Consider the following 144,179-nt stretch of genomic DNA (forward strand, 5'->3'; position numbering starts at 1 on the left):
GAAGTTAAATTAACAAATAAAAACCTTGTGAAGAAGTGGAGCAAACATAATGAGGCTGAAAGTGGGTTAATCCAACAAAGAGGAAACCTTCCTGAGCCACTTCATGCAGGAGGATCTCATGTGTTGTCGTCACGTGAGGTTTAAAAAGCTAAGTATTGAATATAATCTGTTTATGTTCTTGTCTAAAGGGGAAACATCCTTTTCTGAACTTGCAAACAAAAGTTATTTTTAATATACAGGGATTTTCTGAGAGACATAAAACCTTCAAACTAAACTGTGATGCAATTGACAAATCACATAAAATAAATAATAAAATTAAAACAACTGACTAATTAAATTATTCTCCCAAAAAGTGTTAAATGTTTTTATACTTTCTGTTGTTGGAAAAGTCTTTTGCCGCCTTGTAGAATTTATTAAACAGAAGTAATTTAAATGACCTCAGTCCATGGAATTGTCAATTTGAAAATGTTTTTTTTTAAATAATTATGTTTTAGTGCATCAATTTGCACATTTGCCTGAATTTGGTTTAAGACTCTTGATTGACTGTACGTGTAAATGGTTGTTTGTCTCTTTATGTCGGCTTCGTGATGAAGGGTTGTACAATCTCAGCTGGGATGAATGGATGGATGAATGGATGGATGAATGGATGGATGGATGAATGGATGGATGGATGGATGAATGGATGAATGGATGGATGGATGGATGGATGGATGGATGGATGGATGGATGAATGGATGGATGGATGGATGGATGGATGCATGGATGGATGAATGCAATCCAACTAGAGGGCAGTCAAGAGGTGTCCTTCATTTGAGCGAACGAGCAAATTACGCCCCCACACCTGGAAGCTGTGACAGTGGAAGTTCTCAGAAATATTGTGAAATCAGTGTCGTCTTTCCATCTGGTTACGATATCAAAATAAAAGCCTGTAAAGTGATGTTTTCTGGTCACAAGGGAGTTCCTATCATGTCCATACCTGTGAGTATCCTCTATTTCACATGATCCCCTCTCCAGCGATGCTACAACACCTCTTCTCTCTCTCTCTCCCTCCTTTGTTTTCTCCGTCCTTCTCTTCAAATGTGCGACGGTTCGGAGCAACACCTGCAGCCGCGTGCTCCGCAGAGACCAGGCTCTAAAAGCACAGGAGACATCAGACCTGCATTAGCACAGCAATATGTCAGAGGTTCATTAATATTAGAAAACATCTGCACGGTGCTGTGTGCGTCTGAAACAGTGTCAGATTATATTTTAAAATTTCAGACGATGAATAAATAAGGAACGTTGGTTTTATCCGTGTTCTGTAGAGACGAGGCTGCGGAGAACCCCCGTCCTCTGTGATGGGGGACGTTGCCATAGAGATAATGAGGGAGATGCACAGGTGACAGGTGAAGGAATGTAATGGCATACACACACAGACACACACAGACACACACATGGTAATGGTTGACCTTTGAAGCTGGAAAACACATTGTGAGAGACAAAACAGCTCCTCCTGCAGAGGGAGAGGTTTCCTCAGAGGTTTGACTTCTCTTTCCTTCCTCCTCACTTGACATGAATCCAAGCTCCAGGAATTCATCACTCTGATTCTGTTCCTTAATCCTCAAATACCCTAAAACGCTTCTTGGAAAATGTAATTTTGGTCGTCATTGCTCACAGACACAGGAAAAAGGACACTTATACGTATCACATGTCTAAATTCAACACTGCACTCTCTTGGGCCGTTAACAAAACACGTGCAAAGTGTGAAGTCGATAAGATTAACGGTTCTTGAGAAATGTTTTCCATATACAGATTTCTGGAATTATTGGATTTCCACAGACTCTGGCAGATGTTGGTCTGTGGAGCAGATGTGCGTTGATGTCCACTAACCACAGTGTGAAGGTGCTGAGTCAGCAGCTGTGTCAGTGTGTGTGTGTGTGCACGTTACAGAAGCTCTGTACGAATGTGTGTGAACGGGTGAATGTGGCTCGTAGTGTAAAACTCGCTGTGAGTGGTCGTTAAGGAACTCTCCGTACAAACGCAGCCCATTGAGCATTTGGCTAATTGGTTTTTCAGGAGCTTCCGAATCGTTAAGCTCCGAGTTGAACAGAACAGAAAACAACGCAGATCCTGGTCATAACTTTAATGTTCCTGTGAAGGCAGCTTAGCATTTCATTATACTTTTTTATTGCATCAAATAACAAATTAAAACCAAACGTACTAAAAAAAACACTTAACGCCTTAAAATCACAGAAACCATCTTGTAAAAAAAGTTTATTTAGTAATATTAAATACTGCAGCCAGCCTCCAGGGGGCAAGCGAGACGATCTGGCTTCACTTTTGGGGAGTTGTCATGTCGTCCATCTTTATTTACAGTCTTCTGAATATCTTCAAGTATTTAAATTATACTCTGTCTTCCATACAGTCGAGCTACTTGAGCAGAGATCTATATGAAATATGTTTTTATAGGATAATTAATATAATAAATTCATGTTGCGCTCCAGCAGACGTTCACTGTGTGACCATTATCTTAATTGGCTGCTACACACAGTCATGCACACACACACTGGCAGCTCCTGCACGCACATCGCTCAGTGGGGGTCTGCTCCTGTATCCCAGCCATCACTTCACTCCCAGTAAAGTGCTGCTGCTGGTTCATCTCCGCCGTGGATACGCAGGAAGCCACACCCTGCTAATGAGCCGGCGCTCTGATTCATTCAAGGACCAACAACCGCACAATCAGCAGGGAGCCGGGCTCGCTGAAGTGTGCCGAGCATCCAGGAGGAGCCGCCGGTCGCTGCCGAGCGTTTCACCGGGAGGACAGATGTTCTCTTAGTGAAACGCACAGAAGGAAAACTTCTAAAATGTGATCTCTGCGCTGTCATTGTTCCAGAGGGGGTTTGTCTTACTCTGAAAACTCATTATGAAAGAGCACATTCCCTCCGTACGGGGAAAAGTGAAGAAGAACATGAGACAAAAGAACTTTAGGAGCGGTGGGACTTCTGGAGCTTTACTCTTTAATGTACTTTTATTCTAATAAAGGCTCTGATATGATATTCCTCACAGTAAAACAGCCTCTAAGACTTTTTATCTTCTATTTGACTACGTGTCCTGCATTTATCTTATATCACTAAGTCACTAATTAGAGCTGTGACCTGGATGTGGAGTCTCTGACAGAGAAAACAGATCCTCTCCTGCTTGCACTCTCCTTCATCGTGGTTGAGTGCAGTTAAATATCCATCCACACATTATCTGTGCAGCTTATCCTTGAAGGGTTGATGGAGCCGATCCCAGCGGATGTTGAGAGGTGGAGTGTTCGCTCTGGACGTGTCAGCAGCTGATTGAACGGACACATAGGGACAAACAACCATTCAGAGTGTCCAGTTAACCTAACCTGCATGTGTTTGAACTGTGGGGGTCAGACTAAGGGTTTTACAGGAAGTTCAGGAACCAGGGGAGTAAATGAAGATGTTGCTGCAGGGATCATTTCAAAGTCACACAGAGACAATTAGTTCTGGACTAAAACACAACTTACCGAGACAGAACCTGTTGTGTGCGATGCCGCTCCGTGTGTAGCATGCTAATACGATGCGTTACGTGAGAAACGCTGTTCAGAGGCTGTTGGACGTTTTGATCTCATCGCTTGTCATCGACAATATCTCACTGGAAATCCTCAAAGCACAATGGAGCCGTCCATCGGAACCTTTGTGGCTCAGAGATGAAAAGACGCATTTGTTGGCTGCGTTTGAAGAAGCTTTTGAAAATGGGACGTAAACTGTCTTCTAATGCTGTCCTCGGACTTGAGACACAGCTACTGGTTGAAGCTGAGATGACAGGAAGTGCTACTAGAATAAAAAAGGAAGTAATGAACATTGGAAAACTAGCCGGGATGTTCCAGGTCTCCATTAATAACAGATGTTTGGGGAAATGACATCTATAGATACAAGCTTGTGTAAATAAATAAACGTAGGAACTGTGAAAACATGTATATACGTGACGGCTGCTCGTCGTCTCCACATTTCTCTCCTTATACTTTCTTTCCCCAGTTTGTGTTGCATGGCAACTGGAGGTACACAGTCCACGGATCTGCACTTCTTTGTTAGCAGTGGTGCTAAAGGAGCTTTTATATAACAACAGTTGAGCTCTGTGACACGGAAGCTGCTCAATTTTTCAAAAGGGCTGTGAACGCAAACGTTCGTCAGTCGCTGCAGTTTCTTCAGAGTGAGTGGAAAGTGTCTGGAGGTTTTCACACAGCGAGTGAGCCGACGTGTTGATGACGTTTCCGACCACGATGGAAGGAAAACGGACAAAACAAACGTAAAGAATAGAAATGTCTCAAGAAGAAGAAGAGAAGTCAAACACGTAGAGAAAACTAAAATGTCAACTCGGAAAGACGTTGTGTAGATGTGTTCTTCCACCCCCCCGAGCAGCAGAGGCTCCATCAGGTGGATCCCTCCCGGCCCGACATATCCCATGATTCATTGCGCTTCAGTGACGAACAGGTTTTCAAAGAGGTAACAGCGGCAGCAAGCGAGGGGAAAACATCAGAAGAATTTATTTTTACATGTTCCAACTCAACCGAACAGTAGATATGTTAAAAAAAACATCTTTTCAAAGTTTTTAATCGACCAAAGAACTTTTTCGTCCACTCCTCTGTTGCCAGGCGACGGTTGAAAAGGCGGTGACGCAATGAGAAGCACAGATCGTTGGCCAACACGGCTGAAGAAGGAAACCACAGAATGTCATACGGTTCCTTTATCTGCTCCAGTTAACATGACCCATGTTATCGTCCACACATCAAGCACATGTCCGAGTCCAGTAAGACACGACCGAGAAGCGAGAGAGCAGCGTCTGAGAGAGAGAGAGACAGGAAGACATCGACTGAACAGACCTGGAGATATAGTTCTATTGTATTAGGCCAGATTCAGAGCAGATGTCTTGGATCAGTCAGGGAATGGCTAATAGGAAAATCTAATACAAATCCTCCCCCTGATTACATTATGTATTCACTCCCAGCCATAAAAAAGAAGCTTTCAATTCCTGGGGTGTGTCAGACGGAGGAGACAACGTCCGGATGAAGCTTTTCCCAGAAATGATGAATGATATTTGTAAAAGGATTCCAGCTTATTCTAATGAACTCGGCTTATTGGGTTGAACTGCAACCGAGAATGATGTGATTTTATTCAATGTTTTCTCCATGGCTATGCAGTGGTCACTGAAAGACGCTTTTCAGAGTAACACAAACACACACAGACACACAAACGAGCACAATAAGGAGAGTTTGTTCAATATCTATTGAATTGTTACGCAGCGGCTAATGTCGTGATCGGCCTTCAGCCCGAGGGAATAAAACGCATTCGATCAAACCGAAGGTCACGGCGATCCGTCGCTTGGAGGATGACTCTTTATAAAACGTAAAGTACAGTCATCAGGACAATGAGCTGGAGGCAGAAGTCTGGTTTTCTTCTTCTGAGCACTGACGCCACAAACCTCGTGACTGGCAGCCGAAGAGATTCAAATCCGACACTTCACTCACATGCAGTACACACAGTAAAGCCTGCTTGCTGGGGTGGAGTGTGAGTTTCGACGGGAAACATTGTGCACTCCCCCGGAAATGGCGATTGCCACCATGTGACCATGATTGTCGCCTGGCAAACATCTGTCAGCTGCTTCGCTTATTTGACATAAATATATTACGTTGTCTCCTGTTTTAAGCGACGTGAGAACTACGTCTTGATGTATCACCAAACTCTGTAGGTGGTTGATATGCAGCCAAGATGGAGACTGACGAGGGCGACAAGTGTCCATCATTACAATCCTGAGAGTCCTGCTGTCAAACTGAAAGACAAAGCTCTTGATTAAAGAGAGGGGGGAACAAACTGTAATATTCTAAAACTGCACAACATGTAATGTATTGCATAGCATGAATCATGCATTAACTTTTCCTTTGTTTGGTCTGTTTCCTCCAGGCTGGAACACATTAATATCAGGATGCTAACTGTGGCTCTACTGCTCTGTGGTTTAAAACTACACAACCATGTGTGTTGCATTTTGTTTTCCTGCTTCAGCCACTGTGCACGATGGAGCTGATGGAAAAGCAACATGCCTCAGAGTATTGATCCATATAGAGCAGCGCAACAGTTTTTCTACCATTTATCATGTGCTGCTGAATTAGCCTTTAATAATGCAACGCTCCAGTGCTGAGCGAGGGCATTAATACGGCATGCAGCACAAAGAGGATGCCACGTAACAACACTGTGTGTGTATGTGGTCATTAAATCAACGTTTCTCAGCGAGGGACTGTGCTCAATGATTTCTGCTCGACCAAGTGGGTTCGGCTGAGCTGATGCATTTATGAGACGGATGATTCTCCCGTCAACTTAGCTTTGAAAAGACCTTAAATCCACATTTCATAGAGTACAGGCTGCTGTCGCCCAAACTAGAGAAAACTCCCCCGTCCTACAGGTGATTGAAGGGAGGAAAGTTAATCAAGCACTTTTAATATCGCTCACTGAAGGTCAGCAGATCCACAGGGAAGGAACTAAGCAGATCCAATCAATCCAACTGGATTATAATGGGTTCACCACTTAGAAAACAGTTCAGAAAGTTCAATGATCTTCAAGACGCTCTCAGCTGCTCTCTCTCTCTTTCACAACATTTATACCACGTTTTTTCCAGTCATCAAGCTTCTTTAAACTAATTTACTATTCTCCTTTTAAAATCTTCTCTTCTTTGAACAAGCGTTTTGAAGGTTCCTTCAAACGCAGCCGACAAACACCGTCCTACGATTGCCGAGGAACAAAGGATCCAACAAAGGACGGGTGGACACTTCTCAGGACATCGTGTAACTGAAGACAACAACAAAACAACAGTATTCACAACATTGTTTAGAAGAAACAGTTTCCACTATAATGTGGATCTGTGTCTGCTGGATATTGCAAAGAAGAAAAGCCAAGTTTAGAGAAGCTCCTCGTTCACATGTCATGATCCTGTGCAGCTACATCACAAATCTCCCATCGGCACCAACATGTCTTTAAACTTCACAGTTGGCTGTGAATGAATAATGCACCAAGCTGGAGGAGAAGAGGCCTCATCCAAAAATGATAATGGATCACATGTCAGGGCGCCGTCGGCCCTCACGAGCATTTGGATGGCGCCACCATCAGTTGGACAGAGATACATCAGGATGTAAGTGTTGCATCACATCAAACTGAGCAATGAAAAACCTACACATTTGCAGCGACAGCTTTAGAAATGGTTTCTCCTGAATTGACTGCAGTGCCAGAGCTGAACAGTTGCCACGAAGATCAAATTGCCTGAGTTTTCTCGAATCGCTCACAGGAATTTGTTTTGTATCGATCAGCGAAGAAACACAAAGAGTCGCGAGAGGCTCATTAACAGATGTTCTCTGCTTTATCTCTGAGCGTCCGTCTCCGTGCTCGTGTCAAGGTGAGAAGAAGCACGACGGTGTTCACGCCCTCAGGTTGTTACAGCAGAGAGAAACAGACGCTCTCACACGGAGAAGATAAATAAACCAACAAGCAGCTCAGCTCATGTGAGCTCAGGAGCGAGACGCTGCCGTGCACAAGAGTGTGAAACCTTAAAGTCCATTGATTGTTTGTTACGCTTCAAATAACCAGTCTCAGGGTTTAGTTTCCCCCCCTGTGTGTGTGTGTGTGTGTTTGTGTACAAAAGAACTCGACAACGCATGAATGGATTTTCCTCAACCTGGGTGGGAATACTAATTTGGAGTTTATCTCCAGATGATTAGCTTTTGGAGCCTAAGGGTCAAAGGTCAAGGTGAACAAAAGTGTGGTCAAAGAAATACTCCCTCCAGGTCAACGTGAAAATAAACATGGTTCAAGTGTTATTTCATCTTACTTCCCTGTGTGTGAGGCTTGATACAAAATAAAATGCCAAGGTTAAATGTTGAAATCTGAAATCTTACCTCCCAGATCCGTTTAAACGTTTACCGTTAGATGTGTCTGTTGATGTTTAGTCTGTCTGTGGTAAAGGTTCCAGACTTAGGGTTAACGCTGATCTGTCTCCATTTAAAAAACAAATTAACTCACATCTCTCCCTCACATCCGGCTGTGAAATGCCAAACCTTCAAACACTGGCCTTGTTTGTTCGTGGATCACAGACCTCGACTCTCGGCCTCGTCTCAACACTGCGTCTCTGTTCTCCTCTTCCGTCCTTCGTCAGCGTCTCCTCGTCCATTTCTCTCCTCGCCTCGGATTTTATAGATGAAATGAAGGAATCAACAAATAAATAAGCAAATTTGGTTAAAAACAAACAAAAACAACGTGATGTATTTCCTGCCGTCCCTCAGAGATCTGAAGTGGCTCTGACACTTTCTCCAAGTTGTTAAATTGATCGAACTGGGAGGTTTTATAAGTGTCTGAAAACTACAGAGCGGCCCATTGATTTTCTTATTGCGAGGTGATATGAAGCAAACACACAGAAACAGCTGATCATGTTTATCTTTGGTCTGTTCATTAAGTGTGTGGGAGGAGAGCAGCTGCTGAGGGACACGTACAGTGAAGTGTCCTCGGTCGTGTCCTCAGACCAGTGATCTTTACGAGTCATTAGCTGCTCGCTGATTAAATCTGCGGATGTATTCTGTGCTCAGGACTGTTTCTGTCTCTCGTATGATTTATAAAAGCTGCTCTCGTCAACATTTATATCCACTATGGGTTTAATAACTTTGATTTTATTTATGAATCTTTGAAGTTTGATTCATTTATCAGTTTTGTGATACTTTGTAATTAACATCCAGGGAAATTTCAAAGGATATTTGGATACAGAAATAGCTTTTGCTGAATTATTTATTATTTTCTGCAGATATATACAGATATAAACTAAAAAATCATACTTTCACTGAGTGGTTTTACTTCATAGTTAGATAATATAATTGCAGCTTCTTTTTTTTTTAAACTGTTGTCAAGTTCCGTGCAAAAACAACTCAGGGGAAAGACACGAATGCAGGTGAATCAAAATGATTCTTTAACGGAACAACAGGGAGAATAAAACTTACATGAAGGTGATGACGGAAACACACAAGACCCTGAAGTAGAAATACACAACAGGACAAACTGGCAAACAGGAAGTGAACCACAGGTCGGATTGAAAACAGGTGATCTGGACACTAAACAACAGGAAGTGAAGGTAACTGAAATTAATTATGGGAAGACTTAACAGAATAAAACAGGAAGTCCATCAACAAAAAGTCACAAAGGTTCCACAGGTGCGGTAAACTCTCTACATATTCACTGTCACGGAAAGTATGTTTAATCAAACTGCTGCTTTAAGGTACAAAAGATGTGTTGCTTTAAAACAGAAAATAGAGATCCTAGTAAATACTCATGTCACAGTTACAATTCTCCTGATTAGTCTTTAACCTCCGCCAGTCTCTGAGAAACGTTTAAGACGAGAGCGACCTGTGTGGAGGATGAACAGATGCCCCCTGTTCCTCCGAGGCAGCTGGGCTGGCTCCTCGCCGCGCCGATCCTCCCTCTTAATGCTAAATCAATCACACACACACACACACACACACACACACACACACACACACACACACACACACACACACACACTGATGCCGCTGTGTGAATGCTAAACCCTAATGTGCAATAAAACTGCTCTTCCCCTGAAGTGATCACTCAGGTTTTATCTCCTTATGAGCCTGATGATGTAACCCGGTCAGCGTTAGTGGTCGCCCGCTCCGAAATATCAAAATATCCAAATGTCAGAATATCAGTACATCACCAACAAGGAAATATTGTCTGATTATACAGTGCTGTGTGTGTGTGTGTCTGTGTGTGTGTGTGTGTGTGTGTGTGCTGGCAGGTAGAAGGTTGAGTGGTGTTGCACTTTTAAATCTCTCATCTCCTCTTGACCTTGACCCATCGACTCCTCTGAGGATAAAGGTACGTGTCCAGTTCCTTAAACATAATGTAATGAGAATAAAACACTTTCTTTTATAAGAGAAATAAAAAGAAGAGGAAATAATTCAGTTGCATTGAGGCCTCGTCATTTGGCTCCATTCAGACCTGTGAATGAATCACACGTATAAATCTGGAGGTGACGTCATATTTCACTGACGCCTTTATCGACAGAAAACGGGGTCAAAAACCCTTGTGTGGAATTTTAAATTTCTGGTTGTCCTGGTTACCGTGAGTGGAGCCGAGCTCACCTCTGACCCCTGACTGACCCGCGTGAGGCCGAGACCAGTGTTACATCAGAGGTGATGCTACCGGCAGTGTGAGGGGGTTTGACCTCTGACCTCTTGCTCATTGATTAAGATCTAAAAACGCCCTGAACGCTCCAGTGAGGTAAGAAATAAACCACTTCAACCTATCACAGTCTGTACGAAGATATTTTAAAGAAAATCCCGACTTGATGTCAAATTGGAGCCAGTAGTGATCGGGGGATAGAGCTGAGGTATTGATGTCCCGCCCATACACACTCTCGACCAATCATGAGTCGATCTCAGCTGTCAATCGTGAGATTTCCCCGTGTTCTCATCTGATCAAATAACGAATTAAAACCAAACTCATCAGAAACACTTGAACAACGACCCAAATTCACAGAAACCAACGTTGTATATTTCACTGTAAGAAATTAAACATTTAAGAGATAAAAAGCAGCAAATTAAGAAAACAACTTCATCAATTTGATGACACGTGCACTGACGATTTGCATGCGCATGTGTCGTTAAATCGATGAAGTTGTTTTCTTCCTTTGCAGTGTGTTGAGCTCTGCCTCCGTCAGAAGCTCCTCCGCCAGCACTTCACAAACCCACAGACAGACAGGCCATTATTAGCTCCTCCACCCGGGCTTTAACGTGACGTTCATCCGTCCTTCATTACTTCCATCGGTAAAGGTCAGGCTCGTGTGGCGGGGCCCTCTCAGGTGTTTGGGCACCAGCTCACACATTACTCATGAGATTAGCTGGGGAGAGGAATCATATCTTTGACATGACTCATTAGACAAAGAGAGAAAAATAAGGGGAAAGCCGCCAGGGAGTCGCTGACATTTTGTTTGTGAGGTGGTGAAGCAGAAGCAGAAGAAGAAGAAGACTCCTCAGAGGATGTCAGGGTGGTGGTGCTGATGCTGGAGGAGGGGTGGAGGCTGATGGAGGCTGAACTTCCTGTCTGAATCTGCATCCCAGCGCATCGACAGAGAACTGAGCAGAGGAGACGGACCTTGACTGGAGCTGCTGCCACAAGCTGGAGGTTCAGTGGTGATTCAGCAGAGGACCAGAGAGGAGACAGGAGAAAGGAGGTGGAGGAGAGGAGCCACAGCTGCTGGAGCTGATGTTTTAACGCTTTTAACAAACAAAACCATGCGCAGGAGGATTTTATAAAAGTTCTGTCATCTCAGCTGAAGAATTCTTGCAGCTTCTGTAGAAATCAATCTCACTGATTCAGGCGGATTTCAGTGTTTTTTTATCGCGGATGCATCGTGCGCCTCGGAGCTTTCCAGGGCTGCAACCGTGCGCCTTTGCGCTGGAGGAGGCTGTGCGCGCCTGAGTGTGTGTGTGTGTGTGTGTGTGTGTGTGTGGGATTGATTGAGTGAGTGAGTGAGTGTGTGTGTGAGTGCAGAGAGAGAGTGAGAGGTGGCGGAGGATCAGCCGGAGTGGCCGACCAGTCAGAAGGATGCTGGAGGGCAATGCCCGCAGAACGAGAGGATGAGATCTGTCGAAAGGCGCTGGAGCTGCTGTCAGACCTGTGCTCCAGGGGGGAGGTGCAGGACGACCACTGCCTGGACTTCACCTACTACTTCAGGGACCTGGCCAGACCCAGATACACGGACTCAGGTCAGACTCCAGCCTCTCAGGTTCAAAGTGGACTTTAAGGTGTAATACTCGGTTTCTGTTTCCAGAGGCTGTGGTTTCTAAAAGCTGCTGTTACCCAGTCAGCAGCTGCGAGGTGCAGAGTCTCCACTAGAGGGACAACGGCTTCTTTTTAAACTTTTACAAAATGAATGAAACAGAAATATGGGATTTTTATTGGATAAACTCAGTCCAGTTATTTATATGTAATTTATCCTCTTACAGTGACTGAGGGATTAAATTAAGGGATTTTTAGGTTATTTTAAGAGGTGGATACACACAACTAGAAACTCATAAAGGCTTTTGACCACTGAATCCATTCTCCCCAACATTTCTACTATTATTTATGTCCTTTGCTTTATTTTGGGTTTTTCTAACTCAGTTTATAATAATAATAATAATAAACTTTATTTGTATAGCACTTTCCTTAACGATGTTATAAAATGCTGACAAGAAAAAGCACATCACACTGTTTCCCTATATGTTCACAATAGAAAAGTATGAACTGTTAACTTGTTGCTTGGCTCCATTAGCGACCACAAAGCATTACACATCTATAGAGCAGGCGCTGTGTGTGTGTGTGTGTGTGTGTGTGTGTGTGTGTGTGTGTGTGTGTGTGTGTGTGTGTGTGTGTGTGTGTGTGTGTGTGTGTGATTGCATCATCCAACACACACTGGACTTTGTAAGTGAGAGAGAGAGAGAGAGAGAGAGAGAGAGAGAGAGAGAGAGAGAGAGAGAGTGAGAGAGAGAGAGAGAGAGAGAGAGAGAGAGAGAGACCCACCCAGTATTCCCCGCTGCTCCCAGCACTTTGCAGACCACTGATCTAGACCAGTTATTTTAAGCGCCCCACTTGGCTTCAGTGTTGGCAGGACACACAACGCTCTGATCGGTCAGGAGGAGTTTGCTGCAGAGAAAATCCATCTCCTGACACTGTTTGAAACTTTAAAGTGGTTCCATCAACACTGTGAGTTCAGAACTGCACTCGGTTAGATCACAGTCCTCAAGGCCCCACGGGCTGCTTCGATTCAAGCTTCATAGCTTCGGCCACAAAAACAATCCTTCATTTGAATTCACTAGATCTGGATTTCATGAATATCAAGATCCATGAATCATTCCCTCGGGAAATCTGTGAAAATGTCACTTTGACAATCTTACAGAAAGGTCAGATTTGTTTGCCAAAATTTGACGGCTTCTTTCTTGGTCCATGTCCCATCCAATTAGTATCATGGAAATCTGCTCGGTAGTTTTATTGTAAACCTGCTGACAAACAAATTGAAAGGTGAACCTCCTTAGCAGAGTTAATAATCTGTTTTAGTACAGAACATAGACTGTAAATAAAAATGGACGGCACATCCCCAATTCTTCAGAGTTAATGGCCTATACTGCAGCCGGCCACTAGAGGGTGATCAGGACGCTCTGGCTTCATATTTGGGGAGCTGTCATGTCGTCCATCTTTATTTACAGTCTATGGACAGAACAAATAATCAGCTGACAAATTCCCAAATGAAACTGTATAAAATCTACATGCGTGAATATCAGAATATGATTTTCTTATTTTCTTTACGGATGATTCCTTCTCTCCTGTGTTGAGATCTTCAGCCCGTGTGGTTTCGTTGTTGTTGCAGATGCTGTGCACATATATCATGCAGAGCATTGAGGCTATGAGCTTATATTTGTATGCATGCACGATGTACAGTGTGCATATGTGTGTTTGTGAGTTTATTCCTCCCTTCCTTTATGTGTTTGTTTCCCATGTATGTTGCCTTTAAACTCGTTACAATCCATCATTAAACATGTATGATGAAGTTCAAGCTACCAGACTGGTTCCCCCGAGGACCAGTGACCCACTTCCTCCAGTAACTGTTCTAAATGCACGCACACACCGTTTGATCAACAACAAACCAGTCCTCCTCCTGCTGGAGACGAGCGGGGGAACTGCTCTCCGGCTCTGCAAGTCGTCGTTGTTTCACGATTTTGAGATTGATTCAAGAAGACTCCGACAAGTGGTTTCCCACTGAGGCTGCATCCACATTAATACGCTTTACTTTTAAAAACGCACCACCAGAGAAACAGAGACTTTTTGGAAAACGCCTCTGAACCCATTTTAGTTTGAAACCGGATAGAAACACACACGATTCCACAGAGGTCCTCATCTGCTTCCTGATTGGTTCTCATCCGTCCCGACTCGGCTATTGTCGGTCCTGAAACAGGAAGTTATCGTTTCTGCAGCTTAATGATTGTGACTCAAAGATCAGTCGGGAACAAACTGACTCCTGTTCACAAAGATGCATCTCACAGTTACACAATGAAACAAAATAAAATAAAATAGTGCTCAGACTCCGGCAGAATGGCATCAGCAGAAAACACTCTGAGTCGAGGGATTGATTAAATACTGGGGCAAATAGGTTTCATTACACCCTTGATTGCATTTCCGAGGTATTGTTGCCAGGCAACATAACATTATTGGATATTTGGTTTAGGAAACTTTGAGCCTCTGGTGATCCTCTCGAAGGAGCCCAATAAAGTTAATGGCTCCTCTCTTCTCTTAATTTGAAATCCACCTCTCCACAGCAGCCTCCTCACACACATTTCTCTATGTAGCACCTCAGTCAAAGTCGTTTCCAGGACATTATCTCCTCTTCCCCTCGGTCTCGTGCTCTGACGCCCTTTCACCCCGGCTCTTGTCTCTTATTGACTCACTGCTGACTTGGCTGTTGCAGCTTATTGAACTGTCCTCAGTGTCCCAGAGGAGGGACCAATCTACACTGAAGAGTTTAATGAGCTGGTTGTGGCCCCATGTTCCGTCTCCGGCTGCAGGAGGCTCTGGACTCGACAGAAAACAAATAAATTGGTCACAATCATGGGCTTTTATCTGTTGAATCTTTTTAGTAATTGGTGTGTTAACCTGAAAGTCGCATCTTCCTTTGAGAGGCAGCGGTGGGAGGTTCTCATCCGGGGCGGAGGCCAGGATATTTATTGATGAGCCTTAAGTGCTCAGTGGAAATGTGGGGCCTTGAAAACCTTCACCTCTCTTAAAGAAGACATGTCCTGCTCATACTCAGCTTCATCATCTTGATTTGTGTTATTACTTCATGTTGACGTGCTCTAATGTTCACTCTCCTCAGACTGCCCATCGCTGCAGCTCCTCTTTTCAGCCTCTGTCTCAAAACACTTGGTTTCAGCTCCTGTCTCTTTAATAAGGCCCGCCTCCTGATAAAGCCCAGCCTGCTCTGATTGGTCAGCTGACCCACTCTGTTGTGATTGGTCAACCGTTTCCAGCACGTTTAGGAAATGTCCGATTAGCCGCTAAACGACAACATGTTGGGCATCGTGATGTGATTAGATATCAGGATAATACGGACGTAGATCTGCCAGACGACAGAAGCTTCAGCGTTCATTTCCACTTCAGAATCTTACAGCAATGTGTCGAACTGCTGTATGATTTATTATGATTGTGCTGAATTCTCTTTAACCTCGGTGCATATGTTTGGACAAAAGACAAAATGTTCTCTATCTTTACAGTTAAATTTAAATCCAGTTTTAAAGTAATAAACCCAAATCATTAAAAGCAGATCTTTCTGTCATTTAGAGTCATAAGTTGATTTAAAAAGTTTATGTGTGGGCTGGAGAAACAATAAGAGCTGTGATGTTTACACTAACACTAGTTTAATTGCAGGTTAATGTGTGTGTAGGTGTGTTGGATAGTAAACTTCTCTGTAAGCATCTCGTCTCTGGTCGGGCTTCGTTCTGCTCGGGGACCAAACTGAGTGTGTGATGCACCTTTAATGAAGCAGCTCAGGATCCACTCATCTCCACTAATGCTTTCCACCACAGAGACGAGGCAACAATAATACGACCAACTACGAAACAAGACGAGCCGGCAAGTCCCATAGCTGCCGCGAGTTATAGAGATTATTATCATGACGGAGAGAGTTAATGATAAGAAACAAAGGGGAAGTGATGTGGCTGTAAGTGGTGCACCACTGCAGCTTCAAACTATTTGAACAGAAAAGTTTGAAGGTCAGGACCAAAGAGAAGAAGGTGTGAAAGGGCCCTGTGTGTTTATTTTATTAAATATATTTAGATGACATGATCCATCGTGATCTTACATTGTCAGAAGCATTTTATTACATAATGTTCACATAATGTCCTTCACTATTTCTATAATGTCTTTGTTTTATGATTTAAATGAGTCGTGATCCTGACACACACACACACACACACACACACACACACACACACACACACACACACACACACACACACACACACACACACACACACACACACACACACACACTGAAAGGTTAATGAATTAATTCTTACTCCCGCTCCGAGCCCCTGACAGGAGACATGTGACTGTACGGCTGCATGTACCCAATCACACGCTAAATTAAACATGTGGAACTGGCAGTGACATTTAAATTTCCCAGTGACAGCGACTGGCTCTGTCTCCGTTTCTCTGACGTTCAGCGGCAGCGATTTGACGCCGAGGATCGTTGAGCCTCGAGCAGGTTGTTGATTCACACGTCTCATCGGAGGCAGATCGAGTCCAAGTGGATGAAAGCAGCCGTCTGTGTTTCTGCTTCGCTGTCACTGGGTTTTAAGCTTGATTCGGTTCAGAGGCTGGAGGACGACTCTGCCTTCAAATCAGGAAAGATCCACGTGCATTGTTGTGAAATGAGAGTGTGACTCTGATCAGCGGTTGTGATGCTGAAGGTGAGACGTTCCCTCTGTTGGGACCGAACCTGAAAGGCTTTTACAGTCGGTTGACATTATTGGATAACGCGTCTCGTGTCTTAGATGCTCTGCTGCTTTGTTCTCACTCTTGCACCTTAAGGTTGAGGCCTGTCACCCTTAGTTACCTTCACTCATACACCGTGTATAAAGATGGATGACACATTTCCACTTCCTCCCACTATCCAGACATGAAGCCTAAAACATCCTGGATAACAGGAAGTCTGTAAACCGAGCTCGACATGTTTTCTTCTAAGTCCTTTGATGTAAATTCTCTTCAAAGTAAAAGCAAAATGTTAATTTTGATGCTGCAATGCTTTATATTGAGCTGCATGACAGAGGTTTTATTCAAAGTTGTGAACTCTTGTCTGAAGATTGTGTCGGTCGCTGAATGAACCTCTGAAATAGTCGAAATACAATATATGGAAACATAACAGCTGCTGAGTGGATCATTCAAACTTTAATATAAAGCTTCTATAGAAAACTTAACGCTATCTTGTATAAGAAATATGCCTGAGGTTACTAACCTCTATACATAGGCTAATATAAAGTGCTCATTAGCCTTGGAGGTAATTTTTAATCAGGCTTATACATTTAATACGTTTCTAACCCCTCAAATCCTTTGTGTCATTTATTTTTAAAGTCTAAACCAAGATATTTCGTACAGTCACATCTGTAAAATAGATCTTAAATGTTGAATGTATTTATTCAAAGTGTTTCTTCTTTGGTTTGGAGAAAATACATGTGAAGAATTCCTGATGAGTCCTGGTTGATTCCTGTGGACGTGAGTGGGTTTTGGATTTTACGGCTCCACTCACCACACGTCTGATGTAAGTCACCACTAATACCTCAGCACCGGACAAGTTAAACCGGCACATTCACATAACCTCAGGCAACCCCACCACAGACAATTACACTAATCAAAACCTGTCTAACCTTTTTTTTTAATTATAATTGTCGCCTTCCTTTAGCGAGGAGAGAGCTTACTGATTATTGGAGCTCCTGAATCCAATTAAGTGCCAGCAGCTGCACAGGGTTTAGGCCTCGGTGCCGTGATTGCAGCCTGGAAGAGGACTTGAAAAGCGGAGACACCCTGTGGTCTTCAGAAAGGGCTCGAACAAAGGCAATTGCCCGAAGCCACGGGGATGTTGAACTTATCAAAGAAGGAGCGACGTTTGTTTTCAATAATTAAGTTTGGACTCAAATATTTATAAAAAAAGGGACGATGCTTAAAAGAGGAAAATGTCACAAAACAGGGACGTTGAGAGAAATTAGTAACATCCCGAGCTGCAGTTTCATTTTAGAGACAATAGAGTTTGATTCTGGGTGTGAAATGCTCTATTTTTGTAATAAACCCATGCATGAACTATGTGGTAGATCAAAGCCAGAGCACAGAGGAACACGCTGTACGCTCTGTATCTGTGCCAGCTGGGAACACAAGCACCGCTCTGTTTGCTGTGTTCATCGTCTCTCCAGCGCTTTCACTTCATCCCAGCTGGACGTCCGGTTCAGAGCCGACCACAAGAGGCCTGGCTGTGTTCTACCTGCGCCGCCTCGCCAATCACAGCGCCGACTGTGCTCGAATGAACACAGCAACAAACACATCTGACGCCTTTGGACCATTTTATCTGGCTATACTACATCTAATTTGATTTATTTAGACGTTTACATTACATATCATCACTTTTTTCATCTTTATCTTTATCTATTAGCTCGTAGCTATAAACTCGAAGATTAATGATTAAAGCTGGTGAACACAATGGACCATTCCACAATTAAATATTCAGATATTTCCCTGAGAAGACGTTTCAGCTCCGTGTGGAACAGAAATCCTCTGCTGGGTTGACGGATGGAGAATGAGATGGAAGGAAACGTGAAACCCTCCTGGGATTGAGCTGCAGACCATTCTGTGACTGGAGGAGAATAGAGAAACAACACAATGTCTCATACAAACACAAAATGTTCCTGGATTTCACCTTCTCTAACCCCCCCCCCCCCCTCCCCGTGTCCTCACCTGGCTCATGCCTGTGTGTGTGTGTGTGAGGCCCCATTAAGAGTTCCTGCATTTGTTATTGCCATTTGATTGGCTGTTAGCAGGATCACTTAAAAACTACTGAATCAATTTCCTTTAGATTTTGTGGAGGGGTGGGGCATGATGCGAGGAAGAGGTGGAGGATGGAGCATTAGTCTTAGCGGAGGTACGGACTCTTCTGTTTATATATTTGTAAATGTCGATATAGCTGAGCTCAAGTCAAAGTTTATGTAAAAGCACGTGAACAGGCTTAAAATGAAAATATAAATATATATATATATATCAAAGAACAGAATAACTAGACAAGACAAAAGCAATAAAACAAACATAATCATAAATAATTGAGAATTTCAAAATTGCACAATCACACAATCAAGGGCTGAGGACGGACAAGGTGCAACAGCTCAGTGGAATAAAGTGGTGCCAGCCCATTTAAAATAAGTTTTAAATGTGAATTTAATAATTCGGATATCTTTTGTAAGCGTTGAGCGAGACAGACACACAGAGTTCTGGAGGTCACTGAGTTAGGGCTGGAAAACTAAATTAATTTTGAATGATGAAAGAACACATTTTGTGTCAAGGCAATGAAAAGGGAAACAGTGAGTCCTGTGTGTGTGTGTGTGTGTGTGTGTGTGTGTGTGTGTGTGTGTGTGTGTGCGCGTGTGTGTGTGTGTGTTTGTGTGTTATAGAAAGAGTGTCAGTTGATTTCAACAGTTTTTTCAGAACCCATCACCAGTGCTGCTCTGAAACTCAAAGTAAAACACTCATCTATAAATGAGAATATGTTAAAATGAATATGCATAGTTTTCATTTAGTTACACAAACCATCGCAGCAAGTCGTCATGTGAACGTGCGTCCTGCAGATTCAGAGCTGAGACTGGAAAATGATTTTCTTTTGAACTGAAGGTCTGAGCTCTAATGGCGTCCATAAATTAGCTCATGTCAAACTGGCCCATAAGCACCAGTCTCCTCCGTCCCATTAAGAGCTCCTCTCAGCTCGAGTAGCAGGAAAGAGGAAGAACAAACACTTTAAAAGGAAAGCACTGTTCCAACCGCAGTTAAATGGAATATAAATATGACATTTGACAGTTGATTAGCATTTAGAAACTTTAAAAACTATAATTTGGGACGGTGTCACGAGGGAGTGACGCATCGTGGACTCTGTGTCGGTGTTTCTGTGAAGTTGGACTCTGCAGTTTACAATTTACTGAACCAGGACAAGTGCAAACATTCCTCCTCTGTGATGAGTCTGATTGAGAACGACTGGCAGGAAACTAAAAGAGAAAGCAGTGATGGAGAAGAGAGCACGGCCGTCTCTCCGGATCTTCCCGTCCAAAGCATCATGTGACCTCAGCAGACAAGCCGAGCTTTTAGTTGACTTTGTTAAAAGGCTGCTTCACTAGAGAGCAGGATCCTGACGAGCACTAAACGTCAGACTGCAACCTGCTCTTTACCCAGAATCCTCTGCTAATGGATCAACACCGTGTCTGTACATCATCTCTCATGGTCCTGGATAAACCTGGTTTAGACATTTCAGCTTAATGATGTGAATTTTACACTTGTAGTTACTTGTGTTTCGGTGTTTTCAATCTATGGAAAGTGTATTTGAGCATTTATATGAATAAAATGAATCATTGTGATATTATTCATTTTGTATAACGGGAGAAAGAGGAGATGCATCGTCCATCTTTATATATGGACCTGATGTAAGGAGAGAGAGAGCAACCAGCCCATAGCGTCTGTAGAGAATTTATAAATACATAGTTTTCATCAGCACTTTACATCCATCCATTACTCTTAATAGCAAGTATATACTTATCAAGCACATTATTAGGAACACCATACTGATACGCTTACCCAGTATCAGTATGGTTCTTGATTTTTGTCTTTATCTTCTTCCTACAATGAGAAAATATAATACTTTTTATTTTTCATGTTTCCTTCTGAACAAACACATCTGTTCTCCCTGAGGAGTCTGGTTTATCTAGTCCAGCTCCTCTGATGAAGCTCTGTTCACTGACTGTGTCCTTCTGCTCCTTCTCTAGATGTATCGGTGAGTCTGTTGTCTCTGCTCGTCACCACCTGTGGTCTGGCGCTCTTCAGCGTCTCCCTCTTTGTGTCATGGAAGCTGTTCTGGGGGCCACTAAGTGGCCGTTTCCTCCCAGATATCCTCAAGGGGGCGCACTTCCTGGGAGGAGACCAGCAGCCCGTGCTCACAGAGGTAAGAAGAAGAGGTTCACAACACAACACATGAGGAATGATGAGGGCATCACAAGCCACAAAGGTCACAATAACTCCTGAACTGAACCAGAGTTGTTCTATACAATCCGTCCTAGTTTGTCATTAGGAGGTGACATTAGGAGGTGACATTAGGAGGTGACATTAGGAGGTGACATTAGGAGGTGGTCCACCAGAGGAGATGAAGAAAGAGTAGGTAGAACTGGAGGAAAGGTTAATAGAATAATAGCAAATACATCGTTGCTTTGTCACGACAGAGTCCTCGGACGTCCGTCATGAGTGCGTGATTGGTCAGGGAGCAACTTTTACACTGTCACATATCTGATGTACTCTGCGGTCACCTGATTTGATACAGTGACCATCCTAACAGGCAACAATACCTTGTAGTCTTCAGCATTACCTGGTTAGGACTTGTCTCTTTCTCCTGTTGCACCTAAAAGCATAACAAATACAAACCCTAACTCAAACAACTTCAGCTTTTCCTGTCTCCCAAACTGAGAGTTGTCATTTCTACATTCATTGATGTCTGTTGTGCAGGTGGACGGGGAGGAGAGGGAGTACAGCGAGGAATGCTGTATGAAGGAGCCTTCGGGGCTTCCCTCGGCCGTGGCTGTGCCGGGGTCGGGCCTGAAGATAAGCCACACATCGCCCGACATCCCACTGGAGACCCAGACCAAGGTGGAGAGAAACCAGGTCCACACTCTGGCGAGGGACAGGGTCCAGAGACAGATAACTGAGCCTACGTCGTCTGTACGGTTAGCACACATCAATCCCTGAAACTATTGTTCAACCTTTTGGTGGTCGCAGGTTAAACACAGAAATGGATAAGTCATGTCACCTCTGGTTTCAGGGAACAAGGAACAAGACTAAGAGGTTTTAATGATTTCATTTCATCCTTTGTTACAGGCACAACTCCATCCGTCGGCAGATGAACTTGTCCAATCCGGACTTCAACCCTGCTCAGTTCCAGCGCCAGGAGTCTCTGTCTGGTTTGGGCCGAATCAAACCAGAGCTCTACAAGCAGCGTTCGGTGGATGGTGAAGACGGGCGTCACTCCTGCGGCTGCGGGATTATCCATTTCATCCTGAAGTTTGACTTCGACCTGGAGCAGCTGATCGTGAAGATCCACAGGGCACAGGACCTTCCGGCCAAGGACTTCTCAGGGACCTCCGATCCTTACGTCAAGATCTACCTGCTGCCTGACCGCAAAACCAAGCACCAGACCAAGGTGCACCGCAAGACTCTCAACCCAGTGTTCGATGAGGTGTTTCTCTTTCCCGTGGCGTACACGGAGCTGCCGAGCCGAAAGCTGCATTTCAGCGTTTACGACTTTGACAGGTTCTCACGCCACGATTTGATCGGCCAAGTGGTGGTGGACAACTTCCTGGAGCTTGCCGACTTTCCCCGGGAGACTAAACTGTGCCGAGACATACAATATGTAACCTCGGTGAGATACCAGCTTTTATCAATGTCTTTATATTCTGTCACTGTCTTTCTCTTTCTCTTCTAACTCATATTGACGATGTCGCAGGTTTGCGTGGCCTCTCTCCAGTCGGGCACATTTGCAGGTCGACGAGGGCAAAAGTATCTTCACCAGCCCCCAAATCCCAGGTCCTTCCTCCAGTCGCGCCAAATACCGCTCAAACAATCACAAAGAGTAAAGAAAACCCTGTAACAACAGCAGAGGGACGGAGACGTTTCAATTGACTTGTATCATTTCCCCTTCGAGTGGAACTCATCTGTGGTTTCTAGAGGCAGAGACATAGAAATATACTTAGACGCAGTTAATGTTTAATGAAAGCAGTAGGGAACACTTGGGGGAAGTGACCCAGATCCACACTGACATAAGACTGGGGATGGATTGCCAGAGATACAGCAACATTGTCTGTATTACATTATTCACTTGGTACAATGAGAAACTCGGTGAGAGAGTTTGAACCTCGTGCCAGAGAAAAACCTCCTGGTTTCACTGTCGTGCTGAGTGAGGACTTCAGGCTGGTGTGACTCAGTGTGGCACCGAAACTTGTGTTTTTATGGTTCAAGAGACAACAAGAGACAACAAGGTCAGTGTCAGTGTCTCAGTCCTCGGGTGGGATATTCTACCCACGCAAAGAAGGTTGTGTTTCCACCCCTGTCTGTTTGTTTGTTGGTTGGTTTGTTGGTTAGTTAATTGGTTAGTTAGCTGGATTAGGCAAAAACAAATGAAACGATTCCATGAAACTTGGTGAACTCAGTAAAGTTTGGTGCAGATCCGGATCAGGGAATTTAATTTCACTTTCTTTAAAATTGCGAGATACGACTTTGTTGGGGCACTTTTCAACATATTCACAATGTTCCCATGGAATAATTCATAGAGGAAAACAATCTGGCATATTTATGGAACTCATATCTATAATTATGGTCTGGCAGTGTTGACCAATCAGGGCAGACTGGGCTTTAAAGAGACAGAAGCTAAGGAGACGTGTTTCAGTCAGAGTCTGAACAGAAGAGCTGCAGCAATGGACAGGATGAGAAAGAACTCGTTTGGACTTTTGGAGCAGATTTGATTAAGTTGTGAGTTCGATCGTTAGCCAGATGTGCTGTGTGAGTGCACCTCTGGTTTTAATGTGACCAATCAGTGCATCTGTGAGTTCATCTGCTGTTGAACCCATAAAGAACCGTGCAAAGGGACCAGAGAGTGTTTCAGGAAGTTTCCTCTGCTCAGCCTGATCTTTTTTACCACAGGTCTTTGAAACTTAAATCCACGACACTGCTGCTCCTTGTACAGTAATTAAGATCAAAGCCAGAAAACGATCATTAGCCTCGTCAGCAGCAAACCGGCTCCGACCCGATCATTAACTACTGTAGTGCAAAGATCCAGCGGGATAACGCACACACACAAACACACACACAAACAAACACACACACACTAATCATGTCGTGCACAAATGTTGTTTTAACACCTTTCAGACTCTAAAAGCATCTCCGCTAAAGAAGGTCAGTAGAAATGGGCTAGAAGCTCCTCTGAGGCGTCCGACTTGTGAACTGTAGCTGTCGCGTCTCCCCACGAGACCGACGAGTCCACTTTCTAAATATACTCTGCTGTTAATCATTTATTTACCCGACATGGACGGTAATTAACAATGCAAACGACATTTTAGATTCAGGAGATAATGCGTTTACCTCCAGCAGCTCGGCAAACACTTTCTCTGTCAAAGCAAAACACTATCAACGGCTCTCTCCTGCAGCTTCAATACAAAACATTTTATGAGATCATTTTTAAATAAACACTATATTTTGTCTGTATCTGTAATTCTCAGATTATTAGAATTCTAATGATTGTTTGAACGTGATATCGATCCTAACCAGGATACGACACCGGACTCAGGAAACTGATCGCTTGCTCTTGACGTTTCTCCAGCCTGATTGGTGCATGTGTAAATATCTGTGTTTAAACGTGTGAGGTTGGTCTGAAGAGAAGCAGAAATGTGAAGTTTCCACCTCCTCTCGCTCAGTCTCCCTGTCACCAGCAGAACTAGGTTACCTCTCTTGGGATTACAAGGACGTAGCCAGCGCCGGTCCAGTCTCAGGCCGTGTGCATTAATCATGGCTCCTGGCACAGGAGGAGCCTCTCGCCATCCTGGCCACATGTACCAGACTTTAATGTATATTTCTGAGCTGCTGCTTATGGAAAAATAAATGAGGTTCAGGTTCCTGCAGGGTGGACATTATAGAGTCAGCTGTGGGAGCACTGACACTGTGCTGACGCAGTGTGTGGGGCTGTTACTGTAAACTTAATTAGACAAGCTGATGAGTGTTTACACTTATAAAACAGGAACATCTCTTTTGAGAGTTTTAATTAACTCCAACCTGAAGTTTGAGTCTGAGTGGATTCGTGTTGAAGTTACTATTGATGCACACATCACTGAAACCAACATTAAAATACTTGTGTACCTGTGCTGGTTCAGAATAAACCCGACGTGGCTTTGCAGTCCCATAATGCTTAAAACTATGAATTTAAAATCCTTGTCTGTGCCACATTTTACTTTCATTATGAATTTGGAGCCTGTTAACCCGAACTGGGGTCAAGAAAGAACCTGTTAAATGTCGGTGTGGATCCAGATATATATGTATATATTATATTTAACAGGACTGTTGGGCCTTGGTGGAGCTACGTTCTCTCCTGAGTGCATTTCCACTTTGAAATATGTTTTCTGAAACGTCTCTTTATAGATGTTTGCCTGAGCAGGTCAGGACACATCAATCTGACACGACCCCCCCCTTAATTGCATCGTTTCCCATGATGTTCCTGCCTGTAAATTGAATATCTCGCTCCTCTCACGCTGCAGCTCGCTGCCGATTACTGTATTGAGCCGCTGTGAAGTATCAGGAGACCCGCCAGCGTGTTTATTGCGTGCATGTCAGGACATTCAATCTGCTTTAGGACATCCATCACGTTGTTACATGTTCCTTCTTTCTCCTGCTCGGCTGGAGACAAAGACAACGAGGAGTTCAGAGACTCTCTAACCTGCGGCTCCTGCAGGGCCGGTCAATACTATTGACTGCAGCCGGGTCGGCCTGTAATCAGGACCTTGATAAATGGGCTCAGTGTGTGTGTGTGTGTGTGTGTGTGTGTGTGCGTGTGTGTGTGCGTGTGTGTGTGTGTGTGTGTGTGTGAGAGTTTAATTCAGTGAAGGAGGTTCCCATTTCCCAACAATGACAAATGGAACCATATAACAAGCACTTGTCCTCCCATTTGCCCTTATTGACTAAGTGAGAAATATGAAGCTCCAGATGCTCACGGCCCATTGAGTCAGTGAGATCCTGAATATATTACTGTGGCGACCGTGCAACCTGTGTGTGAACACAGGATTTTATTACCTTTTAGATATTTACCATTTGTTGCTTGTGCCACCACTTCCTCTGGCATCAGCCAATTCATACAAGTCTTCTTTTTCTAAAAGACATGTTACTTTACTTACACTAGGACGATACCATATATTATTATTATATATTATGTCTGTGTTCTGATGGATCTTAGCATGAAGACTGGAAGCTTGAGGGTAACCTACTTCATTTCATCAAATATATCTCCACCAATATGGAATAACATTTCTCAATGAATACGTAAACAATACTAAAAACTGGCAAAGAGGCCAATCCATAAAAATGCTGATTTAAAAAATAGAACAAACAGTTAATTTAAAATGCATAAACATCATTTGCAACTAAAACCACAGCTTCTGCTTCATGTCTTCAGTTTGCATTTCTAATTTTTGGGTTTGTTTGTGATAGTTTTTCTTTTGTGCCATCTGAGTTTTCTGAGTTGTGCTAAAGCCAAATGCAGTTATCTCATATTTTCTGTGCGTTCTACGTATCATAATTAACTTTCCACAGGGTTAAGTGTTAAGTTTTTGTAAATCAGGGATGAAAACCATTTTCATTTTAGGTGAGTGCCACCAAACGAGTGTTAACCAAATTGGAGAACTCCCTCAAGTCTCCTACTGGATCTGACTGATAGTTTATAGGATTTAGAATCAATAGAATGGTGTAAATGATCGAATCTAATTCTCAGCAGGAACGTGAATAATTATTACTTTTCCTTTAACAAGTAGTTTTTCATTGAGTCTTTCCAACCATCTAGCTCTAAACATAATAGCAAGCTTTTTTAAGACCTATCGACTTTTCTCAATAAGTCTACTCACCTTTCTAACAATGCTAATTTATTAAAACGCTATTTGCAGAATCAGTCATATTAGTGTGAGGTTCACTTGTTCATCGGCCTCCATCACATTCTCCTCTACAGTCTCTAAAACATCTCACTCCCGCTCTGAAGTTACGCCCATGTGTGACACATCGGAGACTTTTAAAGTCTTTACACACATTTTGCAACCTTTTCACTTCCATCTCCTCCTTCGACAAACAGCTCCGTCCACGCAGCCCAATGTTCTTTCACTGTCTCACTCCTCCTTGCTTATAGTTATGGAGGATCCTTCAGCCTAACCTGATTCTGCCAGGGTGTATTCATCTGTACAGCTGAAGTTCAGCCCGGACGCTGATTTATTTACTTCCACCATGTTCACCCAGGCAGATACACGGTCCTGTTGATTAGCCCTCGTGTGACGGGAGCTTTCAGGGACGGCTTCGTGTTCTTCACAGCAGAGACTCCACTCACTTCAGGCCTATTGTTAAATCAAACCACACTTTTAACACAGAGAAATAACACGACAACCATTTACGGTTTAATTTAGACCACAAACCCCACAGTGCCGGTGCATACGTTAGTTCACGGGGGTGTGTGTGTCCTAGCAACTGAGGAGAAAATCATTGGAAAGTGAATTGTACGGTTATTACAATTTTACATTTGAGTGAAATATTAGATAAAAGATAGAATGACACTCCATCTATTCAGGTCTTACACACTCACAGATTTATTCCTCTTTTCTTTAACTGAACCGATTGAAATATGCGTCGATAGAAATTGAATTTGAATCATTACATTTGCTTTATTTGGCCGAGACAGACTTACAACTGAGGGACGGCAGCAAAGCTCCAGAGCAGCAGGGGAGGGAAACTAAGAGCTAAGGGCTAATTCTTTTAAATACGATAAAGTGTGTGAAAAGAAGTGCACGGAGGTTAAGTGCTATTCAGGCAGGGTGATTTAGGCCTGAGGAGCGGAGGTGCTCCTCGGAAGAGAGGAGTCGAGCCACGTTTGTTTCAGTAGCACTTTTAAGAACAGAGGGAGTCGAGTCACAGTGATTTTCAGTCCCATAAAAACAAAACAAGAGAGCGGAGGGGAAACGATGGAAGGGAAAATCAACAAAGAGAGATTTAAGGGTGAAGAGAAACCGAGCAAATCAAAAAGCACTAAAAGACATAAAAGATAGAAATAACTTAAAATAATTAGCTAATCAACAGTGAAACGCCGGCTGAATTAAAAGCAAGATGAAACCACAATGGTTCTCAGTCGAGTTCATTTCTCCACCAAGGAGCAACACGCTCCTTAAATTCAATCAAGCTGCTCCATTTGCACACGAACACAAGTCCCTGCGGATTTCTTTATTAAGATCCATGAATCATTTCTTGGGAATTAAATCTCACAACGTTCTCACAACGTTCTCAAAGGGGTAGAACCTTTTCTCTCATAATGTTCTGCCCCTTTGTCCGAATGCATATCAACATTTAAACGGTTCTTTCTTTACTCATGTTGCATCTTTCCAACAACTTTCATGGTTCGTGTTCAGTAGTTTAAGCGAAATCCTGCTGAAAAACAATTAAACAAACCAATCAACAGACAAATGGAGAAGGGATGAAAACAACAGGTTTAACTGAAGGGAACCGGACCAGGATCTGAGTGGAGCCCCCTAGAGGGGGATTATATGCAATTAAAAAGTGTTTCTCTTCTTCACAGTAAGCAAAAGTTTAATTGCCAGAACTAAATCTTAACTGTGAGAACTGAATGTTTAAAAACTCAATGAATGTGTGAACTTTCAGTCAGCATCTAATAGCTGTAAGATGTTTTATTGTTTTATACACTGGTTGTAAAAGTGTAATCGTGTGCAAAACTTTTGCAGGGAAGCTCCATAAATAAATAAGTTAAGCAATAAAATTCATAATAATAATCATAACCCACAATATTTATTTACAAAATAAATATACAGTATTAAAATCCTTGAAGACATAATACACACATGTATTACATAAAAAGTGGCAAAGGTGTTTATTAGAATTTGAATTTAACTTTTAACTAATAAATTCAGTTTGCTACACAAATCCAGTTTCTAAGTGCAATGATTCAAGTTGCACATTTTAAATTGAAAACTTAAACGATTTGAAGTCACATTCTGCCTTTAAACCTCTTATTAAGAAAGGAAACTAAGAAAATGTAGTGAAACTGGCAAAGCTGAGAAAACAACATAGACCTGTAACTGGTTTACCATGGAGACGGATCCGTTAATGTCAAAGGTGCATAAACTAGTCTAATAATAGTTTTTCACAGCTTCAGTGACAACAAAAGATTTATTCTCTATCGTCGGTGAACACTGAGAAAATAATGTGGAAAGGAACATATGTGGTTTTCTGCTCAAACAAACAACACAGCAACAATGGATTTACTCTTGATAAACAATATATTACTGCACATGGAGCAGACATCTGGGATCTGAGGCTTGGTGAGAAGCTTCTGACTTTCTGAAGAAGGAAAATCCTCGACTTCAGGGTTCAAGTTGAGATTTATTGTCTTGGAACTTGAAAATTCTAATGAAAAGTACCATATCTCATCTTAGGCTCCGATGAAAGACTCGGGCTTGTTTCTGTGAGTCCCCCAAACGTTCTGCAATACTAAACTTAATATACTTGTTGAAGTGTGCAACCCTTTAATAATGTATTTAACTTAGAAATATTCCTCTAAGTATTAAATACACTTCTTTGACTCTTTGTCACCCTCTTAACGATATTTGTGCAATTTCACATCTAAGAAACTCTCAGAGAGCTCGTACCTCCACACGTCCTCTGATGAAACCACATTTAAATTCACCAAATCCAGATTTATATTTGGATTTGCACCAGATTACTCTTAATATGCCCGATCCATGAATTATTCTCTGGGAAATCATAAAGAATGAGTTGAGTGAAAACACGAGGTAATGACTTCACGACTGAAGGAGCTCGCTCAGCTTCCGCGGCAAAAATACATAATTATGGTTCTAGAGCATCTAGAGGAATCGTTGAGATTTGTGGGGAAACATCTCGTGTCGCTGTCAAAGCGTCTGTGGCCTGATGTTCTGTTTGTTTAATGAACCAGTTAATTTCTCAACGACGAACGCTGAACGTAAATCAGGCACAAGAACAAACAGAAAGAGGAGCGAGGTGGAGTTCGACCGAGGCTGGGAGAAGAACTCTGGCTGATCCTGAGGGGGGGGGGGAGGAGGTGCTACTGTTATAATTGGAGATTATAGACTGTCCGAACTCTCTCCCTGCTTTATTGGAGCGCTTAAGAGCAGCCGTGTAATCTCATTGGCTGAGCACAAGTGACCATAATCCTGACCGCAGGGCTTGATTTGAGTGCCAGAGTAGTGCCTGGCAGTCGGTAGTCTGAAAAGTTAAGTGTGTGTGTGTGTGTCTGTGTGTGTGTCATGGGAGAAGGTTATCACATTATGTGAAGAGAGCCAATCCACAGTCTGTGAAGGTGTGTGTTACACAGCGGAGACGTTATGAGCCGAGCATCATTAACGCCCGAGGCTCCGAGCGGCCGTGATGTTTGTGTTCTTACGAGCTCGCGGGAGCTCACGTGCTGATGTCCGGGGTTTTATTGTCGTTTTCAGCAATTTTGAGCAGAAGACCCGGAGCACCTACATCCTAGTGTGTGTGTGTGTGTGTGTGTGTGTGTGTGTGTGTGTGTGTGTGTGTGTGTGTGTGTGTGTGTGTGTGTGTGTGTGTGTTGCCTGTTCCCAATTAATCTTGATCAGCATGACACAGAACACTTACAGATATCGGAGGGGGATTATTTTCCAGTATAACCACGACAGCTGACCTTTAACTAGGCTTTGGAGATAATTGGCTGACAAAGACTAAATAATTGACATGGTGTGTATTAATCACCGATTGGACAGAAAGCGTGAAGACAGGTTGCGTCAAACCACGATGGTTACTTACCGAAAGAAAACAGAAGATGTTGGAGGAGGTCAGAGGAGGGCGGGTTGTCCAAAAACTGATTGAGACGGGGACAAGGACCAATCACAGTTGTTTTAGTCTGTTGCCCATGGAGGTAGAAACCTGTTTTCTTTAAAATGAACCTGGATTCGGAGACAGTTTATGAGAAAAAGATAGGTCTCAATCTCTAGATGTTAATTTTGTAAATTATGGTCCCATTTAGAGTCGAATAGACGATAAGGCACCGTATGCATTGGGGGCATGGATACCTTGTGATTGACAGCTAGTACCGTCCAATGGGTGCAGTGTCCTCAAGCTGTAAGTCAGGCTCCGCCCCCTGCTACTCCAAATATGGTTGCTTATGGTGTCGAAAAACCAAGATGGCGCTGGACAAAATGGCAACCTCAACGGAAACGCTGTGGTGTCGATTCAACAAAGACCTAAATTGGCCTTTAACCTTTTTAACTGTGTCCATCAAAACACCAATCAGCTAAAGTTTGTGATATAATAACGGTTCTAATTGAATTAAATGACTTCTACTCCTACAGATGTAGAAACAGCTGGAACCACACCTGCCAGTTACCATGCAAAATTGAGTAAAATCCTTTTTTTAACTCCCAGTTTAAGATTTCGTTTTGAGGAAGCTGTGGTTCAGGCCAAACTGGTAGAAGACATAAAGCAAGAACAAGAACATAAAGAATCCAGAGTTTCCCTGGTGTGCTCTGTGTCTCACCAGCGCAGCGTCGATCTCACACCATCGTCACACGTTATTTTCAGACGTGTTAATTGGCCGAGGAGGTTGGGGGGAGCACGGGTGTGGATAAGTCGTGAAGTCAGGGATGTTCTCCGAGGAAAACAGGAGCAAGTTCAAGCAAGTGCTGAGATCAAAACACATTTCAGGGTTGTGTATCATTTACACGCTCAGGCCGTGACGTCCCCCCCCCCCAACATGAAACATGCTGATTTACAGTGAGTCATTAACGCCCCACGTTACTGGAGATGTCACAGGTTTGATCCACGTCTGTGGTGCAAAGACTAATAATGAGCCTTCTGTTAAATTCACACGTTCAGTCTGAGAGGTAGATCTGAAATAAACCTGGAGCTGAACCGTCTCCCGTTCGTTTACAGCCTGACACACAAGTCGAAACACAAAACGCAAACTGCAATATAATCTTCTCACGGATATTACGCTGAACAAGGATTAAACTCAGAGTTAAAGTTTGTAAGATGCCGTTATGACAGAACAACGAACACTTACCACTGAGATATTTGTGTTTGCAGGACAACGTGGACCTGGGAGAGCTGATGTTCTCGTTGTGTTATCTCCCCACGGCCGGCCGGCTCACCATCACCATGATCAAAGCCAGAAATCTCAAAGCCATGGACATCACCGGGGCCTCAGGTGGGTGCAGACTGACAATGCAGTGCTCCTGCTGCGATGGGGAACACAGTGAACGTACACACAGGGTGTTGAAGCCAATTTTCCACTTTGGATCTTTGTTGCCAGCTTCTCACATGCGTCAATACATTTTGACAGCCTCACTGAAAATGCCACCTTCTCCGTCTCCAGATCCGTACGTGAAAGTGTCGCTGATGTGTGAAGGCCGGAGGCTGAAGAAGAGGAAGACGTCCACCAAGCGCAACACCCTGAACCCGGTGTACAATGAAGCCATCGTGTTCGACGTTCCTCCTGAGAACATCGACCAGATCAGCTTGCTCATCGCCGTCATGGACTATGATCGGTTCGTGAGTTTCACACACTTTGGGTTATCTCCTCGGGTTATTGTTTTAAACGCTTTTAGAATGCACAAGTCATAAATATAGAAATAAGTATATAATCTGTGAATTTACAGATGCGTAGGGTTAAAAAAGGACAGTAATTGATGTGTGGTCACCCTTTGCCGTGTCCCTCCGATGTGATGCAAATGTCTTCATGTGTTTTTCTTTGCCGTCCTGCAGCGTCGGACACAACGAAGTGATCGGAGTGTGCAGAGTGGGCAACGAGGCTGAGAGTCTGGGACGAGACCACTGGAGCGAAATGCTGACGTACCCGAGGAAACCCATCGCTCACTGGCACCCGCTCATAGAGGTACGCCCCCTGTGGGGAAACAGTGCATTTCTACACGTGTTTTACAGACGCGTTTCTAAAGTAAACGTTCTGATGATCCATAGATTCACTGAGGAAACAAACATTCAATTTGTTAGCATCAGTTTGATGGTTGTGCTTAATTAGAGCTAAATGCTAATGTCAACTACAATCTTTAAGAAGCTGGTGTTTACCTGGTGATATATATCCCATGTTTACCATATTAAATTAGTGTGTTTGCATTATAACATTTGCCAATTAGTGCATTAAAGCACGGCTGAGGCTGATGGGAATCTCTCAACAAAAGACTGGGCAAATAAAAATCGGACCAGATGATGGCACTTGAAATTGGGAAATTAGCTGCTTATCGTTAAACTTTTTTAACGTTTTTCCCCATGTTCATAAACTAGACTGAATAGAAAGACAGTTTCTCTGTGCGCTTTGTTGTTTATTTCTGATTAGGTTTAAGCATTAAAGGAATAACGATTCCTCTTCCTTCCTGGAGACAGTTTGATATTTTTTAAGGCCCATTTGTAAAAATTGAAATTAAGATTTAATCTTTTCCACCTGCAGCCTCCCTGCACAAGCATCATCCTCTGGGGACAATGAATGTCTGCGTTAAAATCTTAAGACAACCGTCAATTTGAGATAAATTAGTCTGGACTAAAGTGGTGGACCAATAAACAATGATTAATGTATAATGTGATTTAGTGCCATGTACATCAAATAAGATTATATATTCATCATGAATAATAAGTGCTCATTGTTTTTGTTGCAGAGGTAAAAAGCCGAACATGTTGGTAATTGGTTTGATTTCCGATGTAAGGAAGCCGCCTCTGAGTCACCACCCACATGTCCTATTTGTTCAGCCGTGTAAACACCAGCGTGAAATGAAATAAAAACGATTATTCAGAACGATTCAGAAATCTGAATATTTTAGTAGAAACAGCTGCGAAAACCAAAAATGCACCAAAAAGCCGACTGCAGCGATAGTTTAATGAGGCACTTACACACAATGGAGAATCGTTAATTCAGAATAGAGCTAAGATGTCGTCGTCTATGTCGTGTCAAGGTACCGTGGGAAGAAGAAATAAAGTGATGACATAACACAAGTGCAGAATAAACCTGAGAGAGAGAGAGAGAGAGAGAGAGAGAGAGAGAGAGAGAGAGAGAGAGAGACAGAGAGAGAGAGAGACTGAGCTCTTTCTATTTCTGAATCCACAGCCCACACTCATTAAAAAAAAACAGAGCATGTTAAACAGATGCTGGACTGATTCATGCAAATTCATGCTGCCACAGCTGCATGTGTTGATATTCAGCTGAAGGGGGTCGAGAGACAAAAACACTTCAGAGCGAATCGCTGCAGACGAACGTAACGGGATCGGCTGTGACGTTAGCGTCTATCGGCTAATTCCTGTGTTCTCTGTGCGAGGTCAGCGGAGGGGAGCTCATTACGAGAGGAGGTCAAGGACCCCAGGATTGTTATCATCGTCTCTAATGATCATGTCGGTGATTTTCTTCAGCCTCCCAATCGACACCTGACAGGAGGCCAACGGACGTATAATGAGCATATATTTAGATTATTTTACCGACCGTGCTTAACTTGCGTGCGCTGCTTTTCCCCTTAATGCTGCGACCACAAGCATTTTTATGTAGCAGAGGAAATTTGAGCTGTGAAAAATCCATTTAAAAAACAAAATTTAAAAAGGATCATGAGCGGAATTCATGTAATTTAACATTATAGCATGAATATCATTTAATGGCTCCGGCTCAGGTTCACAGAACGACGTGTTCATTTGAAAGCACAGCAGCTGTGCTGTGGAGCCGTCTGCGATGAAAGATCAAACTTCAACATTAGGTTTCAACGAGCAGAAATGATGTACATGTTTTGTGTATGTAAAGCAGGAAGCAGGATCCGATCACAAGTGGTCACAGGAGACAGATTCCAGCAGCAGGTGTGAACCGATGCACTTAGACGTCCGCTTGTGATCTGCTCTCTCAGGACGTTTGTTAATATCAAGTCTGAACGGAGCCTGAGAGCCAGAGGAGCCGTCACTCGTCACTGCTCCTCCTCCGCTGAGTCACCGTGAGTGACAGGAGATCCTGATGGATTTGGTTGTGTATAAACACCACAAGTCGTCATATTATTTTGTTTATTTGCCTTCCGTCCCCGGGATACTTCCCATTTGTCACAGTTAAACACTCAGTGTTTTGCTGAGCACTGCGTCGAGGTGCAGGAGTAAACTAACGTCACTCAGTGGACAGAATGTCTCCACCGAGGCCCAACGGTCCCCTTGAGTTAAAACCAGCCGCATAGCGAAGACAGCCAGATAATGCAGATCATGAATCATCATCTCCATTGTGGGGAAATTTATTTTTTTCAGCAAGATCCATGAAAACAAACATAACTTCCCCAGTGGAGGTGAAAGTCATCACTGTGTTTACCAGAGGACTTTCAGGATTGGTGGGACATAAAAACTGTCCTGCTGCTTCAAAGGCCATTTGTATAGCACTCGAACACACACACACACACACACAGACACACACACACACACGCGCGCACACACACAGACACACACACACACACACACACACACACGCGCGCACACACACAGACACACACACACAGGTTTGTTCAGTCTCCTGGAGCTGTGTCCTGTTTGAGGCCATTAGCAGCAGCACTGGACCGTAGCAGCCGGACCTGAGATCCACACTAATGGCTTATCTGTGTTTCCTTAAAAGATCTACACGGAAGCACTGATGGGATCTAGACTATTGGACACGTCTCACACACACACACACACAGACACACACACACACACACACACACAGACACACACACACGCTGAGAGTTTTATGGCTTTTGGAAAGTGTTGGCGTAAGCTTCACTGACCCTCTGACCACAAACTGCGAGTATTAATAATTCAACAGCTTGATCCACGTAGTTAAAGCACGAACACACACCTTACTCTGACTTTAACCTTAACTACAGAGGGGGCCTGTTGGACCTTGGCGGACGTAGGCTTTTATTTTGACACTTTCCAAGCACATTCATGTTCCCAGGGGAATGAACCCGTTACCTCAACCATTTTTATTTGAGCTAGAAGAAGACATTTAGAGAATCAAACTTTTTGTTTGTCTGTAACTAACCGGTTCACCTTCTCTCTGTCTTTCTGTGTTGTGCGTTTGGTCCAGTGGGTCGTACAGACCGTGACGGGGAGCGGAAGCCAAGGAGGATCCACCAATTCACTGAAGACGCCACCTTCACCATGACGACACACACACACACACACACAAAGAGCCTCAGGGTGGAAGAGTGATGATGGGCGATGGGCCTGCAGATAGTGAAATATTAAAACATAAAGTACCAGGTGTATTAGGACCAGGTCAGACTAACCAGTAGTAACATCATCTCAGCCGTTCCTCTAACTGATGTGTCATTAGACTGAACTGTGGGCTAATCACCACGTCCTCACGTGTCTTCACAACCAAAAACACTTAACTACATTCCAGCTGAACTAACGACAGAACTTTCTCTCTTTTTAAAACGTTACTGACACGATTAACAGGCTGAGATTATCCAACAGGTCGAGGTTTCCTCAGCACGTCACAGTTTATGGACCAAAATCATTAATTTCTACGTGAACGTGTGGAGCTGTGGTTAGTGATGTAAGAGTTAGGGAACGGAGAGGGCGCTCCAGATGTTTTGGCTTCACTTTTAAGGGGCTGTCATGTCGTCCCTCGTCATATTCAGTCCACGTTCTGAGCATCGAACCCTCTCGTGCACTGATTATAAAGTACACGACCTAAACCTTAGTTTCACTGCAGAGGGCGACTTTCTCACAGAACTCTTCCCGTAAAGATGTAAACTGAAGAATGTGTAAAGCAGCTGACGGGATCATACAGTGTTTGAGTTACTGCATGTTAAATACTTTGTTTACAGGGTGCGGTCAGAAAGAAGGAAACACAAGCTTGTTGTCGTCAGTGTTTGAGGTTCTGGTAAATCTGGAAATCGTCGGATCTCCTCCGAGGAAACGTAGATGCTAACTTTCAGCACGACTGCTAATGATTCTCAGTGATATCCTCGACATTCTGATTTGTTTCATTCATCCATGTTGTAATAAGAGTAAAGGCCCCAAGAAACTAGGAATGTGTGTCACGCCCCCTGTGGCCGAGTTGTAATTAGCAGCTCAGCATGGAAACTCATGACGCTGCGTTTTGTTGTCGAGGATTTAACGATGGTCCCGGTGCAATGTTCGCCCACTGTCCGAATTTCTTAAGAGTTAAAAATTCAGAATGGATTCTGATTGGACGCAGAATAAGTGAACGACCCGGATGAGTCGTCAAACAATTGAAACCATTTTACAGCAAAAGAGATTAAATGTAATATAACAAATATATGAAAAATAACATTTAACATTAACGTCTTAAAAAGCGATGTTTATACAGCTGCATTAACTGATTTGACCACGAGGGGGCAGCAGATCAGGATTCAAACAAAACAGTTGTTGGTTATTATAGTGAATTTAAAAAGGCCCAAAACAGGTGGTAAAAACATCCAGAAGTTCCCTGACGTCTTAGAAGCAGCTTCATAGACGTCAGTGAAGCCGCCGTATCTCGATCATCGCTCTTATCGACCCGGTGGTTAATCACTTGAGCCTTTTTGATGGGGTCAAAGGGCTCCCATTAAAAAAACCAATACTGAAATCAATCACTCGGAATCATGTCGTCAAATTAGAAGCAGTCTCTGTTTCCAGAAAACAAGGGACTGGATTATTTCTATTCTACAAACTCTGCTGTCATGGGGCCGAATGTTTTCCTTCGTACTTGTGACCTCACTCTGCAGATGTTTGTTTTTTGAAAGTCGGATTAAACCCAGTATTGTTTTAATGTCTTCGTATTGGACACGTCACAGTTAATGACAGTTTCTCTTGTGTTCGTAGGTACAGTGCATGCATCATTTTTCTGTGAGTCATTTTTAAATCTCTTTAGTTGTGAGATACTAACCATAGTGTAAACACCAGATGTATAATGAAACTAAGGCAGACTGTGCTAACTGTCCATCAGATGTTATTAATAAATATTTCTATTTATATATGGAATGGACTGATTCATGGGGGGGGTGAGAGATACAGAGAGAAAGTGTTTCAGGAATAGAATCAGCACATGAACACCCACGACCACCTCGCACCTGCGTCGTCAGTTCTCCCAACACACACACACACACACACACACACACACACACACACACACACACACACACACACACACAGTCTCGTCTTTGCCCAGTCAGGAGCTGGTTCTCACTCTCTAAACAAGTTTAAATCTGTCATAACGTTTCATAAACTTCTTATAAAAGTTGTGCTGAAGAGGCTTTTTGCAGTTTGACCCGTGTGAACCCTCGCTCTGTGTTATTTCTCCCCTCTGGAGAAGAAGCATTCAACCAGGTTTCCTTGTTGTCTTGCGGTTGAAAGTATAACGATGCAGCGAGGTCAGGAACACGACTCTGCAGGGGGTGGGGGGGGGGGGGGGGGGGGGGGGTGGTCTGAGTGATGTTTGGGATAATATTCTGTCCTCGCTGCAAACACAGTGGGATGATATTTCAGTTTCAGAGTGTGTGAAGGCAGCAGGGGAACATGGGAAGTGTTTCAGATAAAACCAACCAGACTGTAACTGTGCTAAACATCACTCATTCAGACTGACGGCTCCAAACCACAGATCATTAGGAATCTGGGCCACATTTAAACATGACGGGGCATCAGTGAAGATAAAGTGAATCTTGGATCAAATTCAACAGGCGCCAGAAGAGACGCAGCAGCATCGAGGCGGCGTCGGGACCAATTCGTCCGACTAATTCCTCCCTGTTGAGCTCAGGAGCAATTTGCAGACAGCTGCTGCGGAGCTCCGAGAGGTGTGTGTTGCTCTGGTTCCTGTGTGTTGCTCTGGTTCCTGTGTGTTGCTCTGGTTCCTGTGTGTTGCTCTGGTTCCTGTGTGTTGCTCTGGCTCCTGTGTGTTGCTCTGGCTCCTGTGTGTTGCTCTGGCTCCTGTGTGTTGCTCTGGTTCCTGTGTGTTGCTCTGGTTCCTGTGTGTTGCTCTGGTTCCTGTGTGTTGCTCTGGTTCCTGTGTGCTGCTCTGGTTCCTGTGATGGCCGCCGTGAGGCCTCAGAGCGAGAGGAGCCTCATGAAAACACATAAATCACAAACATCTCAGGACACATCGAGCCGATCTTCTGTCAGCGGAGATTTGGTTCCTCAATAAGCGGTAACTTGTCTGTGTGGATTACGCAAAAACTATGGGATGGATTACTATGAAGCTTGGTATTCACAGTATTCGTAAAAAGTTATTATTACCTTCGCCAAGGAGATTATGTTTTCACTCCTGTCCATGTGTTGGCTTTCTGCTGCAAAGAAACTTAATGCTCTAAATATGATGGTTTTTATTTTAGATGGATTTGAACATAACCAAGGATCCACCTGCAGGTCGTCTTTGATCAGAGGGTTAGAGAGAGAGAGCGAGAGAGAGAGAGAGAGAGAGAGAGAGAGAGAGAGAGAGAGAGGAGTCAGAGAGAGAGGAGGCAGAGAGAGAGAGAGAGGAGGCAGAGAGAGAGAGAGAGAGAGAGAGAGAGAGAGAGGAGGAGGCAGAGAGAGAGAGAGAGAGAGAGAGAGAGAGAGAGAGAGAGAGAGAGAGACAGAGAGAGAGGAGGAGGCAGAGAGAGAGAGAGAGAGAGAGAGAGAGAGAGAGAGAGAGAGAGAGAGAGAGAGAGAGAGAGGAGGCAGAGAGAGAGGAGGCAGAGAGAGAGGAGGAAGAGAGAGGAGTCAGAGAGAGAGGAGGTAGAGAGAGAGGAGGTAGAGAGAGAGGAGGTAGAGAGAGAGGAGGAAGAGAGAGAGAGAGGAGGTAGAGAGAGAGGAGGCAGAGAGAGAGAGAGGAGGTAGAGAGAGAGGAGGCAGAGAGAGAGGAGGTAGAGAGAGAGGAGTCAGAGAGAGGAGTCAGAGAGAGGAGGTAGAGAGAGAGAGAGGAGGTAGAGAGAGAGGAGGCAGAGAGAGAGGAGGTAGAGAGAGAGGAGGCAGAGAGAGGAGTCAGAGAGAGGAGTCAGATTTCGCTCTATTGAAACAACTCTTCTCCGCTGCAGACGATGATAACATTTGAACGTTCATCTTTTTCACTTGCCCCACAGTTCGCCCTGTGACCATGGCAACCACAGAAAACAGAGGAGCACAGGGAGGAAATTGCGCTGGTCTCTGGAATAAAAACACCTCCACACCGACAACGATTTAAAAACAGACGCATCAGTTTCAAAATGTGACTTTTCACTAAACACTATGACATCACTGAGCTAAACTTTACCTTGAAACATGATCTGATTCCTCAAGATTTCAACTGTCCACTCGTCATGATGATGAGTTTGTCAGATTCCCTGTGTTTCCTGAAACCAGACGAGTGTTTCGGAGTTTGGCTGCGGACACGTATTTGGATCCTTCATCGTAAACGCTGTCAGTTACCGTTAAGTCTCGTTAATTCTGCTTATGCAGACGTGTAGGTGTTCGGCTGCAGCTTCATTTGAATACACTCCCACGTGCTGCTGCCCTGAGCCGTTTATCTCCACGTTCCCGTTTTAAAACAGATCACGACGGAGAAAAGGCTCCAGCAGGGAGACGCCTTCAATTCAATCAGGCCGAGATACAAGGTGGAGCCGAATACCTGGAGGAGGAGGAAACGTTTCGAGTCTCTGGACGCACAAGAGAAACATATGGAAATAATAACTGGTTTTCAACAGCTTGGATCTTTCAGTGGATTCTATTCTTTGTCCCCTAGACGACAGCTGGGCTTGTTAGTGTGCTCATGGTCAACTTGGCTCCTTCAATAAGAGTTAAAACGAACGTCAAGGACCGAATCTGATGATAACTGGTCATTGTGTGATAGTGATGTGAGAGGATGAACAGAGGAATGAAAGAATGAATAAACGAATGAATGAATGAATATCGCATGTTCCAATACAGAGCTCATTATCAGGGGAGATGCTGCTCCACTTTCACCATCTCATCTAATGGAGACACGACTCGCTGTGTTTTCTGTGTGTGTGCATGCATGAGTGGGTACGTGCATGTTTCTGTGTGTGTGTGTGCATGCATGTGTGTGTGAAAGAGAGAGAGAGAGAGGAGGTGGGGGAGGTTGTGCCGAGCTCATCACACCAGTAAGAATCAATTTGGTTGAGAAGAAAACGAGGTTACTTAGTCTGTAATCACACCAGCACCTATGGGACGGACGCACACGCACGCACACACACACGCACACACACACACACACACACACACACACACACACGCACACGCACACGCACATGCACACACACGCACACACACACACACACACACACACACACACACACACACACACACACACACACACACACACACACACACACACACACACAACCTTCCGGGATGCTAATGGTAGCACTGCTCACCTCTTCCTGTCTCTGAGCTGCGAGTTACTGACGTGTTTGTGATCCTGAGCTGTTAAAATGCATAAACATGAATTGAACGCACCAAATTAACATGATAATTCATGGTTACTCAACATAAACTGAATAATGTAACATGATCGTTCAACATGTGAATCTTGTTTAAAGCTGCAGAATTGTTATATTCACATTAGATCCAACATTATAAATAATGATGCACAATGCACTCTCCACTTCCTCATGTTGTAAAACAATTAATCCAAAATTTCTTTGACGTGAGTCTGCAGGTCTCAAGTCAGTCTCAGCTGTCAATCATGACGATTCAGCCTGTTTTTATTCATTATATAACTAAAAGGCCCAAACGTCCTTAAATTCCCTAAAGATCCATGAATTATTCACTTGGAAAATGGTAAAAATGTAAAAAATTGTTAATGGGTTCTTCTCTGACCACATCCTTCACACCAGGTTTCATGAGAATCCCATCAAGTTGTTTCTGTGTGATCCTCCAGAGGAAAACATGACTCATCAACTTTGAGGTAATAACTAGTTTCTGCTGATTTCCATGTTACAGAAGCTGCAGATGACAGCATCGAACATGCAGCCGCTGTGCACCTGCGCACGTGCTTTTACTGTTGTTGCATGATCACAGATTCTTTTCAGCTCCGATCACCTGGAAGCTCAGTCACTGGAAAACTGGGCCCACGTGCGCAGCCGTCGTTTCAACACTTACTATTTAAAGCAAATCCTTCAAATCACTTCACACTTCAGCAGAAAACGCTGCTTTTAGACCAAAGTCCCCCTTCGCCTCACAATTACATCATGTATAAGTACAACCTGACAGGTTCTCATTATGTTTCCACTGGACCTTTGATTAAAACTGACCCTGTAGAACTCAGACGGAGCTTTGGATGAATATTGTTTCAGACGGAACTGACACCGACAGGAAATCATCATCATTGTGACGGGAAGTTTCCAGATACAATAAAATGTCTCTTTAATCTTATCAGGAGATTAGTTTCCCTTCCAGTCCAGAAACAGCCAGAGCCACAATCCCCTGCAGCCTGAGTGACGATCATGTGTTCAGTGTCGTCATGGACGTTCAGATTTTAGTTTCGCTTGAATAAAAACTTTAAAGCAACACTATGTGCAGCTTTTACTGAGCAACAGCGCCCCCTGCAGCCACACCAGGTGATTTCACTTGTGGTCCTGAGCCGTTGAGTGGTTTTCATGTTATAAAAGCTTCTGTTCAGACTCGAGGTCGATTTGCATCATCAACATCATTAAAATATCTCTGGATGTTCTGCATCGTGCCGCAGCCTCTGGACAAATGGAGGAGACGTACAAACATTAAAATAAAATGATGTTTACAAGAAGCTTCTTCATAGTGTGGATTTCTAACGTGACCCCAACATGAGCTGTTCCCTTCTACATCCTCATCTCTCAGGGAGGAAACTGATCAGTGTCCCGATGAAATCATTTGTATTCTTTGGAAAACGTCCTCGTGCAGCTGAGTAAGCAACAGTGTGTTAACTCCACGGCCAAAGGAATGTGATGGAAACAGAGGAATAACAGTGAAGAGAGAGAGAGAGAGAGAGAGAGGAGGAAGAGAGAGGAGGCAGAGAGAGAGAGAGAGAGAGAGAGGAGGAAGAGAGAAAGAAGGGAACATGACGTGTTATGTAACACTCATCTCTTTATCAGCTTTATAAAAGAGGAGCAGAGGAAAACGTCTATATACGATACAACAGGAACACAAGATATAGAATAACAGATATTTTTCAGAATCTGTCAATAAGGCCAAATAATTCAGGCTTTAATAAAAAGCTTTGTTTAGTTTTATGTTTCTCCTCCTTCTCCTACACCAGCTTGTACAACACGTCTCTGTGAGGAACAGAGAACAAGTGGATTTCACTGCAGCTGGTTTCTGTGAATGTTTGACACGTTTATCTGACATTAGATTGTTGCTGCTGTAAAATTATGCTCATCACAAACCGAGAATCCTTTTAGAGCCAATAAACATCTGTGTCTGGTGCTGGTGTGTGTGTGTGTGTGTGTGTGTGTGTGTGTGTGTGTGTGTGTGTGTGTGTGTGTGTGTGTGTGTGTGTGTGTGTGTGTGTCGCCCCACTGGAACCTAAACAGAGCTGCAGAAGAACATTTGGTCTCAGATGTAAAACTAATGGGCCTCAGGAGAGTTTATCACTCAGCCTCAGGTCTGATGTGTTTGAGTTTCAGAGTGGAAGATTTATTTATTTGAGGATTTCTATCATTTATAAATGTGAATTATTCATTAATCAAAACATGCAAAAGATTTTAGTCCAGAAGTCAGTTTGTTTTATTTGTGATGAAATAGAAAGAGTTGTATAATAAATTACAATATTGGCAGATTTACATGATTGAACCAAAACAATGTGACCTTATTAATAATATTTTACTCTTAGTATACAAAGCTTCAAATATTCAACAACCATAAGTAGTTATTCTTGCATTTTACCAAAAGTTACACTCACTGTGTGTGTGTAGGTTGTACTGTGACAGGAAGTAAAACAAGAGACACACAAAGAACTTCAGAGTAAAACAGGAACTAACACGTTTCCACCATCAGGGAAAGTTCAACTCTGGTGAACTTGGACCCAGGATCTTCACTTTGTATTCGTGTATGTGTGACCTCACTATGAACTGTGGGTAATTCCCTTTGGCAAAGTCTGTGAGTCCCTGAAGACACGTCGTCCATCTTTATTTACAATTAGTGTGAAACGTGACTGGTACTGTGCAGCTCCCCCAGTGGCCTTCACCATATAAATGCAGTTTATTTCCCATAGCTTGTGCAACATTTTTTTATTTTTACACATTTTCCAATACTCTCGCTGAGCAACACGAGTCTTTGGGGGGTGACAGAATCGAACGTGTGAACACTGCTGCGTTTCCCTCAGGCAAACTCCTTCAGCCTCCGAGGCTTTAAAAGAAAAGTAATGTCGTCGTTATCGTTGGAACCCGTCACGGTGTGAAGCTGAGAGCAGGTTTAACTGTTGCTCTCAGTGTTCGAGCTGAAACCCACGAAGCAGCTGCAGCAAAACTTCATTCAATATTGATCAGGAGCAGATAAAAAAGCTACTGGACGTCTTCATCGGCTTTTTATTATTCATGAGCCGTGATGTGGAGGCGTGGAGTTCACCTGGAGGCTCAGAGAATTACACTGTTCCATTATATATACATACAGGCAGGTGAGGGTGAACGCCAGTGTACGTGCACGTGTATAAACTGTAAATAAAGATGGACGACGCGTCTTTACTTCTTCCAACTGTCCAGAAATGAAGCCAAAATATTCCCAATCAACCGCCGCCATCTTGTCTATTCAGAGCCGGAGTCAGAGCGATTTCAAAGACACTTCAGCATGTGGAACAGGAAAGACTGCGTCAAACCGTCGACCTTCTGGTTAGATGACGACCGCTCTCACCCCTGAGCCACAGCCGCCCCCCCCCCCCAAAACGACAATTTACTTGATATGCACTAAATGTGACTTTTTAATTTGGCCCATGTCCCATCCACTAACATGGAGGAGGTGGGACTTACAACCTAAACTAAACCTAAACAAGACACTTTTGTCATTGACTGAAAGTAGAACGTCAGACCTCTGGATTGTTAAAATGACAGTAAATCAAAACTAAAGCAATAATTTACATCCAAGGTAGAAGTTGATGCAGTAAAAAGCTGAAATCAAATACGACCCCATGCTATTTAAAGTATTTAATATTTTAGTACTGAAAATACAAGATACAAGTTTGGCTGCTGTTTATTTTCCCAGGCTCGCCCTCTATCCTCTATCTCCATCTAGTGGAGGCAAACTGTAAGTACTCAACCAGGCATGAGCAAACAGGAATTAATGCAAATTCATCATTGTGATATTTATTTTAAATATATAGTATTTAGCCGTAAAAATAAACTGCATAAAACTGTGTGACAATGATCTCTGAGTCATAATCAGAGACAAAGCACTTTCCTCTTTTCACCACATGGAGAAGACGGTTCAGGGTTCGATTCCTGAACCAACAGGACTCACAGATCATTATCGCCCACGAGCATCAAGCTTCTGAACAAACTGTGGAATGAAGATATTGAACCTGTGTCTGAGGAAACTGCAGATTCAAACACGTGGAAACAGGCGAGAGTCAAACACATGAAACCAAAACCAGCTCATCCGGATCTTCACATTTACATCGTTTTTATTGTAAAGGTGGTTTCTTACAAAATAGTCACATGATACAGAAGCAAAGAAACAAAAGAAAGAGGAGAAGTGAGAAAATGAAAGAAAACATCTACAGAGAATTCTCCTGATGAAACTACGACAGAAACAAACTACGATATAATCTGATGAGTTTTCATGATAAAAACAGATTCAACAGATCGTGATGACGAACGCGAGTAAAAAAAAAAAAACAACAATCCATGAACGTAATGTGTGTTTTGAACCAAGGCCCCGGTAACAGTCGTCTGTATTAATCTGTCCCACAGATACATTATGGTCTGTTGGTGTTAGATACAGTCACGTCTCTGTTTTACAACATCTACAGCCGATTAACCAAAAATAATCTGTTTTTTTATTCCACACATGCTAACGTAAGATCTTCTGACGGACGCAGAGCTATCGCAGGTTTAATGCTACATCAGCTGAAGCCACGGAGAAACAGCAGGACAGGATATAAAGACTAAGTTCAACAGTATAAAACATCTCCATTTAAATGTGTCCGTTTATTAGGGAAAGAGTTTTTCGTAAATTACGTACAAGTGTCATTTATAAGTGTTGGTTAGATAGTAGATATACAGTACATCCATAAGACTGAGGAGACACCAGCGTCTAGGTCCTGCAGGAAAAAATACAAGAATCCAACGTTCAGTTCGGTTTGGTTTCATTTGTCTTTTGTTTTTTCTGGAACCTCTCGTCGTACATGAGTTTCAAAACTTAATATGAAAACCAATAAGCTGATCCAGTTGCTAAGGAGCTAAAAGAGACATATTCTGCTCATATTCAGGTGGATTTTAATTAGAGTTAAAAGGTTTACATGCTCTAATCTTTGGGCCTTTTTTTAACTTTGCAGAACTTTTGGATTCACAAAAAAGCGTTACAACACACTTCAGGAAAGAAAAACTGTAAAAGCCTCATGTGTCTCCTTTAATAAAGAAACTATCAGTACATTTGTTTTGAGTTTGACGAGAATTCCCAGGAAAAACCCGGATTGAGCCTCGTTTCTGTCCCTGTGGGTCAAAATGAAAAGTCTGCGTCAAACTGAAAATCACTGAAGTGGATTCTGGTTCAGATGGTTTTAGTTTTTTCTGCAGGACTCAGACTCGAGTCTCTCATTCTCCCGTCGTGGTCTAAAGTAAAAAGCCCTGTTCACTAACTGTCTACAATGGCTTCACTAAACAGCATCATCCTCTTCTCTGTCGTCACCTCCTCCCTCACACTCCTTCTCCTCTTCTCTCCCCCTCACCCCCCTGCAAACATAACACCCCCCCATCATCATCATCATATCTGGAGTATTTAACTCCTCTGTTAGCTCAGTAGTGCCCCCTAGCAGGGATGAACGTTACAGGCACGGATCTCCTTCCGGTCCTTACAGCTGGACACCAGAGCGCCCTTTGTTCTTTTCTTCGCCATCATGAGATGCTCCTGGATCCCCCCGCCGCACGGTTTGGAACAGTCCGACCAGCTGGTCCACGGCTGCATCCTGCAACCTGTGGGAAGGGAGGAAACACGAAGGGAAGGGAGTTGATGCTGTTTGAGCGAAGACAGATCTGAAAGCTTCGTTCTTTTCTGAGAACCAAGAACGACTCATTGTTCCTCTGTCTTTTTGGCTGAGGATCGACCTTCACGTCGTCCTGGACTGAACCTAATTAAAGCTTTGATTTGCAAATATTACTCAGATTTATAGTTAAGTTTTAACATCTCATCGACTGCAGAGATTAAAGTGCAGCTCAGGCCACAACTTTCTGTCCAACTTATAGTTGAAAAAACTTGGGACTGGCTGATTCTCACTGGTCTCGTAAAAAAGATTTAAGAGCCGTTGATAAAAGGATAAAAAGGTTTTGAAGACTAACCTGGCTGTTCCTCCAGTGCTGCTTCTCTACCCTGTTTCCCCCGTCTCCTCCTCTTTCCTCCTCCCCCTCCTCCTCCTCCTCCACCACCTCCTCCTCCTCCTCCTCTCTCCTCCTTCGTTTTTGTCCGGCACTTCCTGATCTTGCATTTCTTCCTCTGGATGCTCTCGGGACAGGCGCTGCCTCCGAACTGTGGCTCCAGTTTGACCATGCGGGTTCGGATGGTGTGACCTTTACCGCAGGACTTGTTGCACTCGGACCACTCGGACCAGTCTGAGACCATGCAGTCCTGGGCTGGGGGGGGGGGGGGGGGAGGGAGGGAGGGAGGGAGGGAGGGAGGGAGGGAGGAAGTGTCACAGCATCAACAGTAAAAAACTGAATTTCACTTCAACAGAGCGACAGGAAGTGACGAGAGTTGCTCGTCGGTCACTTACGACACTCGGGCAACATGCACTTCTCCGTCTGCTCCAGCTCCTCCGTGCACTCTGCGGGATCAGACTTCAGCATCCTCTGACGGGTTCGCACGCCAAGGCCACACGTCACACTGCAGCCGCTCCAGTCCGACCAGGGGGACATCATGCACGGGATGGTGTCTGCACGCGCACACACACACACACACACACACACACAAGTTTATACATCTGTGAAACATGTAACTAAATGCATGAAGTTATAAAGTGTTGCTGACTCACGGCACTCTGGCATCATGCACTTCTCCACCTCAGCCACCTCGGTTTTACACATGGATCCGTCAATCGGAGGCATCTTCACCATGCGCTCACGTCTTCTCATGCCGATCCCACAGGTGATGCTGCAGGGGTCCCACTCCCCCCACTCGGTCACCACGCAGCTGCTGGGAGCTGTGGGACAGTCGGTTAGTGTGAATTTCAACTTCCAACGTCAAGGAAAATACTGGAGTCTGATAAAATAATGATGTGATAACATTTTGAATCCAAAAGGTCAAAGGCCAACTTCATGAAAACACTTTTCTAGTCATTAATCAATGTCAAAATATTATAAAAACAGTATATTTTTATATTTAAACACTTGGTGACTTGCAGTTATAAATATTCTAAGATATAAGATCTAAACAAAACTAACTGTAACTGGTACATTACACAGTTTGGATAAAAATGTCACAGCCAATTAAAATGACAGAGACAAATCAAGGTTATTCAGAAAACTGCAGATTCTTTGTAGTTTGTCTCTGTTTTCTTTTGTATTAAATAAAAACACAAATCCATGCATGGACCGAGCAGCGCAGCATCAACCGGGACTCACAGCATTCATCGTTGACCACACACTTGTCCGTCTCCTCGGTGTGGAGCTGGCAGAGCGAGCCGTCCTCGGGGTACTGTTTGACGTATCGCTCTCTGGACCTCATCCCCATCCCACAGGACACGCTGCAGGACGACCAGCTGATCCACTCCGACATCATGCACGTGGACGGTTCTGTCCACCAGGAGAGGACAGAGGCAGAACATGTCCCACTTAGCAACAGATATCAGGAGAGGAACGTCTCGAGATTTCATATTTTAAATTAAAATGTCCCTCTAATCAACAGCTTTGAAACAACAGCACATCAAACCAGAGACTTTAAGATCTTCAGTTTTTCAGCCTCAGAGTCGACGTCAGCAGCCGAGATGATTGACAGGAGTCTCTGAACTCGCCTCAGACCCTCTCCCTTCACACTGAACTCTCTCCAGCACCTTCCTCTGCTCAGTCATCTCAAAGTGGAAGGTGCCATGTTACTGCCTCAGCTGTCTCTTAATAAGTCAAGCAGCCGCAGGGACGGTCCTCTTCACAGCGTGAGCCCGAGGGAGCTAGAGTCAATATGTGTGACCCGGCTGTGTATCAGCTGCACAGCGAGCTGCAGCTTCTCCTAACAAGGTCCACTCGGGAGTCTTTTATCACTTTTAACCAGCACAGGGCTTCGAGATCTCTCTGTTCACTTAGTGTGAGTCTAACGCTGTTTCACTGTCGTCTCCTTCCAACACGTCTGCAGAGAGGAAATCCATAACAACAAGGTTTAAGTTTTAAAACTAAAATGTCCAATCAATGAACCACACCAGCATTTTACTCCCTTGTCAGTTTTAATCCTAAGGGCTGCTTCACACGAGGGGATTTTCAACTCTTCACTGGACACCACAGACACATTTAACCCATTTTTAAACTCATAATCTTCAGAACACACACACTCACAGACACACACCTGAAGGTTGAGGGAAACTATTTCACAGTGAGGATTGAAATCTCACAGAAACTCGCGAGATTCTTCTTCTTCTATATCTTCAGTTTTAGGCTAAATACTTATAGGTGCATTACCGCCACCTTCTGAACTGGAGTGTACACTGGGTGCCGCACCTTCACCTGCAACATGCACCCATTGGACGACACGAGCTGTCAATCACACGGTATCCACGCCTCAATGTAAACGGTGCTTTATCGTCTTAACATCAGTTGTATTGAAGAAGACGAGAAGAAACTAGAGATTGAGACATAAACTCCTGAGGAAAAGATGTTTACTGACGTTATGAAGTGAGAAGTATTTTCTCACAGACACTGACTCCTGGTCTCAGGGACTTTCTCTCTCTGTGTGGACGTGGAGGCGTGAACGCAGGAGCAGTGATCTGTGTGAAGAACCGAAACGCAGCAGAGAGGATGTAACTGAAGAGGAGCGAGGCCTCGGAGCGGAAAGTCCATTAAAAGTGAGAAAAAGATGCTTTCAGAGAACAGACCTTGTTTTCTTCTGGAGACGTTGCCATGGATTTATCTTTGACTCACAACACTTGACTCTCCTGACACTCCCCCCCCACCCCCCCCACCACCCCACCGCCCACCAGGAGCAGCGTTGCTCACCGGCTGTGGCCTAATAAAGCCGAACTAAGTGAATCATTAATAAAAGACACAGGTATCTGGAGCCGGGACGAGGCCCCCAGAGAGCCAAAGTGTTTTCCCAGGAATATTAATCATCTCTCGGCCTCAGCCCCTCGTCCGGCCGCAGCGTGAACGCCACAATTATCAATCTCTCCCGCCGCACGCTAACGGAGCGCTAAATGAAAACAAAGGAGAGGTGCTCAGGAACAAAAAGCTATCTGTGTAGCTGTCGGATAATCGATAAGAGGAGCAGGAGTGAGTGGTGTGTGTGTGTGTGTGTGTGTGTGTGTGTGTGTGTGTGTGTGTGTGTGTGTGTGTGTGTGTGTGTGTGTGAAGATCCATTGTGCGGCTCGAGCTTCACTCGTCTGACTGGTCGACATCCTGAGAGCGAGGGAAGAGGAGTAAGGAGGAAGAAGACAGACGTTGACTCTGCTGCCGCTCAGCATTTGTTCCAAACTGACAACTTCACTGTAAATTGGACGAAAGCAAACTCCTGGGGTTGTGTGTGTGTGTGTGTGTGTGTGTGTGTGTGTGTGTGTGTGTGTGTGTGTGTGTGTGTGTGCGTGTGTGTGTGTGTGTGTGTGTGTGTGTGTGTGTGTGTGCGTGTGTGTGTGTGTGTGTCTGTGTGTGTTGTGGGATCGGGCAGGAGCTTGTTGCTCGCAGTAAAAGAGCATGAAATTGACAACTTTGATGGAAACCAGAAAGAAAAGTTTTCTCCTTTGACGAGAAACAGGAAAAAAGTTGTTGCCAATTAGCTTTAAAAAAAACAACAACATCTGTCCTCAGCTCTGACGTTTGGATTCACTGTGAACATCATTAAATTGTTTAAAGACGTTTGTGTCGTTACTTTATCTCCGTGTCCTGATTAGGATTCTGACACAATCCTCCTGTTGTTCCCATCAACACAACTATGTAAACACGCTGCGTTGATTTCTTTTTAGTCAAAGACAAACATGGTCAAATCCCGTTTTAATGCAGGAGTCCGCTCGGCGTTAGCAGCTAATCCACTTAATCTTTTCTGTTTCGCTGAAGCAGCCGGAGGATCCAATCAGTGTTGACTCTGTGAAATGAGGGATTTACTGTGTTCTGTGACAGATTGTGTGGATGTAACCGTATCCGCCTCAGATACATGTCGGGGATCTGTGTCTCTCGCAGCCTCACTCAGCTCCTGACGACACGCAGCGCGGAGAAGACACTTGTTTGCTTATTATCTGCTTCTCTGCACACGACAGAGCCAACTAAGTGGCTGCTTTGGGGCCCGGCAGCCACCAGGGGGCCACGAGAGTCAAACAAATCACTCCCTCTTTAGCGATTTGTCCTCAATGTAAAAGCACAATGCTTGTTTTGTAGCTTTAGATTGAGGATGAAATACAGAGCTTTTATTTTGAAAATTACTTAACAGACTCTAAAATTGTCGACATAAATTATTCCAACTCATGCATGAACCACACACGTGAACAGTTATAGAGCAACTTCTGTTCCAATTTATGATAAATATTAAGTATAAAATCTTAGTCGCAGATTAACCAGGTAGGATGAACACAACGTTTTCTATGCACACAAAGCTGAGGCAGGGCCCCTCAAACTTATCCTGCTCCTGCCCCCAGATGTACGGGTCCGGCCCTGGAGCACAATAATCCTTCACAACAACAACAACAACAACCTCAATTGTCGTCTGACGGCAGCACAATTAAATTTCTGAATAAACTGAAACCACCGGGCTGTGAAATGCAAATGAAGCAAAGACGGATTCCATCAGATTAAGTCAAAAGGAAACACCCACAGTCACCGAGTCTGAGATAACACCTCGACTTTAATTATTTCGCGGGTTCACTGATCGCCTCTGTTGACAGGAAACAAACGCACCCGAATACGGAAACTAAGAAAAGTTTAGAACATAACAATTGAACCTTGTGTTTTTTATGCTTACAGTTAAAATCACTTTAAGGAAAAAGGTCTGTCACATTAGAGCAGAGCTGCTGTAAAGCAACATTTAGGGTTACTGGTGTTACACAGTGAAAATAAAGATGGACGACACATCGTCACTTTCTCCTATTGTCCAGAAATGAAGCCTGCAGTATAGGTCATAAACCTCCTCCATGTTTTCGGATGGGACAGAGACCAAACTAAAACATCATAGTCCGCATTATATATATATTTTTTAAAGATCTATGGTAAAAAGTCTATAACGTCTGTGTGTGTGTGTGTGTTTACCCTCCAAACTGCAGCCCGGGCCCATGCAGGGCTGGAAATCCTGAGTGTGTGGACACGGCACACTGAGGTCCAGCTGAGCCTTCAGCATCCTCTGCCTCATCCTGCGGCCTTTTTCACACGTGGCGCTGCTGCACGCCGACCACGGAGACCAGCCCGAGTAGATGCACGTCTCCGGTGTGTCGTCTGACAGAGAAACACAGAGGGACGGTGAGTAGGTGACGGAGGAAGTCATTTTTATTATTGTCATAATTCAGTGACGTGGAAAACCGGATCATTGTCGGCAGTTAAATCTGCTTTTCCACAACTTGATTTTCTATTTCATTCCACTGAGCTCATTTCAGATCAGATAAGGGGTTGAAGGATGAGCGACTGGGCTAACACTGATTCTTTAACATCACATCCGAAGGTGATTACCGCAGGTAGCCGACCATGAGGGGCCACGGGGGGTGGGGGGGGGGGGCATCTGAGTGGGAGAGGAAGGAGCGCAGGGTGTGATGTGTGAATGTCTTGTCCAATTATCAGTGGTAGCAGCAGTACAAGAAGTAGCAGGGGTACTGGCTTCAATTAATAATGCTCTCTCTCAGGGGGTTCGGACGCAGAAGAAAAGAGGGGAGAGGAGAGAAGGACTATACCATCAGGCCTCAGGGAGGAACCTGAGCGGCTCCACTGCTCTGGGATAAAGTGTCATGACAGTCGAGGAGAACGAGGGAAGAGAGAAGAGGCCGAGGGGGAAGGTAGAAGGGGAGTTGGGCTGTAAGTGAAAGCAGCGAGGCTCCGGGCGATGCACCGCAGGGACCGGCTTGAATGGATTCTCTGTAGTGTCATCTCACGCAGAGAGGAGGGAGAGAGGGAGGACGAGGGAGGACGAGAGGGAGCGGTGGTGGAGGAGGAGGGAAGGAAGGAAAAGGTTCATGACTGACTGAGGAAGACATTTATTAGGCGGCAGGAGATCCTTGTTAAGGATTCTGCAGCGTGGGCAGAATCCTGCCACCGACCCCGGTTCGCTTAACGACGCACAAAGTCCCCATGAACACAAACGCTGCTGTGAACCGGTCGACTGATCCCTGTCAGACCACAGAGAGAAAGAGTTTGTGCAACTTGTGACATCAAATATGTTTTTATCGGATCAGAAGAAAAAGAAAGTAGGAAAAGCTCGACGGCGCAGAAGGAGAAAGGTTTAAACACGAGGACAACGGGAGTCATGAATGGAAAATGTGTAGAAAACTGGGTCCAGACTTTTTTCAGTTGTCTTTCAAATATGAAGGACACAGCAGGAGATTGGTCGCATTCACAACAACAGGAAGATCCCGGTGAGGGGTAGAACAGCAGGCGGCAGCACATGATGTATATAATGGTTTGGAAAGCTGGCATCAGTCTTTATTGTCAAAAGTTTCATCTTCGTCCTCTACGTGTTCGTCTCCTCTTGCTCATCCGGAGATATTTGTAATCTTCCAGTTTCACGTCCGCCACTCGCTCGCTTTCCTGCTGCGTTCGCTCTGACAGATTCTGGACATTTCACCAGAGCGATGGCAGTTTGAAGTAGAGCCAATGAAATGACAGGAGAAATTACATCCACACATATACAGACAGAGAATCCTCACACTGTAATCCTCCTGTAAAATGTACATCAGTGCAGTTCTCCTGAAATGTCAGTGTCCAGACCGACAGGATCTCAGAATATTAAGTGTGTTTGCTAACGACAGGACTTGCTCCGGGCGCAGTTGCGTTGCTCTGCAGCCGCGGGGCGCCCTCCACCTCACAGCTGGGTGACGACGAGGCCTTTCCAGATGTGTGTTCTGACTGTCTGACCTCCCACCCGAGGCTCCAGTTAAACCAGCTGTGTCTCTAATGAGCTCACTGGGTGTCCTTGAGCATCGCGGAACCCTGAACCCTTCACTGTCTGTGTGTGTGACATACAAGACTCCACATGGCTGAAGTGAACGTTGAACAAATATCAGGTAACGACAGGGACTAATATTGAGGTAAAAGATGATCTGTTGGATTCCTCCATGATGTACTGTGAACAGAACAGGAGGATGTGCAGGTACTTTACCTTCCTCCTTCTCCTCCTGTCCAATATCAGCCACTATGTCATCGATGGTGTCCGGGACCACGTTACACTGTTCCCCCTGTGCACACAGAGACAACTCATGTAAACAGATATGCATCTAATGGCTTCTTCTTATAACATGAACCAAACTTTAAGGGTCCGGCAATTAACTTTCAACCAAATCTCCCTTAAAGTAGAATAGGTTTGTTAATTTGTTCGTGAGAAGACTTCATTTTCATCACATATTTTCCGTATCTCACGTAATCATACGGCACGTTACCTTCCTAGCGATGCGTTCCACCACCAGCTTGGCTACAGGGGTGATCGCCCCCCCCTCGGGGTCATAGAACGGGCTCTGAGGATGGTCCAAGCTGGTCAGTGGTCGGATCTTGTGCTGGGGGATCGTGGGCTTGTTTGGCGACTGGAAGAAGGAGAAACAGGGAAATAAATGAACACAGCAACGCTTCTCTTTTAGCATCTTTCGGCTTGTTGTTTTGAATTTGTGGCCCTGAACCTAACAACTAGATGGTCGTGGTGGTGGAGACCAAAACAAAGCTAAAAAAGGAAAGTATTTATCGGAGAAATAAAGGGAGTGGACACCAAACTCCATGTGATTCCTCACGTTGCCCCATGTCTGCTCGGTGTGCAGGGAAGCTGCTGTTTACTGAACTATCTGCACCAGTGGTGTGTCGCCGCTTTGCCCCCAGGCAGCCAAATTTAATTAATTCAGCTTTTTAGTATCTTATTTTTAAAAGAGCTGATGCCACTAGAAAAACTCTAAACCCCTGGTAACCTTTCTGGAAATAACTAATATTTCTGAGCGGAATGGGACATCAGGTGGACATGAATCCAACCCCCAGCGGACGGCACCCCCGACGCACCGAACATCAAATCAAATTTCTCTTTCATCAGTACAAGGGCCTTTCAGTTTTCACAGTCGTCTCCCCAGGTGGAGGCCTCCGAGTTCTCAATGTGAATCTAAAGGTGAAATTCATCTGACAGCTCTTTAACAATCAGGGGAAAATGTACGTGAGCACGTGATGATGCTACAGGTGAAGATCAGGTCACGGTTTGAAGGGGAAACGATTCCCACGTTAGCATCGTGTGCGAATCGTCGCACTCTGTGGTAAATTAGTTGGATGTCCTGGAGGAAAACATCTGTTCTGGCGACCGGAGACGCCCGAGGGAAGAGAGTCGGCGTCGTCCGCGGGGGAACGGCGAGAATAATCAAAGTAAACCAGCCGGAATTTAGGGCACGGGAATTATTTCGTGTGTCACAGAATACAAATCCAATAGAAGCGTATAGTGCATGAACGTGTGTGGAAAAAAAGCTTCTAAAATGAGAACAACATCATTTCTCTGGGGGGGAGGGAACAGCAGGGCAGCGGCTATTCAAGCAGAATGAATAAAAAGTAATAATAGAACAATGGCTGCATTGGTTTTCTCCACCTCTCCGACCGAATGGAGAGGTTCTGTCAGGGGCCCGGACGAGGAGCCCGCCGCTCCCGTCAGCCATCTGGTCCGGGGCCTCGTCCCTGTTTGATGTCAGCATGTTTTATTTATATCCTTTTAAACACCTCTTTAATAAGAGATATGTGGCTTTGTTTCCAGGTGAGTGCGATAGAAGTGTTTGCACATAGCTTTCAAAAAAAAAAAAACAACAACCCTAGAGAGAACTGATGAAACATGACAAATATGAATCATTCTCTTTCTTCTCTCAGCAAAAAAATTGTATGTTTTCAAAATCAAGAAGTTTTAAACCAACTTCTTGATTTGATACATGCGTCGGTGCTGAATTAGACAAAAGGACGACGGCTACAAAGGGAGAATGGATGTGAAGTCAGCTCTGTAAAAACCTCCACTATTCTCTTTGTACTGCTGCAAGTTGATGGAGAGTTTTCTCCTCTGACTAGCAGGATGAAAAGATCTGGTGTGAGACCAAACAAGAAGACATCTTTCTCTTGTTGGAGATAATTAGAAGTTACAACACTGTCTGCGAGAAACAAAAGAAAAGAAATGAGGCTTTGGGGTTTTTCACACAATGAAAAAGATGAGCAGGAGTCTGGAGGAGTCAGGAGGAGGGGTAATGGCATTTCTCTGTCTGTAGGTGGCAGTAATTTAATGTCTGCTGTGCAATAGAGTGAACGATGCCTAAAAAACTAGATGTTGTATTTTAAGAAGGACACTTTCCAGAAAGAAGAGTGAACGTATATCACAGGCTTCAAGGTTTTTAAAACGGTGGGTCTCAAATGAGGTTCGCAGAGTTTCTGGATTAATTATTATCATTAATTATTCTGTGATGACAAGGTGAAAGTGTTTGTTTCTTTCCAAGACATTTTGACCTGGGTTCAAAAGTAGAAATGTAGTAAAGAGGCGATGTGTGAAATCATTCAGGGGGGCCACACATGAGGGGGCCCGTGGAATTCTTCTCTGATGCTCTGCTTTTGTGTCGGAGAGTTTCTTCTGATGGATATTTACCACCGTCTCCCCTCAGCCGGGTATAAGCTCCTTGCTTATTCATGAGCTTGTAAACTATAAATAAATTGCTGTAGTCTCCAAACAGGGGGTGAATATGGATGAGCACCTTTCATACTAAGGATGAAGGAAAACTACAAACAGGTGGAAGTCTGCTGTGATGTTTGGTATCCAATCGATTACCAGTATACTTCAGTTGTATTGGATTTGTCTGCAGCGCTGTTTACCCCTGAGACTCCACAAGTGTTTTGTGGACTCAAACACTTCACCTCCATCATAGTGACGAGTAGATAATGAGTGATTAACATCTGATAACGTTTCTACCACTGCCAGAAAACATTCAAACCCATCAGGACAATTAGGACAGACTACCTCGTACGTGACTCCACCGTCAGTGCCGGCGTCCCAGGGGATGAAGTCCGTCTCCAGCCTCTGCACCCAGCCACACTCCTTGGTGCAGAGGTCCTCCCCCGACAGCCCCACGTTCCAGTCCGGACTCGGCCCCAGCATGGTGAGGAAGGACATCAGGTGACGGGAGCGGTCCACGGAAAACTCTGCCGACGGAGCTGCTCGCCTGGTGAGTGGGTGAATAATGAAATATTGAGAGGAACAACAAAGAGCACAGATTAGATGTAAGATGTGTTTTTAACATCCTCATCCCAGTAGAATTGTTTTCAGATTCACTAACATTCTCTTGGCGTTTTCTTTTTTCGATAATTACTTTTAAAAATGGCCAGTTGTGATGTCATGACCTCTGACCCCTGACTCCCTCTGCTAATTGCTGAATAATTAAAGCTCCGAAATCTCCAATTAGAGGCAGAAAATAGCTCATAATGAGGAATTCTCTTTGCATGTCTGAAACCTGCTCAGTGTAATCACCGGATAAATTGGAGGGGGGGGGGGGGGGGGGGGGGGGGGGGTTTGCGGGAAAACCGTCTTTGGCATCTTAATTACGACGTCCAAACCGAGACGTCCACACAGAAACAACTCTTCTACAACAACTTTGACAACTTTGCTGGCAAAAATTGAACAGAATGAGCTCATTTCTCACACTCGCATTGTGTGTATGTGTGTGTGTGTGTGTGTGTGTGTGTGTGTGGCAAACATGTACGTGTGAATGTTCTCATTAGTAAAAATAATAGTGGCACAATATATTGCAAATGACAGACAACGCTAGGAGGGGCAATTAAGCAGATGTTTGGTGAAAGATACAGTGCATTAGTGTGTTTGTGTGTGTGTGTGTGTGTGTGTGTGTGTGTGTGTGTGTGTGTGTGTGTGTGTGTGTGTGTGTGTGTGTGTGTGTGTGTGTGTGTGTGTGTTCCCACTCTGTGCTGAGGGCTAGAATTGTGCTAAGTTTCTAATTGCTCTTGAACCAGCTCCAAAGTGTGCACAAGATGCCAGAGAGTGAGTGTTCAGACTCGTCGGTGAGGCTTTTAAGAGGCTTTTGAAAAGACAGCTTCACGAAACAACACATAATACTTAAATCAATATTCATACAACAGTTTTAAAATGATAATTTGAACTTTCATCATTGGGTCACAAATTAAAAACCCTTTTTAAAACTTAGTGCTAGTTAATGGTGAGCTGATGCTGTGCAGAGGGAAGATGAGAACATAGTGATTCTTTATCAAAGGATCGTTTACAGAGAAATTGAATACGCTTCGTTTAATATTGAATTACCTTGTATGTCCTGAATGATGACAACGAGGTGTTTTATAACATACAGATCATTTAACACGAGTTTTGAATGTCTTTGTTTACTTCAGAGCAAACTGATGACATAACAACCTTGGCTTGAACGAGCAGACACAAAGATGACAAAGTGTTTTGTGAGACTCAGAAGTATTAAGTTTTTATGAAGTGAGAAAAATCACTTTCAGCTCGGTCTGAACAGCGAAACACTTTATAAACTGTTTCTTAAACACAATACTGTTGAAAACATCTCAGGTGTGGACCGCGCTCTCTTGGAAACAGTTAAATGTGCAGCATGAGACATGGTTAAAAGTGGTAATAACAACATACTGATAATAAATATTAAATTATTAGTAGTATTATGAGTATTTTGCTATATTATGCACTGAAACTGTTATTTAGTATTAAATCATTGTAGTTGTGTTAGGTTTTATTTATTATGTGATTTTGTTGTGTAATTTTGCAAAGATTTACAGTTTATTAACAGTTATGTTAAATTTCAATTTGCCTGAGGAATAAAAAAGCTGTTCTTATTATCGACTATTGACTATTTCTGCCGTATCTCTCTCAGGAGTGTTTTCCCTTTCGTGGAAGTGACATTGAGTGATACTCACAGGTTGAGCGGCTGCCACGCCGGCCACTGAGCCTTAGTCTTAATGACAGTCAGTACTTCATCTCCCTGCAGAGGAACGAGAGAGAGAGAGGGAGGGAGAGAGAGAGAAAGAGAAGTAACGTCGGTAAATTGGTGACAACAAAGGGACAAAAAAAAAAAAGAAGAAACATTGGCAAAGAAAAGAGCCGAAGTGACAAATTGACATGACGGAGGGCGAGTCGTTCCGTCCAAGGACAGCGAAGTGTGTTTCACTTTTCAAAGGCTTTGGGAACCTGGACAAAGTGTCTCCTATCAGGACCAAATGGCTCCGTGCTGTTTTATAACAGCCGTCTGTCACTCTGCTGGGCGGTGGGCTCTCTGTGGGCTCCTCTCCGAAGCCCCTCTGAGGCCTGGGGGCCACTTTATGGACTGAACAGCACATTCTAATGCATCATGTGTGATTCTTCAGCCACACACGGGGACACAGAGGATTTAGTTCGGTGCAGCGGTTGATTGGGACTCAAGTGGAAAGTCCGTGTGTCTTTTCTGTTTTAATAAGAGTCTTTTCTCTCCTCCTTTATGTCTCCTTTCTCTATTAAACACACACACACACACATACACATACACACACACGCACACACACACACACATGCACACACACGTACACACAAATAATAGCATCAGTTTGGGATATGCCAAAAAGAAAATCCTTTTTTTTCTGGCTGACTGAAGGTTCCAGAGTCGCCTTGAAAGCCTCCTCGCTTCCCTGGGGCGCTGTGGAGAAAACAAGTGTGGTGTGTGTGTGTGTGTGTGTCTGTGTGTGTGTGTGTACGTGCTAGCAGGTGTTTGCATGTGTGTATGTGTGTGTGTGTGTGTTTCAGTGCGTGTGGATGAAAAGAAGTTGACAAGTCGTTGTCCATCTTCTCAGCCGGGGGCTCTGCGGCCTCTCAGACCTCACACCATCCTCTCACACACAGACACACACAGTAACACACACAGACACACACACAGACACACACCGACAGACATGTATCTGAATATAAACAGCCAGAGGGACACACACACACACACACACACTGGTAGAGTAATATAGTGAGTAAGAAAGAGAAGGACGACTGAGAAATGGATGAATATCCCGACAGGCGGCGGCCAGAGAGATAACAGCGTCAGACACTTATGGATTGAGAATGCTATCACTTAGCATTTTAGCATCGTACAGATCTCTCGTCTCCCGTCTATCTGCCATTTTTCTTTCATTCTTGCATTGTGGGCGACAACGAGTCCAATGTATAGAAAATATAGAAATTGACAAACATTCAGACGCCACTGAAGAATAGCAAAATAACTAATAGTGAGTAATAAGTGATTTCAGACACGGCCATGGCTTTTATTTTGTTAATAAATTCATTCATCCCCTGTGTGTGTGTGGAAGGTTTTGGATTTGTCACAGCTCACGATAACTAAACTGTTATGAACCACAAGTCATTCAAAGATCTGACAAAGAGCGACGGAGTGAAATACAAAGAAACACGATTTGCATGATCACAGCTTGTTCTGCCTCCGTTTCGATTTTCAACGCCCAGATTTTTCTTGGTGTTTCATCACATTTGCGAACAACAAGTGTAATCGTCTTCACGGGTTCTAATTCACTGATCAACGCTCTCGCATGCACGCAGATCAGTCGGCGGCTGAACTGATCCGGGATCAGATAAACGCTGCAGAAGTGCATTGAATTGGATGGTTGTTTTTTTTTCTCCTTGTTTTAATGAGACAGAGACCAACTTGTGTTCCGGTGTCACTTCAGCTGCTGTCGATGATGAAGGTGTAAAGAAAATCAGCGACAGGATGTTTTCAGGTTGTTGTTAAACTCTGCGATGTGTAAACATTGTGTCGGAGAAACTTTCCTCCTCGGGCACTTGGAGAGGAATCACTGCGAGTGTGTTGCAGATGCTTCTGGTTGCATTTGAACTTGAATGTATTATTTATTTGACCGCCTGGTGGAGCTGGGGCCCAGTGTGTTGAGGATTCAGTCTTTGGCAGCAGCCGCAGGTTCGATTCCAGCTTGCAGCCCTTTGCTGTGTGTCTATCCCCCCCATCTCCCTTTTCCCTTTTGCACTTCATCTGTCAAAAGATATAAACAAAAAAAACATCTGGTTCATGTTGCTTCTATTTCTCCTCACGAGCCGGAACATCTCCACCTACAGTCTGATGGGAGGGTGAGGGACAGCACCACGTTTCTCACAGCACAGCGAAAATCAGGACAAAATATAATGTACTTTTGATAAGAATATCCAAATTACGCTTTAATTTACTTTCATTTAGTAATAGCGTTGCTCTACACTCTCACAGACTCGACCCACTACTCGTGTTTCCCCCCGAGCTTGAAAGCTCAAGCGTCTGTAATCACACACTTCCAGCTTTCTGGATAAATATTTTGAAAGGATAAACACTCTTTCCCTCCATTCACCATCGGCCATTACCAGTAACTGTAAATGCTTTGCATCAATTTAGGCTGAAAGAAAAAAAACAACCATCCTATTCTGGTGAAACAGCCGCGCAGGTTTTATAGCTGCCCTCAGCCGCTATCAGGTGATTCAGGATGCTCGGTGGAGGCCGGCAGGAGATGCAGATCTTCCTGTAATGGTCTTGTTTGTTGATAGTAATTATTGTAATGGCCCCAGAATCACTGTGGTTTACCCGTGTTTAAAGGCACATTCCATTTTCATGAATCTTTTTCACAGGAGAAACGACAGAGCAGCGGGAGAGGGAGAGGGAGAGGGAGGTGGAGAGGCTGGTCAGGTGAGAACAACAACTGGGGGAGGAAGGAGAGAGGGAGCAAAGTGAGAGAAGGAGGAGGGGAGGGGAGGGTGAGACAAGAGAGGATGGACAGAAGGAAAAACAAGGAAGGAGAGAGAGAGAGAGAGAGAGAGAGAGAGAGAGAGAAGAATGTATTCAATGGAAGGAGAGAGTGATTATGTCACTTCCTTCCCTCCCTCGCCCTCTTGCTCCATCCTTCCCTTCCTTCTTTTCCTTTCCATATAACGCCCGCTCCACACTCGAGGACAATCAGCCACGTTCAGCCGTCGTCTGGACGCTGGATCGTCTGGACGAGTCAAACTTGGGGAGACTCGTGTCGCGCGGCAGGAACAGTGATTGGGCGCGTGAACAGAAACACCTTCAACAGCCAATGAGAGTGAGCGTTTACTTTGGTTTAGAACTAAAACTGCCTCCGGCGTAATTTAGACGTTCGGTTCCCTTAACAGGAGGACAGACGAGAAGGAGGACAGACGAGAAGGAGGACAGACTTTTGTGACAGTGTGAGTCTCAGAAACGTTTGTATTTACAGTTTTGCTCATCACTAAAACAAACCTCGTCCATATTGACCAAACGTGATTGATGCTTGTAAATATATATTTGTTAGACCTGCTTCAAAATGCTATTTCCCAAGTCGAGAATAAACTTTCCCGCTTCCACTTTTAAGATGCTGAGTATTTGTCTTCGCACAGATGAACCAGCCGATTCAGGAGAACTTGTGTGAAGAGGACGGAGACAGACCTTCCCCCCCCATGGTCTCACTTCTACCCACTTACCCCTCGCTCACTTTTGGATGAAGTTCTGCCTGGGGGGGGGGGGGTGGGGGGCTGCGTATTGTCTTCTCACACTCGCTCTAATAAAGGAAAATGAGCCTGGGGACTTTGGGAAAAGGTGTCTAATAATAAATCAACACCGCACTAATGCAATTACAATTGCATAGGGGCTGCAGAGCAGATGGATGACTGGGCCAATACGTTGTAGCTCAGTCGGATAAAATTCACAGCTCAGGTCAAACTGCGGGAACACACATGCACGCACAGACACACACACGCACACACACACACACACTGACACATGTAACAATTCACTCAGTAACACACCACACAGACAAACACTAAATGACACGTGATGAAACAGTCACATTAAAATAAATCGTTATTTCCCCTCATCCAGAAACATCTTTTCAATCATTTGTCAGATATTATTTGACACACACACACACACACACACACACACACACACACACACACACACACACACACACACACACACACACACACACACACACACACACACACACACACACACACACACACACACACACACACACACACACACACACACACACACACACTTCAGCTGTGCAGGTTATTTATCAACCACCTGTCACACGGATATGAAGCCACGAGCGACGCTGTATCATCTGTCCAATTACATTGTAATTTACTCGTCCCTCAAGCCGCCCGCTGTAATCGCACTGTACAGAATAAGAACCCGTGTTTCCTTAAAGCGACGCCATCGCCATCGCCATCATCAGAAATAAACAAAGCACTTATCTCCCGTCCCCTGAAACCCCCCCGCTGCTATCAAATCACGGTGTAATTTTCAATAATTTAACATTTCATATATAGGTTTCAGGCTGTGTGTTTGAAACGCTTCTGTTTTGGTAATCAAGTCTCCGCTGTGGCCCCTGGAGATGTGTGTTCATTCCTGTCTCAGCGTGCCCCCCCCCCCCCCCCCCCCCCCCCGATAGCTCATATTCCAGCAATCTGCGTTAAATTTTAATGCTTCACATTAAACACACTTTGAGCCTCAGTGTTCAAAACAATGCAGCACGGCGACAATTAGAACCGAGGTTTTTATGAGACTTTGACGACTGCTTCCTGTTGTAATGACGGCAGCGAGGATGCTGCAGGCGGAGGTGGTAATATCAGGGTATAAAAACATGCTGTTTTATTGAATAGAGCCAATTTAAGGCCCCGGTGTTTGTGTAGAGGAAACAAATCCCCCGCTGGTTTCTGGATTTATAGATATTGTATCTGCTGCATCAGCAAAAATCACACCCACTGTTAATCCTTATTAACGCCCCTGAAAACTTTTACATTCTCGTAGGTCAGGACAGGGAGGAAATGAAGTCTCCGGGTTCAGAGAGAAATATTCAGAGAGCTCAGTACGCCCCGAGGGATGGAGAGGTGTCACGTGGTCCAGGAAGACGTACAAGCTGGACGAGGGGAAAGCGGGACGGCGTGGATTACCCAAGATCTGTGGAAGGCTGAGCCATTCCAGCAGGTTTATGTCCAACCACGGCTCCTCCAACCTTTTCTGATGAGGTCTGACAGAGACAGAAGACAGAGGGACGGAGCACGGCCCACACGCCCCGGAGGACAGGGTTCGAACCGCCGAGTCCCTCCGGTGCTGATATTATCTACACAGGGATTGTCAGCAGGAAGCCGGTGTTGCTGCAATCCTAAAGGTATCACAACATCCTGCTAATAAACGGTGCTACACAACATTTTATTATTACTTGGAGAATGACAGTGTTTTTAATAAGTGCCGTATTTCCTGAGTTTGTTGGATGTGTGACAGCAGGGACGTGTGTGTGTGTGTGTGTGTGTGTGTGTGTGTGTGTGTGTGTGTGTGTGTGTGTGTGTGTGTGTGTGTGTGTGTGTGTGTGTGTGTGTGCAGCGCTCGGCTTCCTCCTCCTGCGCTCGGCTTCTCCTCCACATGAAAGCAGCAAAACTACAAACACACAAAATACCACGAAAGGGACAAAAATACAAGCGTTCGCCGTTTGTCGATGAAGCCGATTCTCGAAGTGAAAAAAACTGCATTATTGTGCTTACAAAGCCGACAGACACATCACATCCCATCTTTGGAAAAATAAAGTTTACTGTCATGGAAATCATATAAACTCAAGTTTGTCAGAGTACTGCAAACCTGCAGTAATACTGGGAGTACTGCAGGATGACACAGGAATCACTGGGTCGTTCCTCTTCAGTATTACATATATCTTTGGGGACCAGTTGGGGGTTTCTCCCGGGGAAAGAGGCTTGAGGGACCTTCAAGAACGGACTTGACTCCACCAGTCAGTCCCTGATGCCAAAGGAAAGGCCGTAGATCAAGATGCACCACAACATTATACTGGGGAACAACTTGGGGTCTGATCAACCCCGACTGAGTCTCCTGGGCAAACAACTCAATATACCCTTCGACCTCAAGTCAAATCCCTGACCAGTTTGTTTACGTCCATGTAGAGATGGAGCTGGGGGGGGGGGGGGGGGTTCAGGGAGCCTCCAGACTGACTGAGGCTGACTAATGATGCAACGTGATGAGCTTTTATGCCATGAACACATCAGGCCGCTGAACCATGTGGTACAGAGCTGTGTACGCACGAGTATTTGCATTTACATGAGCAAAAAGCAAAAAACCCACAGATCATCCTGTTTTAAATATAACTTGCTGATTTGTTTGTGTGTTTACGGAGTCATTTAACTTCGCAGGAAGAAAGATTCAGCAGTAATGTCGTCTCAGAAAAAAAGAGGGGAAATAGAAAAACATGTTATGACAGATGAGAGGACAGAGGAAAAACACTTTCAAGAGACGAGACGAGAAATGAGGCGTCGGCATTACAATAAAAATAAATCGTCCGGCGTTACAGCTCCTGTGGAAAATGGAAGTTTCAGCAGAAAAGTCCTTTGAGTCTGTGTCTGAAGTGGATCTGGGACTGAAGATGATGTTTTAAAGACCAGCCGGCCGCAGCAGAGACGCCTCACGGGCTTCTGGACCTGGAGCTCAGGTTGAATCTGAGTGATATCATCACTGAGACCTTCGGGAGGGTGTGAGAGGGGGAGGACGGAGGAGGGGATGGATAATTTCCTCTTATCCTCTTGTCGGATTTCTTTTCGTATCCTCACCATCACTTAGGTCGAGTAAACTGCCTCAGTTACTTTGGTGTTTCGGGGGAAAAAAGGCTTTGACATTTCTTGCCAAGGTTATGAATGGAGCCTTTACTACAGACAATTGATCAAACCACAGACTTGAACCTTCCCTCTGCTATAATTTGGGAAGAAGGCAAAGGTCATTATGTGCTCGGCTGAAAACTGGTGCTTTGCCTCTCTGGTGGCTGAGGTGATGATTTTGAAATTGCCTGTGGCAGTTTCATTTTGTGTTATATTGTAGTAGATGGGCCGACCTTAGAAAACCTCTGTGTGAAAAAAAAAAGAAAAAAGCAAAAGGAACCGATCTAATGGCTTTACGTCAAAATGGATCTTTAAGGAGGGACGGAAAATACGTTACGTCAGACCAGTTACCGTCAAGCATCGTCAGGCACGATTAGACGTGGTTACGACATAATCAGTCATGGTTAGATGTGGTTTCAACGTGGTTTCGACGTGGTTAGACACGGTTAGACATGTTGGACATGCTCCAGACTTTCACATATGAGGAACACAGCAGGAGATTGACCGTGCCAGACGCAATCATAACAACAGGAACATTCAGGCGATGGGTGGAGCAGCAGGAGGCCGGACATTACGTATAAAAACGAGCACATTGACAGCAGCATCATCAAAAGCTCTCGATTGTCGTCCTTTGTGTGTTAGAAACATCATCAACCTCACAACCGACCACGCACCCACTCGCTCGGTGTGGAGTTTCCTCACATGGGCTCAGACATGTTCTGGACATGTGACTTTGTAGATGGCAGGAAAAAGTCTTAGTGTTTTCATATACTGTACTGACACTGGGCTACTGCTGCTGGTGGGACAGAAAAGTAATAATGGAGTACGTGATAACTGTGACCACGAGATGACTATTAAAAGTAATAGCTAAACAACGCATAAAAAAGAAAAGTCGTGAAAACTGAATGGTTTCCTACGAAGGGAGTAGTAAAAGGCAAGTAAGTTCACAGAGTCGGCAAAAAGAAAAAGAGCAGCAACGAAAACCAAAGAGCAAAGAAGAAAACACGGGTGTCGGGGGGGGGGGGGGGAGCAAGAGGAGTGGAGTTTTGTGAAGAGGAGAGCGGCGAAGAGGGAGAGGAGGGAGGTCAGGGTGGGATTGAAAGTCCAGTAATTGCTTTGACCTTGAGCCGAGCCGGGGCGTAACTCAGTCGGAGAGCGAGTGATGAATTCCCTGCCCTCGGCCCCGTCGCGGGAATAAAGTCGCCGCTCGCGGGGAGTTTTGTTTATGGCCACTCGGAAACAAAAACGGAAGTCTGGAGAGTGTGCAGCGGCACGGGGAACTTCTCACATCCTCCCCTGGAAACTGTTAAATGGAAGAGGCGGGACCAGGGGGTGGGGGGGTGGGGGGGTCCTTCAGGGCCGGAGCAACAAGAGAGAGGATTTGTTGTAACACGGTGGAGGCAGATGGATGCTGGGCCGTGCGACCTGTCGGGTGGGAGATGTTTACGACCCCTGATGGAGTGGAGACGGCCCCGGACAGAGAAGCACTCACACTGCTCCTCTTTGTGCTCCTCTCTATTAGGCTGCCGTTTCCCTGCTGAGAATACATTAACAGGTTTTCTCCTGCTCATTAAACTTTCATGAGGCTCGAAGCCGCTACAGGAAATATGTCATCTTCTGAAAATGGCTTTCACCGAATAACCCTCTGTGTGAAAAATGATCCGTTAGGAGCTTTTTCTTTTTCTTTTATTCAGGCTCCCCGTAATGTGTCGCACATCTTTTATTACTGGTCGAGGAATTGTTCAGATTATATTCAATTTTAATTATTGTAACAACAACGTGTGCACCAGAGACTTTATATAAAGATGGACGACGTGACAGCTCCACAAAGGTGTCTTGATCGCCCCCTGATGGCTGGCTGCAGTAAACGTCCTCCATGTTGGTGGATGGGACATGGACCAAACATTGAAATATGTCCAATTGTTCATACGTCTGATAAGTTTGGTTTTAATTAGTTATTTGAGGCTATAAAATGGATTGAAACGAGCTGAGACTGACTCTCGATTGGTCGAGTGCATGTATGAGCAGGATCTCAACACCACAGCTACATATGATGACTGCTGCACAAAGCAGTGTCTTATTCAGACACAGATAATGTGGATTCTTATTAAACCTGTTCAGATATGTAAATGAAGCCATTTTTTACGACTACATCAATCCGAGGCTATTTTTACTGTCTCCATTTCCACTGTATCCCGCGACATTAATGTTCACATCGTACTGTAAAAACGTGACACGTCAGCGTTTGAAGAGTAAAACATGTAACGCATCTTTTACTACAAAAGGAAAGTTGGAAAAAAAGGAGGAAATGAGACTCAGGACTGATGAGCTGCTGTGATCCAACATCTCTAAACAACAGAGTACAGAGTCTGAGGTGACTTCTATTTGCACTTGATTTATATTAAGTTAAAACAGCAGATGATCACATGTAATGACACTGCAATCAGATGTGGCACATCTCAAATCAGAGGCTGGAGAAGCCTTCAGAGGGCTGCAGTAAATTTAACTGGAGGGTTTTCAAATGGAATAAAGCAGCCGTGAACAAAAGAGACTGGATAAAGAGAGGAGAGGAAGATGAGACCAAAATCACCTCAAGTTTCAAATACTATATTACTGTGTAAAATATATGATTTAAGCCCCCGTGATTACAATGCACCCATAACAAACCTCCTGGTCTACAGGAAACATTTGACCAGAGAATTTCATATACAGGAAAGCTGTACACATGTGTTTGGTAGGGGGCGCTCACGAGGTGGTCCAGAATGAATCGAGGCGTATGGAGCTCAAAGTATTAAAAAAATACATGCGGGGTAGAAACTTAATACATTTTTCCACTTGATTAAATCTACACCTTTTCAGTCACATTACTTTTCTGTGATTATTTGCGACATCATGCTCCACAGGACAGTTTACGTTCATTCGCCATTCACGTTCACCCAGAGCCTGTTTCTGTGTGAGTCCTGTGGAATCTAGTGATAAACTCCACCATGACCAGTTCGCCTGATTTACACTTTGCTTTTTAAACACAAGGATTCTCCTGATTCTCCTTTAAAAGCTCATTCAACTTGGCAATCAGTCGTAAATCATGAAACCGAACAATCAGCCCGTGTTAGCAGAATGAAAAACGTGTTATTGGCAAATTATTTGTTCGGCTCAGCACCGACTCATGCAGATCTTTTTTCAGTTTCCCAGACATTGGCAGATGAACCAAATAGTGAATTTTGGACCTTTTCGAAGACGGAGTGCAGGTAATTAGATCCTCCACGATGTCTGCACCCCCCCCCCCCCACGCTCCTGAAAAGCATCCAGAGAAAAAGCCTGATTAAACTGAGGGGACTGTTTCCTAATGGTGCAGCTCCGGCTTCCACCCGGCTTCCGTGGTCCTCCCCACTACACGTCTCCCTTGGCAACCAGCCGTAATCATCTTGTCATGGGGCTGGATTGGCGTGTTGAACACAACTGATTACATCAAGGCTGATTGGCGCAAAATATAACTGGCTGCAGCGGCGCTAATGAAGAGGGATGTGAGCCGGTGTCAGGCGGCCGGGGCGCAGTAAATGCCAGCCCACACGTCGGCGCTGACGAAGCCACTGAGGCTGAGATGGGGCCCTGATTACAACTCATCATCAAATATCCGGCTGTTAAAGTGTTAAGCAGCAGTGGAATGACAAGAATAACACGGAGGGGGGGGGGGGGGGGGCAGCAGTGACAAATGGCCGTATGGAGAGAGAGTGACAAAATGTTTGCGTGTGAAGTAAACTGAATCACATTCAGTGAGTTCTGAGACGATGTGCCTCTATTGTGCATCCAAGCAAACAGCACTCGTGTCACGCAGGGTCTGTTTGTTTAATGGATTCAGCATACAAATTATGGAGGCTGCCACAGTGATGGCTGCTGGCTCAAATCTGCTTTGGTTGAAATCTCTGGATGACAACCTCAGCTGGTCGGTCCAGAGATGCTCTGATTTCTCTCGTGACATCTGAGGTTCATTAACTCTGGAATGTTCTTATCTCTTTCCTTGCTATTGTGATATACAGCTTCTTTTTTTTTACATCTCTGATTGGCTCCAACTCCCCACATGACAATTAAAAGCATAAGCAGTATAAATGATGAACGGATGATTCTTTAACTTGTTTGTCCAGTTTTTGTTGTCCTTGGCCAACAGCAGATTCTGATTACCTTCAAACCCCTAAGTGTCTCCCCAAACTTCTCAAATTAAAGTGGAGCCTTGACACTTCCATGTAGGATCCATTCGTCTGTGTAAAACTGAATCCCAGAGCCTGAGGAACAAACACTGTGTCGTCTGGCGCGCTGACACCTTCACTTCCCTCAGGAGGAGTTGGGAAACATTTGTGGGGATCTGAGGGCATCTGGACCTGCTGCCACCGCGACCTGGCCCCACACATCTGGCACACAATGGCGGCTCCTGCGTCTCACACAGCTGCTCGGAGCCGCGGACCCCCCGGGGGTTCCACATTTACAAAGTGAAATGGTGCAATGCAAATGTGCACGGTGGTTTCTCAGTGTCTCAGCTCATTTTGCAGTCAAGCTTCTGGACTGAGTCTGGAGTCTGTGGCAGAGAAGGAGCCACAGGCACCGTTCACTGACTGGATTTGTATAACAAGCATTAAGAAAAGATAATATATTGATCCTGTCTGCAAAATACACACCGAGGCTGCATTTTAATTGACCCTGACTAAAAGTATTACTCAAAACATTACTCATGAAAGTATAAATTGTCATATTTAAGCCTAATGTATAATACAGCAAGAGGCATTGAACATGTTCAAGACAAACAAAGGGAGACGCAGGGATATAAAAAGACTCAATGCAGATGCACAGAATACACAAGATAACGCCCACAAGGCATAGGTGGAGACAGAGAGGGGGGGGGGGGGGAGGGAGAGAGAGAGAGAGAGAGAGAGAGAGAGAGAGAGAGAGAGAGAGAGGGAGAGAGAGAGAGAGAGAGAGAGAGAGAGAGAGAGATGGAGGATGCAGCTGCAGGCGGAGGAACTCAGGCAGAAACAGGTGGAGATTCAAATAATAATATTAATAATGAAATAAATGCAGCCACACACGTATTGTGAGAGAGGGAAAGATGTTAATCTGTTGTGTTTTCACGGTTTCTCTCTTTAGAGCTGGATGAGACAGACTCGCTTTTCACTGTTAAGACACATGACCAATGGAATTCATGGTGAATCCATGGACTGTTAATAAAGATGGACGACATGCGAGCTCCCCAAGAATGTTTTTTAACGGCCCCCTGGTGGCTGGCTGCTGTATAGGTCGTAAACCCTGCCTCCTCCATGTTAGTTGATGGATAAAACTCCATCCATTCATTCATCTATTCATCCATCGTCTTCCACTCATCGGGGTTTGTCCGTCCAGCCAGTTCTAACCCAGTGTCTCCTCCCGGTTGGACGTACCCGGTAAACCTCCATCGGAAGGCACCCAGGAGGCACCCTGAATATTTATACTGGTGGAACCTTTGCATGGGCGGGACCACATAACCATGGCTCCATCCACAAATAGCTAAAGTGTCGACTGGCTCAAAACGACGTGAAAAGTGAACTAAAAAAAGTCACTGGCAAAAAATGCACATTTAGAAGGAAAATGCATTATTGGGAATGTATTGTGTTTTTTCTGCCGCAGCCTTAAATGCCTCCCAAAAAGTTTTTAAAGTCCAAATAATGGCCGACGACCCCGAGGGAGCGACATGGGAGCAAAGAGCAGTATTTACTTGAAGGAGAACCACAGTGACAACAACATGGAAGATTCAGAGACACAGTTCGACGCGTCTGTTCAGCCGCTCGCCGAGAATCAGGGTGAGAGACAGGCTGGAGGACGAGGGTGATGAGGGAGAGGAGGGTGAGGAGGAAGAGGAGGGTGAGGAAGAGTATTTCAGTATCACAGCAAGCCAGAGACAAAGATGTGACCTGATGCAACTCTGTTACAGCGTCAATAAAACCTCTTTATTCATCCGCCTCTAAATCAGATAGAAACATGGAGTAAAAACCATTTAACAGCTGAAACCTGATATTGTAAATCATCAAGATACAATAAAGAATAAACAATACAAAATGCTGCGTGCTGTTTCCAGACGTGTCCAGTTTCCAAGGCAAAGATTCACAGTAAAAGCCGAATGTTTAGGCTTTCAAATGGTTTTAATTTGATGTTTCTATCGGATTCAGAGGCTGAGAAATACAAAGATTTCTGTCGGCGTCAAGTTTTTAAGGAGGTTGTTTTGTAACAATGGGTCTGAAAGTGCTTCTTTTTATGGAGGCCGCCTCAGGTCCAATTAATATTCATTGATCCTTGATCCTTTTTTACTCCAAGAATCAATCTTTAATTACAACTTTAATTCACTTTTATTTGCCTACAACTATCTTCCCTGTGACTTGTGTTAACAATGAACTTTAACTACACGGAGAACTTTATTTCTGAGCAAGTTTTCAAAGCACAATCAGAAAAGAAAATCGAAAAAAAAAGCACAAATTGATTCAAAGAAATCTATGTTAGGTTTACACAAAGAAATATAGTGAATCAACATCTCATTTAATTGTGGTTGCAAAACAAGAAGAAGCAACTCTAAAACAACAATGACACAAACTGAGGCTTCATCTAAACTTATATGTTTTAAAGCTAAAATGATATCCGTCCACACTAACACACCTGGAAACGTATATATCATGTGACTATTCATATATACGTCTGTCTGTTGCTTAGTTACAGAGAATACTATGACACAACAGTGGTGAAAAGTAAAAGCAGGGATTTCATTTCCAAACGTCTGTTATTTCCCGTACAGACGACAACACGACCCCAGTTTTCAAACAATAATAGTTTCCTAACTTCTCAGTTTCAAAGCTGGTTTATGTTTAAAAATGTAGGGGGGAGGGGGGGGGGCAGTATAGCGAACAGTTAAAGCGAGACGACTGGAGGTGACGAGGGATAAATGAGGAATGAATAAGTCTTTGTGAGTTGGATCACTGCCGTTTACAACCTGGCTGCTTTCGCCTCCAACACGAGAATGAGGAGAGAAGGTCGACGTTATGAAAGAACAAAGATGGAAATAGGCTAAATGGAAAAAAGGTGTTGTAGGTGACAAACAACGCTCAGTTTACCATATGTCCCGCTGCTGATGTGCCGGGTGGATTAAAGCTTCGGTCCACATGAAAGAAGCAGCCTCATTATAAAGCTCCCGACATATTGCTACCTGCGGCACGGGGAGCTAACAAGCTACCGTGCGTCCTCCTGCTCCCTGTCACTCATCTGTTCCTGTTTCAACACAACCTACCTTTCCATCTCTTTGCCTCTCGTGCCCCAACACTCCCCTTCTGATCAAGACTTAATCTTCCCCCTCTACACTAATGAGAAACACTGGAAACAAATAATCAGGATGACAGTCTCTGGCAGAAGGCCCAATAATAACTATAAAAAAAAAGAAAGTATTTTCCATTGTTTGGGATCTGAGAGACGCAGTCGGACGTGGCCCGAGGGCGGCAGCTCGGGAGATAATTGGGGATTCACGATGTGATTGTGATTATTGACGAGCGAGGAGAGGGAACGGTCGGCCGCTGTTAATCCTGACCCGCCCCCCACGGAGCCGCCGCCACCGACATAAACAACAGGTGCAGAGTCTTAGTCATCCAGAGCTTTTAATGAATACAAATTCCCAATTAGGGTAAGATGGAGGTGCACACACACACACACACACACACACACACGCACACAGAGATATAGCGTGGCAGCTGGAGAAGTGTTTCCCTGTGGAACAGACACACAGCGTTATGCTGGATTAACAAAGCGGGTGTGAAGGTATGCGATCGTTTCTCTACACGTTCCCATAGGATCAATATAGACCATGAACATATATAGATATGATTTCACACACATTAAAACTCGGTGGACGCCGAGTTTGTGTTTATTCTTGACCTTGGAAACACATTCTTCACTAAACTATGCTCCAGAGATGATTTATTGATTTATGTAATATGGTTATAAATTAAATTATCATGTATATAAGACATCAATGTTTCCACGTTTCTAAATAATCTCATGACCTCTTATCCTTCTAAAAGTCACATTTAGTGAACATGGAAACAGTGGTAAAATGACAACTTGCTATTTAAATAATAATGTAGTAATAAGTAAGCAATATCATTTATTTCTATTTTATTTATTGGTTTTGTTTTTAGAAATGTTGATGATGTCACTGTTGCCAAGACATGTTCCTGATGAAATACAAACTAATGCATTGTGGGAAATGTAGTTGCGTTTCAGATGACGGCTGATGATCTAAACGAGGGGAGCGATATGGATCAGATGACATCAGAGTTTCTTGGATGAAAACAACGATGAAGAAGATTCCGACCCGGACGACGTGTCTGCTGAGCAGCTCGGGGCTCCAGGCCGTCCCCTGCTTCGCCTGCATCCTGCCTGCAACGTCCCTGGAGACGTGCCAGTGAAGACGATGCCCTTGTCTCCAGTCAGAGTCTCTGGGGCATCGGGACAAAGCTCTGCTTCGCACTCCTGTCGAGCAGGATTGTTGTCACCGCGTCTTCAAACTGGCAACTTCTCTAAACTTCACTGTCTTTTGTCTTCCCTGTGCTTTCGTCCTCAACTTTCTCCCTCTTCACTCGAGCTCAGGCGAGATCCCCCCTCACCTCGCTTCAAGGGAGGAGCAAATCCTGACGGAGACTTAAAAAAACGACCAAAGAAAACAAAACAAAGTGAGAGATGCCAAGGACAAGCCGAGGACAAGCCGAGGACAAGCCGAGGCCCCGCGGTGCCCGCCGGCCGAAACACCCGTCTCGCTCTCCTCCATCGATTCCCTGACAGGTGATCTTTAGCCCCGAGTAAAAGCGATCCACTCCGGACACCACACTCTGTCAGCGCCGTGCATTTTAAAACACCTTATTAAACATTTACGACCGCGGAGAGAGTTATTACAACCGCAATTCTGTTTAATTCATCACTTGCACTGGTTTATCCATTCGGCTCCGCTGCCACATTATCTTTACACGGACGATTTCACTGTGGCCTTTAAAAACACATTTATAAGATCACACGGAGAACATTATGATGTACGATGCTTGGCAGCCGACACTTGAACAGACAGTAACGCCACATATGGCATTCAGGAATTAAAAAATAGGGGGAAATAATTGTACGGCATAAAAGGCCCTTCAGAGGCAGCAGTCATCTCCACAGTAGAGAGGACGTGATACAACTCATGAAAGCACAAATTCCCTCAGTGCATCTGAGCGTTGAGCTTAAATGAAGTCCCGCTACAAAGTGAAGCGTTAAAGCCTTTCAACATAAGATGAAAGACAGACAGAGGCCTGAGTTGTGCAGGGAGAGGAGCCATCAGCCCGACTCACAACACAATGGAATTGTTGTAAACGCTCTTAGTCCAACGGCTGGAGTTACAGGCTGTTAAAATCGTATTTGGAATACAGAGTTAAAAAGAAACAAACACATCTGTCTCAGGTGATGTCTGGATTCTGCTCTGAAAGCTTCACTCGACAACTTTTCACGTTGGAACCTGATCAGTGGCACATTTGTATTTCCAACCCCCGGCCTGATTTGTGCTGCTTTCCACCAAAGCAGAATAAAGTGAAGAAACATCTCGTGTCGCTGAGTCCATCTGTCTCACTGCTGTTTGTAACAGTTTGCGTTTCAAGCACCGCGTTTGGATTCGTCTCCTCTGGGGGCAGAAGAATCCAGACACCAGGACTCAAACAGCAGCCACAGGAGAGACAGAGAATCATGGACTCGCTCGGAGACACATAGTTGGACAGAAATCTCTCTCTGTGTCTGTGGCTCACATGTCCCTCGAGAACCGTTCACTGCAGTGTTGAATTTTCTGTGATTTGGACACGAGATATGCTCAATATCGGTTTTAAGTAAAGATGTCAATCATGACAACTGTGCGTTCACACCAGGTAATTTAGAGTCTCTAAGTTACCTAAGCTGCGTCTCCACTTCCTCTTGTTGTACCAAAGTGAACCCAAGACATCCCGTCGATGGGCGCCGCCATCTTGTGTTTTTTAAAATCCTTTAAAGCCAGAGTCTGCACAGTGGTGGTTGTGATATAAAGGTTTCAAAGTTCCACCAATATATAACTAATTAAAGTCCATGTCCCTTCTGCTAAGGTGGAGGCAGGTTGATGACCTATACTGCAGCCAGACACCAGGGGGCGACCAAGACGACGTGGCTTCACTTTTGGGGGAGCTGTCATGTCGTCCATCTTTATTTACAGTTTATTTACAGTCTATGGATTGAATAGTGTAATTTAGTAATTTTGGATTTCATGTGACTTCTGGACTTTCTCTCTTATTTCCTGTTTTACTTTGAAATTTAGTTTTACCCTGTTTCATCTCTAACTCGCTTTGCTCCCAGTCTGATTTCCCACTCTGGTGATGGTCTGCCTCACCCTGATGCCTGGGACCTTTCATCCAAACCAGTCTTATGTCTCGTCTCTTCAGTTTGGACTCGTTCCAGTTCATTCCTGTGCTGTTCCTGCTTGTCCTCCGGTGTTTCCTGTTCTTCCTCCTGAGTTCTGGGATCATCTCTTCTCGCCTGCCTCCCTGCTCACAGACTGTAAACCTGTCCGATTGATTAAATACTCTCGTCTGCACAACCCGCTCTGTCCTCAGCTGCAATTTGGGTTCGGTGAAAAGTCCTAACATCCTTTTCAGTCATTTCCTCCAGCTGCATGTTGTGCTTCTGGTTCTCGCACCTCCCTCTGCTGCCAATAGAGTCACTTGACCTCCCCCCTCACCTGTTCTTCACTCCCTCATTAGCTCTCTATTGGTCCGTTACAAATTGCTCGCTGCCAGATTTGTCTTTGTGCCTCGAGCCGCAGCTTCCAGCTCTACGTTCTCTACCTGATCCTCTCTTTTCACCTCGTCTGTGGTTTTCAGATGTCACCTCATTCTGACCCTTTGTTCTTCTTTTATAACCTGCCTTATTTTTTATTTTTCTACTAGAGGTTCCTCACTTTTACATCTGCTCACAGAGTCGTGTTTTTCACAGAGATCTCCGGCGGCAGACATCATTAACGGTCGCACCGGGCCAAGGACGTTTTCTGTGTGTTTGTGTGCGATGACCAATAAAAGAACAGAAGCCAATTACTGCCGGGGAGAGAAACTTCCTGCTCTATAGAAGAAGCGACATTAGGCGGAGGGCACGTCAACAACACACCTACACAGTCACCGCAGCCAGCACGCCGCCATTTAGAGGAAATAATTAGATATTTTTCCTACTTCTAATGAATTCTCATGTGTTGTTTACGTGAGCTGCTCACTTAATGATAAAGAAACCTGACAACACCTTCTCTATTATGCACCTTCCTCCACCTTTCCATGGAAATGACCGTTGGCTGAGCAACTAATAATCTGGTGATAATAGAAAAGCAATAGTTTTTATGACGTAAGATGGAAAAAGACACGAGTCGGCCGTTTATGTTTGAAACGTATAAATTAGCAAGTTATCTGGAGAAGAAAGGATTTGATTTATAGATATGTAATAGTTCTGTATGAAATCATTTAATATTTGGGATAGATTTGTCTATTTTTTTTCTATTTTGTGCGTCTTCTCTTTTCACAATAAACACACAGAAATAAATGTTCCTGCTGTTTATCCTTAAAGGCTTTTTTACCGTGAATATGACAAATCTATTTGTGATATTCTGTCATTTCTCCAGAGTGTAATTCTAGTGAAGAAGATGAAATTTCAAGGGAACATCTCAGTCTGCAGAGTCCCCCCCCCCAACCCCCCCCCACCCCCGGGTGCTCATAGACTTGATATCTCCATTCAGAGCTCTCCCAGGTCGGATCCTCACACTTGCAGTTTATGTATAATTATCGCTTCCAGGTTTAAAAGGGAAAGTTTGGTATAAACGTCTCCAGTGGATCTGTGTTAGTTCTGCACCTCCTGAGAATTATCACCTAACTCTGCAGACTGGTAACCTTCCCATCGTCACACATTTTCTATTCCTATATTTGTGGTTGAGTCTTAATGTTCTAGAAAACCAGTAGAAAACAGAAATGTGTGGGTGGGAAATGAAATGTGTTTAAATGTGTAACATGCGAACACAGGTGGACGTAATCCCTGTGTCTCCTCACGTGGTCCCGGTGGGAAACACGAGGTGGAACCGTGTCAAGCCTTCACAAATAACGACACCCCGACGCCAGCAGTGTCTCTGGCTGAAAACCCGGGGAGTGCATTTATTTTCATTTAGTGCTATATTTATATTTATTGGTTGGAGGTGTCTGGATGAATTCACAACGCTGCCTCACATGAGCCCTGCCACCTTGCACTCGCCTCCAGGCATCTGCTTCTTTAATCAGATACGTGTCATCTTCAATAAGAGCCGAGCGGAATAAATTAGACTTTAAACAACAGTTCCTCTGTTTCGCTCCTTTATTTACACGCACAGGTTTTATTTTTTTGTACATTTTTTATCCACGTCTGTGCACTTTTACCTCCTCGGTGTGATTTGACAGCATTTGTCAGGTTGGTCATATTAAGGGTGTTTTCCTCCACACGATATATGGACCTAACGTGTCTTGTCTCAGGGAGCGAGAGGTGGGTGGAAAATGAGAGGCAGTTTGTGTGTGTGTGTGTGTCTGTGTGTGTGTGTGTGTGTGTGTGTGTGTGTGTGTGTGTGTGTGTGTGTGTGTGTGTGTGTGTGTGTGTGTCTCTGAATGTGTGCGTTTCCTTCCCTCCTCGTGTATCTTTGTGATTTGTGCACACGTGGGAGTGCATGTACCCCGAGTTCTCCCTGTGAAAGAGTGACAGGTAGTTAAGTCGGGGAGCAGCCGATGACAGTGCGACATGCACACACATGCACACACACATGCACACACACATGCGCGCGCACACACACACGCTCGCAGAGTCCTGGGGGATTTCTGTGGAAAGCTTTTGGCGGCTGACAGGCCGACTGCATCTCACCACTGACTCTTAATTGGCTGCGAGTTTCAGGAGGGAGACAACCGGACGAATGAAGCCGAGGATGAAGACGCTGACGGCCCAGACACGGCCTCCCCGGCTCTAAAGATGATTGCATTTCATTCCCCCTCACACCTCAGCTCTCTGCTTCCAATTAATGACGCGGGTCTCCGATGCTGTGTTTCCTCCTGATCTCTGGTGAACATTTAATACAGAACTTGCAGGTTGTGGTCTTCTTCAGGAGGAATGAGGAGTTTTAGAGGATGCATGACTTCACGCACATTTACTGACAAGGATGCAAGTGGGCGGGGACAAATGTGTGTCTGCTGAAGCTTCCATACGTTTAGATGAAGACACGTTTGTACGAGAAGTTTCAGAGCGAGAGATTTGAAGATAAAACTTACAAAGCTGTTAGATTAAACTGAAGTTAATGTTGCTGCTTCACTCGACACTTCCTAAGTCCCTGTTTCCCATTTTTAGGAAATAGTTTTGTCTTAAATTGATAATTTTAGTCCAGTGCTTCAGTTTGTGCAGTTCATTGTGCTCCTCAAGGTTTTGTTTGAAAAGCTATTTCAAATTCCCTGTATAAATTACTACAACATTTCTGACACATACACTGTAATTAGAGATGAACAGTGTTTCTCCACTTCCTCCCATTGTACAAAATTAAAGCCTGAATATCCTGAATCCTGCTGCTGCAACATTTGTTTAGAATCTGAGACAAAGAGAAGCTCGAGCGAACACGGAGTCGTGGCTGCAGCTCGCTCTTAAACTGTTATATTATTATTATCCCCCTGTTTTATATGACAGGAGTATAATAATATAAAGAGCAGGTCCCGACTGCTCTTTATATTATTATAAAAAAGTTCACGGATGTAACCCTGTGATAATTTGGCACGATGTGAATATAAACGACAGGACGACGGAGTGTGAGGAGAGGAGCGGCGGAGTCTATCACTGCCCTTCACGCATGTCGGAATCCAACTCTGGCTCACGACCAAGCAGACGGAGGGGAAATCTCCCTGCGGAGCGGCAGCACAAACATTCCTCTCAGACGAGTGCGAAGCGGTGACGGCTCGACAAAACCTCTCAGAGAAGCCGTGACAGTTGGAGAACGTGCTCACGGAGATATGCACTCACTTAGCTTTACTACGCTCTTAATCTGACAGGGGAGAGAAAGGACCGGGAAACTTTGGAGTGCTCCTGCTGCACCTGGAGTTCTGTGTGTTTCGCCTGTCCAACCTTTGTCTGTCTGTGGCACGTCTGGAGTAATTTCCTGCAAAGTGTTGGCAGTAGACATGAATGATAGTTCTCTCTGCCCTCTTCCCTGACATCTGTCTGAAATAAGGCCTTTTCCAAACAGACAGAAAACAGTGAAAACAGAATGAGAGGAGAGAAAGTGGAGGAGAGCAGAAAAGGGATTGGCTCATAAGAGCTTGAGCATCGATCAGTTGGTCAGGAAGCTGCCAGGAGAAAATGACAGGAGAGAAAGTGATGGATGGAAGAAAGAAAGAAAGAAAGAAAGATGCAAATATGAAGGAAACGATTTTAAGTAGTTAACGTTACCGGTTCTTAAAAGAAAAGAGAAGCAACAGATTTATGGACTCAAATCTTTCATATATTCAAATTTATGGATTATCATTGGAAGAGGATGGAAGGATGAAAGTATAAATATTTAGGAGTAAAACTAAATCACGTACGACATCGGTACAATGATATTACACATTTCCATTTAATGTTGCAGCAGTTCTCAACTTAAATAAAATTATATTTAGCTCTCAAGATCCTTCCTCTCACCTCTGGGTAGTTGAGCTGTTGTAGGAAATTTAAACTGTAAAATTAAAATGTGAGGAAGAAGCATTGCAAAATCTTGTTTTTGTGTGTTTGCAATACGTCTTCAAATTGTCACATCTGGAAACAATTTCAACACTATATAAAAAATGTATATAATAAAGTAGCCGGCTGGATTTGAATGAGAGACAGATGAGGAGGCAGGAGAGAGAAAGAAAATCACATGAGGAAACGAGAAACGAGAAAGTAGAAGCATAGAAGTAGAATAAACAAACCAGCAGATGCATCAGAAGCTTCAGACGTACATGAGGTCACTGTGACCTTTGACCCCTGAAATCGAATCAGTTCATCTGTGAGACTAACTGAAGTTGTGTTTTTAACATGAACGTTCACGAGGTAATGGATTAGTGATGTTTTTGAACAAATTTGAAAGGATTCCCCGGAGGTGTTGCTAAGATACCGTGTTCACAAGGCAAACCGTGCTTTGTGTGGTCACGGGGACCTTGACCTTTGACTTTTGACCACAATAATCTAATCAGTTCATCCTTGAGTTAATGTTTGTCCCAATGTGAAGAAATCCCCTCAAGGTGTTCTGGAGATTTCACGTCCGAGCCTCAGAACGGAGGCATAAAAAAAAACAAAAGGTGGGAATCAATAAAAAGAACATTAACAAAGATATGGAACTGAATTCAAAACGACGTTCATAGCAGTTGCAGGAAAAGGAGTTTGTGTGCGTCTCAGCAGCCTCAGACCAAAAGTAAAAAAAAAACCTTCAAACGCGCCTCCCGCCCGGAGCGACCTCTGCCGTGAAGGTCACCGGGACACATTTTACATTTCTAACAGTCGCACTTTTTTGTCAAACTCACACTTTGTCATGGAAATGAGAGACGACTTTGTGCAGAGGAGACGTATCGGCCTCAGGTGTCTCTCTGCTTCACGCTCGCTGCAGGGCAGATATCGCGTGTGGCCGTGCAGGCCCACGGCTCGGGGGGTGGGGGGGATGTTTTGAGGGAAACTCTGCAGCTGGGAGTCCTCCTGTCTTTATCCACCTGCCTCCTCAGACTCTTTAGGTTTAAAAAGGAGAAGGTGAGCTGCTTCCCTACAGAACTAAAAGCTGAGCCAGGTTTTTAAAAAAAATCTTAAGCTTCCACACAAAAGAGCCGCACGTCTAATGGCTTTTCACAACAGCTGCAGCCATGACAGGCCCCAAAGCTGCTGCTGAGGCAGGCGGAAAGAAGAGGAGCCCGATTGACAAATCCTTTTAGAGGTAAGAGTGCAGCGCCGAGCGAGCCAGCTGCGGTGGAGCGCCGGTATTTCGGATGCGGGCAGAGAGCCGCGGTAACTTCATTAAAACGTAATTGACTGCGCCCGCTCCTCTTCAGTGTCGATGCAAACGGCTCGTTGGCCGGCAGCTCTTGACATTTCGCCGGTCTGATCCGAGCGCGATCACACCTGCTGAGAGAGCATGTGGCATTTCACACGGAGCAATAATTACGTAGCCGCAGATTATTTCTTTGTCCCGTGTCAGCGCGAGGTGGCAGCTGGAAAGGTTGAGGATTTACACCTCGGCCAGCAGCTCTTCACATTCTGCAACCTCCGCTCGTGTGATCGTTACACACTCTCGGCTGCATGTGGCATTTCCGAGCAATCAATAATTAGATGTGCTGTGTAATTTTGTCTGTGGAGTGAAGTGGTGGTGACATTAAAAAGATTATTCCTGCTCCTGTGGATAAAACAGAGCCGAGGTCTGTCTGATCTTATCCTGCTGATACGAGTGGCTTCAGTTTAACATCAGCTCATTCATCTTTCATTCATTTGAGACCAGAAGATAAATATCAGTGTATTCAACATGTATATATATATATCATAGATTTCATATTTGTAAATTAGAGGTTACAGGAAAGAGAGAAGGAATTTTTTTATACTTTCGTTAACATTTTCCCTTTCCCCAGGGAGCAATGCATCTTGATGAATAAAAAAACAGGCACATTTTATGAATATCTTTAAATCTGTGCAAATGGTGTGGATAAAACTATATATATCTTATCTGGCTTATTTAAATGTGGCTTCATACTGGGTATGTGCTCTAGTGAGTGAAATTCTAGTTTACAACAATTTTTTTACAGTTTATAGGAAATGCTAAATCCATCTTGAAACACTTGAAGCCTCGTGCAAAAAAAGATCCGACAGATTTAGGCTACGAACACAGAAATACTTGTGTGACGTCAAAGAATCCTAAACTTTCCTTATTGCTTCTTCTTCCCGTCGCGCGCTGTTTGTCTCCAGAGGACGTGCACCTCGTTCTGACAGCTTCACTCAAGTGACAGAACCACTTCAGGGTCTCGGCCGTGTTTTAACTTGTCCGTGAAACCTGCGGTCAGATGCTACACAGGCTGGTTTCCACAGAGCCGTGGAGCTGCGGCGCTCAGCTGCTGAGCAGCGGCGTCTCGTTGGTATGAGCTGATGTTTGCCTTGAAGCAGCTTTTTAAAAATGAACTTTATCATGCATATTTTCCTCAGGCTCGTGCATGTCAGCGCCTGTTCACTGAGTCTCTGTGCTCACACGCTCGGCCAAGTTCAACCTAAGCAAACAGGCGGGAGGGACTGAGAGTTGGGTCGTGAGTTCGAAAAGCACGGGTTTGCAGCAGCAATTCAGCTTTGACTGTGAGACTCATTGAGTTCACACTAGAAAGAGCGAGCAGGCTGCTGAGTCAACAGATCAAACTTGTCTTTAGCTTCTGACTGTTATCAAACGATGACTTCCTGCGGCGAGCGAGTATGAAGAACCGACATCCTGCAGAGATGTTCTGACGTGTGCTCGTCAGAATCAGCTCTCAGGTCTGTCTGCGTCTCTGTCAGCCCGTCGGCCTGCCTGTCTTGTGTGTGAGTTCGGGGGGGGGGGGGGGGGGGGGGGGGGGGGCGTAGGTCGACACTGGGCTGCAGAGGTTGGTCTTGAGGCTTTGTCCTCACATCACCACAGCTGATTGCTCCTCTGGATGGTTGGGATTCTCAGCTAAGACAGGGATTACTGACCCATGTCGGCTTCCCACCTTTACAGCAGCCATTTTGGTGTCCGCCCGGTCGGCCCCAGGGAATTGAAAAGAGTGTGTGAAATGTGTGTGTGTGTGTGTGTGTGTGTGTGTGTGTGTGTGTGTGTGTGTGTGTGTGTGTGTGTGTGTGTGTGTGTGTGTGTCCGAATCCTTGAAAAGATAACTTCGATATAGTTTTTCAACACAAACACGAAAACTCTTAAGTGTGAAGCTGAGTACGACAAACATAGTGAAATGAATTAAAGGAAAAATACAGACTTCAGTCGTTCTACTTTCAGTTTATGAGACAAAGTCGTGTAAATAATCACGTTAGAATCAGGCTGCTGAAGTTATGAAGACAACGTGATATAACATGTTACCTAATGAGCTCTGGCGACGCTTGTAGGCAGATTTTTGCACATCGAGGTGTTTTCCAGTCTTTATAATGAGCTAAACAACACAACTGGTCCCTGTCGCTTCACATTTAACACACAGATATGAGACGGGTGTCAATCGTTGCACAATAAACAACAAGTTATTCCGCTGGTGTGGAAATCGGTGGCAAATTTTTACACTTTTTCTACCAGTTCAATGTTCAATGATGTTAGTTAATTAATCTCAATTTGAAAAGAAATTCATTGTTAGTCTTGTTTTTTCTAATTGGTCTGTTCCGGATTCTCAAATGTGACGATTAGCTTTGTTATATTTAACTGCTGTGTTTGCAATGGGCTGTTTTCTTGGCTTGTAGTGACGCTCGTTGTAATTTTCTTTCTGAAACTGTTAAAGTGACCTGTAGTAAATAAGTTATCAGTTGTTGATGTTGTCATGAGCAACAACGTCACTCATGTTGATGAGCTCCAGCTGCTGGTCGACTCTTTAGTCAAGGTTTGTTAATATCGAACGTATGATGTGTCCAAATTGCACCGAATTCCACCCATCACCTCCTCGGGCCCTTATCGACACATGTGACAAGTATGAAGCTGATTAGATAAACGGTTCTCGAGATGTACGTTCCACATACAGACAGATTTCTGGATTTATTAGATAATGTTCTATTGTTAAACAAAAATTAAAAACTGAATCTTTGCAGCTCGTCGGCCACAAATAAAAAATTCACTGATTGTTTTAAAGTACTTTTGACTCAGTGTTTAATGTGCTATAATGGACGTTACGGATATAATTGATGATTTATTAAGTTAACTTTGAATAATGCTTGTCAGATGAAAACTCTCACTCTGCTGCCAACTGCGATTACAAGTGAAAATCTCAGTTTCCACCGAACGGACGAGTCAGAGCGTGATCCACAGAAAACCTCTTCAGTGCAGGGATTAGAAAACGTTTAAAGACCCGCCTGTTACAAAGTCCCCAAAAAAAACCCCCCAATGGCTGACATTCCAGTGTACAGTGTACAATCAAGCTGTTTCATTCTGCAGTTCAATGGCTAACATTCCAGTCTACAGTACACAATCAAGCCGTCTCATTCCGCTACGAAATGGGCTGAAGTTTCCATTGTGTCAGGGTAGTTATTAGCCCCAGAGACAGACAGAGGCAGCCAAGAGAGGAGTTAGGGCTGTCCGTCAGCCGCTAACGTCTCCACACAACAGCCCAAACCCAAACTGACAGGCACACACCACAGTGACAGCCCACTAACAACACGCTATTGTTCCCCCCCTGCAAATGGTCGGGGCACACCTTTCAGAGCCGACAGAGACAGAGTGTGTGTGTGTGTGTGTGTGTGTGTGTGTGTGTGTGTGTGTGTGTGTGCGGCATGGAGGCCGACTGTGGGCCGGAGTCCAGCCGGCACACGGGAGCAGCACACATGTAACGTGTAGATTCATCACATGTTATTATACTGGGACAGTGGAATGTTCTCCTCTTCCTCACGTGAGTCAGCGAAGAGGAGGAAGAGCGATTAACTGATTGAACAGACTTTTTCCCTCAGTGTTTCAGACCCAAGTCTGAAAGTACACGTCATTTTTAATTTCCCCCCTGAAACTGAGATTTTTTACAAACATCTTCTGAAAATAACCGAATGTGTGTTTGAATAAAGATTTTTATGTTAGTTTCAATTTGTTTTAAATCTCACCGAGTTGTGAGAGTGTGGGAATGTGGACGTGAGGGTTTTATATAAGAGAAGGAGTTGGCCAAGTTCAATAAACTCACAATATATATATATATATATATATTTATAAATATACTGTCACAGCAGCCAACCCTGTATGGATTTTAATAGTCATGCACGTATTTGACTCGGCTGAACACACACTCAAGTATGCACAAGCACACACGTCTCAGCTGTGTCCTGTCATGCTCTCTACCCTGTCAGTGCCACACACACACACACACACACACACACACACACACACACACACACACACACACACACACACACACACACACACACACACACACACACACACACACACACACACACACACACACACACACACACACACACACACACACACACACACACACACACACACACACACACACACACACACACACACACACACACACACACACACACACACACATGCTCTTGGGTTTGTATCCAAAATATCTGATCCCCTAAAGGCAGAGTTCACTGAATTTCACTGTATTGCACATTCATCAGCTGACATGTTGACATTAATGTGTGTGTGTGTGTCTGTGTGTGTGTGTGTGTGTGTGTGTGTGTGTGTGTGTGTGTGTGTGTGTGTGTGTGTGTGTAATTTCAGATTTTATTGCCTCAGCCTGTCATTAACCTCACAGTATGTTGTAATAGCCCCTGACAAATGGCGAGGAGGCGTGAGAACATATCATGAGCAGCTGAAGTGACACTGATGAATGTTGCAGTGGGAGTGTCCTTGATTCTTATATATTCTGGTTTTTCTTGTATATTATTGGACAGTTTGGATCCTTTCGCACCAGCATTCATATTTAGTCGTCAGAAAAACAAGTGGACAGACATGGAATGAATGCTGTTCCATTAGAAAATGCAGTAAGAAGCCATTTCTACCTTTTGTCGAATCTCTTCTTCCATCTTGATGGGGGATCCGAGCTCAGCCACCTGCCGGACGCCCTCGCTGGCGTAGCCTCCGTACTCCCACAGCACGTAGCTTCTGGAGTGGGACGCGCCAATCAGAGCCGACCAGTGGTTGGCTCGTCCTGGAACACAGGAAGTCTGGGCATGAGGTTTTACTGGCATCACGTTCCGGTGATAATAAATAAATAACTGCTGGAGGAGTTACTCAGTTACTCTAAAGCTGTTTTTTCTGTGTTTATTGTTTGCAGCACATTGACCCTTATCGCCAGAAGCTCTCCTCGTCTTTCCAAGTTAAATAAAAGAGAAGAGAAACAACTTTTATTTTGTTGGGTAGTGTTGGACAGAGCCAGGGGAACCGTGACGTCAACGAGATCGATGAGTGACGGAGAAGCACTGGGCTAAATATAGAAGTCCTGTAGGAATGTGTGTGAAAGTGACCTGTATAATAAAGCGGTCGTTAAAACCAATAACGTGCAACATAAATGCAGCACATTAATAATCTTAGCTGCTTCTTTCCAGTTGTTAAGCTTTGATAGAATAACCTGTGCAGCTTTTCATAATTTTTGTGTCATTTTTTTTTTACCTAAACCCATTTTTACTACAGTTTAATCAACATCCTGCTGCATATAAATCACACACGAGTTTCCCGGCAGCTCCCCGGTGCGTGCCCGTGGGTTGAACTCACTCGGGTAGTCTTTTGGATGCACTTTCTCCGACCAGTTGCCAAAGAAGGTGAGTCTGTACTTGGCTGTTCCGCAGGCGCAGCACTCCATGGCCGGAGCTTCTGTGGCTTCACCAAACAGGCGCTCTGAAGGGAGACGGGAGGTGATGCACACATACGCTCGTATATATATGTAAAGATTCGAGGGTAAACAAGATGCACAGACATAATAGATTATACACAGACGAGCAAAGAGCCGCCAGAGTGGGAGCTCTGACACAAACTCACACCTGAATAAATCACCAGATAAATGACAATAACCTGGAACAGCGAGAATGTCACAAAATTACATCCATGGAATAAACCGGTATTCAAATGACACATTGGCCTTGACGCGGACTCATGAATATTCAGATGCTGCCCTTGACCAGTGTTTTGAAAAGACAGGTCAAGGGGAGAACCTGAATATTTATGAGCGGCCAAACTATTTGGGGGGGGAAAAAAAACTCCCTCGATGTCTAATTTAATGCAGAATGAGTCAAAAAAAGTAAAGGCACCTAACTTATGTCGTCAAATTGAAACCGCGTGGCTTGATTGGCTTGCATAATAGCCTGGAAAATTAGATTCCGGTGAGGAGAGGATGATTTCATGAAAGTGAAAACCCCCTGAGATTAAGTTTGAGAAACCGTTTGTCCGGACTCTGGGTTTTATTGGACATTAAACGTGTGCGTCAGAGCTCAGAGAGTCCCGTCGACGAGCTGTCGCACTTTCCAGCAAACTTTCTGCAGGTAGATAACAAAAGAGCGACGGCGTTGCTCTGCGGTGACGTGCAGAGGGATATTTAAATTCCACGCAGACTCCCACGAGTTCCATAAATCACTGTCCTCGCAGTTTCCCCGGCTCCCTCTGCGGGTTTCATACTTTTTTTCAGACACAGTACAAAGCCTGGGAGCTGCTCTGCTCCAGAGGCGTACAAAAAAACTAAACAACAGATAAAACGAGGGATAATGGCGCCATGATGAGCGGTCAAGGATGAAAAGATGAGCAGCCAAAGAGGGAGAGGTGAGGCAATGACGGGCGGCTGTAATTACCTTTCTCACAAAGCCGAATGGTGAGCGAGCCCTCTTCCTGGAAATAGATGATTCTCTTCTGGACGATACTGGCCCTGAAGATAGAAAAGAGCGAGGGAGCGAGGGAGCGAGGGAGCGAGGGAGGGAAACAAAGAGAAAAACAGAGAAATTATGAGACGGAGAAAGGGAAGAGGAGGCCGGATGGCACAGGGGGAGTAACGGGCATTAGATGGATAACACTGTAATGTGCTTTTTTTGTTGTTTTTCAGTATCTGATCTCGGCCGATGTATTTCTCGGCGAGAGGGGAAGGTAATGGTTTCCCCGAGGTTTCATAATGGACACAGAGAACACATCTTTTCACAGGAGCAGTGCCGGAGTTCTGTGAGCGTCACAACAGAAGAACTCTGCAGCAGTAGAAGATTTAACAGAGCAATCACACACCGACCTGTACAACTAGAGACCTGGAGTTACGCTGGAAAAGCTATGGAAGCCCTGAGGTGACAAGAGGTTAAAACAAAAAACTATATGTCAGTTGAACATGGAGAAATTGCAAGTTACTGTGAATCTAAGAATATTTGTATCAAGTCTGTACATGAATACAGATGATGCATCTTGAATCCGTCTCAGTATTCAGAAATAAAGCTGAATAAATATCCTGGATGATCTTACGCTGATGACGTCATTTAGAGTCAGAGTCATTAGCGAACGGGGGGGGGGGGGGGGGTGGAGCTGAGATCCCGCCGATATGCACGCTCGACCAATCGTGAGTCAGTCTCAGCTGTCAATCATGTTCTCTATATCATCAAATGACCAAATAAAACCAAACCATCAGTGTGATAAGAAAAATGATTTGACTTCCTAGTTTGGTCCATGTCCCATCCACTAACATGAAGGAGGCAGGGTTTGCTGACCCATACCGAAGCCAGCCACCAGGGGGCGATCGAGACGCTTTAGGCTCGTAGAACAAAGATTAATGTTTAAAACTTGAGAAAATTACTATATTATATTAAAAAGTCATAATATCCATCCATCCATTCTACTGCTCTTCTGTTGAAAGACATTGGGCGAGAAGCAGCTTTCAAACAGTCACATTCACACCTACGCTCAATTTAGATCATTTCCAATTAACCAATCCAGAAGCCGGAGAAACTGACGAGAACCATCAAACTCCCACAAGTTGTATGACACAGTACAAACTGAGAATCATCACAGTTCTTACACCTGCTATTTTCTAACAGCAGCGTTTGTGTCGCAGCGGCAGAAGTCTCCTCCAGCGGAGACACATAAAACCCAGACGACACTGACACAAGTGAAACGACACCGGGTGAGGAGTCTGAGGAGGGACCGCTGACATTAAGCAGGAGTTAGTGTTTATATTGCTCCTATAAATCTCTCACACACACACACACACACTGAATGGTGCAATATAGCCTGCAACATGGATTGACTGCTTGGGCATGAAATTGAAAAACAAAAGTGAAATATACAGACTATTATTGAACTGCCCCCTCCACTGTTCTCCATTGTCTAATAGTTTCAATGATTATTGATCAGACGAATCCAACAGTAAGAATCATTTGGGATGAAGTGCACATACAGATTCCTCTTCTCTGTTTACGTCTGTTCAGTCCGTGCATCAGTCTGCAAGTTTACTCGTTTATATTTTGACAATTTGTCGATTGCAGGCAGCTGCAGCTCCGAGGAGGCAGATTGGACCCGAGACGCGTGTGGGAGGAAACGAGTTCTAACACCGTTGCTGCGTTTTCCCTCTGCTCCGGAGAGACGGAGCTTAATATAACACATCCGGTAGTTTACGAGTGGAAGGGGGAAGCAAAACGTATGTGCCGTGCATTTAACTGGAGATTGTGCCGCCAGGGATCACAACACTTTCCACAAAGGTAAAAAAAACGACGGTTCAGATGCATATTAGTTGAGAGAATCTGGAAATACATACGTAGCTTCTACAGAATGGAACCAGAGACAACAATACATATTTATGTCAAAGCTTCTGATGTAAAAATGTGATGAGATATTCAGGATTCGCAACTGAAATCAAACATTTATTATAAACTGGAGCACGAGATGAATCTGAGAGAGGAATCAAAAAAGTTATAATACACAAATGAGCATTTTTCTTCAAATATAGATTTTTTTTAAAACAGTTTTTGTCCTCAAACAGCTGAACCTGTTAAATTGGGACAATCACTCTTTGGTGAAACTCCTCACAACGTTTTATCACCACAGTGACGCCTGAAGAAGTTAGAGAGGAGGCCGAAGTTACAAAAAGTCTGGAATCATCTCACGTCTGTTTTAAAGTGGCTTCAGCTTATTGGTCCTTTGTGTCCAGTGGAACAAGCTGCTAACAACACACATCATCTGATAGAGTTCTTAAATATCGAGGATACACAGAGCAGCTTCAGGATAAAACATGTCATCACAGATCTTCTCCCTCAGGTTGGGTCTCCACCACCTCCTCAGAGAAACCTCCTGGACCTTGAGCTAAGATGTGGTCACAGACTCCAGGTGCTAGTTTGATGCTGGAGGTAACATCCAGTGGTTTATCTCTGGGTTTTCACAAGCTGAAGCTGCAAATGGAAACGATGACACCGGTGAGTGTGATCAAATAAACTAATCAGACTGAACCTCCATCCACTGACATGCTGGGATTTCCTGATTCTTCATGTTGTGGATCGTGAACAGATCCTCTTGTTCTCCACACTCTGGCCTTTCCATCACTCTGGTGAAAGTGAATCTTGGTCTCGACTCTTGTTCCCATTGCTAGTTCCAATCTTCTGGTGAGTGGTTTGCATCCTGGCCTCTAAGTGTCTGCTCTCCTTCTGGACTGTGACTCCTTCACCTCTGCCCTGAGGAGGTGTTTCTTCACAGTTGTCGTCCTTGGTCGACTTGTTCAGTGTCTGATTTCCCAGTAGTTACTTCTCAGGACTTTTATTGGCTCTGCCAGTGATCGATTCCCCTCTTGTGTCAGCTTCAGAGCGGCTTCTCTCTCAAGGGCAGCTCTTCATGTTGGTTAAACCCTCAGAACAACAAATTGCCATATCTGAGCCGACGTTCACCAAACTGCACAACAGAAACCGAAGGAATCCGCCTGGTTGTTCCAGTAGTTCTGGACGCTTTGCAGAAAAAGTGTGAAGGAGACGCCTCGGAGCAGACGCATCGAAACACGGAGAAACCAAACATCAATACCACTTAGGGCTACATTGCAAAGAAAGCATATTCATAATTACAAATCTGGATTTTCCATCTGTTTCCACACGCTGCTATTGACTGCTGTGCTCCTCCCTCCATCCACTCCCCCGCCTCCCTCTGCTCAGGTTTCTTATTAATCATACTTCCTACAGCATTTCCTGCCTCATGCATTACTGTAAATATATTCCACATCTCAGCGACCTGTCTGCTGACTTGTCTCCTGCGCACCCTGCAGGCTTGGACGCCGCTGAATCTTCGGCGTGCTGTTTCGGGATTCATGCTGGGAATGAATCCCCCCCCCCCCGCCCCCCCCCCCCCCGAGAGAGGCAGCTACACATTCAACTGTGTAACCGTTCATACAATAATGTTCTCACTCCATGACAAGTGCTGCTGACTGCAATAATAAACATCAGCGAAGTGGAGGAAATCCAATTCAAGTTACCGGGAGAAGCAAATCGGTTTACGCTGTTTACTTTCATCCTGTTGGTTTATTTGCACACAAACTGTGGCTGTGGAGGGAAAATATACGATACAACGGAATATATAACGTGTGTGTGTGACTGTAGAGGAGCCAAATCAAAACTGTGCTGGAAGGTATCGATGTTTACAGCTGAGAGATTGTTCATTGATTGACAAGGATGAAGAATTTCTCCCATTATGAAAATGTGAACCCAATAAAAATGTTTCCTCTACATCTTAATGGGAATTAGAGCCAGTCGTCCACAAGGGGTTTGCAGGGAGTCAATTAATTCTATAGTAATAAAGTGTCCTGGGTATACAAGAAGGTAAAAAATCAATTCTGGGCAATGAAAGCACCAATCAGTTGCTTATTTACACTGAAAATTGAACGAATAAAGACGTAAAAGGTGTTTTTCTTTCTTATTACTTATTTCTCTCTTTTTGATTTCTGTTCTCTGCAGAATGTGAAGCCGACGACATGATTGTCTTTATTTTTCCCTTCAACAAACACACACAGTCTCGTCTTTAAAGTAGATTTACCCCCCCGAGGTTCTACGCCCGCACCAACAAGTCAAGTTGCAGGAAACACGGTCCCAATGTCTCCTTCTGAGTACAGCGGCCTTTCAGCAGAACGTTGAGACGTCACAGGGAAGTTGACCTTTCACCAGTTGGCCAATCGCTGACAGTCGGTACATGTGGAGGGAATCAACGCCGCCTGGAAGATGTTTTACTTTTTGCCCCGAGTCAGAACACACGGTTCATCATCAATAAAACAACAACCAGCCAAAGGTTTCTGAGGGAACAACGGCAGCTGGAAGTTGAGGTATTTCTGTTTGTCGGTTGTACAACTTGTGTTTTTACCTCCATCAAGTATCTTTTGTTTTCATGTGAGCAGGATAACAACAACAACAACTACTGAATACTAATGTTTTCTTGAACTGGGACCGGGGCCACAGAAGGAACCATTAAACATTTGGAACAGAATTAATTAAATGGGGAGGATTCAGGATTTTATTTCACTTTTTTTAACCTTGCATTTTTTGACATTTCTAGAGAAACTAGAACCGAAAACCTCCGCGAAGGCCAAACATCCCCCCCACATCCAAGCTGCACAGATTAACACTCAGAGATATCAGTCTGCTAAGGAGGCTGATGTTTATCATTAGGATCCATGAGCGTCCAATTCGCCATTTTAAAGAAAATGGAAAAAATAGGATTCCTGGATCCACCGCCTGATCCGTATCTCGTATAAATGTCAGAGCAAATTTACAAATGTTACCAATAAACCGCACATTTTATGCCGTTATTAAATATCACAACTTAATAAAGGTTTAAATCCCGATGGCCGTGCAGCCAGGCAGCCGTGAGGGAGCACACTTGGAAGAATCTACTTTTTTTCAATCTTCTTCTGTCTTTGTTTTGCGACGACACAGACAGAAGAGTTTCGATCCAGCTCTCAAACAGCTTTAGTGTCCTCGCGGTGAGATTTGTGTTGTCGCCGAGCGAGCAGACGACTCCAGGCCTCTTCCTCCTCCTCCTCCTCTTCCTCCTCCCAGTCACAGCACCAGAATACTGAGGGGGGGATTGTGAGGGAGGTCAGCGTGAGGTGAAAATGTGATAAAGAGACGGCCAGAGGGCAGCGATGGAGCGAGAGCAGAGCCGTGTGAGACCTGATAACGAGATGAGAAGTGATGGACAGGACAGCAGAAGTTTGATTGGAAAACACTCGGCCTCAGCCGCTCTGCGCTCACTTCGGTCTCATCGCTGTAACTTTTAGCTTCAGGTGGAAACGTTTCCAGACACAAAACGACATTTCGGGACTTTCTGGTGATTAGAGAACAGATTTGGGATGTGAGCTCATCAGCACAGGCACAAGGTCCCCGGTGACCCGAGGTGGGAAACACAAAATCTTTCACAGCGACACACAATCTCACATGCACGTGCACACTGCTGCAGCCTGAGGCGGCGGAAAGCAAATGGAGCTTTGAGAATGGAAAAAGGGGGAATAGTCAGTTGTGACTTTAAAAAACGCTCAATTACTTTTAAAAGAAGATTTATTAAAGACGATCTTATATTTGCTATTTCTAAGTTTTCTCTGCTGGGAGTGGGTGGCGAGGATCTTCAGCTGTCGTTGAGTTTACGAGACAAAAGGTTATAATTCCACTTCCTCGGGGCAGATTAGCACTGGCCTTGCTTTTGACCCGTGGAAACGGCTCTCAGCTCATAATAAAGGAATCAAGTTAAACAGAAGTGTCTTGTTGTAGAATAACAGATCGATAACCCAATAAATTTCTGGATTAAACAATAAGTAAACAGAACAAGATCAATCTGTGACTGCGTCGAAGCTGAATTTCCTGTTTGCTCGTTTCTACAAACTTCTCCAACTATTGTTACGTGAACAGCGAGAATAGACAAAGGCAGTTTTTAAAAATAAATACGTACAAAGCTAAATATGTGTCAGAAAGTTAAAAACATGGTCAGCTTAAGTGCGGACTTCTTCAGAGGCTGTGGAGGCTCCAGCGCTGCCGTTTCCCTCCGCCTCGGGCTGCCGGTTGTTTGAAGGCAGACAGCTCTGCAGTGTGACTGGCAGGAGTTGGGGTGAAATCTTGACAAAGTGAGGAGGAGGAGGAGGAGGAGGAGGAGGAGGAGGAGGGCCGGCCTGACAGTACACTTCCTGCCTCAAGGAGAGAAGTTGCACATTGTATCTTGGACTTGTTGTTAGTTCCAGTGCCAGTCACGGCCGAGACGAGCAGAGATGTTCCACAGAGCTATTTAAAAGCTGCTGACACGTTCTGCCTGCCAAGAAACTCGTGAGTGTGTGAACAGCTGACTTCTGTCAGGTGCTCGGCTTCCACTTCGCTGAGCGAGAAGCAGGAGTTCAGTCCCCGAGAGTCTCACAACATGTGATTAGAAAGAACTAACTACTGTTTCTATTATTGATCATCTGCAGATTACTTTATCCAGGGCTGGGAAATTAACTGGAAACATTTATAACCTGTAACTGAGTTCATCTTGCTCGTGTCAGTTAATCAGAGGGAGAGACCAATGGTGTCTTCGTTAAAATGCACGTTTTATCCAACCAGCAGCCACATTTCTAAAGAAAGCAGATTTACTTTCCAAGACGACTTTGAAGGAAACTGAAAATGGCTGCTTATAGTCATTCTACTGTCTTATTGTGTAACTTCCTTCTTTCTGCCACAGTCGTCGAACAGGCCGTGTGTGCATCCTTCACCTACTTAAAGAGCAACGCTGCGTTCACACTAAAAACAAAGACAATTGTTGTGTTGCGATACTCACACAGGCAACGTGAGTAAACACAACCCATGAATATTCCCCTGTTCTCTCTCTGCTGGCTGAAGTGACTGTAACTGCTGCTGTGGAAGCAGGAGCCAGACATGTGTGGGTCCATGAGACCGACCGATGTGTGTGCAGCTCGGGAAATTTAATCTTTAAGAACAGACCTTTTCCACGGGGGGGGGCATGTGCTCCCAACTTTTCAATTAACACCGGCTACTTTCTGCAGCTACGATTTCTAAGGAACACGGGACCCAGGGTGAGCACATAACTAGAGCTGAGGAACATATAGGACCCTTTCTGATTATGAGCCATATAAATCTTAGGGAACATTGGACAGTGGGTACATAGGAAGGACCCGCATGAAGCCATGAGGTCGTCATTAACAAGAAGCCAGTTACACCTCAGATGGAGGAAAACAATGTCGTAAAGCTGATGGACATACGGCCGTCGGTCGGTTTCAGGAGTTACAGACTCCTCGTTTTAGTCTGCTGGTGTTTTTCATGTCTCCGGTGCAGCAGGAGCTTTGAGTTTGATGTACGATCATCGTGATTAATCACCAAGTCTGTGTTCTTCTTTGCTTTTATCAATACTTTACCACTTCAACCAATCGAAAAAGGTTTTTATTTAGGTTTTCAATAAACCAGAAGCTGGCCTCACTTACGCCAGCATGACAGAACTTACTGGTCAGCCCTGTTTCCAGTTCCCTTGAATGTCGTCTCGTATTTAGCACGAAGGGGGACGAGGGTATTTGGCTTTTTGCCGCACTGCTGTATTAACTCGTTCACAAGTAAAATCTCTTGTTAATCTTGTAATAAAAACCTAGCTCCTCAGTTTAAGTGCTACAGCTGTCAGTATATTCACCCTCCTCCCAGAATGGAATTGCACTGATTGAAAATAGCAGGTGCTGAAGTTTGGCAGTAAATAAAATAAAAAAAAGCTGCTCCGCTGGAGAAACGAGCGACGACGTCCCCACAACACGGGAAAGGAACTGGAACGCTCCCGACTGTACAGGGCTGCGTGTGAAGCCTCCTGGAGGAAGCTGAGAGAAGCTGAGAGACACGTGCACGGCGTCATGGACCAGGGACGATTACAGTGCTGGGGAGTGGAGAGACACAAGATAAAGAGAGGAGGAGGAGGAGGAGGAGGAGGAGGAGGAGGAGGAGGAGGAGGAGAATATTCCCCTCGGTGCAGCATGACTTCGGGTGTGAGCGAAGAAACGAGCAATTCGGTGTAAAAAAGATTCCTCATTAAAGTTGCATTTCCCTCTAACTTGACTCCGGCCCGGCACAAAGAGACGCGCCCCCCCCGGAGACAGCTGCTGAAGTTGTCAAGCACAGACCTACGGCCAAGTGTCTCCCTGACAGACATGAATTCTCTTTGTGCAGCCGGTGCCAGCGGCATCATGGGAAAACCAGAGAAGGGGAAACGGAACAGGAGAGCGGACAGATGAGTAAGAAGACAGAGAGGCGTAGATTTTAGATAAGGAAACGCTAAATCTCTACGTGAGCGCCGACAGACAAAGGTGACAGTAATATGAGGTGAATTTGCATAGCAGATGCTCCCGCACGCAGGGGCTGGATTTATTGAACTGGCGAACACTGGGATGGCCGCGTGCCATCTGTCGCACGGCGGCGGCAGATAAATTAGAGGTAACAGCTGGGAGGACACCGTGGAGGTATAAGGGCAAGTTATGGCGTCGCGCTCGGGCGGAGGAAGGGAAGCGTGTCAGGGACGAGATGGAGGAGAAAGAAGGCAGACGTGTAGAAAAACAGGGGGGGGGGGGAACTCTAGTTATCGACTGTTTGTCATTTCTATTGTCCGTTTGTCAGCAGGTGGCGAGCGGCAGAGGTAACACAGCACCGCCATAACTCAGAGTCGATGGAGATCTGTTCATGCACACGCAGGTGGCAGGAAACACACTTCAGGTTGTTTCTCGTCAACAACATTAATGTTAACATTTCCTCCTGCACCAATATTCACGCTCGATGTTTTTAGTTTATTGTTCTTTTCATATATGTGACGTCAGAGTGGTTTAATAGTTGTTAAACTCAGTTTGCTCTGCACAGATATACAGTTTTTACTTCAAGGTCATTTCCGAGCCTGTACTTTTTATACTTCTACATAGAAAAGTACCTTCAAGTATCTGTACTTCTGCTCGAGTAAAGACTGTGTGTGGTGTTGCCGCCCCTGCACTTCATCATGTGAGATCTATTTGTAACCAGACAATATAGCTTCTGTAGATGCATAAATCACAGTCTTCACGTATATAAAAATAAAATAGAGTTTCTTTCGGGTTTTCTCGCTCTTTGTCTTAATAATAATGGTTTTCTCATATTTCCACAACGACCCGTGGCTCCTATAAGAAAAACATTAAGAATTAATGACCTCACACAGAATTCCCTGCATCACACTTTGCTTTATCGAATTCAAACGTATATATTTAAACCCCAGTGGAGTTGAGGTGATGGTTTCTAACGAGGACAGAAGTGGTGCAGCTCTGTAATGAAACCCTGAACGTCTGCTCGAGGTGTGGCAGCACAAACACCGGTGATTTATGTGAACGTGTCTTCGTGATTAAGAGCAGGAATAAAAGAGAAGGGTTGCACTTCTTCACAGTTTTGTTTTTTTACTGCAGGGAGATTCTACTTTTTACATTTTCAGTCTGTGAGGGGAAGTTAGATTTAGGCAGAATGTCAATGAAGTCACATGATAATTGTCTCGTGTGAACTCAAGAAGGAGCTTCCAGAGCTCCACACTAACTTGTTTATGTTGGTTGCACTGGTGCATTTCATTTAGATGTAAAGAAAATCTTTCACATTCTAATGCTTAAATAATATATATGTATAAAAAATAAACTTGTCACTTCTCTCACATGGAGAAACTATAATAACTACAATCACCTCAAAACAATGTCTGTGCTCATTATTACTTATTGGCAGAATAATAAGCTATTACTGTTTTATCTGCACATCTGCTTCAATCAGCCTCAACGTGTGAACACAAAACTCATTTCCTTTCTATTTTAAGAGTTACAGCAGAAACACATCCTCAGTTTCTGCTTCACCGCTGGATTCACACCATCGTCCTCTCTTATGAGAAAACAATGAAATCACAAAAAGAAAAAAAGAAATCTCACTGCTTCTTTATTGAATCTGTGAAATGACAAAGAGAAAAAGAAAGGGCAGGGAATGTTCTTTAAATAAGTCCGGATAACACACACAGACACACACACACACACACACACACACACACACACACACACACACACACAGACACACACACACAGACACACACAGACACACACATATATGCACACACGCAGACGCAGCTATCCTTTTTCTATTCCATTTATTTAAATCCTTCCTCGAACCTCATCTCTAACCTTAACCCTGACCACTTCACACCGAACCCTGACCTCAACCTGACCACACTTCACATCTGACCCTCGACCAAACCACAGAAAAGACACTTTGCCTCACTAGGACGAGGTTCTGGTCCCTATGAGGTCCACTGGTCCTGCTGAGGTCAGTGACCACGCCACTGTGGAAATAACACCGTGCAGGTTCTGAGTCAAACCGTCCTCAGACCACTAACTGGCCCAGTAATCACGCAGGACGTGAACGCCTCGTGAGCAACACCTGGATTCAGCTCCACTCATTCTCCTCCCGGCCGATAATGACAGTCTGTGAAAACAACGGTGACCTCGACTCGGTGCCGTTTGCTTGTAACCGTCCAGAATTCTGCTTTTTGTTTGGGTTTTGCTTTATGCAACAGAAGAAAGTTTAGATAAAATGTTCCTGCAGCTGTATCCTACCTGTGGCTCTCAGTATCGCCCGGAACGTACTTTCCATTATGGCTCCACATTATCCAAACTCACCATATGGTTTTTAGATTGATTTCTTTTCTGTAGGGCACCGACTTCCTTTCCTCCCTTTCATGAGTACAGCTCATTTATTTCAGGCTTTTCAGTGAGTGACTTTAAAAAGTGTTGACGCCTCTGACCTTTTCAAAAACGGCTCAAAAACTTTATAGCCACAGGAGATGACGTCACCGACACCAAACCGGGGTTTTTTAATTCTTATTTAAAAGGCAGGAGCATAATCAGGAAAAAATATGGAACTCACTTTAGTATAACGCAGCCGGTCCCAGTAGGGGGCGCTGTCCAGAACACCTGTATCCTGGTGCGTCGGCGAGGTGTGCTCTCCGTCACCGCGGGGGGGCAGTTGGTCATGAACTGTGTGTCGTCCTCGTCGATGATCTGGACACAAAAACAAAATGGAGGATTTAGAATCAACATGTTTTGGAAAATATCACGATTGACGTCATCTACTGTGTTTTCTCAGAGTTTGAATCCAAGTCCAAAATAATCCAATATCAGCTTTTTCACACAGACATGGAAAGTTTTATTCAACAGAACAAACTATGTACATATTTATTTACATTTTACTTCATTCAAGTTCTACAGATTAGATTGTATCTGTGCTTTATGTTTATTTATATTCATGCGTAAATATCGACCCCCGGAACTCTTTTTCGGATCATCAGATCTTCTCAAGTCGAGGATGAAAACACGAGGAAGCTTCTTGACGCTCGGCTGCACTTCTCAACGAGAGACGTTTTTCACAGCAGCCACGTTGGTTTGGAATCCGAGGAACCCAGAGGTGTGAATCACATTAATTACAGCTCTAAATAGAACCGAACCTTCATCTGTCACATCCGTGTCTTTCTCTTCCAGTTTCATGTCAGTTCTCCCTTTTTATCACGACTCATTATTTAATAATAATTTGACAACTCAATGAATTTAAAAACACCTTTGATTTTTAATTTAAACTGAACTAAATGTAAACCATTTTGCAGGTTTATTAAAAGAAGAGGCAGGATTGAAACAAGAGTGAACAACCTCTGAACCATAAGAGAGGAAGGTAAGAACATTGTTCTCTGGTGGGAGGCAGCAGAGATCAGCGCACTGAGCCTAATGTGGAGACCAGTGACAACTACATGACTGATTCTGAATTGATGACATTGAAAAGTGTTTATTTGACACCAGCTTGAGTCCAAAGCAAAGTCGTGTGAAAGAGGAAAGTTCTCTCGAGTCCCTGAGTGAAGCTTTGGGTGAAAAGCGTCTCGTGTTTCCAGGACGTCTCTCGCCCGGTCCCCTCTGCACTCGGACCTTTAAAGACTCAAATCAGACACATGGAGCCGCGGCCTCTGACCTTGACGCCGGTGTTCTCCAGCTGCCTCGGCTCCACAATAACAAAGACGTCCTGAGGTCCAGATCGAAGTATAGAGGACATTTGGGACAGTCTTCTCCTTCACATCAGAACCTCAACAACTCTGGACACTTTAAAACTCACATGAAAACACGTTTCTTATCTCTGGCCGTGGTTGACACTTTTAGAAATGTGGTTTTATCTTATATCACCGTGTTCTTGTCCTATTTGACAAGGTTTTATTTATTTTTAAAGACATGAAGTTTTTACATGTGGGCTGGCTAGAGAAACTCCGGAGAAGGTCCACAGCAACTGACTCGGACATTCAAGTTCTCACATGCAGCCCCTCTCGAGGATTTCAAGACATTATCCAGAGTTCAGTGCAGGTCTGAGAGCCGTTTGTCTTTTTATGTATCTCTCTTATTTTAGCAGTAAAGCACTTTGTTGTTTTCAAACGCTCTTCTCCTGAAATACTCCTGATAGAAATAGAAATGTTTGATACACGTTTTAATATCCACGTACAAACAGCGTGCACAGAAATGGCCCACAAACCATAGATCACAGGCATGTATTGTGCAAGTTACTTTGCACCGTGAGAGGAATAAAGTCAGGCCAGTTCACGGGATTGTTCACAGACGGGCTTTTAGTCAAGATGAAGCCGTGCCCCTGACGGACTCGACAGGTGAAGACATTCAAATCAATGAAGGTCCCTCATTAGTAGTCGTTTAGAGAAATCTGACAAAGAACAGATTAGTGTGCTCGGCAAAAACTGAGCCAGAGTCACACGAGCCTGCAACAGCACGAACCTGTTTCCTCACATGAAACAATACGACCTGTTAAAACCGTCAGAAAGTAAGTAATCATCGTCCAGAACCAGTGAGTGGACCCTGGACAAGCAGCAGGACAGATCCCTGTGAGACACATCAGCATATAAAAAAACCCTAAGAGATCAAAAAATACAAGACACTTCTCAACTGCACAGTCAGAAATGAGGGATTCAAGAGGTTTATCAAAGTGCTCGACCCCGAACACGACCTTCACGGCTGGAAACTGTTTGAACTGACCCTGTGTGACGGAGTGTGACGGAGCAGCCACCGTCTCCCTCCTCGCCACCATCACCCCTCCGACACGTGGCCTGCAGTCACACGTCTGAGTCTTATACGATCCTCACTCTTCACTCTACAGACAAAGACCAGAGTCTTCACAGCAAACTGCTCATTTTCCTGAAGAGCGTAAAGACGGTGTTATCGCCTCGGGGACTGATTGAAGCTCTCGTCGCCCGGAGGCTGAGTGAAGACGTCGGTATCACAGGCGACAGACCTGTGATACCACAGCAACACAGCAACGAACACTTCGCGCAGCAAATGGACGAAGCTTCGGTGTTTTACCACGTTCAGATTTTCTACTTCTGCCTGCGTCGGGTTTCTGCGACCTCCTCCCACAGTGCACAGACATCGTTTGGGTTAATTGGAGACTCTAAATTGCCCCGAATCATGAGTGGTTGTTTGTGTCTCTGTGGCAGACCTGTAATATTCTGGTGACCTGCGCAGGGTGAACTCATCTCAGCCCATGTCCCTGTGACCCTCAGAGGACAATCAGTGCAGAGAATGAACAGATGAACTGGGACGTGTGTGAGACCCTGGAGGACGGACGTTACTTCCCCTTTGTTTTTTCCCAGTTTTACATCAAAACTTTTCTGATTCTAATTTACTAAATCTGTAACTTAAAGAAAGTTTAAGTCAAGTCAGGGCAGGTCAGACCCAACGTCTGAAAACTTTCAATAAAATCAAGAGAGAGAGAGAGAGAGAGAGAGGAAAAGAGGGAGTGTGGGAAGACTGGCAAAGGAGCGTTTGTTTTCTCTGCAGAGGATGTCTGTGTGTGTGTGTCTGTGTGTGTCCGTGTGTGTGTGTGTGTGTGTGTCCACGGTTTGTCTCTCTCAAACACTCTCTCACTCTTTCAATCTCGCTCTCGCTCCCTCTCAATCTCTGTTGAGACGGTAAACACAGATGCTTCAGTCGGCCTGCACAAGCAAATGCAGAGGCCTGTTCAAACACACTCTCACACACACACACACACACACACACGCACACACACGCGCACACACTCACGCACACACAAAGAGAGGGAGCGGGAGACAGACAAGGCAAACCCAGGCTTTAACAAACACCCAGGATTCCTTGAGAAAACTTACAATAGGAGTGATATTGGTGTGTGTGTGTGTGTGTGTGTGTGTGTGTGTGTGTGTGTGTGTGTGTGTGTGTGTGTGTGTGTGTGTGTGTGTGTGTGTGTGTGTGTGTGTGTGTGTGTGGGCCAGCGTACACACAATCACTGCAGGTTCCTAATTAAATGCAAAGCAGTTACCGAGGACTGAAAGCAGTTAAGACCGCTGGGACTGGCGTGCGGAGACGAGGACGGGCGCGGGCAGACAGACGGCGGATAGATTGAAATGTCACATCAGCTCCTGAAGATGAGCTTATTTTCAGAAAGCAACAAAGTTCTCTTGTCTCGGCGAAGACCTCGGAGGCGACGACATTTTGCCGCGAGCCTTCCATCAATCAAAGCAGCACTTTCACCGCCGAACGCCGCGGAGATCTCGGGTCTATCGCCGATGTTGCATCATTTATCGGAGCCACCAGACCGAGGCGACAGTGTCACGTATCCAAACAGTTAGCCTGTGAAAAAACAACAACTGTGTGTGTGTGTGTGTGTGTGTGAGAGCAGATTTATTACCATAACAAATGGAGCCAATTCTGTGGCTTTTGGCATTCAATTACACAAAACAACACTGGAGACGAGCGAGCGTATTGTTCGTCTGCTCCGTTGAATATTCGTAAAAATGACCCCAGAGCTCTCTTTAAAATCCACTGTTCCCTGTTACACGCGCAGTTTTGGAGCCGTGTTGTTTTGTCGAGGTCGTTTTTAAGAGAAAGTTTTCACGAGCTGTCAGCGAGAGGAGTGTTTGTGTGCCATCTGTATTCACGCAGACAGACACAAACGGACCGTCTCCGTGCGAGGCTCAAATGATTTCCTCCTTGTCCTTCTTTACGTCCGTCACGTCCCTTTTCTCGTCTGGAAAGCTGCGACGTTATCGGGGGGGTTTGGTGTGAAAAGCTCCGACGACAACAGACAAGTCTGTCACCTTGACTTAGGAACGCACTCCGGGAACAGAATGAACGACCCAGAGCGGCACGAACGCAACGTGGGAGTGTGCACATTTTTTATGACACAGGCTTAGTGATATAAAGGACAAAAACTTTTATATCACTCTTTGCCACAACTTGTTTCATCACCTGGACGAAAGCTTCAGTAAAGACACAAGAGACATAAACAGGACAGATGGTTAAAAACACTAACATCTGGGTCTTGTCTGCTATGTGAACGAACACAATCAACCTTCAGTCCAAGGTCAAACGACTCGGCAGTAGACACAGGTTCTTATCGGCTCCGACCTCAGGTGATGGAAACATAAAGGGTCAGATGAACGCACTAACACCTTGTTTGAAAAGTCCGGCTCGTGTACAAAATCCATTTCCCTCATAATAATTTGTCACTTCACTGCAAGAGCTCATTTTCTCAGACACTTGAAGAGTCGCAGCTGAGAATCGGAGAGAGCGACCTCGATATCACACTTTTGATGCACAATGTATTCAACAAGCTCCAATCGGTGCAAACCTCGAGCGTCTGAACCAACCAGCTTGTCGAGAACAATAAATAAAAGTTGTGCAAACTGTTCTCCGACGCCACAGGAAGTTCGGTGAAGTAAACAAGTGAAGTGGTCCTTGCAAACTGCTGTTAATCAGAAACCAGGGGAAGGAGGAGCGAGACTCCTCCTGCAAGTATCTGTGGTTCTGGTGCTCACGTGTGATGCTAAAGTAATCATTGTCTCCCTGAGTGTGATCGAGTGTGCAGCATATCAGGTCACCGCCATTACAACCCTGCACACATCCTACATGTCCTTTTCTTTAGCGCCCACTAAGCTCTCTGCTCGACTTACGTAATCGCCGCGATCCTGAAACCTGTGACTGAGCCGTGGCACTTTAAACTGATTGGGTTTGTTTATCCCTGGCCAAACTCTGAACGCCAGATAATCTGCGCAGAAAAAAAAAGCAAGATAATATCTCATGTCTGCTCATCTCTCCCCTTATCCAAACAAGCTCCGTTCGTCTCCCTGAGCAATAGCACGTTGCTGGCCTAGATAAATATGACCCACGTCCGACACGGCCGCAAAGAGGGCTGGGAAAAGCACACACGCAGACGCACACATATACCCGCACGCCCGCTCGCTGCATGTATAAGCACAAAGACACACATTTCCGAGCAGACAATGACAGCGGACTCAGTGGGATGGCGAGTCTCTCACGTTCACACAGATGCTCGCTCGCAGATACACACTTCTCCGAGGTCGCACACATTAACACACAAGTCGTTTAATGGAAACGGGGACAAAGAGACGATTATTGCTTAAGGAAAAAGAAACAATGCGTGGTGGATGTGCGTCGAAGTGTCTTAGCGAAGCAGCAGGCGGGCACATTCCAGGACAGCTGCCAGAAACAGCCCAGAACCAGAGAGCGAGCAGGGAGAGCCGCCGCGACTCAGCTCGTCCACGACGCAACAACAATCATGACTTTGCAAAACTGGCTTCATAATTAACTTGTGGGAAATAAACTCTCGGGAAAAGGAATTGTTGTATTCAAGTATTATTATGTTAAACGTGATCAGGTGAAGCTGACCAGAGTCTGTTACCACTAAAAATAGACCAGAGCTGTGAAATTCCTATTTACCTTCAATTTGAAACTGAAATGATGTTCATGTGTTTTATGTGATTAACTTTTAATGTTATTCATCTATTGTGTTTATCTGTTGATTACGTTTACTGTTGCTATTGTTAATATTCTGGGCCCGTTCTCCCCCGCAAAAGAGGTTTATAATCTCAATGGGACTAATCTGGTTAAATAAAGGCTAATAAATAATAAATGTATATAAAAGAGACATTTTCTGCTCATATTTAGGTTAATAATTTAAATTTTTGTTTTTAGTTGAAAAGGTTTTCATGCTGTAATGATCAGAAAACACTTCACTCTCCTCAGACTGTCCATCGCTGCAGCTCCTCTCTTCAGCCTCTGTCTCAAACACTCGGTTTCAGCTCCCGTCTCTTTAAGACCCGCCTCCTGATGAAGCCCAGTCTGCTCTGATTGGCCGGCTGGTCTACTCTGTTGTGATTGGTCAACCGCTTCCAGCACACGTAGGAAATGACGGCCTCTTTTCCTGGCTTTGTTAGGGGGCGTGTCAGAAGAGTGGTTATGCAAATAAGAGGAAGTGTGATGTCACTGAAAAGACGGTATTTCTACTGACGAGGTGTTTAAGAGTTTCTCCCTTTATCACAAACGTTTGGCTTCTTAACTTTGCAGAACTTTTACAATTACAAAGAACGCATCATATTTCTCCTTTATGTAAAAACCCATTTTAACTTTTCACCGTGAACCCAAAGTTCATTTTTAAAAGTTAGCATCACGTGCTTCTAAGGAGGAAAAGTAAACTTCAAGCTCGGCAGAGTTTGATGGATCGTGGTCATTTAGATAAAAAGGCAAACTCGCTGTCATGGCACATCTGCTCTTATCGAGCCATTAATATAAGCGGGACATAAATGATGGTGTATTTAATGAAGGAAATCATTGTGAAACTCATTTCTGATCCAAAAAGTGAAGTTTAATTGAGGCAACGCGATGTGGTTATGATGTAACACCCGACAGGACTTTTTTCAGAAATATTCTTTAAACGCTCGACAGTGTTTTTGAAATCTCAAGAGGCCTCCGTCGTTCTTCAAGTGTGGACAGAAGTGTCAGTTACAACTGTCAATTACAGAACCGCGAGTGTCTGATGGATTTGCCAATATGTGTTAAACAGATTGCAAAGCCAGATTGTCAAATTTAATTTTTGCTGCGAGCTCAGCCCACACTCTGTTCCAGTTTCCGCTGCCTGGTCTCAGCCCCGCTCCAGACGCTGCCTGGGACACGGAGGTTGAGACTCGAGGTGTTTATTGAGCGCCGAGCGGAAATCAAATAGAGGAGGAGAGTCGGGCCGAGGCTGAACCGTTTAAACCTGAGGTCCTGCTGCGAGCGGCAAAACAACGTGGCTACTCCATCTCTTTGTTTTCATGCAACAGACCTGCTGTGGGAATGTGTTCCACCTTCAGCCAGGAGCGTGCTGACGTCTCTGCACCAAAACTCCATGTGAAATAAATTCCAGACTTTCTCTGCCCGGAGAGCTCGCACACACACAACCCCTCTCTCTCCGTTTTACAGATCGATGCACAGTTTGTTCAAATTGTTGCTGTTTACTCTCCTGTGGCATCGTGCTTAATTGATGCCTGTCCGTTTTTTCGTTCTTTATCCCGTGGTTGTTAATTATTTTATCGTAGGGCGCCGTGCAAACGCGTTCATTATAATTTAGTGGATGGAAAAAGTTGAGAGTAGACCCAGAGGCGACGCTGCTGCGAGAGTTTACAGCACATTAAGAGGCAAAAACAACAAAAACACACACAATGAAGAAATGTGTGAGGAGAGAAAGAGTCGGACACAAAGATCACTTCAGTGTTTGGCTTCACTTTAAGAGATTCTGATCGTCACTACTGACAGTGAGAGAGTTAATCATCACTTAGCAGCACCAACAAGTCTTTTAAATATTTAATCGTATCTAATAATCCCGAAATCTCCGTCTGTCTGTTTAACTAAGTCTCACACATCTGTTCATCGTATCGGCTTCACACTTGTGTATTTTCTAAGGGCCCAAAGGAGTGCAGTGTACAATGTGGTACCGACAACTGATTCTCCGGTTCAGGTTCTGTGCACCGAGTCGAGCTTCACCGAGCGTTGAATAATCAGGTGAGCAGCTCTTTGTGCAGCAGCAGCAGCAGCAGCTCTTTATTTGCTGCGGCTCAATCGCTGCAGGTCACGTTGACAGATTTCAGAAAGAAAAACTGCAACCAGCTTCACCACAGACATGTATAGAACAGGGACGGTGAACTAGATGATACAAATAGGTTTCACACCATCCTTGTTCTGTTGGGACCTTCAGACTTTTCAGTTTAGTAGTTTCGGACTTTTGGACCAATCACAGGAAGTGGAGACAGCATTAAAACAACAGAAGAAGAAACAGAAGAGGAAGCAGCTGCAGTCTTCACCTCCGACGATGTAATGTTTGAACCACGAGGACGTTCGTTTGGTAATACCATCGTGATGTTACCATGGCAACCGAATGAACATTCAAACAGAAAGACTCCCACACGCCCACGTCACACGCCGTCTACGAACCAATCAGAGTCAAGTACAGGTAGACGCAGCCCACGTAGGTGATGGTGACAGGACGTACACATGTCAGACAAAATTCTTTAGTCCCTAAATTACAATGTGAAACCAGAACTAACAGATCAAATGAAACTATGGAACAAACTGGTTCAGGTGTGACAACTTAAATTAATCGAGGTTTTCTGAGGGTTTCTGCTGTAAAATTATTCTTTTATACGATCAACTTCTACAATGTGCTTGAAGAGACCTGAAATTCAGATCGTCATGGTCGTTTCACTGATTCTTAGAAAACAGAATCACCTCATTTTCACACCACAAGACCCAAAGTCACACGTTTCCCCTTCACAGGGCGACGGGTGTCGAGGTGATACCGACAATGTGAAACCAAAACTAACCAGATCAGATGGAAACAATGGAACAAACACAGGAAGCTTCACTCAGACTCTCACTCTTCAGCCTGGATGTAGGAAAAGCAGCATTACTACTAAATCTCCCCAAACGTGTGTATTGCTTCAAAGTGGTCAGAGGTCTGGTGGAGTCAGCAAGAAACGTCTCCTCCGTCCTGACGCAAGCTGCCTCCTGCTCGGCGAGAGCGTGCTTTCAAATGTGTGTGTGGAGACGCAGCTACAGATGTGTGTTCCTGTTTACACTGAGCGGGAGGTAATTGAGGAAGTCTGGCTCTCTCCTCAGGAGCTCTGCGCTGCTCAGTGGGAGTTGTGTTACTACTGAACCAAACATCTTACATCTCTCTCTGTTAATCTCTTTTCTCTCTGTCCTCACATGCCTCCTCCTCCTCCTCCTCCTCCTCCCTCCTCCGCCTTCTCCTTCCCTCTCCTCCGTCTTCTGCTGGAGGAAATATCTGCTACTTAGCGGGACGGATGCCATGTCTGCCTCATCCATGCACTGAAGAAGAAACTCAAATCTCTTTTCTTCTTCCCCGCTTTAGTTTGCTCGCTGCTGCTTCCAGGGGGAGCCGCGTTGCATCTTTCAGCAACGCCTCCTTTAACCTCCTTATCAGAAGACAGCGGGGAGCAGCTAAGTCGACTCCCGTGTGCATTAAAGCATGCAAATGAGAAACCCTTTTTTTTTTATGAACTTTCCCAGAAAAACAGCACAATCATGATTCCCCCCCCCCTCGATGCCTGCTTCTTCTTACCTGGAACTGTCCGGTGTAGTCGTCGTCCGTGGTTCCCTCTCGGCCCTCCTTCAGGGCGATGAGGGTGAAACCTCGGAAATAATTAGGGCTGGCTGCCAGGAGGACGACTGTAAAAGGAGGAGAGAGAGCGTGTTTTACTCCACAGAGACACCGAGCAGCGAACAGGCTTTAAACGGACACGTCGGGGTCACTCTACGTGAGGAGAGGGGTCACCCCCCCCCCCCCACCTGGTGTTACAGAGACACATGTCAGGGCTGCAAGCTGTTCGGCTTCAGGCTGATGTGAGAGTGAGGGCTGTGAGACTTTATCATCTGACAGTAGAATTAAAAAGAGGCTGTAAATCTCGGCGCTGGGAACAGGAGACGAATAATGAGATGTGAGTAGAAGTCGTCTCACCCTCGCGCCCTAACCTTGCATTCTCACACCGGCCCATCTATCTTCCAACTTGCCCCCAGTGCTGAGAAGGAAGATGTCAATATTTTCAATCTCAACCATTTTTTTAAAAAAAAGTGAACTTAAAAGGCAGCAGAGGTTTTAGGGGGATAGCTGTGGTGTCTTCACAGGTCCCTGACAGCTGATTAGAATTTAGTCCTGGGCGTCCCAGAAGAACAACAGTGCACAATCTGGAGTGTGATCGCACCGAGGAGACTTAGAGACAAGGTGACCGCTCATTTACAACCTTGTTTTTTAACCCTGTATCGAATCTGCAGGAGCCAACGACAAGGTTTAGTATCGCAGAACCCCAGCGTCCCATTGAATCTTTCTTTTAAACAAAACGAGACACTAAAGTTTTGTATTTTGAGTTGAACACTTTTAAACTTACAGGAATCTCAAGTGAGTAGAGCAACCAAATCCACCAGGCTGGATAGAGACTTTATATTTGTGGGCTCAGCTTAATTGGAGCCAGATTTGTGTGTGTGTGTGTGTGTGTGTGTGTGTGTGTGTGTGTGTGTGTGTGTGTGTGTGTGCGTGTGTTTGCAGGACGAGCAGAGGAAGTGAATATAGGTCACACATTATAACACTAAGTAGCTTTATCAAATCACGACTCTCCCTGCAGGGACTGGACAGTTTGTCCTGCAATGTCCAAAAACAACGCGTGTGACTTATTGTGTTAGTGAGAACGTGGGGGGGGGGGGCTGGATGAAGTCAACGCTTCCTGGAAGTAAGATAAACACAGGAAAAATACAATTCAAACAACACTTTTCTCTTCCTCCAACTAAAACAAACAGTCCACTGGTGAAATCTGGCGCAGGTTTACGCACGGATTGCGCAAATGGACTCTGTGTGTAAACCGTACCTCTGTAGGTGGTGCCCGGCTGGTAGGTCTCCGGGTCCCGCTCCACCCGGAGCCTGAACTCGTGGTGTCCATCCCGCCGGGTCCCCTGGGTCTGCGCCCGGAGGATCCGCCCGCAGTACCCGTCCGACCTGCCTCCGGAGGGCTCCTCCACGAAGGCGACGGCGTTGCACACGAAACTCGTCAGGAGATAATACTGCAACAGCAGCAGATGCAGATACATTCCCATCTCGGAGCTGCAGCCCGGGGGTGAGAGTGCAGCGAAGGTCCGATCAAAACACAAACAAGGAAATAATCTGTGGATCTGCTCCTTCCACGCGAACTCCCACCTCCAAGCGAAACTACAGCGGCGTCACAGGCGGAGCGAGAGGTGAACACAAGGAGACGAGTCCATCCCGAAGTGAGAGGAGCGCGTCCGAGGCGCACCGCGGCGGAGAGGAGAGGGGGGGGGGGACTGCTGCCTGTGTGTCCGGGTCAGTGGGGGGGAGGTGACGGGGTCTGGAGGCAGCGCGGAGCCGCCGAACTACCGGGGAAGGTGGGGACGCGGCGAGGGAAGGTCCAGACTGGAGCTCCGCACTTTAAAAGCTGAGAGCCAGCCCTCCACTGACACACACACACATACACACGCACACACACACACACACACACTCTCTCTCTCTCTCTCTCTCTCTCTCCCTCACACATGGAGCTGCCTCTTGGGGGGAAATAGAAATGTTCCTCCTGCTGTTCAGAAACGCGCATTGACACATTTTAAGTTCTCTTCACTGCTGCGTGTGAGCTGAAGATATGATGATTACATCTGGTCAACGCAAACTAACAAAGTGAGAAGCACGAGTTCAATTAAAAGTAAATGAGGATGGTTCATTCTGTGCGCATTTACGCGTCTAATTCGCTCCAAGATTGCGTCAAAATTAAGGAGAAATTACCACAGATCTTCTTTTTAAAAATCTTCTCAGTACATCATATGATTTCCTTTGGAGTTGAAGGAGATCATCACCTCGAATAACGTGATTTTAAACTCATTCTGTCTTGCTTTGCTGTGCGTAATCACACATTTTCTCGTGCCAGGTGTTTGTTTCATAAATTCCAATAGCAATGAGCATCACTAAATATCACTCAGCGAACTGTTAATGTTAAAGATATAAAGCAGCTTGTGCATTTTGTAAATACAAACAAACAGACGCACCACACTCTCTCCTGCCTGAATCCCTAATAAAGACAAACTGCAATAAATGTAGATTAAATAATTTGCTTTTCTGACATGATATAACTATTTACAACCTAATAAACCTATAAAAACACGTGATCCATGATTTTATTTGCTCTTTTCCTTTGTGGATTAAATGAACAGTTATAAGAATCCTCATCCTCCCGCATCTCACACAGACTCTGATCCCTCGTAAACATTTTTTACAAACTGGATGAACTCACACCAGGAGACTTCTCGACCAGAAGGTGTCGCCAGAGAGTCCGTGCACCCCCCCAGCTCCTCCACAGCTACTTGGTAAATTTGTCACTCACCTCATCACTGTGCCCCTTTACTCCTTCATCTCCTCAAGTTTTATTATCGTGTAGAGAAAAGTACGAGGGATTATGGAAATGCAGAGGTTTTCAAAGGTCTCAAATTAAATGTGCAGTTTGGATTCAGCTGAAGCAAAAAGAGTTGAAGTTTGATGATATTTTTGATCCATTTCCTTTTGGATTATTACATTTATCTGGTTCCTTCTGCAACATTGTGTAATCCTGAAGTCTCTGGTTCTGGCCGAGGAGCAGAGACACACGCACCGGTTTGAATAACTATGACTTTCCTTGTTGATTTGAAACATGGTCATTAGAATTAATGAATAAAATAATAAAACCTCACTGAAATGAGCCTCATTGACTTTTCATTGCCTCACGTCCTCTTGCTGAAGATGTGCATGTCTAAGCCGGGGGAGCTGGAGGTGGTTAAACTAAACAGCATCAGCCTGGACGTCTCGTGTGATGGATCCCATCTGGATTGACTCTGCACTATAAACTGTCTGACGGATGGCTGACGTCTGGAGCGTCCTGACCGAGACGTGGAGTCAGAAACAACCCACTGACCTTTCCCAATGAAAACAACCTGCTCGCACACGAGCCAGAAACATTCCTGCACTCAAACACCCGACTCCTTTTCCTCACAGCTTGAGGAAATCAATACTGGAGTAAAATCTTCCAGTCTGTCCTCCTGAACTTCATGTGAGACGGTCGTGAGGACTTTATTTGTCTTTTATATATGCATTCAGCTTACAGGCTCAGGGTAGATTTCTCTCGTAGAATGTTTATTCTAGAACCACGCCACAATGATATATGTACGTCAGAGGTATTGATGGTTAAGGAAAGATGAATGGATGGAAGTGAAGGTGTCGCTGACTGGCTGGACTGGGAGGACGCACTGGGGACCCAGCAAGTGATAGTGTGAGGTCTCAAGCATCTTTCAGGCTGATTATGAGCCATCGAGACATCGAGACATCGACAGGTGGCGTCTGGACTGAATAAGAAGGGATGAGGGAGGGAGGATAGAAGCAAAGAGAGGATGAAGGGATGTGGGTATGTGATGAGGGAAGAGTAGATGAAGGGATGTATAAGACGAGGGGGGAGAGGATGAACGGACATGGGTATGCAATGAGGGGAAGACGGAATAAGGGGACGTGGGTATGGGAAGGAAAGATGAGAGGATGAGGGGATGAAGAGATGTGGGTAGGGATGAGGAAAGGAGGGAAGAGAGGATAAAGGGATGAGGAAAGGAGGGATGAGAGAATGAAGGGATGAAGAGATGTGGGTAGGGATGAGGGAAGGAGGGAAGAGAGGATACAGGGATGAGGAAAGGAGGGATGAGAGAATGAAGGGATGAAGAGATGTGTGTAGGGATGAGGAAAGGAGGGAAGAGAGGATACAGGGATGAGGAAAGGAGGGATGAGAGAATGAGGGGATGAAGAGATGTGGGTAGGGATGAGGAAAGGAGGGAAGAGAGGATAAAGGGATGAGGAAAGGAGGGATGAGAGAATGAGGGGATGAAGAGATGTGGGTAGGGATGAGGGAAGGTTTAACACCGGTCCAGTAGAGCACCTCCTCCTGCAGCAGTGGCACAGTACCAGTGTAAATCTGCTTCAGTCGATGAAATATCAACCTGAATCCTTCTTCTTCACCAGTAAAAGGCTAAAATTCATATTTTGAAATAGAAAACACTGTCCTTCACTTCAGCTCTTGTTTATATGTTTGAATTAAAGTCTGAACAAATGGACGTTTCCTCGTCTAAAATCAGCCACTCTAACAACTCGCTCGCTTAAATAAGACTTTCACGAGGGTGATAAGTTTCTAACGCAGGAAGCATCGGCCAAACGGGAGCATTAAATATGAAAACTGCACTGATCTGGGTGTGGAAGTCATTTCCCCCGAATGAACCATAAGGGTTCTGAAAAGCCCCTGATATTGTTCTCAAGTGTGCGATAGAATTTCTAATCATTTTACACAGCTTTTTCCTCTTGTGCTCACAGAAGACAGTTTGCTTGGATTCGGTCCTTTTCTCCTCGGACTCAGGAGATTAGGACGGAGGGAATGTATTGTATAGGTTAAGTGCTCGTTGTGGAGGGAACTTATCCTCACGTCGTCCTGTATCGCTCTAAACGGTGAAGGGCCAGTACGTCACCGGAGTACAAGTGAAGTGTGCGTTTCCACAGTTAATGTTCCTGTTTGTAAGATAAACACGACTTTACTGTTAAGTGCTTTGAGGCCAGTCGGTCACTTGTAAAGTATAAATCCACCGTGACATCAACCGTCGGTTTGCGAGCGGCTGTTTCAAAGCCTCCAGTTCGGGCGATTTGTCCAGAGCCATCTTGGTTTTTAATAGAAACCAGAGGTGACCATATTTGGAGGAGCAGGGGGTGGAGCCTGACTGAGAGCTCGAGGACACACCCACCTACACCTGCACCCATTGGAGAGTTCCAGCCGTCAATCAGATGACTTGAAACTAGAGAGTGAGACATAAATTCGTGAAGCCAAATCATCGCTACTGCCCCCTGGCTGCTGGCTGCAGTACAACTCCTAAACCCTGCGTCCTCCATGTTAGTAGATGGGACAGGGAGCTAAATAAAAAGACGATGCTGAATAATTTTTTTCTCGGAGATGGTTTCTGTCATTTTAGGTATCACACTGTTCAAGGGTTCATGTTTCTGATAAGTTTGGTATTAATTATTATTTGATGATGCAGGAGCAATGATTGACAGCTCAGACTAACTTGTGATTGGTCGAGTGCGTGTATCGTCTGGACTTCGATACCACGACTCCATCCCATGATTACTGTCGTCCATCTTTCAATACGTTGGTCAGTACAGGGGTTAGCACATAGCACAAATATTTCATCTACTAACTTTAAACTTGTGGTATTTATGTGATGTGTTTTTGAAATGTCTTTTAGCTTTTAACATCTCAACCTGACGGACGTGAACACGGGTTTAGTAATAAAATTAAGAAATCAGAATCAGAACAGAGCTTGAATGTGCAGAACAATCTCTCTGCAGATATTTTGTGAGTGAACCACAGGTGTGACTGGTAACTTGAATAATGAATGCGTTCCATTCAGACGTGCCAACAGTTGTGCTGGTTTGAGCACTGGCTCCCTGACAGGGTTTACTGGCACGTCTCAATGTAACAGAACCATTATTAATACAACTAAGTACACCTGTGCTGTTCCATGCCACAGTCGGGCCAAATGTTTCTGTGGGAAAAGGTCGACTCGTAAAGTTTTCACAGGAAGGGAACAAACTTTTCAGAGCCACATTTTCCTCTTTACTTTAGATAATGTGAGATGCTTATTATCGATACTGAAATTTACTACTTTTTACACCCACTGTTATACGGGATAAAGGTTTTCTACATTGTACATTGAACTGTGGAGAGCTCAGAGACAATATGATCTGTATGTGTGAAATGACACTGAACATAATCTGGTTAAAGTTGAAGAGGGAAAGAAAGCAGAGAGCAGAGGAAGGCTTCCTATTGGCTCCCTGCTTTATGAAGTTATTAAATGTCATTTGTAACCTTTTGGCCTCAAGGCCGAGCAGCAAACTCTGTTATCTCTGCTCTGTCGGGGACACATCCATCAGACGTGTCATCATGTTCACGGTGAAACACCGCACACTGAGGGAGGCAGGGCACGCAATACACACACACACACACACACACACACACACACACACACACACACACACACACACACACACACACACACACACACACACACACACACACACACGCCCAAGTTCACATCACCAACATGGTGGCAAATGATCGTTGGTGAGAGAACATCTAACAGGAGGAATCAGCCCTGATCACTAAACATATCAACTACGACAGACTGTGTGTGTGTGTGTGTGTGTTTGTGTGTGTGTGTGTGTTTGTGATTGATTATGTGTGTAACATTTGTGTGTTTAGTTGTAAGCGTGTGAGTGTGATTTTGTGTGTCTATCTGCACATGCACCCTGAAGCGTTGCTGTAATTAGTGTTAATTGCGTCATTGAAGCTGTGTTTGTCAACTCGCTGCGTTTCCGACAACGCAGACGTTCCTAAACACCAGCTGTGACTATATGAACAAATAAATAATCTACATATATCCATCCATTTATATTTACTCACATAGCCTAAATCTCCTTCTTCGAATACCCAGTGTACCCAGTGTGTATCTGTGTTTTCTGATTATTCCACTGATCCCACTGTGGAGGTCTGAAGAGGCTGCTGATTGAAAAGCGATCGAAACATTTACTGTCTATAAAAATGGATGTCGACTCCGGGTCTGGAAAGAGAAGCCAATGCTAATATGCCTGAGACGATAAAAATGATTTCTCACTTGATTTATAACGTCAGTAAACATTTTCCTAGCTTCAAGTCTTTTTCAATACAGCATTAAGTTAATTTTGTAGATCATGCATTAGATCATAAAGCACAGTTTGCACTTGGGGCGTGGAAACCGTGCGATTGACAGCTAGCACCGTCCAATGGGTGCGGGGGGCAGGTGTAGGTGGGCGTGTAGGGTCATCAAGCTCTCAGTCAGGCTCCACCCCCCTTGCTCCTCTAAATATGGTGACTTCTGGTTTTCAAAGAGCTAAAGAAAACTCGAGGCTTCGAAACAACAACTCACAAACCAGTGGGGGGGGGGGGGACGTCACGGTGGGTCGACACTTGAATCTCCGTCACATGTCCTGCAGACGCTGTCCTGATTGATATGTTAATAATAAAACCTGCCAGAAAGAACAGACGATGCAAGACGACGACATGTTAATAACATACAATTCTGTTCCATCAAAAAGTCGAGACAGACCCAGTCCCACAGCTCCCCCCCCCCCCCCCCCCCCCCCCCCCCCCCCCGAATCCACTGATGACCACGCAACAGGGCTTCTGCCCACAAATTACAGGGACCGAACATCTATTAGAAAAAATGTCCGTCTGCCACACTTGGCCCGCGATCATTTTCAAGTATGAGGCATAATTTACATGCACTCACGCCTCCTGCGGCTAAATGAATCGTTCACGGCAAATTGGTGAAGATATAACGGTGTGTGTGGATATGACTTTCATGCAGTCGCCACGCATGGACATGTCTGTTCCACCGCCCTGACACTCTCCACTGATATCTGGCCCTGTCAATCAAATTTAACAAGCTTTGGATGAGGGTGTGTGTGTGTGTGTGTGTGTGTGTGTGTGTGTGTGTGTGTGTGTGTGTGTGTGTGTGTGTGTGTGTGTGTGTGTGTGTGTGTGTGTGTGTGTGTGTGACAGGGAGCTTGTCTTTGTCGTTGTGTGTTTGTGGAGCCAAAGACTTCACTTTCAGGTTGTGCTATCGACCACCAATTTGCGGCTGCCTTGAGCGGAGAACAACACAACTGAGTCACTTTAGAGAATTAGAATAAATATGAGAGAGGGAGGAGGAATAAACAACACCGAGCTTACACGGGATAAAAGTCTGGCGGAACTGAAACAAGGCTTTGAAAGGTTAAAACTCGGTGTTTGAAAGTTTTAAATCTAATAAAACAGGTTTTGCATTATTGAAACTAAAGGTTTGAAACCTTGTTTTCCTTCTTCTAAACTGCAGCGGTTTTAAATTTGTCCCAGTTTGTTTTCAAGGTTTGAAACTTTGCGATGCTGATCTGAAAGTTGGGGCACGTACGTCGGTAAAAGAGTTTCGAAACGTTGAAACCTGAGTTTTGAAAAAGGGTGAATCTTGATTTTGCAACTTCACGGTCAAACTTCACGTTTGACAGTTGAGTTGAAAACATCCACTTCTCACAGATCAGATGATTTTCGGCAGCGTTGTTCCACGTCTCCGATCTGAAACCTCAAAACGGCTCTTATAAGTAAAAATCCTTCATTTCCTGAATAGACATTTTCATTATCAGACATAATAATGTAACTATCCAAGCTAGACCACAAGCTATAAGATTATGGACTGATTTTAAATGCTCTTTTAGAAGCGTAGGGTATCAACTACATGGCACGATATGTATCACATAAGGTTAAAGTTGCAAAGAGAAGAAAAAGCCATTTCCAAATGGTGACACACCATCAGGCCTGTATTTCCAACACAGGAAGGAATAATTGAGTTGACATTTGGAGACAGAGGAGGTGATCAGCGTCTCTGCAGAGTCTTTATCTGCAACTTATCTACATTATGGATCATGTATTCCAGCTGCAGGATCCAAAACGCAGACTCAGTACGAAGGAAGGAAGGTGCACTGAGGAATATTGATATAATGATACAATGATATATGAAACGAACTGTGCACGGGAGCAGTCGGGCAACAAGGTGCGTGCCGAGTGTCGTGTGGTGACCATCGGTGTCGCACGTCACGTTAAAGAAAGTGAAAACCAGAAGCAGAAGCAGTGGAGACGTCTGCCAGGACCAACTAGATGCAGATTTTCTGGATCTGCACCAAATTACACACACTCAGAAATATCAGATCCATGAAATATTCTTTGCGAAATCAAGGAAAATGTTTTTTGTCATATCTCACAATGTTAAAGAAAGTTGGGTCAAGTCCCACTTTCCTCAACATTTCATAGACAAACCGTTAGAGTAGTTTTTGCTGTGTATGATCTGCTCTCTGTGTTACCTCCTCCCTGGACTCTTGTTATTTTTCCCCGTTTTAAATGCAGAACTATGCATCGTTACGCTCTCCACCTGGAGTTCGCTGCATGTTACATGGAAGTTTGCAAACGGAGACTCAGCCTCCTCCATCAGCTTGTCTGTGTTTGTTCCTGTGTTTTTCAGGAGCATCTGCTACAGCTTAAGTTCCCGGTGATTCCTTGTGAACCCGCTACCTGCCTCTTGTATCCTGTTTGTCTTCCTGTTGTTGTTTTCCACAGTTGCTGGAATAACTTTGCTGCATAGTTCCACTCGTCTGTCAGTAATGGTTTCCCCTCTGATAGAGTTTCCACTGCGTCTACCTGCGTCCGCGTGCGTCTGCGTGTGGGTCCAGAAATAATTCAACCGGCACAGAAGGAGGATAAGTTAATAATCAGCAGGAGAAAATGAGTCAGTTATTGTGTAACATACACTTTCATCTATCCAGTGTTTGAATTGTGCAGTGGCTTTGTGGTGAGCCCTTATTTTCTTGTGGCACTTAGAAATAAAACCATTCACACTCAAGGACAATCCAGAGTAGAAAACATTCATACGAGGAAGCCTGTGCAGCAGGATTCAAACCGACGACCTTCTAGCTGTGAGGCGGGGGTGCTGCACAGCCGTGCCACCCATGAATTGACATGGATTAAGTAAAATAACTAATGCAAGTGCACCATCATTGCTCTGCCTGAGTTGATTCTGTGTTTAAATGTGTTATGCACGGTCACAAAGTCTTGACTGTGTTGCAGTGACTATAAATATTCAAATTCCTCAAACAACACGTCTCCACCCAGGTCCTCTCTGGCTTCTTGTCTGTATTCTCCACCGAGTTTCTGTCTCTTCACTGACCCCAACACAATCACAAAAAACCCATTAACACAAATGAGCTGCGGCTCACGACCACGGTGAGTTTAGCTCGGGGATATTGGATGGACTTCTGATCTCTGCGCCTCCTCTTATGATCGTATGAATGATTGAAAACGGTCAGGCGCAAAATGAGGCCGTTGAAGAGGAGGGTCAGTGTCTGAGCACCTCGCTCCACTGTGGGTTTCTCTGTGCGGTGAAGTGCTGCCGAGTTCACCCAGGGGGAACGCAGATGAATATTAAAAATGGAAAAGTTCATGACACCATTTTAAGTCCAGAGCGATTGGCTTCATCAGCAGCCTAACACACACCTACAAACACACACACACACACACAGAGCTGGACACACACACACACACACAATCACATTTTCTCTGAGTCACACTCACATTTCGATTTGCACTCCCTGTTCCACGTCTCACTTAAAAATCGAATGCCAGGTTGATTTTCTTTCTGCTCACTCAGGAGTTTATAATTTACATTTCTTGCAAGAATGCATGTAAAGATTTTGCCTCCGACAGCACACAGTTGGTTTACGGGGACTCAAGGTCACGTTAGTCACAATCCGTTGTTGCAGGAAACGCAGGAAATTTCCTCAACCTGCCGGAATCATCAAAAAGTGAGAAACAGAAACTTAAAAAAGAAAAACATCATGGAGGGTGTTTGTAGAATGTCTTGCTGCAGTTGTATCTTGTATTTGAACTGTGGAAGTCTTCTGCACAAATTAAAATGTGATGTTGTTTTTTAGTTTGCGAGCTGTCAAAGGTCCACGAGAGATAAAGTTGCACGTCTCACCGTGGATTATTGTGCGATATCGACAACTTCATGATTTGTTCTCTGTCCCGGGGGAAACAGATTCTGGAGAGCAATGCTTGAAAATACAAAAAGGACCCGGTCAGCAAACTGTAAGACGAGGGAAACGTTCCCTGATCTCGTGTTAAAATAAAAACTGGAAAGAAACTGGCAACTGCTTTGGGTCGACGGGTCGGCAAACGCCTCCGACTTCACATTAAACACACCAGCGTACAAACGACCTGCAGGTTATATACTGTAGAATTGCCTGTACACTGAGTTGGTGGTGTGTCATTAGTATTACTGTATGCACATTACATTATACAGCACTTAACTTTTTGTTTTCCTGATTAAATGATAAACTGACTGGACAATTCCACACTTCACGATTTAGAAAACATCCAGTAGCCAAACTATATCGGTAACTACGTTTTTTTACGACTCTCTACAATTCATATTTCTGTCTGTAGTGAAAGCTGTATATTATGTAAGTATTCTCTGTATTTTTATCTAATTGAATTTTCTATTTCTTATTTTATTGCCTATATGAATTTGTTTTATACCTTCACATGTTTCTATTGTCTACCCTTAAATAAGTTATCTAACCTTAAAGGAACAGTATCTAGGATTTAAGGGAATCTACAAGTCACACAAACTTCTTGAAAATACTTACAGAGTAATAACCAGGATGTTAGAAATACTCCACAAAGTATAAACCTCACCTATGTTTGACACCATCATCACACAAGATCTTTAATAATCAAACTGGCTTTATAATCCAATTTGCTGAGCACGTTTTTTAATGATGCTGTAGCCTCACCATGAATAAGAGTTTAAAAACTCCTCAGTCAGTTGTTTGTTCTCTTTCTTCTTGTGTTCTGTGATGAACGGGGCTGGTGGGAGAAGCTAGCAGGCGTTTAGCTTTGTCTCTCCGCTGCACCAGCTGCTGCCGCTCTTGCTGTCGGCCATTATATTCTCACACGGCTGGTAATTGGCAGTCCTTCACCTTGATTAAAGGACAACTGTTTCCCAGTGACAGCCCAGCATTGCCTACAGGTGATGAGCTGGCGGTCGCAGCAGATGGTTGCATGTGTTGGCTTTGCTCCTGCTGTTTTCTTGGCTAATGAAGTGGGCGGGCGAGGTTTATTGAAATCGTAAACCAAACGCACACTCCACCGTCAGGGGAGCCACCAGGGAGGCCGGGGCCCCGTGTGAAAGTTATCACACGGGGCCCCAACACAACCACAACCAAAGGCCATGCCAACCCTGGAAATATGACACGGTGCAGACTGCAGTTATGGCAACTGGCGTGTCACTCAGCACAATGCTGCTCACCTCCTTCATCAGTGGGGGGGAGCTGTGGTTCACGGGCAGGGGCGTGTGGAGGACAGGGCTGCGGAGCCTGAAGCTGCATCTGTCGGGCCTGGCACCGGCACCAGGCACCAGGCACCGGCACCAGGCACCGGCACCGGCACCGGCACCAGGCACCAGGCACCAGGCAGAGGCAGGGACTTTACTTATTTAGAACGAGCATCTTGTTAAAAGTTTGTCTGCATTGATTAAATGTCAGCGAAAAGAGAAGAGAAGGGAAAACACTGGGAATCTCCTGTGATGATACGAAGTGATAGTTCACTCTGTCACTGGAGACTGAGCCGACAGGTTATTATCCAGCTTTCTTTGTTAGAAACCTAGGTGACATACCTTCGCCCTTTCTTTCCCCACCTTTTCTAAGAAGCCAGATTTTTTTCTGCTGCACCCCCACTCCTCACTCCTCGCAGGCAACAGTGCGGTGTCGTCTGCGAACGATTCAAATCTTGCGGATGAGCGAACAGAACTGAATAATTTCTTAAACGATTTGTTTCTCAGTCGGTTGTAAACAAATGTGCAGGGATGCAGCCTGCAGCTTCTCCCGGAGCACACACACGGCCTCCGGCCTTTCAGGCTTACAGCAGTAGCAATAGCTGTTCAGCCATGAATTGCCTGGCGTCCTCCCTGAGCAAACTCATCCATTTTGCTGCATGTATTATCATATTTATAAATCCACCTGATACACTTTTGGAATTAATTGACCACTTTCTGTGGAAATGAAGCATCAAGGACAAACGGGGACCCCCTCGACTAATTTCTGTATATCTCAGTGTGGCCTCGGAAACAGACACACACACGCTCACACGCACACACACACACACGCACACACGCACACACACACACACACACACACACACACACACACACACACACACACACACACACGGACCCGTTAAAGGCTTACAGCGGTTAAAACTCGAATCTTCTAAATTCTCTGGAGAGAAGACGTCCCTCATATGTATGTAAATGATTCACTGTCTCAGCAAAACACTTTACACAACACATGATTCCCCTGTTCTGTACCATTCATGTACCGTCCTTCACTTAAAGGTTATGTGTTTGGTATTAACTGCCACCAGATGTCTCACTAGCACCAGAACGAAGAAAAGAAATGTGGTCGCGTTGCCAATAAAGTCTATGGAAGATGAAAAGCCGTATACACACACACACACACACAGGCACACACACACACACACACACACACACACACACACACACACACACACAAACACACACACACACGCACACACAGACACACACACACAGAAACAAAACAATCAGGCTAGCTGAGCTGCAGAGCGGTTCAAATGGATCCTGTGTCAGTAAATGTACAAACTGGAGCGTTTCCACTGCTACTGTCTTTCTACATTGAGTTTGGATTTGTTCGACAAAGTGTCTCCACTTCCTCCTATTGTACGAACTTAAGCTAAAACTTCCCAGATTCAAGTGCTGTCGATTCCCAGTTTGACGTCATGTGGAGTCGGTGCAGTACTGATCGCCTTCCCCCCTCGCCTGAACGTCAATCTCCTGCTGCTTCTTCTGGAAAACGTCCGGAGTTCATGTCTGAAATCGCCTCCAAATTAATCTATAATGGACAATTCTAAAAGTCGCCTGGTTTAGGATGGAATCAATCTCCCAGTCTGGGTTGTGGGTTCAGTCGGCTGCTGGTTTCCTGCACACAGACATTACTTGCCACCACCTGCAGCCTCTCCTCTCCTCCTGGTCCCTCTCGGTAGATTTCCCACTCCTGGAATCGACTCAAACACAGGTTTTCATTAAGTGACTCAGACCTCTTGCTTCCTTTACTTACTTCCCAGGGACGGCAGATACAAATTAACTTAAAGGTCTCCTGCAATTGTTCTAAACTCAACACGGTCTCTTAATGAGCAATAAACCAAACGTTCATTGCCTCACACTTTAACTCGTTCGTGACCGACGCGCTTCACTTTCACAACTGGACTGAGATGCATTAGGATAATCAGTGATGATGCTTTGGTTAAGACTCACACAGCTTGAACAGTGTGTTACCTGAGCTCCACTAATCAATACATTCAATTAACATAGGTTCAAAAGACAAAGTGTTATTCAAAGGAGGTTGTTCAAAGTTTTTCATTTGTCCGAGTGGCCACAAACATTAAGTAGAAAGTTATTTATCCCACAGTTCCTTTACTTTGCTTCATGTCCGGCTGCACAGCTGCTTGTCCCATGAATTCAAAAGATTCAGAAATCCATCGCTACAGATTGAAATAACTCTCCGTACAGAAGACCTGATTTGAGTAACACTTATTTATGACCTTGAGGTTTGTGTGCAGGCTGATTGTTTAACACACTCGTCCTCCAATCAGCATCAGACCGTTTCTCAGTCTGCAGGCAACGGGCAAATCACAGCTCTTCATCATCACGAGGGTCATTAAATGTGTGAATTAGAAATGTGTGTGTTTGTGAAACTAACACAGGAGGCAGAAGCACTTAAAAGTGAGAGACAATCCCATTTTCACATGTCTATTAATTGGGTGAGATTCCATTTACATCCACACCCGACGTCTTTGAGTCACGCCAGAGAGGAAACCTGCAAATAGATCAGCAGGGCGGTGCCGGTGAACAGCAGTGAAATAAAGTGAGGCAGAGATGATGTCAGAGAGTCAGACGGGGTCATGTGGTGTCGGCTGTAGCCGTGAGGTGGAGGTAAACCTGGGCTGTCGGCAATAAAGATCCCCTCAGGGTCGTGTGCTGAAAGTGATGGATGTTACTCATGAAGCTGAGCCAATACCTCGACTCGTGTCTGTAAACATCTGCAGGGAGAAACTCAATAACGCCGCGGGGCAGAGAGAAATCAGTGCAGATATGAAGAGGGCGTTAACTACGGTGTGGCCACACATGTTGTAACGCTGCCATTATGACTTCAATGTGGAGGATTTGAGTGAAGTACGCAGGAGAGAGACGGACCCTCCGTCTGTGATGGTCTCTAAGTCTGAGTGTAATTCAAGACATCTCTGTTTGTATGTTCTCTTGTACCGTTAATCCAATCCACTTTAAACTTGGCAGGTTTGTTGCTGGGGGCCCAAAGAAGTCCCCAGGTGGATTTAGTGCAATTTGGAAAAGCAAAATGTTCAATATTAATACATTTTGAACTAGAATGGTCATCAGTAGAGCGCATACATCCACGGAGGTCCAACGTTTTAGGGGGGATCTGCACCAACTTGCACAAACTCATGAATATCAGTCTCCTAAATATTCCTGATTGTTGTCATAATGAATTATTCTCTCACAAATCATTGATCATGTTAAAAAAACATCTCACAATTTTAAAGAAAGAGAAAAACAAAAATTCCAGGAAAGCGCATCCTTCCATCAAGTTTGGTCGTAATCTGTCAAGAAGTTTTAATGTCATCTTGATTAGAAACCAACCAACAAACAAACCTAACTATTCGAGTGGAGGATACAGGACTTGTATTCTTCTGGCAGATAGAAATACAAAGTTAAATGGATGCTTATGTCATTAAATATGTAATAAGAAGTGTTTGCTAAGAGATAAGCAACTTTATACAGTCCAGGAATAAGTAGTTCTTTGTCCCAGGTGGCTTAAATGTTTAATAAATGTAAAATGTGGAATGTTATCTTTTAACAATTTGAAGGAAACCACCACTTCCAAAAAGCTTAAATTCTCCTTTGTTGAAGTCAAGTACTGTGATGATAAGAACACACTCTCTGTGTGGCTGAAAGAAGGATAATGCAACAGGGAGGTTTGACCATCACTGCAGAGAGAGAGAGAGACGCACACGGGGAATATGAGCAGAACCAAGATTACAGAGCAAATATAACCTCATTGTGTCACCTCGTCCAACTCCCTGAGCCGTGGTGATCTGAAAAGTCAGTTTTAATTAGCTCCATCACCGCCCGGTAAGTTTTTTAATGTCACATATATGTGGTTATTATTATAATGTGGGCGTCCCAGTGGGTCGTTCCAATTAGCTCAATACCAGGAGCAGAAAAGGTCCCTGCGGGGCGTCCGAGGTGTTGGTACCACCTCAGCACCCGTCGCCCTCCGAAGGTGAAGTGTGTGACTTTGTGTCTTTGGGTGTGAAAACGAGTTGATTCTGTTGCATAAGAATCAGTAAAATACAGGGAACCACCGAGAGAATCTTAATTCCAGGTCTCCTGAAGCACATTGTAGAAGTTGATGGGATAAAAGAATAATTATGCAGCAGAAACCCTCAGAAAACATCGATGTTTTAATGCTTCCTCAACTCCCAAAGGTCCAAACTATCCCAAAATGAACCATGGACCAGTTTGATCCGGACCAGGACCCCCCTCTCTTATTGCTCCGTTGGTCTGGACCGTGGTTTCAAACCTGTTAATTGGTTCCGACTCCACTGAAAAGTCCAAACCAAACAAGGTGGGTGTTATTTACCAGCCTCTTGATGTGAAACCATCACACTCCTCCTGTTCAAACCCGACTGGCAGCAGCTGTGTTTGCCGACACCGCTGCACTTCAGTCACACAGCGACTGGGAGACTTGCAAAGCGCCTTTAATCTTGCAAAACAAGATCGAAGGAAAAAAAAGATTCATAACAAGAACCTCAGTGTTTAAAAAAGAAAAATTTGATTTAATATTCCGCACAAATACAGTTTGGCATCACAACAATACGACTGTTTGTCCTCGTCTCCTGCACCTGAACGACAGAGGCCATGTCTTCCTATCAAAGTACAATAAAGAACCAATTACAGCTGCAATTATTTCCGATTCTCATAAAAGAAGCCTCACACACACACACACACACACACACACACACACACACACACACACACACACACACACACACACACACACAGGAAACCAACACCAACCTAATCCCCAATCAGGGGCCTGTCAGTGGAATAATAAGACAAACAGAACACGCCTCCTCTCCAGTGTTATTTTCGTCTTTCTGTAATGATGCTTCCTACGGTGCGGCGGCAGCAACACAATATAGGGGCTGCAGGCAATTTGGCTTGCCTTGTTAATCCAGTGTAATTACATTGCGTGTGTGTAAACAGAGGCCTATGGTACAGACCTTATAGTCCCAGTTTAGAAATGAGATTATATTGTTGCCGCGGCTCAGTGTTGGCGTTTTTTCTGAAAGCGTCTCTCTGCAGCTGCCGTCACACTAAATTCCCGCCTACTCGAGGAAATGGCAGCGCAGCCCGAACGTCTCCATGAATGTGCGATAACGTCCGCTCTCGTCCAACCGTTCCCAGTTTCCTCCGTGTTGAAGCTCCCTCTGCAGAAAACTCAAACGGACATTCGTCTGAAAGTTTCACAGCACGCCACAGTTCCCCCCTGAACCGCACTCAATCAAGCGAGGTGTTGCTAGGTTACGGCGCCGGGATGTTGGGAGTTGAGTGGACATCCAGTGGTCACTTCCTGTAGAGGATCTGTCACATTAGAAAATCTTTAACTGGGGAATTATGCTAATGGGAGAGAAAAGAGCTCCAGCACATCCACATGGTCGCTTCAACCACTGTGAGATCAAATGGGATAAAAGATCATTTTCATTTGTCGTCACTTCTAATCTGCTTAATGATGAGCGTTCATTTCCACATCTGATATCAAGACAGATGTTTTTATTGTTCTTCTTTTTCCCTCACAACTTTATTTAAACCTGACAACATATCAACCTTCCTGTGTGACTGTGCTGAGCTCAGGTTCCTCTCAGTATCCAGAACTGTGAATTCACCCCCATACACTTCATATGAAGATGGACGCCGTGTCTCCACTTCCTCCCACTATGAAAGAAGTGAAGACCATCGCTGCCATCCAGCCCCGTGACCAATCACGAGTCAGTCTCAGCTGTCAATCATGATGTTTCTCCTTTTTCTTATAGCATCAAATAACTAATTAAAACCAAACTTACTTTAAAAAGGTAAAACAAAGCAGCATTGTCAAGTTGTGAATGAAACAAAATGAAATGAGGTTGTTCTTCACACACACACACACACACACACACACACACACACACACACACACACACACACACACACACTCATACAGATGGTGATGGTCCTGCTGATATTTTCTTATCGAGACATTAAGTTTGGTTTATCAATTCCTTTTCAAAGCCAGAAACACTAAACCTGTAAATGTGCAGTTTTAAAAATACTTCCTATCTGATTCCAGCTCCCCCCACTTGCATTTTAATGCTTAATCACAGCCTCCGAGAACAAGTGTCCTCCCTTTGTCTCCGTCTCACACTCTTCCAGGCCTCATGTAGTGCATCTGTCCCACTTCATCCACATTAATGAGCTCCTCCTGCTGCACGCTCTGATTTACACACCAGGTTGCACGGAGCTGAGGCAGCACTCTTCCTGCCCGACTCCACCGTTTATGCTCAATAAAACAAGAATAACACTACAAATATTCATCCCGACAGTATTTTATACATTATGATAAAGGAGGGAGACGAGGGGGGGGAGGGGGAGGGAGGACAGACGATGGGCTTGGGACTGAGGAAGAGGGATAAATGGGAGGGTTCATTATCCATTATGAATGACTACCTCTGTGCTCGCCTCTATTCAGAATGATTTTTATAGCATCACAGAGTGCTGACACGGTGAAAGTGTATTGTGCACGTGGACTCACCGGGGCCCGTCCTCCGAGGTGCTGGTGTCCTCTGTGAACAGGCTGCGATGCTCACGGCGCAGGCGTCTCCACGAGGGACACGGGGACACCAGGGAGGCGTGGACGACTGACAAACACGGGGCCTGAGCGAAAAGTTTGATGAATCGTTGTTAATATTGCAAACCTGCTCCTTCCATATGGGCCAGAGAACACGTGTTAACACAGGCACACACTCGTCTGCTGAGGGCGGCAGACTCCACAGCTACCACAGGGAGAGGAACCATGATCCTTCAAGATAATGAGCCATGTATGACAGTAGCCAGGGGCCTCAGTGGGAATACTGTCTCAGTGTGTGTGTGTCTGTGTGTGTGTGTGTGTGTCTGTTTCCTTGAGGATGTGTGTGAGTATGAGGTGAAATCTTATGTAAATTTTAAGATTTTAAATTTATTCAAACCATCACCCTGAGGCTGAGTCTAACTGTAACACTGCAAAAAAGTTTAATTCATAAATGATAAGAATAAAAGAGGAGACATGAATTACACATCCTACCGTGAATACTACTACTAATAATAAAAAGTAAACACTGCTGGATACTGTGCTTTAAACGCAATTTGCTGTTAAATGAATAAAACACAAGTGTCTCCAGTGTAGAACCACTGCTGTGATCATTTGTAAGGATGAGACTGGTTTTGGTTTCATAAACACGGGAGGAGAGAAAAGTTGCTTTGCCTCCGCTGCACTGAGCGGAGAACAGGTGGCCGGCTTGTGATTGGTTCATGTCTCAGCGTGTTTATTCCGGTAGCGTGTTGCAATATGGACGCACGTTAATGTAATTAGGGAGGAATTGTTGGCGAAGATTAAAAAAAACTCACACAGGTGCTCGTGTTGTCGGAGAGGAGGGGGGGGCGTCGAATGAGCTCCGACGGTTTCCCTCGCCTTAATGGGAACTTTTCTGCTCGAAGAGATTCCACTCACTGGAATGTGGATTTTGAGCTGAATGATATGACTGTACTGGGATGAATGCTGGTTTAAATATCATATTTCTGGCCAAATATATAGAAATGTGATGGCTGAACATGGCTCATGAAGCACGTCCAGTGTTTCAGACCATCCTGGAGCTTGCAGGGCCAAAGCTGAGTTAAACATCTGAGACGTCTATACGTCATGAAATTATTATATTAAGGTTGACGACCTCTGATCGTGATAGCTACACATATATTCACGGTAACTACTTAGCTTTACAATCAATTTACATGTTCGCTAACGCTAGCCTTCTAAAATCATGCAAAGGTTGCAGTTACGCTCAGGGCTGCGGTTGTAAGTTGCACTTTAAAGTTGTTTTATCTTGTTTGTTTTAAGCCAAGAACTTCTACTACTACCAAAAGATTTCTACGAATTTGATTTAAAAAAAGTTAGTGAATACAACAGCTGCACTGACAACACGTGGACATCAGACACCCGCCCGTCTACAAACAACAGGACGTACGTATCATGTCTTACAAAATGTTTTAGTGCGCTCCCTAAAACGTGAAACCTTAACCTTGGTTCAGTCTTTCAGGAAAACAGCCTGAAGTGAAAAGTCCGAAAGCAACTTATGTATGTGGGAACCCCCCCCCCCCCCCTATGTCAGTTAGGAACTGGGTTCAACCCCCTGCTCCAATGATAAGCAGCACAGATAACTGATGGACAGATGTAGATGCATCTCTGTTAAACAATAAAACTACAGTAATACAAGAAAACGCTCTTCCACACACGATATCTCATCAGTGATTCATTTTCTCAAGTTTAGAACAAGTTCCTAAAATATCGGTGAACATGGACGTGTTGTAAGAATTCAATGTGCATGCTGTGCAGTATTGTATGTTAGCTCTATGTGTCCCACTAATCCCAGACTGAAGGTTTCTTCAGCTCAGAAACCAATAGGCCAATTAAACTCCCTCTTTTCTTTTTTTTATTCAACAGCTTTTCTCTGAGCTGAGGATCAATGGCATGAAAATTCCTCGGGTTCAAAGCAAGTCACATCCTGAAAGTTTAACCAAATCCCTCTGGCTCTGTGTGTGTGTGTGTGTGTGTGTGTGTGTGTGTGTGTGTGTGTGTGTGTGTGTGTGTGTGTGTGTGTGTGTGTGTGTGTGTGTGTGTGTGTCAGAGGATTTGGTCAAACACACACATCCACATGCGAGCCACACTCTGGGAGTTAAACTGATAATGAACATCATGCTACGTGGTTGCATTAAGTCAGAGATCTGGAAGCCGGCTGGCGCAGCCGACAGAACATGTCTTGGTCCTAATCCATCAATCAGCTCTGTCCTGATTTCCCCACAGAGCCGCACGCTGATTGATTCAAGCCTCCGCTCTCACTCTGTCGCTCTCTCTTCCCTCCCTTCCTCCCTCTGCTGCGACTCTCCCCAAACATGCACTCAACATGAATCTTACATCGCAAAAATGATCCCAGGTAGACAGCAGCTCCTTTTCCACTCCCCCCCCCCCCCCTCTATAATGCCACGTAAAGGTCTCGGCTGATGTACGACGCCTCCCTGAAGGCCTCATCAGCTCTGGACACCAGAGACCGAAGAACATTCCTCTGCAGTAAATATGAAAGATGGCACCTTCTCAGGATAGTTAGACGCTCGTTAAGAACATTTCAGAGGCAGAGAAATGGGGGGGGGGGAGCGTCTCCAGGTAGAAATGGCATCAAAACAGAGATGGGAGAAGAAAGCTTGTGGGCTGGTTAAAGGTTTTCATCACACAGAGGATCGGGCTCAGGACGTCTCATTAAACAGATCCCAGCGGTTTCTGTGACAGGTGCAGGGGAAGTGTCGGGGGAGAGTTCTCACAGCCGAGCGGCGCCGCTGAGATGAGGAGAGGAAGCTGCTGCTCCGACGTTCAGTGGGTGTTTAGACACAATCATTTGCTTTAGGCTCTGATCATTTAGACCGTCCTCAGCAATGTACTCAAAATACTGTAGATGGAATGGTTAGAATAACGTGGGAACGTAGGAGAGCTCGGCTCCGCTGAACAGAACACGAGCTCCCCTGAGAGCCGAGAGAGATATGTAGGAGCAGCTCCGAAAAACTGTTGTTACAAGTTACAAACTTCGAGCGTTACTCGTTACTCAGACTGTTTTGACAGAGTTAATTGAGATTCTTTGCGACTCAATTACATTTTCATTTGCTGGTTTAAAATAAGATATCCCTTCTGTAGCTGTCAACTGTGTATTCACTTCAAAAGAGTCCACGAGACATATGCAGAAGGTCCATTAATTCATATATTCATAAATGGAGATGGACTGTAATGGACTGTATTTATATAAAGCACCTTTCCAGTCTTATCAATCTCCCCAAGTGTTTTACAGTACAAGTCACGTTCAGCCATTAAAACACACACGTTTATACACAGGGCTTTTTTCTACCACACATCATTCACACACTCTGCCGGGCAGTCAGGGGCAACGTAGGGTTCAGTGTCTTGCCCGAGGACACTTCGGCATGTGGACTGGAGAAGCCAGGGATTGAACCATTGACTTTCTGGTTAGTGGACGACCCACTCTACCTTAGTGCTTTAATCTATAGCACACAAACAAGTTCTCTACTCGCTGCAGCACTAGAATAACATTGTCATTTTTTAATTGACTGGTAATCAGGACTAGTTGTGAGACGGATAAAAATGATAAATGATAACTGCGGCTCTTCTATTGATTTACATATAATTACTTTTAAATGTCAGTATCCTTACATGTAATGAGGAGAGGCCCACCTGCAGTTGGAGGTCAACAGACCTGGGAGCAGCTCTCCAGAGCCTGAGCCACACACCAGCAGCTGCAGGTCCTGCCTTCACTCTGCTCCTGGTGCCCTCAGGTGTAACGTCACTTATCGCGTCGCGCTCCCGATTTGATGAGCTGAAAACATCACACGATAATAAAACCCAAACGTTGCTGGGAAATATGCTTAAATTTGTAGTGCGCCAGAAACTGTTTACACAAACAGTACATTAACAAAACCACACGTGGGATATTCCATTCAGAAAATGGAAACAGACTCCCCCCCCCCCCCCAGACTCCATCGCAGCGAACACATCTCCTGCGTAATTAATTGTCATGTTGGAAATGAGCTGTTGCTGGGGATGCGTTTTACTGCCCCCTCCTGAGCGGTGCCAAAATTAAATAAGGAACCAACCCCCAGAGCGCAGGGAGCACAGTGGAAGCAGATGACAAGAGCTGCATCAGTGCATGCGCCTCGCAGACACACAACTCCACATGAATGCCAACGATGCTCCGGGTTCTGAGCTGTTCATTTGTCAGGTGGCGCTCAAACGAATGCTAACGCGACACTTTGTTTCCGGGGGAATAGTTTGGAAAGAAGTTAGACACGGAAACTTTTCTACGGTGGTGACGTGTTGTGTACACGGCTCGTTTTTGCTGCCCCCAACAGGTCAGACGTTACAGCTCCCAAGAGCCAAATCACCAGAGCCCCTGGTGGTCGGCTGCAGTACAGGTCACAAACCCCGCCTCCTCCATGTTAGCAGATGGGACACGGACCAAACCACAAAGTCAAAGTACACCTTAAGAAATTTAACTACTGCAGACTCCATATAATATAAAAAAAAACGCAAGATGGCACTACCAGTATCCGAGATACTTTAACTTTATTTTTGAACAACGGGACAGGTGTATTGACCTGTATTGACCACTGGGGACATCAGACTCACCTTGAGAGGCTACTCTGTCACACATGCAAGAGAATAAGAGCATTTTTTTCATCATCGTTTGCAGTGAAGCCAAACAAACATCCCATCCAGGAGTTTTTAATTAAAAAAGATAACTCGTCAACACTGTCGCCTCATTATCAAATGTTTGCTTTGAAACTTACGGTACATTCGCAAATATTTACCTTCTCTCTCTCGCCGAGGAGCACGAGTGAGACGGAGCCGTGACCGGACCCGCAAACTGTTATTTGAGAATCCAAAGGGATCAATATTAAAAACACAAAGCACTCCATTTTAATTCCCCCCCCCCCCCCCACACACTTTGCAGTAAACTGTTGTGGGAAACAAACAGGTTTGAGTGCAGCCGGCACACGCTCACTGTCGCAGATCAATACAGATGATGGAGGAGGCACGAAGTTTGATACTTCGTTTTTTTATGAGCTAATTAATTGGGTTCAGAACTAAGAGGAGTTTACAGGAAAGTCAGCAGGTTGTTAACACGTCCGTCTCTGACATCTATAGGTTTCTATTATAAGACCTGCTGGCTGGTTTTACTTCATAATGTGTATTATACACACATATGCATGCATGTGGACACACGTTGGCACACACACCTAACACACACACACACACACACACACACACACACACACACACACACACACACACACACACACTTTAGGGTCGATTTATAATCTCCAAGATGACTTTCCCATAGTCCAGTGCTTCGGTTATTGCCCGTCCATGTAATTTGATTTCAGGGAAATTAAAAAGTGATTGCACTGGGGTTTTGATCCAGTCTACCAATGCTGCAAAGCACAAAGACGTGCACACACACACACACACACACACACACACACAAACTTGGTGCTAATAGTAAAATGTAATCAGTTCAGGAGATGATACAAAAGGTATAGTTCTGTTCCCATCTCATCATTTTGAAGCACTGACACACTCATTTCACTGGTTTCATACTTCTGGATATTGATCAGCTGTTACTTTCTCACTCCTGAGCCGGTTTTTATAAATGAATCCTGTCAAAGACTCAACAACACCGAAGTTTCTACCTGAGGATGTAACACACGGAGGGAAACACACGTTCTCTGATCCGAGTTCAATCTCCTGCAAATAAGCTTTGTGTTGGTTTTACCTGATGTGCAGCAGATTAACATCGACTGAATCAGACAGGATCACAGAGAATGTGCTAATTGATGCTAATTCAGAGCTGAGTAATACCTCTGCTCCCCCACACAGTCTCACCGTCATAAACAAAGAAGAAAATCCTTCTTCTACTGACATTTGAACAAATGTCACTTTTCCTTCTCGTCTTCTTTCTGAGCAGAAGTTCTGCCGACTTCAATAATCACATGATTCTAAACAAAGTGTGTCTGTTTGTTTGTTCTGGTTTTTTGTTAGATTGCACAAAGGGCATTTATTTTGTCTCAAACTTCATCTTCTTGCGTTGACAGCAGTGGTGTATGAGCACCTGTCGGGGGGGGGGGGGGGTGAGCACTTAGGGGAAGGTGAGTTCTTCAAGGAGCAGAAACTTGCTTGCGAGTTTGCTTTTTCCACTCTGGGAGGTTCTGTGCGCTCGCTTGAATGCTCCCTTGCCAGTTTGTTTTTTGCGGTCGCACAAAGAGAGTAAATAAACACAATAACTGGTTTAAAAGTTTCATTCAGAAGTTTTAAACCCAAAACTCTGAGTTAAGCAACTTTTACTTCTTTTCATCCAACATGGAGATTCCATTGTGATTCACACTATGGGGGTTAGAAATCAAATGTTGGTCCCAAATAAGACCTGAAGTACCAGGTACCAGTGAAAGAAAGTATTTGATGTAGCTACTCTAATATCTAATATCTAATATCTAATATCTAATAACCGTACAGACATTCGCAGGTGAACCGATGTGACGTGACTTACGTTCAGTTAACAACTAAAGGTTCATTACAATGGGACGATTGTTGAGATCTGAGGAAGAAAGAAACAAGCAAAAGCTAGTTTGAAATAGTTTTGGGAGAAACAGCGATTAAACAGCAATCAAAGAAAAATACTGATGTCTTGCTCAAGGGCACTTGAAGTCAGTGGATGAATAACGGACGTGAACATCTGTGCAACAAAAGTCTGTGTGAATGTGTGTTTATAATCCATCCTCCGTCTCCTCCTCCAAACGTTCATTACTTCTCAGTCTGCCAGGCTCTGACCTTTTTGACAGGCGTCTGTTGTGAAAGCTCGGTCCTGGTTTCTAACTGAGCGCCGGCGTCAGATAGAATCATTCTGATGTTCCAATGAAAACAGCAATAGAGATAAAATGTCAGCTGTTTCTGATCGCCCTCTATTTTTCCGTGTGTTTACCTCCCACTCTTATGAATTGTGAATCTTATCTTTGTGTTGCAGCCTTCGGAGAAAGTTTATCACAAGAAATGAAGATGTCACCTCTGTCATCCCGGAGTGATAGAGTTTCATTGTATGTGGACAAAGTAAAATCATTCACACATTATCACAACACTCAACCCTGAGAGTTAAACATCCGATGTCACTTTGTTTGACAACTTAACAATTTAAAAGGGAAATATTCTGAAATGTTATTACTGCAAAATGTTCTGATGCTGTAATGTTCAGAAATCACTTCACTTCCCTCAGACTGATGCATCGCTGCAGCTCCTCTGTTCAGCCTCTGTCTCAAACACCTGGTTCTAGCTCCTGTCTCTTTGAGAACCAGTCACCTGGAACTGGTTTCACACAGAAGCATCGCAGGCCTTTCTCATGCTGGACTCTCACGTGTCAGGGCACCACTGTCACCTCTAAGATGGATGGGGGCTCTGTTTGATTCAGGTGTGCCAGTGAACCAGGCCAGTGAACCAGGCCAGTGAACCAGGCCAGTGAACCAGGCCAGGGGGCCGGCGTGCCCAGCAGCAGAACTCTGGCACAGAACAAACAGATAGAATTCATCCATAATGAATATTATTAGTTACACCTGTGTTGTGAAAAGCCAACATGTTTTCTGAGAAAGGCTTCAAATGTAGTTTTTGGCACATAAATCCCATTTAAAGTCCACAGGCTACGCTAAATGTGCAGGGAGGCACAATATGAAATATCACGGCATATAGGAACGGCACAGCTGCTGCAACATCTGGGCCTGTTGGTGCTATAGGAAGGGTTTTTGTGTTTGTGTGCGTCACACACATCTAATACACAATATGCAGTCCAGTGATGAGGTGATCGACAGGTTCCAGAAAACAGTTATTTGCTTAATTTTCTAAACTGGTTTCTGTCACGGTGACCTTGACCTTTGACCACCAAATAATTTCATCCCCGATTAAAACGTTTGCACCAAATTTGAAGATGTGTTGTTCACAAAAATGGGACGGAAAAGACGTCAATGGCTAAAATAACAATGTCTCCAACTGTTGACTCTCGTCGGAGGCACAAGATGGCCGCACCCCTATTCTGGATACTCTACCTTAACTGGGAGAAAGTGGGTTATTATAAAGTTATTATAAAGTTATTATAAAGTTATTATTCAGAGTCTATGGTGCAATTGAAAAGAAGTGCTTCCTAAGGACTTTTAGGTAAAAGGTTAAACATCTCTGAAAAGAATTCAGTTAAACTGTGAGTCATTGCACATAAATATAACCCACTCAGCCATTGTGGGACATTTTGGGGACATTTCTCGAAAAAATGGGAAGTTCTCCAAACAGCGTTCATTGTGCAGATGTGTCAAATGTCATTAAATACACTATTTGAGCATAATAATATAATCTGCATAGAGACGGAGACAGGAGCAGGTATTGTGGGAGGATGGAGGGATGGAGGGATGGAGGATGGAGGGATGGAGGATGGAGGGAGGAAGAGAGCTGTTTGTTTACAGCTGTCTTTGAGACGGGGCCGGCTTTTCTTCAGGGCAGCAGCGTGTGCAGGCTGGATTTATTTGGCATTACGTCCGTGTTGCCTTTCTCGTAACAGCGAGGACAGTTTCCTCGCAGTGATGAATCACATATTTTGTCAGTTGTGCGGAATAATGCTTCTTTAATTTCATTTTTAAAGCTATTTGTCTTCCTCTTCAGCCCCTCAAGAGGTTTAAAGGCTGTGATTCATTTGCAGGGGCTGGATTTTTTTTTACGGGCATCCTGGCATCAAACAGAGAGAAGACTTTGCATAGGAAGCAGCAATTCTTTTTTATTGAGACTGTGTTGGAGGTTTTGATCGCACGGTAATTGATCGTGTAAACAAACGATGCGGTCGTTGTGTGAGTGTAATGTGGATAATGTCGATGTGTGTGTGTGTGTGTGTGTGTGTGTGTGTGTGTGTGTGTGTGCGCGTGTGTGTGAGAGCTGAAGGAATTCATCATCCTGATCTAATGATGGAAAAACTGTTTCCTCATAGAGTCCTGCTCCACAAAAGAATTTAGCCACTTGCATTATCTCACAAATTAGCCAACCTCAAAAGAAAACAACAGAATAACGACTTGTAGGAAAACTAGTCAATAGTCTAAAGATAAAAATAGAGACACAAGCACATAAACAACCGTGCAGCTTATAAACAAGCCGATAAGACACATTTATTCACCACTTTTTTGGAGGTAAAGAGTTTGGACATCTTTGTTAAAACTGTCTCATTACAGGAGGAAGCAGTGAGTGCATATGAAGATTAGTAGGTCAGGGCCAAAGAGGAAGCCGGTGTTAAACCTACAAGCCAAATGCTGAATGCCTTAAATGAACTTCTCACACAGGTATTTCATTAAGATTAGTAAAGTGCAGATTCAATCTAATGGGATTATATCTATTGTTTCTACCTCTTGTAGCAAAAACAGAAAGAACCCATGAGTTGTGACGGTGGAAGAAGCAAAGTAGGAGGATCAACTTTCCCCCTGGTTCCACAGGTCGTATGTCAGATACAAGTCCTGGTGACTTTTCCATCTTCGAGCGAAACCTTTGGGCTCGCTTGTCAGAATCGTACTTTCCAAAAAAGGCGATTCAAGAACCCATTGTTGTGATTGAGATGTGCAGCAGCAGCAGCAGCACGTGGCTGATACTGTCTGTGAAGAGTGAGCATTTGTTCCCTTATTCAGACAAAGAGAAAACACAGATGGAGACGGAGGAGAGGAGATAACGGGGAGAAAAAGTCATGAGCAGAAGAGAAGCTCGACGTTTCAGATGCAGGGGATTTAACCACTTGATCATCTCTGGAGAGAAAAACCCACATCAGTATTTAACCGATGTGTGAGTCCAGCACTACAGCAACTTTGAATATCTCACCTCGGATCCTGATCTCATCGGTGATTGGGAAAGGAATTGATTGTCTTTGTCTTGCGGTGAGGGCTGCCCTTTCTAAACCTTCGATCTACAGCGATTCAGATAAGACCTGTTCGGTGGGAGGACGTTATCGTCTGCTGACATATTGGACGCTAGAAAAAAGCAAGCAATCAAACATGGTTTGAATCCGATTGGCAGCTTGGAATAAACACGCTGGTTAAAGGTGCAGGGCGTCAGATTTAGGTGAAGGTATCTATGGATATAAAATAATCCTGGGGGTGTTTTCACTAGTGTGTAAACATCTAAATTGTTGTTTTCTTTAGTTTTAATAAGTGGGTTTCTATCAAAATACAACTGGTTGCCCTCATCAGCACTTTCTGTCATGGCTTGTTATGCAGGAATCATCTGGCGGCCGCAGATTTCCAGCTGTCAATCATCCGCCAAAGTCCCTCGAGAAATAAATATTTCTTTCCCTTCCAAGAAAATGTCTCTGTCTTGTTATTTTCCAACCGAGGCGTCACTCTGATCCACAGCACAACCCCGAGCTAAACTCGAAACGACACGACCAAATGAATTTGTATTGAACCGGTCCCGAGGGCAGTGAGTGTCGGGCAGAAGCTGCTTATTTCTGAGCCGATACAAAGCCAGCACAGGAAAGTAATGGTCAGACTCCCACTGTGAGCTCAATGAGTAAACACATCAGCTCCCGCCTCGGGGGTCAGAAGATTGGTCGCTCCACCTTCCGCGAGTTCCCTCTTTAGCTTTTAAAAGGAAACTGTCACGACAAGTAATTGTTCAGACGGACGGAAACTCTGAAGGAGATGTTATCACGACCACATGCAGGGTAAAGTCTGATGAGAAGAATTAGAAACTGCATCCTGAACACACAGCACCTTCACCTTTTCCCGTTGTCCGGAGCCACTGAGCCACTGAATCCCCAGCAGCACAAACACCATCAATTATGCACAGTTGCTTCGCTGGGATTTTTTATTACCACCATTTATTAAAAATCCCCCATCTGCAGCCATTAACTCCGAGCTCTCTGTTATTATGGGAAGTATGAACACTTTGCCACAGTGAACAATTGTAATAATCATTGGGGTCATTATGAAGAGACCCCAGCCGCTCGCCAGGTCTCTTTTCATCTGCAGCCAGTGAGTGAGCGAAGCCGGCCGGGAGACCGAATGGCTAAAAGCAGCCGGCGTCACTAATAGTGCTGCATTCCTGTGTGAGAGCGAAACGCTGAGAGGAGGCGGCGCAGACGATGGATGCTCCGAACACACGGCTTACTTCCACAAGACGGAAAACACAACTGATAACACGGCTCCCGTCAAATTATTCCCCGTGTTTGATCCAGTGGAAAAATGTCTCAGCATCAGCTGCGTGTTCACAGTCTCAAGTTTCCTTTCTGTGAAATAAACTCTTCAGAATGAACCTGATAATATGCGGTGACCCCTTCACCCTTTCCAATGATCAGTCCAAATCCAATCTGCAAATAAACAATATAAACAATAACCTGGGATTCTACCCTGAGACCAAAAATGTCTCCTTTGCATGTGAGAAACCTCAAAGTCCTTCTGGCTAATTCGTCCTAAAATATGCTGAGCACATTTCTGCTCTTCAGAAGATAAATGCTTTCGATTTTAACGACACCGTATTGTACTGACGCTGCCACAGGAACAATCTTTCTTTCTTTATTTTTTAGCAGTGTGACTCTTGGTCAGTTCACTGCTGTGGTTCGGACTAAAGGATCTAAATCTGCTCAGATATTTATGTTGCTCGGGTGATTTTCCTGGAGCATAGTTTTTATTTATCTGGTGAAATATTTCAATATCTCCTAAATGGGTTGGTGCAGAATTTAGTTTTTAGATTCATGATTTTTCGATGAAACAACTTTTGTCTTTCCAAGAATCTTGCTGAAGGATGAAGTGGATGTTTTTACTTTTTAAAGCATCAAATAACAGATTGAATCACTCGAACAAACATCAGTGTGATACCTAGAATGTTTAATTCATGTACTTTAACTTTATAGTTTGTCCAATCTGGTAACACGGAGGAGGCAGCGTTTCATGACCTATACTACTGCCAGCCACCAGGGGGCGATCCAGATGTTTTAGGGCGCTATACAGACGAGGGTCAGTACTGTTACTGCTGAAGGAAATAATAAAGATTCAACATTTTCAAGTAGTTGAGTTTAAAAAGCCGTTATGCTCGTCTATTTTAAATCTATCAGCCAGTTTAATTCTAAACTTAAATAAGAGGGAGGGAGCTTCGTAATTAACTCAAACATACACTTAAATGATTGTATCATATATCCACTTACTCTCCATGCCGCGTAATATGCAATTTCATTGAGTATATGCTAACATGAGCCATGTAATGTATTACCTTCTGAATGAACCAGCCCTAATGCGAGTCATTACTTGTGTCCTGGCACTGGAGAGTATCTGCCCTCATCCATCATCCTCTCTGACAACCGCAATTATATCCTGAACTCTGCCAACAGCAGCTTCTACAGGACGAGGACAGCAGGCCACTGATCTAACGGCCATGTCCTGTGCTCCTTTGTTCAGGGGGTCTACTTCCCCTCGCTGCTGCTCAACGCTCCAGCTGCTTTATGAGGTGAACTCAGGCGCTGCTCACAACCACGAGACCTTTGTTTGGTTTTTATTTAAATCTCGAGTCCTTGATCTGTTTTTACATCAGAGCTAACTCACACGACACTCTGCTGACGGTGTCAAGACTCCGGCCATGATCGCACCACCTCAGAAACCTGGTTGTCCCCTCTGCGTTAAGGTCAGGTGGTGAGTTTAAGGGTTAGCAGTGTCCCCACCAGAATTAATTCAATCTATAGCGTAAACAATCGTGCACGCTCACGCAACACGAAGGTAACTCGCACACGCGACACTTTCCAAGAGACTGAAGGGTGAAAGAGAAGTTCCCCCGTGAGAGAAAGAACTGCACTGATGCCACAACTGCAGGTGAAACTGAAAGGGGTCCGACTGTCTGCGTGGACGGCGAAAACATTATGAATCCATAGAGCTAGCACGCGGTATTGCACGATAACGCGAGTGAGCAACGAGCTGCAAATAGCGCTGGCCACCCCAAGCTAGAGATCCTTTTACGAGGAGTGTAAGAAGGTTTTGGTTCATTAGGGAAACTGCGTCAGTCGTACGACACGGGAGCCTCAGACTTGTATAACTTTTACGAGCACGTACACGTCTGCACAAGGTTTTCATGTGGCTGTTTCTGGGCCAGAGAGAGAAGAGGAGAAGCCTCATTTCCCCCCCAACAGACAGGAAGAAATGGGCTAGAGAAGATGGATCAGAGGAGGAGGAGGAGGAGGCCGGGGAAAGTGGGGTGAGGAAGAAAAAGAATGGATGAATAAAAGAAGAAGGAAAGAAAATTGAACACGGGAAGGTGATGTGTATTGAGCTGCGTCTCACTCAGCGGTTTTCCCCCCCGACCTCATTTCCATAACCCAGTGCATTTTCTCATCAGGTGTAATTTATGCGCTCGACAGGTTTTAGCATCAGGAAATCATTTCATCAGCTGGTAAAAGGTCGGAGTCAATAAAGTATTTCTACTCACATCTTCCTCCCGTTCACTGTTTACTACTTTCTGATGTTTTAGTCGTCTTTTTTTTTTCCTCTCAGGGCGAAAAGAAGCAAAGAGGACAGAGAAATGATGATCACCCTGCTGCTTATTGAATAAATCACAGAGAACAGCCTCCAGTTCTGTCTTTTTGGGTTGTGTGTGTGTGTTTTTGTGTTGGTTTGTGTATAAAGTCTAAAGTCTGTGGGATCTGTTATTCACGTCAAATTGTGAAATAAGGGCTTTTGTTGATATAAAGGATTCGTCTTCTTCCTCTGGGGGTTTGAGTTGTTGATAATCCTTCAGGGAAGATTCCCCTGAAACCCACTGGAGACAAACTAAAAGGAAAGAACGTGACGGACAGGTGGTGATGACTGCCTCCTTCCACCAGACGAACGGGATCTGAGGAGGTTCTGTGTGAAAACAAAGTGGATGATAAGCAGTCGCCAGATTTAAACCTATCATAAACTTCTCCACCTCATCAAAACGCCACATGAAAGAAGATACTTTGGAAGGATCGTGAATCGCAGACATTCGGCTCTTAACATTAATAATCCAGGTTTCTGCTGCGTCTCCCCTCCTCTGCAGACTCTGTTCTGCAGCTTCTCTGTTCTTTTCAAATCTTGTTTTTTCTTTTACAAGCCGTCGCCGCTGTGACGGAAATGGAGCCACAGTCAGAGTTAATTAGACGACTACGTCTCTCGCTGCTGTCACCCTCTCGTTTTTCTCTGGGTCTATTATTCCATTAAGGCTCCATTATCCTGTTAACACTTTCATGCTTTTCTTGGAAATAATTAGCTACTCGCAGCACTTATTAAACGCTCTCATCTCGTCAGCTCGTCCCTGCACATTCCCTCGTTCCACAGAGAGGAGCTGAGACGTGATGGGGCTGTCCCTCACTTCTCTGCACATTCAGTCCTTTGATTAAAGGAGTTAGGGATGTTAAGAGTAGATGTTTAGAAGGTCAATATAGGATCTGCACAGAAATGAGTTCATGTGAGACGTAGTCGGTAAGAAATTAATTGATAAGTCGATGGGAAGAAGTGAGAGACGCTTTATTAAAACCCTCTGAAAATGATCGTTAACCCCTGACTGGCTGCAACAGATTATTGTCTGATCCTGTGTAAATCATCCATAAAGAACATTCAGTCTTTTGGTATCAGAACGCTGAAGCCTCTTTCTTCCACCTCATCACATTGTACATCAAATAACAATTTAAAACCAAACTTATCAGAAAGTAAAGACAAGAGTGAAAACGTAGAAGTTTCAGAGTGAGTCACATGTGAGGACGTAACAGCGCACGTCAACAAAAGAACAATATTTACTTTATTTATCTGGCAGAGGTGAATCATCTCCACCACCATCAAGATCCAGTGCAATAACAACCTCAAATCACAGAAAACCAGTTAAGAGAAAGTTGTAGTTGACTTTTCTTAGTTTGGTCCCTTTGCTAACATAGAGGAGGCAGGAGAAGTGAAGTGTAATGCAGCCAGCCACTAGGGGGCGATCCAGATGTTTTGGTCGTCCATCTTCACACATGATCTATGAGAAGACCTGTTACAGCCACTGTGGCAAACTTAAACACAACACTTGAGAAGCCTTTGAGTTTAAATGATGTGAGTGGACTCTCAGATACAGAGGTCGTGTTCCAACAGTGAAAAACTTCTCACACTGGACACAACACAAAGGTAAATGTACCACTGTCCGATTTCACTGGTTCTCCAGTAGAACGCCTCATTAAAAACTATATCTTGACTTTCGACTCGACTTTATTACAATCACTGTAGACTAGTCGGTTTGTTTTTTCCAGCTCCGGCTATTATTAATATGTCGTCTCTCGATCTGGGCCTCGCTCCCCCCCGGTGTGCCGCTGTCCCACGTTCTCAAACGGCCATGAACCGGCGTGATAATGTCACCGATATTGATGTGCTCTCACCAGAAAAGCTGTGCAGATTAGATAGACAGAGGGGAAGAGGGAAGGGGGGGGGGGATAAAGAAAGAGGTACAGATGGAGCTAGAAAGTGAATTAGCAGCAGCAGCAGCCACCCAGACGGTGAAGCTAAGAGAGAGAGAGAGGGGAGAGAGAGAGAGAGAGGGAGAGGGGAGAGAGATATAGAGGGAGAGGGAGAGAGGGAGAGAGAGAGAGAGAGAGAGATAGAGAGAGAAAGACATAGAGAGAGAGAGATAGGGAGAGAGAGAGAGAGAGGGAGAGAGAGGGAGAGAGAGAGAGAGAGAGAGAGAGAGAGAGAGAGAGAGAGAGAGAGAGAGAGAGGAGGTCATGTGGTTCAGTGGGGAGCTGTGGCACTTTACTCTCTCCAGAGGAATCCATTTATCCCCTTCCTGCAATTAGGGGGCCTTGTTTCCTCTCTTTATCCATCTGAATGTTTGTTTGTGTTTGTTTCTGATGATTATTAGAGCGCACACACACACACACACACACATTTACATGAGCACACACACACACGCACCACAAAGCCACTCTCCTCTGTAATAAATCTCTCGTTACAGCGGCGGTTTGTTTTTCTTTCTTCCTGCCTCTGTGCCGTGTTCCAGCAGTTTGAGCCGTTTCCCCCTCGCTCTGCGTTATTAGCTTTGTGCCGTGGAAACACAACAGGGAGCCTCCCTTTCTACTCCGTGACACTGGGGATG

The 144,179-nt window shown here is 44.6% G+C and overlaps 2 protein-coding genes across 6 annotated transcripts; one reads left to right on the top strand and one right to left on the bottom strand.

Annotated features, from left to right (window-relative positions):
- The first annotated feature begins 11,139 nt into the window (after positions 1-11,139).
- syt9b (synaptotagmin IXb) lies at positions 11,140-35,865 on the top strand. 2 transcript variants are annotated; one of them, XM_034587874.1, is made up of 9 exons: positions 11,140-11,544; positions 11,586-11,800; positions 20,630-20,805; positions 21,360-21,577; positions 21,729-22,269; positions 31,734-31,854; positions 32,023-32,194; positions 32,412-32,541; positions 35,734-35,865. In XM_034587874.1, the coding sequence occupies exons 2-9, from the start codon at positions 11,653-11,655 to the stop codon at positions 35,809-35,811; spliced, it is 1,584 nt and encodes a 527-aa protein (XP_034443765.1). In that variant the 5' UTR covers positions 11,140-11,544; positions 11,586-11,652; the 3' UTR covers positions 35,812-35,865. The 2 variants fall into 2 exon arrangements, with proteins under 2 accessions (XP_034443765.1, XP_034443764.1); XM_034587873.1 differs by having other exon boundaries at positions 11,140-11,800.
- A 9,333-nt stretch (positions 35,866-45,198) lies between these two features.
- LOC117763033 (spondin-1-like) lies at positions 45,199-110,814 on the bottom strand. Of its 4 annotated transcripts, none has more exons than XR_004614110.1 (17): positions 110,230-110,455; positions 108,933-109,039; positions 99,387-99,520; positions 88,320-88,393; positions 87,253-87,375; positions 86,541-86,689; positions 59,009-59,073; positions 57,075-57,276; positions 54,508-54,648; positions 54,231-54,306; positions 52,178-52,360; positions 48,368-48,538; positions 47,779-47,946; positions 47,521-47,679; positions 47,090-47,380; positions 46,502-46,726; positions 45,199-46,464 (listed from the first exon to the last, which is right to left on the bottom strand). XR_004614110.1 is itself a non-coding variant. In XM_034587872.1 (17 exons), the coding sequence occupies exons 1-17, from the start codon at positions 110,453-110,455 to the stop codon at positions 46,563-46,565; spliced, it is 2,403 nt and encodes an 800-aa protein (XP_034443763.1). In that variant the 3' UTR covers positions 45,199-46,562. The 4 variants fall into 4 exon arrangements, 3 of the variants coding, with proteins under 3 accessions (XP_034443763.1, XP_034443761.1, XP_034443760.1); XM_034587872.1 differs by having other exon boundaries at positions 45,199-46,726; positions 47,090-47,146; positions 47,177-47,380; XM_034587870.1 differs by having other exon boundaries at positions 45,199-46,726; positions 99,387-99,525; positions 108,938-109,039; positions 110,230-110,814.
- Positions 110,815-144,179: the final 33,365 nt, after the last annotated feature.

Source organism: Hippoglossus hippoglossus, chromosome 6, assembly GCF_009819705.1.
Source record: "Hippoglossus hippoglossus isolate fHipHip1 chromosome 6, fHipHip1.pri, whole genome shotgun sequence".
In the NCBI taxonomy this organism is placed as follows: domain Eukaryota; kingdom Metazoa; phylum Chordata; class Actinopteri; order Pleuronectiformes; family Pleuronectidae; genus Hippoglossus; species Hippoglossus hippoglossus.

What these genes read in the sequence shown, in the direction of transcription:
- syt9b (XM_034587873.1), top strand. Translation starts at nt 11,653, where the DNA reads ATGCCCGCAGAACGAGAGGATGAGATCTGTCGAAAGGCGCTGGAGCTG. An exon ending in ACCCAGATACACGGACTCAG is followed by an intron (nt 11,801 to 20,629) that starts GTCAGACTCCAG and finishes CTCCTTCTCTAG; the next exon opens with ATGTATCGGTGAGTCTGTTG. An exon ending in GAGCCTACGTCGTCTGTACG is followed by an intron (nt 21,578 to 21,728) that starts GTTAGCACACAT and finishes CCTTTGTTACAG; the next exon opens with GCACAACTCCATCCGTCGGC.
- LOC117763033 (XM_034587870.1), bottom strand. Translation starts at nt 110,455, where the DNA reads ATGGGAATGTATCTGCATCTGCTGCTGTTGCAGTATTATCTCCTGACG. An exon ending in AAGAAGAGATTCGACAAAAG is followed by an intron (nt 59,074 to 86,540) that starts GTAGAAATGGCT and finishes GTTCCTCTGCAG; the next exon opens with GGAGATGAAGTACTGACTGT. An exon ending in GTGCATGTTGCCCGAGTGTC is followed by an intron (nt 47,381 to 47,520) that starts GTAAGTGACCGA and finishes CCCCCCCCCCAG; the next exon opens with CCCAGGACTGCATGGTCTCA.